The 125,571-nt window shown below is 38.0% G+C and overlaps 2 protein-coding genes and 2 pseudogenes across 6 annotated transcripts; 2 read left to right on the plus strand and 2 right to left on the minus strand.

Moving 5' to 3' along the window:
- Positions 1-14,200: 14,200 nt before the first annotated feature.
- Positions 14,201-15,581, plus strand: LOC112640785 (condensin complex subunit 1-like; annotated as a pseudogene).
- Positions 15,582-16,122: 541 nt separating this feature from the next.
- Positions 16,123-19,359, plus strand: LOC125755343 (condensin complex subunit 1-like; the record flags this gene model as incomplete). Its single annotated transcript, XM_049111820.1, has 1 exon — positions 16,123-19,359. A coding segment is annotated over one exon (708 nt), but the record flags the coding sequence as incomplete, so codon positions are not given.
- A 5,366-nt stretch (positions 19,360-24,725) lies between these two features.
- AGL (amylo-alpha-1, 6-glucosidase, 4-alpha-glucanotransferase) lies at positions 24,726-97,621 on the minus strand. 5 transcript variants are annotated; one of them, XM_025417530.3, is made up of 34 exons: positions 97,493-97,621; positions 96,650-96,799; positions 84,880-85,090; positions 84,122-84,288; positions 83,019-83,222; positions 74,801-74,982; positions 74,536-74,647; positions 70,190-70,316; positions 69,726-69,828; positions 69,539-69,636; positions 68,993-69,132; positions 66,973-67,160; positions 65,296-65,419; positions 64,563-64,726; positions 63,694-63,795; positions 63,421-63,576; positions 63,174-63,324; positions 62,002-62,126; positions 61,800-61,912; positions 61,555-61,689; positions 59,751-59,881; positions 56,361-56,497; positions 55,944-56,077; positions 54,846-55,021; positions 50,438-50,540; positions 46,922-47,147; positions 45,729-45,840; positions 40,529-40,664; positions 38,480-38,592; positions 36,993-37,204; positions 35,465-35,562; positions 33,704-33,791; positions 33,458-33,591; positions 24,726-27,226 (listed from the first exon to the last, which is right to left on the minus strand). In XM_025417530.3, exons 2-34 carry the CDS (start codon positions 96,729-96,731, stop codon positions 27,109-27,111), a joined length of 4,602 nt encoding a protein of 1,533 aa, XP_025273315.1. In that variant the 5' UTR covers positions 96,732-96,799; positions 97,493-97,621; the 3' UTR covers positions 24,726-27,108. The 5 variants fall into 5 exon arrangements, with proteins under 5 accessions (XP_025273315.1, XP_025273313.1, XP_025273314.1 ...); XM_025417528.3 differs by lacking the exon at positions 97,493-97,621 and adding an exon at positions 97,348-97,456; XM_025417529.3 differs by lacking the exon at positions 97,493-97,621 and adding an exon at positions 97,159-97,441.
- On the minus strand, positions 36,207-36,283 carry LOC112641116 (small nucleolar RNA U3; annotated as a pseudogene).
- Positions 97,622-125,571: the final 27,950 nt, after the last annotated feature.

Here is a 125,571-nt window from a genome sequence, read left to right on the forward strand (position 1 = left end):
TTTTCCTGCTGTATGTTGATTTAATCATGTTCTTGATTATTTAAGAGAACAAAATCTTCCCACTGTTGAAAGCACTAAGGTTTTTTTTACAATTGTAATTATCTCCTATGCATACTTTAAAAATCTTTTATTGCCATTTTGGTTAGATAGGTAGCCAAGCATTTCGCAGTAATGTGTGATGCTCTTTAAACAAGTGTTAAAATCTCCTGACAACTTTTGATATTTTTGCCTTCCCAACAACAAATCCTAAATGATATGCTTTGCACCTAAAACATATTTCCCAAAGGGCCTCTGAAAAAAATCCCAAAGAATTTGTTCATCTTATAAAAAGAGAGTTTCTAGAAATAGGCTTACTTGATATGTTACTATTGATGAGTTTCATGGGAAGAGTTCTCAAATCCGAAGAAATGCTTAACTTTCCCTAGGCTACATTTATATGGGTAAAATGTTAATATAAATATTTCAGAAATAGTGTGTTTTGAGGGGCTCCTAGCCAGCTTAGTTAGTAGAGTATGTGACTCTTGATCTAGGGATTATAAGTTTGAGCCCCATGTTGGGTGTAGAGATCAATTAAAAATAAAATCTTAGAAAAAAATTGTATGCTATTTGAGAAGTTCCTAGAGATTTATCAATATTTCCATTGTCTGGGATCCCTGGGTGGCGCAGCGGTTTGGCGCCTGCCTTTGGCCCAGGGCGCGATCCTGGAGACCCGGGATCGAATCCCACATCGGGCTCCCGGTGCATGGAGCCTGCTTCTCCCTCTGCCTATGTCTCTGCCTCTCTCTCTTTCTCTCTCTGTGACTATCATAAATAAATAAAAATTTTTAAAAAAAAAAAAAAAAAAAAAAAAAAAATATTTCCATTGTCTATGGTATGTTCCTGTTTATCAGAGTCCATGTGCTACTTTGCTTGATATTCAGCAACTAAAGTACAATGAATACAGTAATAATTTCAGTCATTTTTTGAAATGTTAAATTGGTCATGACTTTATTCCTTTAATTTGGATCCAGCATCTTCTAGTCCAAAAGTTTTAATCTGCAGATTCATATCACTTACCTATGGAGTTTTATGAATAGACAAATGTTTAGGACTCTCTCTCTCCCTCTCTCTCTCTCTCTTTTAGGACTTAGTCCATTCTTACTGAATTTCTTTACTTGATAAATTGATATATTCTTGGTACAGCCTAACTGTATATTTGGTATATCCATGGTATGTTATGTCTCAGGATATTATATGTTAAATCTGAAGAATTTTTTTCTCTATAAAGATTATTTTTATTCATTTTAGTAAAGTAAATGTAGTATTCACTCTTTTTTTAAGTTATTTATTTATTTTTTTTAGTAATCTCTATATCCAAAGTGACCTTGAGATCAAGAGTTGTGTGCTCGTCTAACTGAGCCAGCCAGGTGCCCCACACTCTTCTTGAAAATAAAATTAACCATCATGTTTATAGAAATTTTGTTTAAACCTTTTTTGGATTACTTAATTTGTTTTGCATGTCATAGAAACAGCTTTCTTTTTTATTTTTATTTATTTTTTTAAAGATTTTATTAATTTATTCATGAGAGACACACAGAGAAAAAGGTACAGAGATAGGCAGAGAGAGAAGCAGACTCCGTGGAGGGAACCTGATGTGGAACTCGATCCCAGGACTCCAGGATCACGCCCTAAGCCCAAGGCAGACACTCAACTGCTTAGCCACCCAGGCATCCCTAGAAATAGCTTTCTTTGACAGGTTCATTACTCTTGTAATGAACCATCAGATCTTTTCCTTCTGAAAACTATCAGTAATAAGTTAACTGTAGCCATTTTTAATCTTTTGTCATCTAGGATGTGGGAAACAAAGGCAGAAGAAAAATTATTAAATGTCCTTACTACCAAAGCCCATTGACAAGTCCTTGAAACAGGCAGAGTGACATTCCTCTAGGGACTCAACTGCCTGGATGTTGATACTTTGGTAAAAGCAAAAGACAATCTTAGCCCAACCCCCAGGATCCTGTAAGTCTACTATAACATAAAAATTCCTTTGGGGGTCAGCCTGGGTGGTTCAGCGGTTTAGCTGAACCTTTGGCCCAGGGCGTGATCCTGGGGTCCTGAGATCAAGTCCTTCATCGGGCTTCCTGTGAGGAACCTGCTTCTCCCTCTGCCTGTGTCTCTGCCTCTTTCTCTGTGTCTCTCATGAATAAATAAATAAAAAGATTAAAAAAAATTAATGTCATAATTTCGGGGTATAAGGAACCCCTTTCTCTTTCTTCTTAAGCTCTCTATAACTCAGAATAATTTAGGAAACCCTTCTTTTGTAAACAGAAACATTCATCTTTTTCATTCTACTTGACCCTTCCAGAATTTGAAGACTCTTATTGAGTATTCTTATTTTCATGACAATATAGTATTTGCGCAATTTCAATAAGAGTTTTTCATTTTTGTTAACAGGACTTCATGGAAAACAGTGGTTATGCCATCGAGGCCTTGTTTGGAATGTCCTATCTGGGAATAATGAACATTTAATTAGAGTATGACCACTTCAAAGGAACTGTGGTTAATTTTATGACACTTATGCTTGCCAAGCATGCTTAGGAAGACTAGACTGGTACCTGGTTTACAGGGTGAGTAATGAAGGCCACTTCCATGAGGTCTAGGAACCTTAGGAGAATTAAGGGAATCTGAGTTTACTTGAACTTACAGTTACCACAGAGGAAATCTGACGGCAAGATCTCAGCTTGGTTCGAGAGGCTTTTATTTATTTTTTTATTTTTATTTTTTTAATTTTTATTTATTTATGATAGTCACAGAGAGAGAGAGAGAGAGAGAGAGAGGCAGAGACATACGCAGAGGGAGAAGCAGGCTCCATGCACCGGGAGCCTGATGTGGGATTCGATCCCGGGTCTCCAGGATCGCACCCTGGGCCAAAGGCAGGCGCCAAACCGCTGCGCCACCCAGGGATCCCTCGAGAGGCTTTTAAAATACAATCTGACATCTCATTAACCTTTCAGCAAAACAAACTGAAAAGGTACTATATCAAAACTTATTATATTAACTGCCTATATAAATGATAAGACCAATTTTATTTTAGGATCAAGAATAATCTTTGTGGTTATCATTTTTTAAAAAGATTTTATTTATAGATTAGGGAAAGAGAAGTAGAATAAGCAGTGGGGAGGGGCAAAGGGAGAGGGAGAGAGAGAGAAAGAGACTCCCTGCTGACCAAGGAGCCAGCTGCTGGGCTGCAGCCTAGGATCCTGGGATCACTACCAGAGCCAAACACAGAGGCTTAACCAACTGAGTTACCCAGCCGCCCCTCTTTGTGATTATCTTTGATTAAAAGGAGAATGATACCCCCCACACACACTGCTAAAAAAGGAGAATGATTGTAGAGAGAAATGTGTGTTGGTGGAAAACTCTAGCCCAGGCTTCCAACCCTAGCCCCAAGTTGGCAATAGTTGGAGTTTATAGACTCTAGCCCTATTCATTGTCTTTATGCTTTTGTCACACTTTGTAAACTGCACATAATTGATACGCAGACTGTCTTCTTTGATAGAGATTTTTTTTTTAAGATTTTATTTATTTATTCATGAAAGAGAGACGCGGGGGTGGGGGTGGGGGGAGGGACAGAGACATAAGCAGAGGGAGAAGCAGACTCCATGCAGGGAGCCTGATGTGGGACTTGATCCTGGGACTCCAGAATCAGGCCCTGGGCTGAAGGCAGACACTTAACCACTAAGCTACCTGGTGTTCTCCCCTCCCCTTTTTTTTTCTAATTTTATTTATCTATTAGAGAGAGAGAGAGAACAAGTAGGAAGTAGGTGGAGCAGCAAGCAGAGGGAGAGGTAGAAGCAGACTCCCCACTGAACAGGGAGCTGGGATGCAAGGCTTGATCCCACTGCTGGTGGAAAAACCGGTTTGGGTACCTGCCCTCAAATTGGACTGGATGGATCCTATTACCTTGCACAGAGATCATTAACACTTACCAAAGGTTCAGCTGTGCCAGATTCCTTTGGTATCTGGCTATGACTCTCTAAACTAAGTCTTCAAAACTTTCTCCCTCCTGCCTGACTCAGTGTCTTCAAGAACTGAAAGCTGACCTCCCACACCCCCTTCGTGGGCTGCAAAGGCCGTTCCCTCCAGGAGCTGAAGAAGCCCTTGACCTAAAGCCCAAGTGACTTCATTTAAACCTTGAAGGGCTCAAGGACTTATCACCATAAAGACCATGCAGAGCTGGATTTTTCCCTGGACAAGTCAATGTTTAGGCCAATGAGGAAGCTTGGCAGGATACTGAGTGATGCCTGCCCTTACATGAGAGGTAACCAAAGCTGTGGACAACATTATCAAGATTATCAACACCTTAGCTTCACAGAACTTAGTAAGTGGTATTCCACCAACTTCTTGGAAGCCACTAGACTGATTTAACCTTGGGTTTAACTCCTGAGGCTATTTACTTTAGTACGGACTTTTACATTAATGTTAATTTTTTCATCCCAGACATTCCTCTTTAAGAGATATCTGATAAAAATAAATAAAAATAAAAATAAATAGGGATCCCTGGGTGGCGCAGCGGTTTGGCGCCTGCCTTTGGCCCAGGGCGCGATCCTGGAGACCCGGGATCGAATCCCACGTCGGGCTCCCGGTGCATGGAGCCTGCTTCTCCCTCTGCCTATGTCTCTGCCTCTCTCTCTCTCTCTCTCTCTCTGTGACTATCATAAATAAATAAAAATTTAAAAAAATAAAAATAATAAATAATAAAAATAAAAATAAAAATAAATAAAAGATATCTGATGTCCAGGACTTTAAAACAATTGACCTTTTCCATGACCTCTCCATAAATGGTTCAATTGATTTTATAGAAACAGTACCAAAAAGAGATCTTAGGAGATTGTTTCTTGGACCCTACTTGTCTCCACTTAGGAATTTATTCACACTTCTGAGCTGTTTGGCAAAAACTGATATTCGTTCATCTTGAACAAAAGACTGACAATGTTGAGCTTCACCTGAGCCTTGTGCCCTTGGGCAACAGCAAGAGATAAGACCTCCACTCCTCCCCCAACACTAATCTTTTATGTTCCAGGAAAGGGCTTAGAGCAAAGAAATACCCTTCTCCATATAACTTAGATAAGACTCACTATCCACTCTTTCTTTCTTTCTTTCTTTCTTTCTTTTTAAGATTTCATTTATTTATTTGACAAAGGGAGAGAGTGAGAGAGAGAGAGCATGAGCTGGGGAGTGGCAGACAGAGCAGGAGGAGGGAGAAGCAGGCTCCCCACTGAGCAGGGAGCCTGACGCAGGGCTCTATCCCAGGATCCCAGGACCATGACCTGAGTCAAAGGCAGATGCTTAATTGGCTGAGCCACCCAGGGGCCCACTGTCCAATCTTTCTCAATACTCTCAATACCCCTATAAGACTAGTGGATAACTCTTCTATTTATTTGTGACAAGGCCAAAAACATACCTTTCTCTTTTCATGAACTTGCTGAGGAAGCCAAAAAGACCCTCCTAGGTCTTGTTCTTGGTCTCATGATTGATTAGCTAAGATTTGAATTGTTTTTCCCAGAAACTGACATGCTGGTGAATTTTACATGTCAACCTGAATGGGCTAAAATGCTCATATAGCTCAGACAAACTGTTATCTGTTTGTCTGTGAGAGTGTTTCCAGAAAAGATTGGTGTTTGAATTGGTGAACTGAGTAAAACAGTGGGTGGGCTGGGTAGGTGGGAGTCACCCAAGCCTTTGAGGGCACAATAGAACAAAAAGAAGAAAGAAGAGTGAATCAGCTCTCTGCTTGAGGTGAGAGATCCTTCTGTCCTCAGATATCACAGCTCCTGCTTCTCAGGCTTTTGGACTCAGGTCAGCTTTTACATCATCATCCCTTTCGTCCTAAAGTCTTTAGACCCAGACTGAATTATATCACCAGCTTTCTTGGTTCCAGATTGCAGATGGCAGACTGTGGGTCTTCTTGGCTTCCATAATTGTGTGAGCCCATTCCTGTAATGAACCTCCTCTTGTCCTTTTATTTCTCTCTCCCACTCTCTCTCTCTCTCTATGCTATTGGTTCTGTTTTTCTGGAGAGCCCTGACATTAGCTACTCACAGGGAAGGGAAATATCTGTTCAGCTACCTGACTGAGATTTTCCCTGCTTCCAAAACAAGTTTAACTGTAAATCACTCCATCTACAACCTGTTTACTCCTCTTTATGAAACTCGAAGGCAAAACCACCTTCTGAAATACTCTGATCTTTGGATCTATTGCAATAGTTTGAATAGCATTAATGTCCTTCCCTCTCCAGTTCTTGTCTCTGACAATAGCAAAAGGGATTTTGTAGATGTATTTAGGGTCCCTAATCAGTTGACTTTAAGACAAGGAGATTATGGGTGCACCTGGATGGCTCAGGTCCAACTCTTGATCTCAGAGTTGTGAGCTCAGAGTCGTGAGCTCAAGTTCTGTGCTGGGCATGGAGCCTACGTAAAAAAAAAAAAAAAAAAAAAAAAAAAAAAGGAGATTATCCTTGGTGAGCCTAACCTAATCAGGAGAGACCTTGAAAAGCAGAACATTTTCTCTGGCTAGTCACAGAAGGGAAGATCAGAGAGACATGCTCCATCTGGTCTGCAAGAAAGCAAGTATCTGTGTTGTAAACTGCCTATGGGTTCCATATGGCATGGAATGACAGGAGATCTCTAGGTGTTGAGAGTAGCCCCAGCTGATACCCAACCAGACAGTGGGAACTTCTGCTAGGAACTGAGTTGTGCCAACAAAGTGACAGTCTTGGAAAAGTCCCTCAAGCCCCGTATGAGAACCGTGATCTCCCTGACATCCTGATACCACCCTGGAGGCTGACCAGAGATCCCAACCACATCATGTCAGACTTCTGACCTGCAGAACTGTGAGGGAATAACTGTGTGTTGTTTTAAGTTGCTACATTTGTGGTAACTTATTACACATCAATAGGAAACGGATACACCTTATAAACCATTCTGCATCTTCACTGATCTGCACCTCTTTTTTCTTTCTCTGTGGTTAGTACCTCTATGCTAAGATCCCTCCCCTCTCTGCACCCTCAGTGACAGACATCTCACTCTCTTGATTGCTCATTTTATTACTTTTCCTCTATGGTTCATTCCCCTCAACGTATAGATAGGCTTAAATCTCTCCTATAAAGAAAAAAGCCCTCATTTGCCTTTATCCTATACCCATCTCTTCTTCCCTGAGCTATCAACTGATTTGAAAGAACGTAATCTACACTTAGTGTTTCTACTTCCTTATTTCTTATTTATCCCCCATCTATATAGTGGGGCTTGTAACCAAACATACTTATCAAAATTGATTTCAGCAAAATCACCACCAGTGACCTCAGTTTTGTTAAATTCAGTAGTTGCTTATCACATTTGATCTTTTTTTTTTTCTTTTGTGGGAGGCGAGGTTGGGTCTCAAGCAGGGCCCAAGAAGCTGTCTGCTGAGTCAGCTCCAGACCCAGAACGTGGCCTTGCCAGGGGTCACTCAGCAAGATGGGCAGCTGGAAGCCCATGCCATGGGATTTGTACTGCCCAGCCTGGGCCAACCCAGCCCGAATTAGGCCAGTTCTGGGCTTGCGTGTTCACTGGTCTTTCTCCTCTATACCTCTCACTCTTCCATCTAGATCCCCTCCTCCCTGAGGCCCCAGGCAGCACAGTGTGGGCACCTGGGGAGGAACATAGATGGGATGGATGGAAGGGATTATTAGTCTAAACCTGTGCTATCCAATATGACAGTCACTACTCACTCCAGCTATTTTTTTAAATTGATTTTTAAAAAGAGAGAGGCAGAGACCAGACGGAGGAAGAAGTAGGCTCCTTTCAGGGAGCCTGATGTGGGACTAGATCCCCGGATCGGGGATCACATCCTGAACTGAAGGCAGACGCTCAACCACTGAGCCACCCAGGTGTCCCGACTCTCCAGCTATTTGAATTAACATTAAATTGAATTAGAAATCCATTTTCCTTAGTTTCTCTAGCCACAATGAAGGTCTCCATGGCCACGCGTAGCTAGTGGCTCTCATATTGGACAACACGGTCTAGGGTGTTTCTGTCCCTGCTGAGTTCTACAGCACAGCGCTGGGCTAGATTTCCTGAAAAACATTCAACAGGCAGGGGCTGGGGGCTGTGAGGGGCACCTTTTGGGCCTTGTCCCACTGCTTACAGCAATAAGTCATCTTTCTTTCTTTTTTTTTTTTTTTAGTAGTCTGTCTCCATGCCCCGCATGCAGCCCAGTGTGGGGCTTGAACTCACAACCCTGAGATCAAGACGTCAGCTGAAATCAAGAGTTGGATGCTCAACCTACTGAGCTGCCCAGGTGCCCCCAGACACAAGTCATCTTAAAGGAGGCTTCCCACCAGTGAGCCTCCCATGCCAGGCTAGCTCTACATTCCACGGAGTGAGGCTCCGGGCTTCCACCCCCTCAGCAAGGTCAGGCTGGATTTCCATCTGTTCTAGCTCTTTGCCATCCTGCTTCTGCCTGGGTTGGGACAAACCGCAGACACTTCTTTTCCTTCTCTGTGCTCCGTATCGATACCCTCCTGGTTTCCATGACACCACTCTCTTGCCTTTTCCCTTGTTTCTCTGATGACTCCTTTGCTCCTTCTCAGTGACTTATGGGGGTTCTCTTCCTCTACCCACTCCATGTGTTCACAGCGATAGCTCAGATTTTTAGGAGTTTTGCACTCCCTTGCGACTGCAAGCTCTACAGACGCCTACACACCTCACAGACATTTGTGCTTGCACCCTCCTGCTGCACACACATACAACCACTCTTGATTTTACTGGCATTCCTTGCTCGTGAACAAGTTCACTTCACTGGTTACTGCAGCGGTTGTTAAGTGATCTCCTTCCCACTCATGCTCTCAGTTGTACGTTAACCTCCCAGGGTTTCTGTCCCTGCTCTACAAGGAAGCTCTGTGCCCAACGTGGGACTCAAACTCATGACCCCAAGATCAAGAGTCTCATGCTCTATGTTGAGCCAGCCAGATGCACCCTCCACCTCCTGTTTAAACTGGGCAGTTATCATGAGCAAAATGAGCAAACTGAGGTCTGTGACAGGAATGCAATGCCTCTTCCTTGTTTTATCTGCGGTTAGAGGGAGTCTCTAGTTAGTGCTGCTTGTTAGTGGGAAGCCTGATGCTTCACTACATTTAGGAAAAATCATTTCTTGGGACGCCTGGGCGGCTCAGCCGTTGAATCTGCCGTCGGCTAAGGGTGTGATCCCAGGTCTGGGAATGAAGTCCCACATCGGGCCCCTGTGAGGAGCCTGCTTCTCCCTCTGCCTGTGTCTCTGCCTCTCTGTGTGTCTCTCATGAATAGATAAATAAGATCTTGAAGAAAAAAAAAAAAAAGAAAATCAGTTCTTGCAGCCTTGTCTTTCTCTAGGACTCAGACTTACATACCCATGAAGAAAAATGGAAACAGTTGATTGATAAGCACTGAAATATCCTCAAAATGCTGCTCCCTTCTAATGGCAGAGGTTTTTCTCAATTCTTACTGAGTCGAGTTCAGCAAACTAGTTCCTCAGTCTTTAGGAAGAGTGTTCCTAGGGAGCTCTGAAGACCATGAAGGCAGGTTGGGGCTCTCCTACCATCACATTTGATGAGCCCTGATACCTTTGAACCTCTTCTCAGTGGAGACTAGGCAGAGCTTCTCAAATGATCCCAGTGAAGGACCAATCCTTTTGGTATGGGAGAGCTTGGTTCTTGTCTCATGGGGTCGAACAATGAATCTCGCAGACACAGGAGAGTGAGTAAAGCAATAGAAGTTTATTAAGCAAAGATACAGAGAAAGCGCTCAGGAGTCAGAGGGGCCCCAGCAGGGTTGCCATGGGGGGCTTGTAGTGGCAGTCCTTTATTGGGAGCTGACTGGGAAACTTGTGGCCTTGAGCTTCTTGTGCTGTCTTGGTTTGAGTTAGGACTGGTGATCACATCTTTAATGGCTTACTTCTTCTTTGGGGTCTGGTTGTTCTTTGGTGGTCACAGATGATGGTCATAAAAAGACCTAGGGCAGGTCACACCTGTGGTCACACCCACCCACACCTAGGGCAGGGTGGTTTGGCTTGTCCTTTATCTCTGGTTTCCTTACAGCTCAGCATTTTTGGGATTTTTGTGAACCTGCTTCCATGGGCCCCTAGCTAGCCCTGCCTAGCCCTGTTTGTCTCTAACTCACTTCCCCCCAAATAATTTTGGACCAATACTTTTGGTAAAATAAAAAGGAACTGCCAGAAAAATGTGATAAAAATCAATCTGATTGGGGTGCCTCGGTGGCTCAGTCAGTTAAGTGGCAGACTCTTGTTTTCAGCTCAGGTCCTGATCTCAGGGTCCTAAGATGGAGCCCCACGTCGGGCTCTAAGCTCAGTGCAGAGTCTGCTTGTCCCTTTCTCTCCTCTGTACATTCTCTTGCTCTCTCTCTCTCTCTTTCAAATAAATAAATATATAAATAAATAAATAGAATCTTTTAAAAAATCAATCTGATCAGGCAATGCCAGGCTGCTATAAAATTTTCTAAGTGTTTTTACTCAATTTCATTTTTCTATTCGTAGACCTGTAATGCACAATTCTTGTTTCCCTACACTGGTTTGCAGAGCACTCTGTGCAGCCTTGGTCTGTGGAGAGAAGGGAGGCCAAGGTGCAAGTGTCGTCTGCTATCTTGAGTCCTAGTTACTATTTTTCAGGGTTTATTTTTTTTCTCTTGGCTTCAGGTAAACTAAGAAGAAGATTACCATCTTTCCTTCATTTGAACTTTAGGCTATGGGGGTGTAGCCCAAACTTTTCGATACTACTTTTCGATCATAACCGTTCCTCTAAGTCTCCTCCTCTCTCTTTATTTGATTGCTCTTTGGTAATGTTAACATCTCCACTGGAGAGTGTGAGACACAGTTGCACGAGCACGTCATGAGCACGCTGTGGAGGGGCACACACGAGTCGTGTCTTTCCACAATGGCAGCTGTATTCGATCATAAAGCAAAGTTAAATCACAAGTATAAGGCAGGTTCAGGATTCCAAACTCAATGACAATTCATCATGTGATTGAACTGGACTTCTCACACAGCACGCAGAGCAGGACAGAAGACAATCCACACAACAAACCAGGTAAGGGAAGGGGTGCAGGAAGTTAAGTGACCAAATGTGAACTCAGTCTGTGGGCGCGCACTGGGATGAGCCCTGGGTCTGGTCCAGGTCAGCTCCTGGCACTTCCCGCTTCTGTTTAAGCAGTGAAGGATCTCAGTTCTGGTCAGAGATCAGTGGGGCAGAGCCTTGGCGGCAGTTGCCTGTTTTAAGTGGTCAGACACAAGGGGTCAAGTCTGAGGCATCTAACAGTTTGCTGCCAAAATCCTCCCCCTTTTAAAGGGATTTAATCACTATTGGGTCCCTGCAGACTTCCTGTGGTTCCGCTGCTATCAGTTCTAGGGCACAGCTGACCCTGGTCCTGCCATATCTCGGAGCTGGAGGACCTTAACTGCTTGCCTTGCTGCTTGACACGGGTTCCTGCTTGGCATGAGAGGCCCCATTTTGCTCTCTACAGAATTAAAAGGAATCTTCAGCATTTGTAGCAGCGCTTGCTAGAAGTTAGGGTTAAGCATGAGATTGAACGTGACTTGCGAATTTCATTTTACTTCAGAAAAATATTACTGTATACTTGATCTGAAGGATCAGCCTTCAGAGTCAGACTCAGTTGAGAGAGGACAGAAATAGTCTCTAAGCAGGTAATAGATGCGGGGCCACTGGACCTGACGTCACCCTCTTTATCAACTCTCCAACCGTTCTCTTTCCTTTCCCAATTTTCTCTTTCTTGTGTGGGGCAGCTTTACCTCTAGAGCTTCTCTTTTCACGTGTTCTGGATTTCGAATCATGATGACCTGAGATTTCCAATTTAGAAGAAACGAGGAGGAGGAAATTGTATAAGCTGAGCCATATTCACAATTGTTTTGTTTATACATGTGAATCTCTGGGTCATGAATGTGAAAGCAATGCTAGGCCTGAAGTTTCTTCACTGTTAGTATCTAAAAACACTAACTTTGGAAAGTAGGACACTCCAGAGGAATTTGTGATCATTTTGAGGAAAAACAAACCCACAAAACACCTTCAAACACATCCAGGATCTTACTCTTTTCTTCCAATACCAAACAGAAATGGATGGTATCTTAATTCTCTCTTTACAACTTACCTGAAGGGGAGAGGTCTAAAAATTCCAGTTTTGGGAATGCTTCCAGAAAAGAAAGGACCAAGGTTATGATCTCTCTTCTTAATAATAAACTGTCATTTTTAAGTATGGTCATGTCTCATATTAAAAAATTCCCTAGACATTTGTGCCCTGAAAATCTCTGAGTTGAGTGAGAGAAGCTTAATCCAAAATTGGCTGAGAACAAAATAGGACACGATTGAGTTACTTTGTTAACTAAACAGAAAGATTAAACTTATAAGAGACATCAACATGCCGAGACATTTTATAATCTAGAGAAAACAGAGTTTGCCTTTCAGCCTCTCCAACTTCAAATACTTTGCAATGAAGAAATGTGTCCCATGTCTTCACTCAATTTCCTACCCACCTCTGACTATAGGAAATAATTTGAAGGCAGTGGGAATCTCACCTTCCTGACTCAAATTACCTACCTAGAAATACCTTACCTCTTAATACTGAAGTAGACATTGTCATCCAAAGAGGGTTTACGCAAAGGTGTTTCTCATTTCTCCCATACTATTATGGAAGTGAAATTAAAATCTCTTTAGTGATTGAAAAAAAACACACACACACCTCAATTTTCTCATAAATTAAAACTTCAACCTATCCACTGTTAAAATAATATATAATTTTGGAATTAGGGCCTTGGTTTCATTTTTCCCCATCTTTTTTGATATGATTGACATATAGCATTGTGTAAGCTTAAGGTAGATAATGTAATATTTTGCTATACGTATATGTTGAGAAATGATTACCACAATAAGGGATTTCTTTTCTGTAAAGATGTACTGATGAACTTACTGATAAAGAGACAACACAAGTGGAGAGATTACCAAGGCATCACTAATGTAAAGGTGAAGAATTTCTTTCTTTTTTTTTTTATTTTTATTTTATTTACTTATTCATGAGAGAGAGAGAGAAAGAGAGAGAGAGAGAGAGGCAGAGACACAGGCAGAGGGAGAAGCAGGCCCCATGCAGGGATCCTGACGTGGGACTCGATCCTAGGTCCCCAGGGTCACGCCCTGGGCCGAAGGCGGCGCTAAACCGCTGAGCCACCCAGGGATCCCCAGGAATTTCTAATTTCAGAGCTGACTATCCATAATTGCCATTGCCTCTTACTGAGTGATCTGTTAAAAAGTCATTGCATTTCCTTTAGAATCAGTTAACTCCTTTCCAAGGGTAATGTCATCAATCGCCATAGGCAAGTGCGACTGGGAGTATTTGCAAAGTCTTATGCAGAGTGGACACGGGAGAGCAGAGGCGCTCAGGCCCACTGTTGATCCAAAGGGAAAGCGAAGTCTCATTTATGAAGGAGTCCGTGTCCTATACTTGATACTAAAGCTCCTACAGGGCAGGCGGGGTGGCTCAGCGGTTAGCGCCGCCTGCAGCCCAGGCCGTGACCCTGGAGACCTAGGATCCAGTCCCGCGTCGGGCTCCCTGCGTGGAGCCTGCTTCTCCCTCTGTTTTCCATAAATAAATAACATCTTTGGAAAAAAAAAACTTACTCTAATGTTAGATTTATGAAAAACTTCATTTTTAAAAGGTTTTTACTTCCTCGTGAGAGACACGGAAGCAAACAGGCTCCACGCGGGGCGCCGACGCGGGCCCCGATCCCGCGACCCCAGGATCCCGCCCCGGCCCCCGCGCCCCCGTGTCGGGCGCCGAGTCCGAGTCCGGGGAGGGGGCGCTCGGCCGGAGCCCCGCGGGCACACACTGCCCCCTGGTGGCGCGCCGGGGCCGCCGCAGCCCGCAGCCCGGCTCTTCCGGGACCCTGCAGAACGGCTCTCGGCTCTCGGAAGCCCTTTTTTTTTTTTTTTTAATTTAATTTATTTATTCATGAGTGACACAGAGAGAGGGAGAGACAAAGGCAGAGGGAGAAGCAGGCTCCATGCAGGGAGCCTAATGTGGGACTCGATCCCAGGACTCCAGGGTCACGACTGGGCCAAAGGCAGATGCTCAACCTCTGAGCAACCCAGGTGTCCCTTTTTTTTTTTTTTTTAAGACTTTATGTATTGGAAGCCTTTCTTTTTAAAGTTAAACATAAGTTTAAGAATCTGGCAAAAGCACACAGGAGAGTACCCAGGGGCCTGCGGGGAACATGGGCCCAGAACAGCCCGGCTGTAAAGACAAGCCCTGTGTGTCGGGGCCTGTGACGTCCAGGGACGATGATGAACCAGTGAAGCCGGAGACGCTGCTGCAGTATCTGCAGGACCTACCGCTTCTCTGAAGATCACAGAGGCCATTGGCATCATCAGCAAGATGACGTATGAGAAGACAACAACAGTGGTACAGGAGGTGACTGAATTCTTTGTGACGCTGTTCCAGTTTGGGGCCCCTCAGGCCCTGTTTGGGGTGCGCCGCATGCTGCCCCTCATCTGGTGTAAGGAGCCTGGGGTCCGGGAAGCTGTGCTCAGTGCTTACCGCCCACTTTACCTCAACCCCAAAGGGGACTCCACCAGAGCCAAGGCCCAGGCTTGGATTCAGGATCTCTCTTTGCTGCTAGTGGATGCCTCAGTTGGGACCATCCAGTGTCTCGAGGAAATTCTCTGTGAGTTCGTGCAGAAGGGTGAGCTGAAGCCAGCAGTGACCCAAGTGCTGTGGGGGCGGGAACCCAGGAGGTCCCCGCTCTCCTCTGGGGCGCTGTTCCTCTGTCATGCTTCTCGGGACGATGGCTCGAGGAAAACCAGAAATTGTGGGAAGCAACTTAGACACGCTGGTGGACATAGGGCCGGATGAGAAGTTTCCGCAAGACTACCGCTGGCCCAGCAGGTGTGCCATGCCATCGCCAACCTCTCTGACAGGAGAAAGCCTTCTCTGGGCAGTCACCCCCCCTTCCGGCTGCCTCGGGAACACGGGCTATTTGAGCGACTGCGGGAGGTGATCGCAAGAGGCCTTGTCCACCCAGACCCACTCTGGATCCCAAAGAGGTGGCCGTGGCCCTCATATCCCAACTGGCAGAGGGCCCCGACAGGCTCCGTGCCAGGTACTGCAGGGCCGTGCAAACAGGCCCCGGGGAATTTGGGAGAAGAGCAGCACCAGGAGGGCCCGAAGGACACCCCTGGGCTCCCCACTTTCCTGCTGATGAACCCGCTGTCCCAGGCCGGAGACGTGGCTCCGCAGCAGGTGGCACGTTTGGAACAGGCGGCGAGCGGGGAGCTCTGTGGGCGCCGGGCTCTTCAGGAGGAGCAGGAGCAGAAGCCTAAGGACTCAGACGAGGAGGAGGCCCGCCCGGCCCGGAGGCCACCGAGACCGCCGCGGAGGAGGAGCCGCAGAGGCTGAGCTCCCCGCCGCACCTGCGAGGGGCTGCCGGACGGCGAGCGGCCCTGCTGCCTTCGCTCCGCTTTTGCTCACGGTCTGCAACGACCCTGGCCCTGCAGCGGCCCTGAGCTCCCTGCAACGACCCTGGCCCTGCAGTGGCCCTGAGCTCCCTGCAGCGGCCCTGAGTTCCCTGCAGCGACCCTGGCCCTGCAGTGGCCCTGAGCTCTCTGCAGCGGCCCTGAGCTCCCGGCAACGACCCTGACCCTGCAGCGGCCCTGAGCTCCCTGCAACGATCCTGGCCCTGCAGTGGCCCTGAGCTCCCTGCAGCGGCCCTGAGTTCCCTGCAGCGACCCTGGCCCTGCAGTGGCCCTGAGCTCTCTGCAGCGGCCCTGAGTTTCCTGCAGCGACCCTGGCCCTGCAGCGACCCTGAGCTCCCTGCAACGACCCTGGCCCTGCAGCGGCCCTGAGCTCCCTGCAACGACCCTGGCCCTGCAGCGGCCCTGAGCTCCCTGCAGCGGCCCTGAGCTCCCTGCAGCGGCCCTGAGCTCCCGGCAACGACCCTGACCCTGCAGCGGCCCTGAGCTCCCTGCAACGATCCTGGCCCTGCAGCGGCCCTGAGCTCCCTGCAGCGGCCTCGCTTGCGGGGGGGCAAGTCCTGCACGGCCGGGCCAGGGCCCCGCCCCCAGCGCGGAGAGCCGCGGGCCTGGAGGGGGCGCACCCGGCCCTGAAGGACGCGGCGAAGGCGAGGGGCAGGCGAGCGAGGTGGCCGCGGCGCATCGCCCCTGCCGCCGGTCACTTCCCGGAGCTCCCCCAGGGCAGCGCCATCTGTGACCTCCTCCCGGATAGGGCGGGCGCCCGTCAGCCCCCGGGGGTGGGGCAGAGCCCTTCCGCGACCCCGCCGAGCCGCCGCCGGCCTCCCGCCTCCGCCCAGCCGGCCCGGCCGTACCCGCGGCGCCGCTCGGCTGCGACTGCTTCGGGGTGGACGGTCGGAGGAGCCCACCTCGGTGCTCTGCTGTCGGTCGCGGGCAGGGCTGTCATCGATGGATTTGAGCAGAAGCGTCGGGTCCGCCGCAGCAGGGGCTGGACGCAGTGGAAGGCCTGGAGGCGGGCCGCGGGGTGCCAGGGAGCCCCACCCACCGAACCTCCCGTTTCCAAGCGGCACCAGCGTCTGGCCTCTGCGGCCTCCCCAGACGGTGACTCTGTCACCCCCAAATCCTGCCGTACCGCCCATCGGCCTCCAGATACCCGACAGCGAGTTTCCAAAAATAAACCCAGAATTGTCTTCTCAAGTGCTGAGTCCAGCGAGGAAGGGCTTTCGGCAGAGAGGACAGAAGATGAGACACCCAAGACCACACCCATCCGCCGAGCACCTCTCCGAAGGCCCTAAGAGGTCACCCTCCCTGTCCCCGTCCCTGCTTGCGGGTGTCTTGCGGGGTGACCTTGAAGTCCGTTGCTCCTGTGAAGCACTTGTCTGTCTTCCTTTCTTTTTTTAAATTTTTTATTTATTTATGATAGTCAAAGAGAGAGAGAGAGAGAGAGGCAGAGACACAGGCAGAGGGAGAAGCAGGCTCCATGCACCGGGAGCCCGATGTGGGATTCGATCCCGGGTCTCCGGGATCGCGCCCTGGGCCAAAGGCAGGCGCCAAACCGCTGCGCCACCCAGGGATCCCCCTTTCTTTTTTTAAAGCCTAACTGAGCAGGATTGAGCTGCTTTCACTGGATGGTGTCTGCCACTTTTGTTTCCTACTGAATAAATGTTTTTATATGTTAAAAAAAAAAATCTGGCAAAAAAAGGGGGGAAAAAGCAAGCTTAATTGCTTCCCAAGTTTTTTTTTTTTTTAAAGATTTTATTTATTTATTCATGATAGTCACAAAGAGGCAGAGACACAGGCAGAGGGAGAAGCAGGCTCCATGCTGGGAGCCCGACGTGGGATTCGATCCCGGGTCTCCAGGATCGCACCCTGGGCCAAAGGCAGGCGCCAAACCACTGCGCCACCCAGGGATCCCATGCTTCCTAAGTTTTTAATGATGGTCTTTTGTGACCTTCCTGAAATGATTAGATGCCTTTTTTTTTTTTTTTTTTAAAGATTTTATATATTTATTCTTGAGAGACGGAAGAGAGAGAGATTGAGAGAGAGAGAGAGAGAGAGAGAGAGGCAGAGACACAGGCAGAGGGAGCCTGGTGCGGGACTCCATCCCCGGTCTCCAGGATCACACCCTGGGCTGCAGGCGGCAGGAAACTGCTGAGCCACCCGGGCTACCCTGATTAGATGCTTTTTAACTGAAGAATTCTGTTTAGAATATAAAAGAATTACCATGTTCCATAGAAGTCCAATACTTTGAATAATTGATACCGTTTTGATGTGAATTCTAACTATCTTGAATCCCCTGACCTCTCACCATAGAGGAGATACTGTATCTTTGTCCAAATGATGGAGAACCCTTTGTAGTTACAAGATGGCAAACGGCAGCACCCACATCAGGGAACTTGCCCAGTACCACCTAGTTCTTTTCTTACACCATGGAATTATAGGAAGAAGATAATGCTGAGTTAGCCATCAGGATGCCTGCATCTAAAAATCTGTTACGTTGGATAAGGCACTTAGATCCCATTTTTTTTTTTAAGATTTTATTTATTTATTCATGAGAGACACACAGAGAAAGAGAGAGAGGCAGAGACACAGGCAGAGAGAGAAGCAGGCTCCATGCAGGGAGCCTGATGTGGGACTTGATCCCAGGACTTCAGGATCATGCCATGAGCCGAAGGCAGGCACTAAACCACTGAGCCATCCAGGAATCCCCAGATCCCAATTTTTTTTAGAAGTGTGTAAAAGGGGTTTGTGTGTGTGTGTGTGTGTGTGTGAGAGAGAGAGAGAGAGAGAGAAAAGAAAAAGATTTGGGATATGCTAGAAGCCTATAAAAATCAAGCTAATTATAAAATTAGGATAAACAGTTTTACTGATCAAACTGAGTAATATTCTAAAAGGATAAATTTAGTGTAAATAAAAACAAAGACTACTTCACACAGTAGATGGTCTCTAAAACCTTAAACGGTAAAGCACAAAATGTTAAGTTCAATTACTGTTGAAATAATACAAGGGCTCTGTTAACAGGTTGTTGTTGTTGGTTTTTTTTAATGGGGGAGGGACAGAGAGGGAGAGAGAACCTTAAGCAGGCTCTGCGCCCAGCTGGAGCCCCACACAGGGCTCCATCTCACACCCTGAGATCATGACCTGAGCTGAAATCAAGAGTTGTATACTTAACCCGCCAAGCCACCCAGGTGCTTCTATATAACAGGTTTTTATGGCAGAGGTGGGGAGACTTTTTGTGGATCTCTAATCTACAGACAGAAAAGTGTGTAACTCATATGTGTGCAGCTCAAGTACAATTGACCTTGTACAACACTGAGGTAAGGGGATGCCAACCCTTTGCAGTCAAAAAGCCACATAGGACTTTTGATTCTTCCAAATTTTATTTTAATTCATGAGCGAGAGAGACAGAGAGGCAGAGACACAGGCAGAGGGAGAAGCAGGCTCCACACAGGGAGCCCGATGTGGGACTGGATCCCAGGACTCCAGGATCACGCTCGGGGCTGAAGGCAGGCACCAAACCGCTGAGCCACCCAGGGATCCCTGACTCTTCCAAATTTTAAATACTAATAGCCTATTGTTGACAGGCAGCCTCACCAATAACAAATAGTTGATTAACACATATTTTGTATGTTATACATATTATCTACTGTATTCTTACAATAAAGTAAGCTAAAGAAAAGTGTTAAGAAAATCATAAGAGCAAATACAGTACTGTAAAAAATCCACATGTAAGTGGACCTATGTCTTTAAAATTTAATGAATTAGGGACACCTGGGTGGCTCAGTGGTTGAGCATCTGCCTTCAGCTCTGGGAGTGATCCGGGATCCAGGATCAAGTCCCACATGGGGCTCCCTGTGAGGATCCTGCTTCTCCTTCTGCCTGTGTCTCTGCTTCTCTCTCTCTGTGTATCTCTCATGAATAAATAAATACAATCTTAAAAAAAATTATTGCAAATTTTCTGGCTTGGTTAAAGTAAGAACAAATTTTATAATTCATAATTTTATACTTACATTTTAAAGACTCATTTAAATTTTTTAATTCCTTTAAATTATTTTAAAAGATTTTATTTATTTATTCATTAGAGACACACACAGAGAGAGGCAGAGACAGAGGCAGAAGGAGAAGCAGGCTCCTCGATCCCAGGATCCCAGGATCATGACCTGAGCCGAAGGCAGACGCTCAACTACTGAGCCAACCAGGTGTCCTTGCAATGAATTTACTGTAGGAAAAGACATTGGGGTTTGAAGCTGATGGCCAAGAAAGAATTCTTGAGATGTCTTTGGCGCAAAACGGTGGTTTTATTAAAGCACAGAGACAGGATCTGTGGGCAGAAAGAGCTGCACCGGTGTCATGAGGGGTGGTCATCATATATCTTCAAGTTGAGAAGGAGTCAGGGAGATAGTACATCTCTAAGGAATTTTGGAAACAGAGTTTCCAGGACCTTGAGGGGGCTACCTATTGTTAGGAACAGGTCATTTATTACCATCTAATAAAACCTTAGGCATGAGACCCTTCAGATATGTATCGGTGGGCCATATGCTTGGGGGATGATTATCAACATCTATCTTGGAGGGTAGAGATAAAGGAGGTTTCCAAAGGAATTTTTATATGTTAGACTTACAGGATCCTGGGAGTCAGGCTGAGATTTGCCTTTTGCTCTTAGCAGGTATTAAACTGAGGCAGCTGAGTTCCTGGAGGAATGTCGCTCTGCCTGTTTCAAGGACTTGTCAATGGGCTGTAAGTAGTAAGGAAACTTAATAATTTTTCTTTTGCCTTTGTTTCCCACATCAGAATTTAGACAATATAAACGTTGAGCTCTTGTTTTCCCAAGATTTAGCTCTGGAACGTCAAAAAATTTTAATTTGGAGGAAAAACCACTGATTAACATAAGTGAGTTCATTATTGTACATCTCTGCTCACATCTGGGAAACGAGCTCACATTAAAAATACTATACCTGGGAAGTGATAAAAATATTCTGTGTCCATTAGTTGTTAGTCCTGGTTCCTGATGACCATGAAACCAGTGCATCAGCCTTGGATTGCACACCTCTGCACCCTAATCTCACTTAGACCGCTGTTATTTGGGTTCTATCACAACATCAGACTTAATCCTGATATACTATGGGTCACGTTCATGAATGTTTACTGCCCTACAGTGTAGGTATTACCATCCTCTTGTTTTTACAAACAAGAGGATGTTTTTGAAGAAACAAAAACTCAGGCAACTGATCAACTTTGGAAAGAACAAGTGGGCCAGATTACAGGGGATTCCAAATGTCCTCTGAGCAATGATGGGATAGAATCAGTGTTCAAGAGAGGTTTTCCTCATAGTTCTATGAGGGATGAAGTAAGTTGTGACCAACTCAGGAATAATTATATTAGTCTAAGGAAAAGACAAGAGTGTGAACAGAAAGAGGTAATAGAAGAGAACCTAGTCAGGTAAAGTGAGACTTTGTGATCCATCAAATGTGATGTGCTATCAACAGGAATCTTTTTGTATAAGAAAAAGTGGCTAAGAAGACTTAGTGCTTAGTTTTGCACTTTCAAAATCTATCAGCTACAATCAATATTAGCAGTAAACATTTGCAGAGTGAAGTGCCGTATCTGTTAGTGACCTTCTATAGATATTAACTTGCTCCTTTTAGGATTCTCCATGCCTGGGGGTGAATCCTGACTTCTTACCAAAATCCACAGGTAGCAACTTTGACAGCACAGCTGGTCATCTCTTAATTTTTTTTTTTTTAAGATTTAATATATTCATGAAAGGGAGAGAGAGAGAGGCGAGGCATGCAAAAGCAGGGGGAGAGACAGAGGGAGAGGGAGAAGCATACTCCCTGCTGAGCAGGGACACCCCCCCCCCCCACCCATGTGGGGCTCCATACCAGGACCCTGAGATCATGACCTGAGCCAAAGGCAGATGTTTAACCAACTGAGCCACCCAGGCTCCCCTCTCTCAACCATTCTTATCCTCATTATCTGACTCTTTACTGCCTCACTTTGATAGGACATTTATATTTGTAAATGTATCCAAATTGTGTCACCTAACCCATGCTTGGCACTTGGGGTCTGAATATTTAGCAAGAAAAAGATCAGTCATCTTATTCAGGCAGATGGCTGCAGACACGGCATTCTGACCAGGTGATAGGGGGTTATGTCTAGATCTAAGCAGAACAAGATCTAATGTTTTCTGTAATCAGATGACACTGATAACAGTCATGCTTGACCTATGGGTGGATGATGGCAAGAAATGTGAGGACAAGAACAGAAAACTGCAATTTTGAGGATCTTTGAGAGAGAGATGATTTGTTGTAGCAAGACCAGAGGTTGAGTCTTGGTTCTGTAATTTGTGTTGTGTGATGTAGAGCAAGACACTTTATCAATGTTCTCATTTATAAAATGAGTATAATACATTCAGTATAAAATTGACTATTATATGGTAGGGGTTCATAAATGTTTATTAAGTCTGAATTTTTTTATTCCAACTAATTGGCTATTAAGTTGAACCAAAATGGATAACATACATAATAGCAACCAAAAACATAAAAATTACGAAGAATTTCAGCAAGCTAAAATTTTTTTGAATGCAGACAGCCTATATTTTTAGATGAGATGAAATATTGTTAATGTCAGTTCTTATCACATTGACACATACTGTGAATATAAGTTTAGTAAAAATAGTAAGGGAATACTTTTTGGATATGTAAAAGTACTTAGGAAGAACAAAGAGAGGGGTATATAAAACAGGATTTCAAAAAGGAGAGTAGGAAATTAGTAAGAAATAGCTCTAAAAATATTAAAATAAGATATTATAATAGTTAAATGAATAAATAGGCATAAATAACTAATATATCCCAGAAATTAAATAATTATAAAAAGGAATCACTATATATGTCATATTCAATTCATGAGTTTGGAATATAACAGTTTGGAAAAAACCTAAGTCATGTCTCACCTCATTTCTAGATCCTGGTATAAAACACAAAAATATAAAATCAGGGGATCCGGGATCCCTGGGTGGCGCAGCGGTTTAGCGCCTGCCTTTGGCCCAGGGCGCGATCCTGGAGACCCGGGATCGAATCCCACGTCGGGCTCCGGTGCATGGAGCCTGCTTCTCTCTCTGCCTCTCTCTCTCTCTCTCTCCCTCCCTCTCTGTCGATCATAAATAAATAAAATATTAAAAAAAAAATAAAATAAAATAAAATCAGGGGATCCCTGGGCGGCGCAGTGGTTTAGCGCCTTCCTTTAGCCCAGGGCGCGATCCTGGAGACCCGGGATCGAATCCCACGTTGGGCTCCCGCTGCATGGAGCCTGCTTCTCCCTCTGCCTATGTCTCTGCCTCTCTCTCTCTCTGTGTGACTATCATAAAAAAAAAAAAAAAAAAAAAAAGTCTCAACTCTGACTTTAAAAAAAAAATCAGGGGATCCCTGGGTGGCGCAGCGGTTTAGCGCCTGCCTTTGGCCCAGGGCGCGATCCTGGAGACCCGGGATCGATTCCCACGTCGGGCTCCCGGTGCATGGAGACTGCTTCTCCCTCTGCCTGTGTCTCTGCCCCCCTCTCTCTCTCTCTCTCTCTCTCTCTCTGTGACTATCATAAATAAATAAAAATTAAAAAAAATCAGAAGGAAAAACTTATTAAATTATTGAATGAGGCTGATTAAATTTTGAATAAATAGAAGAGTTCATGAAGATAAATCTGAAGATTTGACTGAAGAGTAATTAGCTTTTGTAAGTTAAACAAAAAACCTCTAACCAAAAAAAAAAAAAAAAAAAACCAAAAACCTCCAAACAAGATAACAAAGCAAATATTAAGAAAAAAATTGTAGCCAAAATGATATAGTATCAGTATTAATAATTCAAGGCTTGTACAAATGGAAAAAACAAGCAAACTAAACAACCTGCTTGAGTTTATTATTTTGGCACATTGAGGATATATAAAAATAAGTTTTGTCAAGTTTGACAAATTCACTCATAAAAACTGATAGAAATTTGGATTTCCAAGTTACTACACCTTTTACCTGAAGATAAAGATACGTATCTGCAGTAAAAATGAACCAACAGTAATTAAAGGCAAGACTAGATGGATCAACTTGGGTCATTTGATGTTATTTTTATAATTAAAAGTGAGACAAAAAGAAAAAGTTAAATGGGGTGCCTGCGTAGCTCAGTCGGTTAAGCATCCAGCTTAGGTCATGATCTCAGGGTTCTGGGATTGAGTCCCACTTTGGGCTCCACGCTCAGTGGAAAGTCGTCTTGAATTCTCTCTTTCCCTCTCCCTCTGCGCCCCCTCCCCCCACTCATCTCTCTCTCTCAAATAAATAAATGAACCTTCTTTTAAAAAAACATAGGGGGGATCCCTGGGTGGCGCAGCGGTTTGGCGCCTGCCTTTGGCCCGGGGCGCGATCCTGGAGACCCAGGATCGAATCCCACATCGGGCTCCCGGTGCATGGAGCCTGCTTCTCCCTCTGCCTATGTCTCTGCCTCTCTCTCTCTCTGTGTGACTATCATAAATAAATAAATAAAAATTAAAACAAACAAACAAAACAAAACAAAACAAAAAAACATGGGGCAGCCCGGGTGGCTGAGCGGTTTAGCGCCACCTTCAGCCCAGGGCGTGATCCTGGAGACTCGGGATCGAGTCCCACGTCGGGTTCCCTGCATGGAGCCTACTTCTCCCTCTGCCTGTGTCTCTGCCTCTCTCTCTCTGTGAATAAAAAATATTCACAGAAGAAGGAAAAAGGAAAGGAAAGGAAAAAGAAAGGAAAAAGGGAAGGGAAGGAAAGGAAAGGGAAGGGAAGGGAAAAAGAAAATATAAAAAAAAAACATGAAACAATCTTTCTGGCCACTTTTAGGAGGCACACATCTATATCACATCTGTTCTGGCCTATAGTATTTGCCTTTAGCAAGTTAATAAAAGATAAAAAAAAAATTCATGGTATAGTAAAAGGTTTCAAGAAATACCAGGTGAGTATATAGTTGCTAACAGATTTAATTATACATCAAGTTTATTTTGCTCCTAATTTCAATATGGCTAATTAAATAAATTACCAAACAGCCTAAAATTCTTCCTCTTCGTTTCTGCCCCCTCACATCCTGCAAAAAAAAAAAAGTACCCAAAATAAGCAAGCCCTGAATAAATGGTAATGGTCAACAAATTAGTTAATTGGTAAATAATGGAATGAAATAAAATATGGTCCTTTAGAAAAGATTTTTATTTTCTTGGCACACAGACAGAAAAATGACATTTTCTTACTAGATATAGCAGTTGAAGACATATTGGAAATGGATTACAATCTAGGTTATAATGTCCACAGATATGATGGCAGATCTCATGTTTCCTCAACTATCTCTGAAACTTATTAAATTATCACAGCATATTGGTTATACTGGCAAACTTTTCATGTTAAAGAGTCAGATTGATTTGGATTAGCAAAGAACCAAGGCACAGAACCATCATCAACATGTAATACAATGGTACCTCATCCAACATCACTCAGGAATGAAGCATTGTATTTAAATGTTCTTTAGTCATATGACGTTTATCCCTCTAAAGTCTAAAACTGTTATTTTAACTACCTTTGATGAAATAAGTCTAACATGCCTTCTTAAACTTTAAAATAGACCATGCAGATAATCACAATGTTCTTTCCCTAATATTCCTTATTGGAATATCAATCCACTTAATTTTCTAGTACAACATGATACCCTTAAAAATTACTGAGATGGGTAATTGCCCTACAATCCGATATGGCTATGTTTTAGAAATTCTCATTATCTATCTATCCATCCATCCATTCATTCATCCCATTTAACTATCAGCTATCACTTGCTTTCATTAAATACACTGGTTTTCAGTTATTTTTACCACCTTTAATAAAAGAAAGTATGGTAGACCAACATAACTGCAAAAACCTTTGATGACTAATGGTTCTCTTTCAAAGAAGGTTATTCCTTGTAACTGCATAGGTTAGAGAAGTGTATACATTGAACAATGAAGAAGGAAGGGACACTTGGAAACCAGTGAGTTTATAGATAGTGATCATATTACTATCATAACTGCCCTTAAATTTGTAGGATTTAATCTGCTTTATATTGGGAAACCAAAAAAGTACGCTAGTTAAAACTATTTCTAAAGTCAGCGTTGAAGAAGGGTGTGTAGGACACATTAAGTGGCATGAGCTTTTGAGTGTAGGAATATCTTAAATAAATAAAACATCACATATTTTTGCTACCTAGAAGTTTTAATTTACTTCTTTTTCTTATTTTTATTTCTTAAAATGGTTGGGTATGTGACTTTTAATTGAGAAAAGTGTTACTGTACCATTATTTCATTAACTATAAATACACCACTGAATAATATTAAATAGCAATGAAAGGGTTTTTACAACTATTTTCTTTCAACCAGAAGTATAATGATTTTATATAGGTATCTTCTTGAGACAAAAACAGTAAAACAATAAAAAATTCCATCTGAAGTATTATTCAAAAATATTAACTCATATAAAGGTTAAAAACCTTTTTCTTTTTATGACTTTGCAGAATTAAGGTCATGAGAAAAATTTTAAATTATTCTATCGAATTCAAGATAACTACTAAATTCATGTATTTTTATTATATTAAGATTGTTCTCAATGCTAAGCTTGTCAATGTAGGTTTTAGGTAATAGGAAACTAGCATCTACTATGATCCATCAATATGCTTTTACAAACTAATAAAATAAGTTTTAGAAAATTAATATAGCATGTTTTTCTTTGACCAACAATATACATTTTGAGAATGTAAATCATCTCATAGTAGGAAATAGGACCTCAAGATTAATTTTATAATCTTATAAAACAGTTTTTAGGAAATAAAATTCTTAAATGCTTGTGTTTTTTCATATATCCTATGTAGGCATCATTAACATAAGGAAATTATGGCAAATATTAAAATATTAATTAAAATATTAATATTAAATACCCACCACACATTAATATATTAGTGAAGTAAAAGCACACAATGAACATCTGTGCTCCATTTCTGAATATAACATTGTAGATAGACACTTCCGTGATTCAATACTTAGTATTTATCAAATGCTGTGTGGGAAGTGCTAGTAATAATATACTAAAAGGTGAGAACATTTGTTAACTACAGTATATTCAGTAGGTATTTTTACTAAAGAAAATATAATACCAAGATTTAAGGATACTTTTCCATTTCATTCATTATTACATTCTCATATTTCATTTTCACTTATGTACAGTAGATTACATGATTTTTATTTTTTAATCTCTGGATTTCAAATTCTTAATTTCTAGGCATTTCAAGAATACTTCCTGAATTCAAAAGAAAAACATCCTATTGGTAATGATAGTTTTTCTTTCTGATTCAAATCAAAAGCTACCTCTGTCCATTAAAGAAAAAAAAAACAACAACAAAAATGCTTTTAAAGTATCACCTAATTGGGCATCAATATCATATGAATGAGATTTTTAAAATGACTCAAGTCTGTGCATATAAAGCATTTACATTATATTTTGACCTTGCATTCCATAATATAAGTGATTGTATACTTAATACATATTCATGAATCAACTATAAGTCATAGAGTGTTTCAAGAACAGTAGCGATTGACCAGGCTTGTGTTTCACAGCTGAAAGGACAGTATTGGCCATTCTCATTGGTCAGTTCAGGAAGTCCTTTCCAAGGGGATCTTAAAAAAAAAAAGAAAAGACATTTTATGAGATACAATATAACACGTCTCTTGTTTGGATTAACAAAATACACTTGGCATTTTTTCCTTCTAGTATAGAAAAACAATCATATATAGCTATTTGCTACAAAATAAAACAAGATATCCTAAAGATCTATGTATGTAAAGAATTTAGACTGAAATTATTCTTGGATATTCAATCTTTGGAATTTAAGACTTTGAAACACAGAAGATTCCTTTTATGTATTAAAAACAGAAGAGGGCAGCCTGGGTGGATCAGAGGTTTAGTGACACCTCTGGCCCAGGGCATGATCCTGAAGACTCAGGATCGAGTCCCATGTCGGGCTGCCTGCATGAAGCCTGCTTCTCCCTCTGCCTGTGTCTCTGCCTCTTTCTCTCTCTCTATTTCTCATGAATAACTAAATAAAATCTTTAAAAAAACCCAAACAAAAAGAAGGGATGCCTGGGTGGCTCAGAGGTTGAACGTCTGCCTTCAGCTGGGGGCATGATCCTGGAGTCCCGGAATGGAGAGTCCCACATATGGCTCTCTGCATTGAGCCTGCTTCTCCCTCTGCCTGCTGCTTCTCCCTCTGCCTGTGTCTCTGACTTTCTCTCTGTGTCATAAATAAATAAATAAAAATAAATAAATAAATAAATAAATAAATAAATCTTAAAAAGAAAAGATTCTCTCAAACCTCCCCCCCCAAAACCTAGAAGAAACTACCATGCCAAGCAATATATAGACAATTATCTTCTCCGGTCTAATTTTATTACTTTCACATGAAGTTTAAGTTTTTTTTTTTTTTATGATAGTCACACAGAATGAGAGAGAGAGAGAGAGAGGCAGAGACACAGGCAGAGGGAGAAGCAGGCTCCATGCACCGGGAGCCCAACGTGGGATTCGATCCCGGGTCTCCAGGATCGCGCCCTGGGCCAAAGGTAGGCGCCAAACCGCTGCGCCACCCAGGGATCCCAAGTTTCACATGAAGTTTATGAAGCTCAAATTGTAATTATGTAGACGTATTACATTTGATTTTGATAAAATTGTAAAACTAACATAGAATAATGAAAATTAGGAAAGCAATGCCAATTAAAAACAATCTGAATTTCTTTTTTTTAATATTTATTTATTTATTTATTTATTTATTTATTCATTCAGAGAGAGAGAGAGAGAGAGAGAGAGAGAGGCAGAGGGAGAAGCAGGCTATGTAGGGAGCCTGACATGGGACTCGATCCTGGGTCTCCAGGATCACACCCTGGGCCAAAGGCAGGCGCCAAACCGCTGAGCCACCCAGGGATCCCACAATCTGAATTTCTATAGTAATCTGTCATTCTACCGAATATTACACAGTATTTATTGTACATTTATTATATTCTAATACTTAATGATTTATTTACATTATCTCATTTATGCTTATAGTAACCCTGTAATATAAGTACCATAATCGTTCCTATTCATAGATCAGTAAGAGGTTTACGAGGTTAACAACTTGTCCCAGGTCTCACTATCAGAACACAGTGTTGTTATCAAATCTATTCTTACTTTCAGTATAATCTCTTAAGTATGAAACATAAAGTTCAGAAATCCTGGAATATCTCCTTTTTAAAGTTGGGTTATGGGAATGTGTTTCACCATTATGCTTTGTAACTCATGGCTCTAGGGAGAGTATATGTTACATTTTACTCTTCTGCAGGTATTACATATTTTATAATTAAATGAAAAAGATAATTCCCTTAGGTAAATACGAGATTTTAGATAATAACTAATAATAATACCAGCTAGTTACCACATTTAAAAAGCTGTCACAGGGAAATAGAAAATAGAAAACTTGCTTCCAAGTGTTCATGGTACTTCACAGAGTAAAACGCCAAATTACTGAAGTTGGGTACCAGGGTATCATAATCAGTTGAATTGTGTCTCTCTCAAAATTCATATGTTGAAGTCCTAACCCTCAGTACCTTAGAATGTTAACTTACTTGGATATAAGGTTGTTATAGATATAATTAGTTATGATGAGGTCACACTGGAATAGGATGGGACCATAATCCAATATGACTGGTGTCTTTATAAAATGGGGAAATTTGGTCACAGAAATGCACACAGGGAGAAAGCCATGTGAAGACTGGACTTACGCTGTCACAAGTCAAGGGATTATCAGAAGCTAGGAGAAGGGCTGGGAGAGATCCTTCCCTAGTATCGTCAGAGGGAGCATGGCCCTGCCAACACTTTGATTTCAAATTTCTGTCCTCTAGAACTGTGAGACAATAAGACCATATTTAAACTGTTCAGTTTATAGTGCTTTGTATGGCAGTTCTAGCAAACTAATATAGTACTGAAATTAAGGGACAAAAACTTACAGAACCATTGATATGCTGCTCATAATTGTATGTGGAACTAGAACATGGGAACATATCCATACTGGTAGAAAGAAATCTTTCCCTTACTTTCCGAAAAATTCACTCCTCAAGTCATTAGGTGGGACAAAGAAGGTTGGTGACCACAGTTGGGGAGGAGAGGAAAGAAGGGTAGAAGGAATAGCACAAGGTGGGATGCCACAGCCTGAGGGCTATGAAGAAAGTTCACACCAAGAGTGGGGGTGTCCCAGAACCCAAGTGGTACAAGGAGGGAATCCACACATAAGTGTGACCTAGTGTGGGGTTGTCATGCCCAGGAAGGGTGAAGAGGTCATCTATGTCTTGGGGCACCCTGGCATGGGGTGTCAGAGCCTGAATAGGGTGAGTTCAGTCTATCCGGTAATGATAGCAGAGTGTGGGGAGTAGCTTACTGTTGGAAAAGGGAATTACAAATAGGAAAAGCTAAAAAACAAAATTAAACATTGAGTGGAACTGGTGTGGATGTAGGTTTTCAATATATAGAGATAAAAAAGTACCCAGAGATATAGATCTCTCTCTGTGTGTGTATGTATTATACATATTTCTTAGCTTTATCTGCTGGAAGGCACAGTAACAATAATTCCCCAAGAGCAATAAATATACCAAGTATTTAGATCTGTTTTTTTTAATGTATGTATATATGCATGTATGTATTTATTTCTTTTTAAATAATTTATTATTATTATTTTTTTAAAGATTTTGTTTATTTATTCATGAGACATAGAGAGAGAGAGAGGCAGAGACACAGGCAGAGGGAGAAGCAGGCTCCACGCAGGGAGCCCGACGCAGGACTCGATCCCAGGACCACGCCCTGAGCTGAAGGCAGGCGCTCAACTGCTGAGCCACCCAGGCACCCCTAGAATTTACTTTTTTAGAGTAATCTCTACACCCAATGTGGGGCTTGGACTCACAGCCCTGAGATCAAGAGTCACATGCTCTATTGCCTGAGCCAGCCAAGTGTCCCTGGATCTGGGCTTTTAAATAAGATTCTTCACAAACACAAAAAGTAAACAAACCAGGGACAGAACTGCCCACCTAGGCTAGGGCAAGAAAAGTAAGATATGAGCTTAAAACATCTTATTAGGCCAGAAAGCAAAGGTCTTCCACTTCTGACAAACATGGAATAATGTAGACAGAAGCTCCCTTGCGCCTGAAACAATGGACAAGGAGAATGAAGCAGTAATCTTCAAGATGCTGGATATTAGGCAACAAAGAACAGTGATCCCTAAGAAATGAGAAGAAAATGCAAGGAACCCTGTAACTACCATACTTTCTGGCTCGAGGGAGTTTCCAGGATCTGACACGGGAAAGGGAAAAGGTAGAGCCTGGCAGACTCCTGGAGTTGAAGAAATGGAACAGATAGTCCAGGAAGACCAAGGCTACTAGAATTTTCAGGACAGAGTACAAAAAAAGGAGAGAACTCTGGAGATATGCAGAAGGTCCCACTCAACTATTCGCCTATCGATCAGTCAATACACAAGAGTAAACTAATGAAGGATGGGGAAAGAATTACCTGAAGAATTAAACTTGTACCTGACATTTACAATGGGTCAGGAACAGTGCTCATTTCTACCAGCCAGGTTTGAAAACTTCGTAATTTTAGGGATATGGGATAAAGAACTCAGGCCATGACTCATTAGTGGAGAATAATTAGCTCTACACTAAATCCTGCTCTGGGTCAGACCCAACAAAGCTTAAAATCAAAATCTGAAGGGATCAAACTGTTTGCAAATAACTGCATTGCAAAACAAAGTCCAAGAATATTTATAGAAATACAAAAAAAGCTGATACCAAAACACAGGTAAAGAACAGGATAAAACAATCCATAAGAAGGGAATCATCATAAATGAAATCAACCCAGATATCAATTAGCAGACAAAGACATTAAAATAGTTACTGTAACCATATTCCATATGTTCAAAATATTCAACAGAGACACGGAAGATATAAAAAAGACCACAATCAAACTTCAAGAGATGAAAACAATGTGTAAAACGAAAAATTTACTTAATGGAATTAGTGGAACATTAGAGAGTAAGGGTGAGTAAGGATGATAGCAGATTTACTGTCAAAACAATGCCACACTTCAATGCACTGAAAGAAAAAACTTGTTAACATTGAATTCTCTGTACAACAAAAATAACTTTCAAATATGAAGGCAAAATAAAGACTTTGCTGACATATAAGACCTTTTTTTTTTTTTTTTTGACATATAAGACCTTAAAGAATTTATCAAGAGTAGGCTTGCACTATAAGACATTATAGAGGAATTCCTTAGGCAAAAGAAAATGATACCAGATGGAAATAGATATTCACACACAGAGGAACACTGGAAATGGCAACTATGTGAGTAGTTGCCTAAGACTTTTTTCTGTATTATTTAAATATCTAAGAAAAATAACTGATGGCAAAACAAAAATAGTAACAATGTTGTGCGGGGCTATAATGTTTGCGAAGCAAAATAGATGACAATAATAGCACAAAAGGGAGAAATGGAACTATACTATTTTAAGATTATTATACTATACTTGAAGGTATACTGGAGGGTAAACTATGATAAATTATAAACGTAAAGCAACAATTTAAAAAAGTAGCTAATTAGCCAAGAAAGGAGATAAAACGGAGTAAATATATGCCAAATAATAAATATCCAGGGACCCATGGGTAGCTCAGCGGTTGAGCATCTGCCTTCGGCTCAGGGCGTGATCCTGGAGTCCCAGGATGGAGTCCCACATCAGGCTCCCAGCGGGGAGCCTGCTTCTCCCTCTGCCTATGTTTCTGCCTTCTCTCTGTGTCTCCCATGAATAAGTAAATAAAAAAATCTTAAAAAAAAAAATCCAGTCCAAAAGAAGCAGAAAAAGAGGAAAAAGCTAACAAAACCCAGAATAAACAGAAAACAGATTTCTACTTAATAATATAATCACATTAAGTATAAATGGCCTGAACTTTCCAAATAAAAGTCAGAAATTATCAAGCTGCATAAAAAAGCAAGTCCTCATTACATGCTTCTATGTACAAGAAACCTACCTTAAACATAAAGACACAAGTAGGTTAAAAGTAAAGGATGAAGAAATATATAGTGTGGTAAAAACTAATCGAAAGAAACCTGACATGCTTATATTACTATCAAAGTGAATTCTTTTTTTTTTTTTTTAAAGATTTTATTTATTTATTCATGACAGACACAGAGAGAGAGAGGCAGAGAGACACAGGCAGAGGAAGAACCAGGCTCCATGCAGGGAGCCTGACGTGGGACTCGATCCCGGGTCTCCAGGATCACACCCAGGGCTAAAGGTGGCGCTAAACCGGTAGGCCACCTGGGCTGCCCTATCAAAGTGAATTCTGAAGCAAAGATACATTGCCAGTGATAAAGAAGGTCATTTCATAATGATAAGAGGGTCAATTCATGAAACTAAAACTTCTGCATCTCATAATAGCTTTCAAAGTAAATGAAGCAAAATCTGTTTCCCCTCTGGCAACCACATAAGTCTTTAAATCAGTTAACTCAAAAGGCCCAGCCTAAGTACTTTTAGTTTTTATATTTCTTCTGTTTTAAGCATACCCAAAATATCCACTATATTTAAAAAATCAAAGACTATTCCACATGTGTAAATTATATAATATCATGTCCTTAAATTAAGATAAATAACCTAAAATAGTTAAAGGAAGATGAAAATTATATCATTGAACTTGTCATGTTAAATAAGAGTAAAGTTTTCAAATTTCATTGGGATACCTAGAGTATACAGGAATGAATTTTAAGGAACTGTTATTTACCTAATATTTAATAAACTGACTAAACACTAGATGAAAATTACATGCCCCCTGACGCCTTACCTCTCAAGATGAACATAATGTCGGGAAAGAATGTTTTTAACCAAAAACACAGTCTTGGCATTGGCCTCTGGACCCATCAATTTAGAAAAATATAATTTTGCACGAAGAAAATACCCAACGGGCCACAGCCACTCCTAAAAAAGAGGATTTAAAAGGAAAGGAAAAAAAAAGAGCTGTGAATATTTATTAAGTTATTTGGAAAATAATTTCAACTGAAAACTCTGAAAAGAGAAACGAAATTCTTACAGGTCCTTGGTGATAATTGAAACCTTTAGCAAGATTGTAGTTGTCATTGTCTAAGGCATTGTCATAAATTCCACAATAAACCATATCGCTGCAAAATGATTGAAATTTAGGTTAGAAAAAGATCAAATATTACATAAGAAGCATTAGAAAGATTTTTCAATAGCAAAAGTAAGAGAAATGATCAAATAATTTTGCCTTCCAAGTCTATAGAATAAGCAAGCTCATTATCTATTTAACCATAAATTAGTATATACTGGATTCAGAATTTTTTTTTACAACCTGTCTTAAAAATTAATTAATTAATAAGTAAACTCTAGGCTCAATGTGGGGCTTGAACTCATGACCCTCAGATCGAGTCACATGTTCTACTGATTGAGCCAGCCAGCCACCTCCAGAATACTTTAACAACATGTTAGGAAATAATTAACAAATAGTTACTGGTTGATACTGAGAAATATAAAGTATTCAGGTATCTTGCCTTCAAGGAGTTAGTCTGACACTAAATATTGGTTAAAGCCAATTATCTTACTAAGCTTCTAATATATTAATGACTAAAATATACATAAAATAATTTGAATTAGTAAACATTAAAGATATAGTTTTATTATTATATGTTAGAAAGGTTGCTTCTGAAACTTCTCCATGAAGTTACTTTAAAATTAATTAAAATTGGTATTTATCAGATTATAAGTACCAACCAAATAGACATAGAATATTTATACACACTTATAAACTAAACAATGTATTACAAACTTATTGTGACAGATAATTGAAGACAGTTGTTGGTCAGTTTAATGAAATTATTACTTTTCTTTTTTTCTTTTAATGAGAGACAGAACTTGCCACATGAGTAAGCCTTAACTGTGGGTTTTAGTTTTGACTAGTGGTTCCTAATGCTTCTGAAAATTCTGGAGAACACCTCCGAATGCGGATAAGTATACACACAAAAAGTTTGCATCTCAAGACTGAAATGAGTATACAGTAAATTAGGAAAATTCTACAAAGGTGGGGGCACTATATAGAAAAGAGGGTCTATAGATTGATATAGAAAGCAACTTAATGTTGAGCATCAAGCTTTAAAAGAAAACAGCAGAAGACAAACAGGAAAGTCATTAGAAACTCAAGAAAAAACAAAAGTTGGGAAAGAAATTAAAATGACAAAATTATAAAATAAAAACAAAATCAGTTATTGGTTTAAATAAAAATAATGGGGTAATTATATAGAAAGGATGGAAATGATTAATGGTTAGGTGAGAAAAGAGTTACATCTTCAAAGAAATAACCAAATAATGTCTAATAACAGCCGCATACACATAGTATTTAGAAATAGGGAGAGAATGAACAGGAGTTAACAACTTGGAAAATATGGACTGTCTCTGAGAAGACAATTATGTCTACACTTCCAATGCCCATAATCATGTATTATTTTTACAATCAGAAAAAAATAAGCATTAGGAAATATTTATAACATTAGTTTTATAAGCTTAAAATTCTTCTTGATTACTAAATAAAGGACAAGCATTATGAACACTGATATTTAATGAACATATAGCTGGTATTTTTAAAAACTCTGACATAATTTTAGAGAGTTTACTGACAAGCAAAAAATTATGACTGATGCAATCAATATCAACATTTTTAATATTTGTACTCCAATTTACTCTAGTCAAAAGTTTTCATGTCAAGATTAAATATAATTAAATAGAATTATATATCAAATACCATATGAGCAACATTCTTAATACTTATATTCTAACTTACTCTGGATCCAAAGTTTTCATGCCTAGGGGACCAAGCAGCTTTTTTTCTGCAATCTCCAGAGCTTTCCATGCTTTCTCTGCAGTAAAGAGCTCAGGGGCCTAACGAATGTCAAAAACAAATATTCAAACTTTTAAAGATCACAAAAGAATTAGTTTCTACCCACAGTGGAACATAAACTATTCATAAACTTGGAAATGAAAACTGTTTAAAGATAGTGTGGGTCAGAATTTGTTTTCGAGTGCAGATGCCTAACCAGACCTAATGCTATGGGGCTGACCTGGAAGCACTGTTCTTGGCTTTAGGAGTTAGGAAAGCTGATAGAGGTGATTGTTTCCTTGTGTCATTTTAACAAAGTGTTCAAGCTCCAAAAAGAAGTTGCCACAGCTACAATGAAGCAGAGCACACTTAAACCCATCTAATTCATTTTTCAGAAGATTTACAGTAGCTTCCTTTAAAAAAAAAAGATTTATTCACGAGAGACACACAGAGAGGCAGAGACATAGGCAGAGGGAGAAGTTACCCACGGGACCCTGGGATCATGACCTGAGCTGAAGGCAGATGCTTAACCACTGAGCCACCCAAGCATCCCTACAATAGCTTCCTAATTTAAATGTATCTGGTAGTCATTTTTTTGCTATCGGGATCATAGTAAAATACAGAATCTTGTACTCTAACAGCATGAGTAAATTTACTTCTGATACGGAGAAGGAGAGAAAGCACTGGTGGCTAAGAATCTGCATTAATTTTAATGGTTAAATGAAATCCAATGCATACTGAAGAGTAACAAACTATAGAAATGATCCTTGAAAGTATAGTCTTTGCATACTGAACAGAAGCTAACTTTACATGCCCTTGGATTTTTTTATTCTACTATAATTTATAGTACCATGTTTACTTCTCTTTTTAACAAGGTAGAAACAGCTAAGCAGGCATGGAAGAGTACATGCCATCTCTATTTTACTGTCCTTCTAGTTTATTTTTAGACTAAGTAGAGATAAAAGGAGTCTAGAATTCTTGGCTGGATAGATGCATTTTAGCAATACAACGAAGGAAGTAGAATATAAGTTAGAAGCTACTCACATTAGTTCAACAGTCTAGATCTTTCCAACCAGTGGGTTGAGGTACTGGTCATAGCACAGGTGTGCTAAAATAGCCATGCCATCAGCTTTCAAGGCAGTGGGGCAGGGCCTGGGGCTAAGTGAAGCAGTTTCAATCTGACACAACCAATCTACTTCAGTTAGCTCAGTGTGCTGTACAAATATCTTTCTTTTCTATGTGTGCTATGATATGAAAAGTGTTGGGAAGCACTTCATTAGTCGTCATCTATTATTTTCTGTTTTTTGATACTGGATATTGTAGGTTAAGGGTGGTATGCATAAAGCTTTATTAATTTAAAAAGACTATATTGAACTAGCTAGTAAGCAATATGCTTTTTGGCAACTAAATGAATTTGAAAACAAATGGGAATAAAGAACTAAATACACTCCATCACAACATTTTTGAAATTTGTAAATAACAATTCACTTACCACAACCATTGCTATGGTAAAATTAGGCCTGAGCTGATAGTCACACCAAGGGCTGGAAGCTCCATAACTATCTTTGTATATGCCACGTTTGTGAACCAGGTTAGGATGCTTTTCATTAAAATCTGAAGGGTCTTCTGACACATGAAATAGCTTTTCAAAGTTGTCTTGTATTTTTTTGTTCCACTCATCATATGAGATTGTCACAACCTTTCCTGAAACATGATAAAAGACTTGGCAGTTTTAAGCATTCAAAGAAATCCACATATTTACTTATAGCCAAAGAGTAATATTTAGGCAATAAATTATCCACTTCTTGAAAATGTCAGGGTTTTTTAAAGGACTGAAATAAAAAATCATCTTTCATTATATTATCAGAAAGGATTAGACTCTAGCAAATGATCCTTGACTGGTCTTTGTATCACTCTTACATGTTTGATAAAGTTATGTTTATGCACTTGAAATGAGGCTAGTCTGAATTGAGAAGTGCCAGAAGTATAAAATATATACTGAATTTTTTTTTATATACTGAATTTCAAAGAAAATATTCCTCTCACAAAAGAATGTAAAATATCTCATGAATAATTTAATGCTGATTATATGTTGAAATAACATCTGGCATATACTGAGTTAATAAAATATAATTAGGGATCCCTGGGTGGCGCAGCGGTTTGGCGCCTGCCTTTGGCCCAGGGCGCGATCCTGGAGACCCAGGATCGAATCCCACATCAGGCTCCCGGTGCATGGAGCCTGCTTCTCCCTCTGCCTATGTCTCTGCCTCTCTCTCTCTCTCTGTGACTATCATAAAATAAATAAAAAATTAAAAAAAAATATAATTAATTTCACCTTTTTCTTTTCTTTCTTTTTTTTTTTTTTTTTAAGATTTTATTTATTTATCCATGAGAGACACAGAAAGAGAGAGGCAGAGACACAGGCGGAGGGAGAAGCAGGCTCCATGCAGGGAGCCCAATGTGGGATTCGATCCCAGGTCTCCAGGATCACACCCTGGGCTAAAGGCAGCGCTAAACCGCTGAGCCACCCTGGCTGCCCTTTTTTACTTTTTTTCAATGTAAGTATTAGAAAATTTAAAATTATATATGTGGCTTAAAAAATTATATATGTGGCTCAAATTATATTTCTATTGGATAGCACAGTTCTAAAAAAAGAGATGTAAAGATTTCATAAGTGTTCACAAAAATGCAACTTGCTCACAGTCACATTAAGGGCAAAGAAAAGCACAATAAGGCAATAACTATGATGCTTTTCATATCTCAGTTCAAAGCTGTTGCAAAAATATGGTTAGTAACCAGTTTTGTTACAACTTTATATGAGTAAACTAACGTTTTTTCTTTCTTCTTAATCTTGAGGGTTTTCTAATATTAGTTCACTGAGTCAAATAACAATTAGGTAGATTAGGAGTATAGACAGCATATTCAAAGTTTTTTTTTTTTTTTTTTTTTTTTTTTTTTTAAATAAAATGAACAGCTTACCATGTCTTTTTACTCTGACTTCATGATAAGGGAAAATTCTTTTTTTGGATAATTCCAGCAACCAGCGGACAGTAGATTTACTCAGGCCCACAATTTCCACAGCAGACCCATCTCTAAAATTAAAAGAAACTTTATTCTGTAAGTTGGAGTCACTTAAGCACTACTCACAGGGCATTCAATAAACAATTCTGATGAATTATAAAAACAACCATCTATGAAAAACCGCTCACTTTATTGAAATGTATATAAGAAATGCACATATAAGAAGGCTCTCCTATTACTGTTTTACCATTGCTTACCTTCTCAACACTTAAAAAAAATTCTATGGAGTGGAATGGTGATTACAGAGTTAAAGGAGATGGCAGCTGGAAAAGGCAGTGGTAAAGAATTGGAGAATATTGAAACAGAGTACCAGAGAAAAGATGGTAAACATGGGATATGGGACTGAAGAAAGCTAGGGAAGGTATACATAACAATTTCAAAGCCCATTTTTAAGGAAAATGGAAGGGAAGTACAAGAAGACCTAATAATGTACCAAAATAAACATGTTTTAAAAAGAATTTGCAAAGCATGTAAAAACAGCTATGATTAAATGATTTTTTTCTTGATAATTCTGACTGAAGATAAAATTAGTTTTTGTTTTCAGTTGGTTAAGTATCTGACTCTTGATTTTTTTAAAAAAAATTATTTATTTTTTAAAATTTGGATTCAATTTACCAACATATAGTATAACACCCAGTGCACATCCCATTAAGTGCCCTCCTTAATGCCTGTCACCCAGTTACTCCATCCCCCACTCATGGTCCCTTCTACAACCCTTTGTTTTTTTCCCATAGTTAGGAGTCTTATGGTTTGTTTCCCTCTCTAATTTTTCCCCATTCACTTCCCCACCTTTCCCTTATAATCCCTTTGACTATTTTGAAGATAAAATTTAGAATAAGAAAAAAGTTTCTTAGACTTGATACTGCCTTTTTAAAAATTTTTTTAAATTTAATTTTTATTTTTTTTAAAGTAGGCTCCACACTCAGCATGGAGCCCCACGTGGGGCTTGAACTTATGACCCTGAGATCAAGACCTGAGCTGGTATGTAGTCAGATTCTTAACCAACTGAGAGACCCAGGCACCCCTAGACTTGTTACGAAGTATTAAGCATTTGAAACCATAAAAAGAAATGATGGGACAAAAGATAAAATAATTAGGGGGAAAAAGTTCAGAAATTAAAAGTATTTCATAAAGAACAGAATAATTGGGTATTTTCTGTATTTACAATCAATGGACATAATGAAATGTTTACAATAAAAGCATTTCAGGTTAAGAAAAGATCTTAACAACAGGGATAATGAATCATAAAACCTTCCCTTGAGGTGCTTGCTGAGAATCATCTCATGAGAACTTCTAGAAAAGAACAGACAGCTTTACTCAATGACTTGTAACAAGAGAGTTGCGTATATGTATATTGTGGGAAAGGAAGGAGTGAGTGGAATAGGAAGTAGGAGGGAGGGAGGAAGGGAGATTTTGACTGATTTTTTAAAAAAAAGATTATTTGAGAAAGAGTGCATGTGTGCACACATGGCAAGGAGGAAGGGCAGAGACAGAATCTCAAGCCAACTTGACGCTGAGCATGGGGCTCAATTCCAGGCTCAATTTACCACCCAGGAGATCATAAACTGAGCCTAAAACAAGAGTTGGACGCATAACTGACTGAACCATTCAGATGCCCCAGATTTGACTGATTTGATACGAAGGTTTCATGGTTAATGGAATAAAAGACTCCACAAGTATGTGATTTTAAAAAGGGTATTACGGGATCCCTGGGTGGCGCAGCGGTTTGGCGCCTGCCTTTGGCCCAGGGCGCGATCCTGGAGACCCTGGATCGAATCCCACGTCAGGCTCCCGGTGCATGGAGCCTGCTTCTCCCTCTGCCTGTGTCTCTGCCTCTCTCTCTCTCTCTCTCTGTGACTATCATAAATAAATAAAAATTAAAAAATAAAAAAAATAAAAAAAATAAAAAGGGTATTACTATATAAGCACCATACAAATAAAGCCTACCTTGGAGTGGCTGGGATTCCTCTGTTTCTAGCTCTATCACTTTCTCCCATTTTATCCATCCATGTGCCACAGTTTAAGCGATTTCCTCCATAAACAAATCCTGTTTCTTCGTCAACCCCTGCAGTTATATTAAAGCCTAAAAAAGCAAAATGAAACATTTATAAAATCTGAGAGTGATATAATAAACTAGGACAATCACTCTGGAGAGCAATGTAGTAATACTGTAAAAGTTGAAGATGTGCATATTCTAACACATAGTAGTTTCTTTTCTAGATGCATATTTTAGAGAAAACCTTACCTATGTGCATATGAAGATATGTATGAGGATATTCAATGCACCACTCTATTAGCAAGAAAATATATAAATTATGTATATACAATTATAAAAATTATAATTTGTAGAGATTATAGAATTTTTCATACAAGTCAATGTAAATTTTTTTTTTTTTTTTTAAATTTATTTATGATAGTCACAGAGAGAGAGAGGCAGAGACACAGGCAGAGGGAGAAGCAGGCTCCATGCACCGGGAGCCCGACGTGGGATTCGATCCCGGGTCTCCAGGACCGCGCCCTGGGCCAAAGGCAGGCGCCAAACCGCTGCGCCACCCAGGGATCCCCATACAAGTCAATGTAAACATTTCCTGTTAGACATAAAGATTGCTTCATTTTTTTATGTGATTACAAGCAATGCTATAATCAGTATTATATGATACGACTTTTTTGTGTGTTTTAGATTATTTTATGGACTAGATTCCAGGAGCATAATAAATTCATGAACAAAAATATATGAATATTTTAAATCTCATAAAACATATCTGGATATCTATCTCTACATTGCTTTCCAAGAATAATGAGTCAATTTACAATGCCATCAATAGTATGTGAATACCTCTCAAAACTAAAATGTTATTTGCTACTGTTTGTTATTTTTTTTGTTACTGTTTGTTATTGATTGAATTGTGTAAACATCCAAATTCATATGCTAAAGTCCTAACCCCAGTACATCAGAATATGACCTTATTTGGAGATTGGAATTTAAAAATTAATCACATTAAAATAAGGTCATTAGCCTGCACTCTAATCCAGTTCCACTGGTATCCTGATAAGATGAGGAAATTTGGGCACAGACAATGCACTGAAGGAAGCTGATGTGAAGATATAGGGAGAACATCTGCGTAAACATGAACATGGCTATCTACAAGCCTATGAGGGAGGCTTGAACAGATCTTTGTCTCACAGCCCTAAGGTCGAGTCAACCCTGTCAACGCTTTAATTTTGGATTTCTACTCTCCAGAACTGAGAAACAATATATTTTTTGTCATTTAAGCTACCCAGTGTATGGTACTTTGATATGACACTCACAGCAAACTAATACACTGGGTTTTTTTTTTTTTTTCTAATAATAAATAGACTTACAGCACTATGTGCCATGCACTATTCTAAGTGCTTTAACATACATATTTCATTGAATCCTCATATCAACCTTAGGAGGTAGGTGCTATTATTATATTCCTTTTACCAATGTAGAAAAGGGAGGCAAAGAGAGGTTAAAACCTATCCAAGGGAACACAGCTAGAAAATGAGCAGAGATGGGAATTTTAACACAGCAAGTCTGCTTCTAGCATTGGTGCTTTCATTTATGCTATACTGTCTCATGATAATTTAGTAGGGAAAAATGGAGACCCACTTTAATATGAATTTGTTTGAGTACTGGTAAGGCTGAATGCTTCTCTCATGTTTATTAATGGACTATGTATGCATGTCCTTATGCAAACTACTTTTACCTCCTGTTCCTATTTCCTGTACTGTGAGTTAGGGATGGAAGGACTAGCCTCTGGAAATCAATCAATCAATCTTGGAGGATGTTGTAAGAGATATGGAAAGAAAACATGATCAAAGTACACATAAAAGTTTATTGCTGCCTAAAGAAAGGCAATAACCAAAGAAAAGAGAAAGTAGAGTCACAACAGTTTAAGTTTTTTTAAGATAACAGTTTAAGATTAAGTAAAATCTTAAGAAAAAAAAAGAGAACCATAAGGACAAAAGATGAATGGATTAAAATGGAATGAATTGTTTCTTTTTATTTGTAAAAGGCAAGCCTACAAAGTTAATAAAAGTAAATGAGACATTATCTTTGTACCTGTGGGCCAGGTAGGATTTCTGAAATAAACTACAGTGAAGGACATCATAGATAAAGTTAAGTTGGGTGCCAGACTGGGAAAAGGTTTGTGCAATATCTAAAACTGACAATGGATGAATATACAAGGGACTCCTAGAAATCAACAAGGAAAATATACAGGATTGATGAAATATAAATAAAGGCAAAGCACATGAACAATTTATAGAAAAGGAAACTTTCTTAAAAAATAATAAACAGGAATAATACTCAAATCCATCAGTAATAGAATTGCAAATAAAAACAATTACTTGTTGCTTTATACCCATGAGATTAGTGGAACATGCACATGGACACATAAGAAAGCCATTTTAATTATCAGTGGGAATATAGACAGGTGAAATTAGGTAGTATTTAATCAAAGAGCACAAAAGTATAGTATATGCAGCTCTGATATAGCAATGCTAAGCGAAATAAGCCAGACACAAAAGAACAAATACCCTATGATTCCATGTATATGAGGTATGTAGAACAGTCAGATTTATAGAGGCAGAAAATAGAATAGTGGTTAATAGGGTTTAGGGGAGGAAAGAATAAGAAGTGATGGTTTATTGGGTACAGAGTTTCAGTGTGGGATGATGAAAAATTCTAGAGATGGAATTCTAGAGAAAAATTCTAGAGATGCAGTGGCCACTGCATACTTAAAATGGTTAAAGTTACGTACTTTATGGTAAAATGGTAAATATGTGCATTTTGCCACACATATAAAATCTCCAATAGTAAAAAAACAAAAAAGCCCAACAATCCAATTAGAAAATGGCAAAAGACACACATTTCGTCAAAAAGAGCTACAGATGACAAGTAAGCACAAGAACAGATGTTCAATACCATTAGCTGTTAGGGAAATTCAGATTAAAACCACAATGGGTGGTGGTATACCCAACCACCAGAACAGCTTAAAAAAAAGTGATTAACATCAAATGCTGCTGTGGACATGGAAAAACTGGATCTCTCCAGTTTGCTGGTGGGATTGTAAAATGGTAAACCACTTTAGAAAATAGTTTGCAGTTTCTTACAAAAACAAATTCAGGGCAGCCCTGTGGCTCAGCGGTTTAGCGCCGCCTTCAGCCCAGGGTGTGATCCTGGAGACCCGGAATCGAGTCCCATGTCGGGCTCCCTGCATGGAGCCTGCTTCTCCCTCTGCCTGTGTCTCTGCCTTTCTGTGTGTGTCTCTCATGAATAAATAAATAAAATCTTAAAAAAAAAAATCATACTTACCATATGGCCCAATCAAATACTTGGGCATTTGTCCCAGAGAAATAAAAATTTATTTTCCTACAAACACCTATATATAAATGTTCATATTAGCCTTACTTACATCAACCAAAAAATGGAAAAAAACAAAATGTCCTTCCACAGGTGAATGTTACATCCATGAAAGAGAATACCACTGAGCAATAAAATGGAATAAACTATTGATACATATAATAGATTGGATGGATTTCAGGGGAATTATGCTTAGTGAAAGAACCAATCTCAAACGGTTACATACTATATGATTCCATCTATATACATTCTTAAAATGATAAAACCACAAAGATGCGTAACAGATTAGTAGTTGTCAGAGACCAGGGATTGTTGTTGTGACTCTAAAGGGGTTAGCGTAAGAAAGACCTTTGTGGTGACGAAACAGTTGAGTGTCTTGATTGCTGTAGTGGTTACATGAAACCATACACGGGGCAAAATTACATAGAACCACACACACATGCTCACACACAAATGAGTTAATGTAAAAATAGTTAAAACTGGGCAGCCCAGGTGGCTCAGCGGTTTAGCGCTGCCTTCAGTCCAGGGCCTGATCCGGGAGACCCGGGATCGGGTCCCACATCAGGCTCCCTGCATGGAGCCTGCTTCTTCCTCTGCCTGTGTCTCTGCCTCTCTCTGTCTCTCATGAATAAATAAATAAAATCTTTAAAAAAAATTAAAAAAAGACTCTAAAAAATAGTTAAAACTGAATATGGTCTATAGTCTAGTTAACTAGTATTAAACTAAACTAATGTCAGTTTCCTAATTTTGATATTGTACTACAGTAAGATATAGATACAGTAAGGTAAGATATCCTCATTGGGGAAGCTGGATGAAGACTTCAGGATACTCTTATATATCATTTTTGCAACTTTTTTTTTTTTTTTAAGTAGGCTCCATACTGGACATGGAGCCCAGGGTGGGCTTGAACTCATGATCCTGAGATCAAGATCTGAGCTGAGATCAAGAATCGGGCACTTAACTGACTGAGCCCTCCAAGTGCCCCATGTTTGCAAATTTCTATCAGTCTCTAATTCTTTCAACATTAAGAAGTAAGAAAAATCTACATGCACAAAAAAGCAGTATATGTTTCAAAGGACAATAAATACACAGAATTGTATATGTATATTGTATACCCTGCATATGTCTTTGCATTACTTCCTATATGGAAAGTCTCTATAGAGTAATAAAATAAATTATCATTAGCCTTGCACTGGCTGGTGATGATAGTATGCCATTAAAAATAGGAATATGATGAACTTCTAAGAGATTAAAAAAGTATATCTATTTAACCGTGTAGACAAAACTTTTTACAAAAAGAATTTTAGAAGACCCTAAGTTACACAGATTGTAAATGAAACCTTAACTCTGCCACTTAGTAGTTGTGTGACTCTAAGCAAGCTACTCTGCTTCAGTCATCTTATCAACACAAATGGGAACAGTATAACTCATCCCCAGTGTTCTTGGGAGTATTACATGGGAATAACATGAAAAAGCTGTTAGCATAATGCCTAGCACACACAGTGAGCACTCATTCGTTATTATGATCATAAATACAATCACCAAAACTACCTTTCAAATTAACTGACAAAATATATAAAATTTTATCTTTCCTCTAGAAACTAAAACTAAACTAGTGAGATCAGGAACTATGTTAATCTCTCTCATTGGGATATTCTGAAGTTTTAGACACAAATATAATATTTGTCAAATACATGAATAATATAAAAAGTTTAATTCTACCTCATTAGTCGATCTTTACTATGTAAAGTTATGTACCTTCGTCCTTCATGTTTCGGTCTATTTGTGGACCAGCATTCCTCTCTCGGAATTGTATGCCCTGTATGTGTCTTTGCATGACTTCCTGTATTACTTCAAACAGTGGTTGATCCTGTTGGAGACATAATGGATATTAGTTCTGTTAGAAATTACATTTTTCTTACCTTCTCCCAAATCCCACAGCTGAAGTTTTGTGAAAACATAGATTTTTCCTTAGGAGAAGAAATGGGGATCAGGGGTGGGACTGGAGAAAAAAGGAGTTCCTATACCCCAAATCATACAGTCAGCCTCTGGCATATGAATATTTAACGTATTGTAGTTTTGACTATTCATGTCTGTGACATGAAATAGTTTATAATTTTGCTGACACATGAAAATAATTCTTGTGAATTTCTATAGTTTCCATTAGAGTGAATTGTGCAGTTAATAACTGTATCTATCTTATACAGAAATCTAAACTTTAAATTGGCATTGCTCTTATTATATAATAAACTGATACTTTATATAAAAACTTTTTTTGACAAATGTTATAATATAAAGGTAGATGAGAAGTGGAAAAAGTACAGTATCATTGAACATTACTGACTGGGAAGAAAACCACTTGGAATGTTTATTTATTCTGTACTGTTCATAAGATAAACTCTGGACTTCCTGGATTAGTCATCAGGTGCTCCACAACCTGGTTTACCCTTTCCCACCTACTCTTACTACTCTGCAGGTACCCTATACAAAAAGCCAAAATAGACTAAGCAGTATGTCCTAAACTGTGCTTCAATCTACCCTGCTCTTTACTTTTCCTTTCATCTCTGAGGTCTTCCCAGAACTTCTCTCACCTCTGCTGAAATCCCACTCATCTTTTAAGGTTCAGTTTAGGTGAAATTTTTAGCTACTTATGAAGTCCTCCCTGAGAACCATCTACTAGATGATCTCTCTCCCTTTTATGCACAGCATTTCCCATACACCACCTTTTGCAATGACCATGTTATGTACACATTATCTCTTCTATCATGTTGAAAATTCTTTAAGCAAGAAGCAAGTCTTATCTCTGCAATTGCTCATAGAACCAGTAGGTGCTAAACATAAACCAATATTTGAAGAATCTTTCAGATTTGGATTCTTCATTACAAACATTTTTATATCAGAAGCTAAAAGTTATTTTTAAGGAAAAAAAACTGTTTGAAGAGGATTTTTACCAGTGTGCCGGCAGACAAAGGAACAGAATCATCTGTAGGATACATTCTGGAAACTGGGCACTTGAGAATGTCTAGGCCATTTGGAACCATTTTACAGTAATCCTGAATACACTGTAGCCACCACCACACAGCATCCCGGCAATTGTATCTGGCATAAGTTCCTTCACCCAGGAGATTAGGAATGAGACCGTGTCTCAGGGTACCAGCAAATGCTAAAATAATATTCCTAAAACAACAGAATTAAGTGGATCATTTAACACGAAAACAATCACTTAAAAAGTTTAAGTCCCTTTTTGTGACTATTATTTCAGATGCATTTTCTCTCTTGTCCCTATTTCTTTGAATTTTCATGTAGAAAATGGTCATAATATGAGAGATTAAGCCTTGAATTAAAAGCTTGAAGCCTTAATCCTAGCCTTGGCTTTTTCCTTGACAATCTGTGTAGCTTACCCTCTCTGGGATAGTTTCTTCATCTATCAATTTAGGTATTGGACTAGGTGGTTTTTACGGTCCCTTATAGCTCTAGATTCTACTTTTGAAATCTGCGGTATTTCAAAATCTAGGTAAATACGACATGGACAAGAACTTTATTATTTTAAATACCAAAGCAAATACATAAGGAAACAAATGGGTAAAAGCTGACCTTGAAAATCATGATTTATTTAAAAAACCTGACAGAGAATACTTTATCTTTTAACGTATTACTGTACTATCATATACTAAATGACAACTTTGTAAGATGGGATAGCATTTCTAAAAAGAGCATGAAACTAAGAAATAACAATGGGGTTTAAAACCTAGCATTGCAATCTGTATACCCTAGGAAAAGTCATTTAAAATGTCCTAGACTAAACCATTTAGAAATTAATTAATTTTAAGTCTCAGTTTAATGCTGTTCTCTTAAATAATAGTGCAATAAAGGTTTTTCTTGTATACTACAGTAGAATGTTAGTATGGACAGTGACATTTTCAATTAATAAAATCAGAATGGAGCAGTTGTAACCATCCAGAACAATGTCATACACTTGAAACTTGAATAAAAAGACCTCTGTCCATGAATACCTCTGCAGAAGGATGAAGGAGAACTCTCTGTGCCCACCAAAGTGGCTTTCCTATATGCCTCAATCTACTTTTTTAGCTAGCTGTGGCCAGGTTACTGGATTCCAAAGCAAGAATGTGAATGGAACTAGTGTATGTTAAGTGTGTGGAACAGCTGTATTTTTCCCAGGCTCTTCCCTCTCTGCCAGTTGACTAGAGAGTAGTACTCAGATGGTCGATCCTCAAGATGAAGGAGCTTTGATCCCTGAATCACTACATGGAAAGCTGCCTCCTGAATACCTATTTTGGACCAGAAATGAGAAATAAATTTGTGAAAAACCACTGAAATATATGAATTTATAATTTAGAACAGCTAGCACTACCTTAACAAATACATTATTCTCTCAGAATCATATAGATCAGAGTGGGCAACTTTTTTTGCAAAGGACCAGATAGTAAATATTTTAGGCTCTGTTGGCCATATATGGTCCCAGTCTTGTATTACTCTTTTTCAAATGACTCTTTAAAATAGTAAAAACCATTCTTTGCACCCAGGTCATACAAAACAGGTGATTGGCCAAATTTCTCTGACCCCTGATCTAAATACCCATCTATCTAGATAGATAACATAAAACTAAGCAGCAGAAATTGTTGATAGTGTATATAGAAATGATAATTGGGAACCCAGACAACAAAATAATAATGATTTAAAAAACTAACATTTATGCAATGCTTAGCATGTGACAGATCCTAATTGTATTAGTTCATTTAATCCTCTCTAGGGGTGCCTGGTTGGCTCAGTGGCTTGAGCATGTGACTCTTGATCTTGGAGTTATAAGTTTGAGCCCCATGCTGGGTGAAGAGATTACTCTCAAAAAAATCTTTTTTCAAAAAGATTTTATTTATTTGAGAAAGAGAGAGTGAGAGAGCAAGTGAGCACGATTGGGGGGTGGGCAGAGGGACAAGCAGACTCCCCACTGAGCATGAAGCCAGATGCGGGGCTCCAGCCTAGGATCCTGAGATCATGACTTGAGCCGAAGTCAGACGCTTAACCAAGTGAGCCACCTGGGCGCCCTCCAAATATAAAACATTAGAAAAAAAATCCTTAGAAAAATCCTGTAAGGTAAGTACTATCAGTATTTTACAGAGTACAAAGAAGATAAATAATGTATCAGTTGGTAGTTTAGAACCAGGGTTCGAACCTGGCAGTTTGGCTCCAACCCAAGTTCTTAACCATTACACTGTGCTGAACCCTAATGTTCCATTTCCTACTTCTTAACCATAGTCAGTTAGGAGTATTTAAGGAGGAAGCAAACAGCCTCTCAAATTTCTACAGCCCTATAATGATCTCTTAAATGAATAAGAAAAGGTCTTATTGTATTAGGTTAGCAGGGAAGAATGCAATGTGTTTCAGATGCCCACTTAGAAATCTTCAATTTAAAAAATAAATTTTCAATTTTAAAAGGACCAAAATCAGAACTTTTTTCATTTGAAGCGGCAAACTTCAGTTTTTTTTGAATGACCTCAACACAAGGTATCATATAAATGCTTTTTCCGATGAAAGTTTTAATTTGTAGAGCCTTGGGCTGCAGAAGATCACCTGGAGCCCTTGTGAAAACACAGATTTCCATCTGTTACTCTACCTTCTCCATCCCTATATTCAGAAGTTCAGCATAAGGACCATTAATTTGCATTTCTAACAAGTTCTCAGGAGATGGTGACACCACTGATTTGTAGTACTGATTTGTGTAGCACTGCTGTACAGCTTCACTTTTCTACCTTTGATAATTTCATTCATATTATTCTGATATTAAGAAAACACTATTTTAAGTCTAAAAGACAAACCTGGAGGTTACTAGGCTTGACAACACATAGAGGAAAACCTGATGCTATAATTCTTTCTATAGGACTCAGTCTTCATTATAGAAGGAAAAAAATGATAGAATTCAAATTTTACCTAAAAGTTAATGAGTTTTTTTTTTTTTAAAGATTTTATTTATTTATTCATGAGAGATGCAGAGAGAGAGAGAGAGGGGCAGAGACACAGGCAGAGGGAGAAGCAGGCTCCATGCAAGGAGCCTGATGTGGGACTCGATCCTGGGACTCCAGGGATCCTGAGCCACCCAGGGATCCACCACTAATCTGAGTTCTTATACTTAATTCAGGCATAGAAATTTACTCTTTAGTGAGTAATGTTAGTTAACATGGTTACACATTTTTTAGTTTTACTGAAATTAACTGGCAAATGCTGAAGATAACCTGACCTGTAACATGAAGGACTAAAATTTAGTGACTTCAAGAATTTTCACTCTTTTGAAATCCTATCATCTTATGAAATGAACATGTAAAAAAAAAAAAATACATAAGGAAAAACATACCTCCCAAATGTTACAAACAGATGGTAAGAAGGAAAGTTTGAAGAGCATGTGAAAACATTTAGATATAAACTGGCATTGCAACTTTTTAGAGATCTCCTACCTGGCCTCTAAATAGCGTCCAGTAATCAGCAGTAGACCTCTCAGTGCAATAAAAGTATCCCTTCCCCAACAGCGGAAAATACCAGAAGAAAAATGAGGTAAGCCTAACAGAAAACACAACAAAGTAATATGTTAATCTGAATAATACACATAAGGCTATGAACTCATTACCATAGGCCAGTTGTTCTAAGCTTGGGGAACAAGAATGAGGGAGTCTGCAAACCCTCTAAAATTCTGCAAAATGTGTGCCCAAACCTATGCCAATATTTGTGTGATGAGGTTCCATATTCTTCTTCTTTTTAAATTTAAAAATTTTTTTTTACTACATTCTTAAGGGAATCTATGACTTCAAAGAGATTAACTATCAGGGCTACAGGGACCCCTTGATGGCTGAGCAGGTGAGTGCCTGCCTTTGGCCCAGGGCATGATCCTGAAGTCCTAGGAGGAGTCTCACAATGGGCTCTCTGCATGGAGCCTGCTTCTCCCTCTGCCTATGTCTCTCTCTCTCTTGGTTTCTCATGAATAAATTCTTTAAAAAAAAACCAAAAAAACAATCAGGGCTAGAAAGGGATGCTTACCTAAATTGATTATAATGTGAGTCTTTATACACAGATAAACTTTCTTTTAATAAATTAAAGGTTGAAATCAGAGATCTAATATTTAACATATAAACACATTTTAAAAAAATTTTTTTAAATTTATTTATGATAGTCATCAGAGAGAGAGAGAGAGAGAGAGGCAGAGACACAGGCAGAGAGAGAAGCAGGCTCCATGCACCGGGAGCCCGACGTGGGATTCGATCCCGGGTCTCCAGGATCGCGCCCTGGGCCAAAGGCAGGCGCCAAACCGCTGCGCCACCCAGGGATTCCCATAAACACATTATATATATATATATATATATATAAATATATATATACATACTTTAGTAACACAAGTGGGAAAGTTTATAAACGTATAAAGTACATTCTCCAGATATGAAAGTAGACAAGGTCGAGAGAAAGCTGTGCCATATAATATTAATGATATATCTAAAAAGATTCTACCTGCAATTAGAGGCAACAAATTAATCTAGCTATGAGGGGCAACCCCGGTGGCGCAGCGGTTTGGTGCCGCCTGCAGCCCAGGGTGTGATCCTCGAGACCCGGGATCGAGTCCCACATCAGGCTCCTTGCATGGAGCCTGCTTCTCCCTCTGCCTGTGTCTCTGCCTCTCTCTCTCTCTATGGGTGTGTCTCTCATGAATAAATAAAATCTTTAAAAAAAATCTAGATATGAAATGATTATCTTAATGATAGATAACTGAACATGTTTATTAACCTATTAATCTAGAGTCAAATTTTCTTTTATCTTCTTTTATTTTTTTTAAAGATTTTGTTTATTTATTCATGAGAGACACAGAGAGAGAGAGGCAGAGACACAGCAGAGGGAGAAGCAGGCTCCATGCAGGGAGCCCGATGTGGGACTCGATCCTGGGTCTCCAGGATCACACCCTGAGCCTACGGTGGCACTAAACCGCTGAGCCACCCAGGCTGCCCTAGAGTCAAATTTTAATACCAAATTTCCCATTAATTCAAGACAACTTAAGAATGTCACAGTTTGTTGGCCAGTTTTTCCAAATAAAAATAAGGACTTCAGGTGCCAAATAACTTGAACATTCTAGGTAACTGTAACCTTTAGGCATGAGATAAAAATAGGGTGACTGATGGATAAAATCTAAAATTTTACTTCTAGACTGAGTTTGATTTCTTTTCTTTTCTTTTTTTTTTTTAAGATTTATTTATTTATTCATGAAAGACAGACTGAGAGAGAGAGGCAGAAACATAGGCAGAGGGAGAAGCAGATGAGCCTGATGTGGGACTCGATCCCGGATCCCTGGATCACAACCTGAGCTGAAGGCAGGAGCCCAATCGCTGAGCCACCCAGGCATCCCCTGAATTTGGTTTCTTATAAAACATGTCAAGAATACACTGTTATTCTCATTGGTACTAAAAACAATAATCAATAGGAAAGTAAAGGAAACTAAGCATTCTACTCAAAAAAAGAGCTATGCTAAAGCAAAAATACAAGACATATTTCAGGAAGGGAAAACTAAGGACTTCTATAAAATGTATACAGTATTCATTCATAACATAATCATTCATTCATAACATATCTGACATTATCGTTTGCTTGTTTTCCAGTTTGTTGAATGAATAACTGTCTCTCCCTAGTTCTCCCTAGTGGAAAATAAGATTCACAGTTACAGAAACCTTATTTGGCTTATTTACCAAACTGTAACTGTCACTGAAAATTGTAACTGGTATGTAATATATATAATGTATATAAAATTTTCCTAAATGAATGAAAAATAAAAAACTAATTATAAGAGGTAAATTGAGAGGCAAAATAATTTGGCTAGATAAAAGAAAATTTTGGCCATTTTTAAGTATACTTCAAAATTTAAGTTTCTGCTTATTGGGTCTTTACCTTATGGAGGGTAGACATTATTTTCTAAAAAGGCTCAGAACTAAACTTCTTTTCTACATCATCTCCAAAATAATGGTATAAAATTTCCTAAATACTCTGGGTATTATTTACACATGGTTGATTATTGACATATGGTTCATATGAGGTTGATGATTGTAACTTTGATGATGATGAGAACAGCAGTTAACATATATAGTATTCTATGCCACACAGACTTCCTGGTACTTTAACCCATTTAACACCTAGTATGAAATATGAATATAGATAGATTTAAGGGTGGTATTGAGCTCATATGTCCTAAAGTACAGGTAATTGGTCTTTGTTAAGATGTCAAAACTATAAAATCTCTAGCACTAATATGTAGCAATGTTTATGTTAACTTTTGACCTCTAAGAGTATAGGATTTATAGATCACTATCTTGTGATTTCTACCTTGTCATTTATTATACAAGTTTAAAATTATAATTTTTTTGTACCACTGTCACCAAAGGCTTTGGTATGCATTTTAAAATGAACCCCCAAAAACCTGTCTGCAAATCTGAGTACAGTCCTATATTTTGTTAATATGGAGTATATAGAACACTCCCCTGCAACACCGGAAGCAAATATCAAAACTTCTATTTATATTTATCAACACATCTTTTTAGTTTCTTTTTTATTTTTTTAATTTTTTTAAATTTTTATTTATTTATGATAGTCACAGAGAGAGAGAGAGAGGCAGAGACACAGGCAGAGGGAGAAGCAGTCTCCATGCACCAGGAGCCCGATGTGGGATTCGATCCCGGGTCACCAGGATCACGCCCTGGGCCAAAGGCAGGCACCAAACCGCTGCGCCACCCAGGGATCCCATCTTTTTAGTTTCTATTTTTGTTTTATACTATACCTGATTATAAATGTACTTGGTATTATCAGTGTATTTATTTTGGGAGTGCTTAACAACAGCAGTGAATAATCAAGAATGTTGAGATCACTATTTTGTGTAATAGGCTTCTAAGCAGTAGGTTTTAGAACCACTTTCTGCATATCAATTTTTTTTTCCTCAATGACCCAGTTCAGTTTCATGAGTATCTGCATGGATTCAGAGGGGAAATATAAGACCAGGAGGAGATGACATAGTTGAGTGAAAATCTAAAACATGATTATGTAATTAAAACATATGATCATCCTAAATGAAAAGTTAATTTCTTTTTCAGTTGTCAGTTCTTACTAAGTCTTTTTTCTTGGTCTGGGTAGATGCAAATTTAAGGGTAAAAAGAGGAAATCACTTATGTACTATTACTGTCATCCTGCAATTTGGTACTTTTCAGTTTATCTTGGAAAGTTCTAAATTCAGTGGCCTTAAATAAATATTAAGCACTTTCTATAAATAGCTTGAAATACATTAAAAAAGAAAATAAAAGTCTGTTCTTTAGCCTATTTTGCTTACTTAGATTTGTTGATTCAGGTTTTAATGCTACTTGCAGGAAAGGATGCCAAAAGAATACAGTTGAAAGCATTTGATTGCAATGAGACATACAATAAAAAATTATTTAACATTTGTTTTGTTTTGTAACTTGTAGAGGATCTTTCCATTATCTCTTGGTAATTTACAAGATTGAGTTAATTTCTTAAATTTGGAAAAAAGTGTAAGATTAAAGGTAGTAAAACAAATCTGATAAAAAATACGAAATGTCAAGAGTTCAAAAAAACAGAAACATGAAGAGGAAAAGGATTAATCAGCAACAATGAAAAACACATAAATAATGCCTGTTGCACAGTATTAATTAAATAGTAAGTACAAAAATTAGTTCTACAAGTGAATATCTATGAAATTTTACTAAGCAGTCTCATAAAAGTTTGGATAACATCATGAGTCTTTTTTTTTTTAAATAATGATTTCCCTGTAACTTTACCTTTTTGAATAATATAGACTAACACATTTTTCACCTGTATGTGATTTCTTACCTGCAGCTAGAGACACACAACATTGCTCCTTTTCTTTTGTGATCTCATTTAGCCTATATGGTACATCCATAAGTGAAGGTGAAAGAAGTGGCAGAGAAGGGCACTTTCCTACTCCACACATTTGCACTGATCCCAGTGAAAGGTGTTTCACAAAGGTAGAACCATTCTGAACAAAGCTGTAAAAAAGTGACTGAGTTTAAAATATTATTTGTAGAAATACAAAAATTTTATTTCTTTTTAAAAATGTTATTGTGTTAAGAACAACTTAACCTGAAATCTACTCTCTTAACAGATTTTTTAAGTGGACAACGCAATAGTATTTACAGGCACAATATTACACAGCAGATCTCTAGAACTTACTCATCTCGCATACACAATGTTTCACAATTTTTCAGCAGTGTCATTTTAATTTGTTTCTTTCAAATAGTCTATTAGATGTGTAACAACAGTAAATATTGGCTGAAGATTTTCAATTTGGTTAGATTTCAGAACTGCTTTCATTTTACCCAATATTATAGCTGGCTTCAAGTCCAAAGCCTGTTGTGCAACAAATGGAAGGGCTTAAGTTTTGTTCTTTCTGAAATCATGCCCAAATCAATTTGGTGGTTCTTCAGTGGCACATTCTGATCTGTAATTTCATTTTAGGGAAATGTACCAATAAAGGCAAATTCATTTCGCTGGGTGTTACTCTGTATGTTGGCAAATTGAACATCAATAAAAAATAAATTTATTATTAAAAAATATCAGAGTAACTTTTCTCTTAATTAACAAAAAATTAGAAAAAGAACTGTGTATGCATGTTCTAAAAATTTTATCTATTAACAAGTCAATGAATAAATAGAAACCAGTAAAATGAGACAATTAAATTTTCCCATGAACATGGTTTTTTAGCTTTACTGAAGAGATTTTAATACCCCTGTTTGTTTCTGTATGCTCCAGATTAAAGGATGCAAATACATTTACTATCCACTTAACAAATTTTTCAACTGTATGAATCTATGACAATTCTTTATGTTTTGGTCTTTCAAGAGTATATAAACTGACTGTATATGTTTTCTACACAAACATGCCTATTTACTCAAGGTTTGTTGTATATACCTTGACATCTGCTTCCATGCTATATCCAGAAGAGTGGTGTATGCACCAATTAATATAGCATCAAAATAACATGGGATAAGATAACGTGGGATTTGCTTCAGGTAGAAGAACATAGCCTGGAACCATTTACCAACCTGTTATAAAAATAATTTTAGAAGTTAATTTGGTGTCTTTACAGGCTAGGTGTATTTTTATTTATTTATTTATTTAGGCTAGGTGTATTTTAAGCGGTAAATCCAAACATGTAGCTCTACTACCTAGTAATCTATCAACCGGATTTCCATTTTTTAGAACTGGAAGATGATGAAGAAGGGAGGAAAATATTTCAGGCTAGAAAACTATGTCAATTTTATTTATACCATAGTAATATAGTTTTTATTGTTTCCTTGTTTTTTGAACTAGAATAGTTTTACTTACTTCTGCAATAGTTCCTGATCGAGAGATAAGCCGGTTACTGACATAGTCAATCATCCAATCTCCAGATCTCAAATTATCACAAAAGGGATGCCCCAAGTCATTCTTTGGCCTTATTTCTGCCAAGACGGACATTAACCCTGAAAATTCATAGAAATATCATGCAGTTATTGGCAGAGGCAATTTGTTCCCAATGACTGGGCTATTGCTGTCTCTAATGATTTGGAGTGAACACATATAGAGGTAGATAAAGGGCTGCAAAGACCACAGTGGGACTTCCCCTGGCTGGAGATAAGCGTGGTAACATTGACCCGAGATACAAAGACATACTGAAGGGGACTACTGTCACAGGGGCTATGCAGAGCTTTCCAAGATTCCTAACTTCTGGGACTCGACATGTTCTTCTGAATTTTAATATTATAATATCGAAAGGCAAGTAGCTGGCAGTTTCTCTGCCTTAAGGCATTAGGGGAAAAAGATAAGTCTGTATCTTCTTATGTTGAAAACTGGTGGAATCATTAATATTCAGGCAATCACAGGACTAGTTTCAGAGAGAGCAAGAGCATCTTTGGTGATAATAATAATAAAGCCTGCTTTGGACAGAATCTTTGGAGATGCCTGGGTGGCTCAGTGGTTGAGCATCTGCCTTTCGCTCAGAGCGTGATCCCGGAGTCCCGGGATCTAGTCCCACATGAGGCTCCTTGCAGGGAGCCTGCTTCTCCCTCTGCCTGTGTCTCTGCTTCTTTCTCTGTGTCTCTCATGAATAACTAAATAGAATCTTAAAAAAAAAAAAAAAAAAAAGGAAAGATTCTTCGAAATATAATAAAAGGAAGTTAGAACTAAACAAGCTATCAAGGTGAGGTATACGGGCATATCCTTAAGTAATGCTCAAAGAGAAACTTAGAATTCTGTGTATACAGATTGTTATTTCAATGACAGAATAATAGTACTTCTTTCATTATCCAATAATGTAATAATTTCCACCTTAAAAAATATTATATAAACAGCCTCACCAAATTAATTGACTAAATTTATTTATATATTTAGGATTTAATTTTACTGTGTATATAGCAGGTCTTGAGAAATTAAAAAATAAATATATAAATTTAAGATGTAGTTTTTTTCCCCTCAAGGGGCTTACAGCCTCCTTCAGGAAACAAAGCTTAAAACATTAAAAAACAAAACAAAAAAAGCAAAACAAAACTAGAAAGCAAGACAGTATAAAATAATGTTCCACTTTTGCTCTAACATTTTTGGGGAAGGCAAATATTGCTCAGTAAATATAAGTTTCACTTGTTGAATAATGGTGACACGATGGAGCAGCATTTTAGAAAAAGAGATCTGATCAAAGGGGTGGAATGTTTTGTGGAAGAGGTTACAAAAAGTTGGAAAATTGGTTACTTGGTTTTGGAGACAGGATTTAGTCTTTAAATAGGGTGTTAACTATGAAAATAAAAAGATATGGTATACCACAGAGAACACAGAAAAAAGTCCAGTCACAATTACTGACTGAATACTGCAGATAAAAGGTACAGATCCAAAAAACAGATTCCTGGATTCCAACATGACTGAATACATACTACTATAAGCAAGGAAGAAGAGAAGGGGAATTTTGTTTAGGGGACAGAAAGTCAACGAAGTTGGTAAATCTGACTTAATTGGATGTTGCTATTAACAGCCTGCAAGAAATACCCAGTGGAGATCTTCAACTGTCAGAGAAAAAAGGGATTGATATAAAGTAAAAAGTAAATCAGGAGAGTTAGTAAAGAACTAGACTTAGCTTTAAGAAAGACAAAGACCAGAAAAGAAGTTCACAAAAGTGTGGTCTTTCCAGTCAAGTACCAGACAGAGTTCAACGTTCAGAGTGAAAATGGAGTAAATAGCAGTCTATGACAGGTAACATATACATTTCTGTATTTCTCACAGCACAAAACACTTTGTGTTGAAAGTGAGACTGTTTTAGAAAAAAACTGTCGTAAGTACAGAAGCCTAAAGGAAATTTATTGAGAGCATCTTATGTGCTTGGTTTTGTAGAAAGTACAAAAGCTAAAAACCAAGAATGTATAAAGGGCAAAAATTCTTCTTTTTTAAGGTACAATCTACCTGCTATGAACTAAATACTAGCTATGAACTAAGCATTGTCTACGTGCTTTATGTGAATTAAGTCATTTAAACCTTGTGGTAGGTACTATTATTATTTCCATTTTATAGAGGAGAAAACTGAGCCATGTAGAGTTTACTCCAACTCAAGGAGTCTGGTTCTACAGCCCATTCTTTTTTTTTTTTTTTTTTAAGATTTTATTTATTTATTCATGAGAGACACAGAGAGAAAGAGGCAGAGGGAGAAGCAGGCTCCATGCAGGAAGCCTGATGCAAGACTCTGAGATCATTCCCTAAGCCAAAGCCAGACGCTCAACCCCTGAACCAGGGTGTCCCTCTATAACCCATCCTTTTTTTTTTTTTTTAAGATTTTATTTATTTATTCATGAGAGACACAGAGAGAGGCAGAGACACAGGCAGAGGGAGAAGCAGACTCTATGCAAGGAGCCCGATGTGGGACTCAATTCCTTGACTCCAGGATCACGCCCTGGGCCGAAGACAGGCACCAAACCGCTGAGCCACCGGGATCCCCACTACAACCCATTCCTAAACACAATAATAAATATTCACAAAGCACACTGTACTAATTTAAAGTAAGACAATATATTCCAAGAGCCAAATAAGAGGTACAGTAAATTAATGCAATGGGTATCCAGGGGACAAAAATATTACTGTGAAAAGTAATAGTCAAGGAATTCTTTGTGGAAAACGTAAGCATCAAACTCATACTTAAAGATGGGTTAGATGGACAAAGAAAATAAGGAGTTGCAAAGGAGGCATGAAATGTGGAATACTATATAAACTGGGAACACATGTGTGATAAATCAAATTTCCTAGATAAAAATCCAAGAAAACATCTCCAACTATATGGGTTAAACAGTTAATTAAATAATTAGGTCCTATATCCTGTCTTATAACTACTCTAACTACATAGTATTTTGCTGTAAGTTTCTCTTTGTAGGATAAAGCAACTATGCAAGGCAACAAAGCTTCCAGATAGATGAGAAAGGAAGATGAATGTATTTGGGGCCCAAATAAATGTTCTCATTTAGTCTTCAAAAAAGCCTATGACTTAGCAATATTATTCACATTCTATAGCAGCAGAAATTGGGGCACAGGGAAGTGAAGTTACTTGCTGGAGGTCAATGACTGAGTAGGTGGCAGAGCCACAATTTGAATTCAAGCAGTTGAATTCTGAGCCCATACATTAATTTTATAAAGAAGACATCATATGATCCTTAAAAAACAAAAACAAAAAAACCTCAAAGCTTAACTATCCTTGTATTTGTTTACCTTGGAGACCTGCATATTTAAGAGATGACCAGTTTGGTATGTCATAACAGCCTCCACCATCTTCTTGTTCTTCTGCTTCACATCGGTAAAGTACCTGATTCAGCTCAGCCAAAGTTAATTTTGAGGCAATACTAAGAAGTGGAAAATAAAGAGAAATGGTTAAATACAGTAAAAGTTCACCTGCTGTCAATAAAAATAAAGAAGAAAAATCTGAACCATAACCATAAAATATTTTAGCAATATATGTTTTTGGAACTCAGCATTATGATATACATTATAAACAACATACATTATAAATAATAATTAATGGATAAAACATGCTAAGGATTCAGTTAGAAGTGATGTTTAGTTCAAGCCAAGAAAATGATCAATTGCCAAATTTTATTACTTAGAAGTATGCTGTAAATATCTTTTGGTTGCTACAACCTTTTTCTCACAAATTTGCTTTTTAAATCTTTCTAGATGGGCTTGGGTTTTTTCCTCCTTTATATTCTCCTAAGTGGGACATCAGTGACTTTTTATGCCAATTATCTTAAAATCAAAATACTTGTCAAGGACCAGCAAAGAGATAATCAAAAGTCACAGTTAACCACCTCAGAAGTCATTTGGTATTTCTCTCCTTTCCCTTCTCTCGCCTCTTAAGGTTGCACTGCCCATTAGCTGGGTTATTCAAGAAACCAGATCTTCTTAGATAAGGATGCTTCTTGATAATAGTCAGAAGCAAGTGTCTATCATGGCTTTGGTTTCTCTTTGCCCAGGTAGCAGTGAGACTGTCTAACTGACCACACTTGAATACAACCCAAACTCTATTTTTTTGTAATTTTAGCTATTCAGGTCATTTCATTCTATAAAACTGAGAGAATTATAGTTGGCTGTGCTTTGTTCCTTGTTTCTGACAGACTCTGTCCTCACAGCCAGGACTGACTCTTCCTTCATTTGCAGTTTGTGAATCAAGTTTAATCAAATTAATCAGCAGCCTCAGTATCAACTCCATCCTAGGCAAATATTTTTTGACATGTAGCCAGTGAACTTGCATACAAATTACCTGGAGCTTATTAAAATGCAGATTTCTTGGCTTTGCTCAAGGATAATCTGAGTAGGTCTGAAGATCAATAACCATCATTTTTTTAATGCATTTTATTTTATGTGTTTTATAAGCATTCTACAGAAACATAAAATTGCTTCATCAGAGAGTTTTTAAAAATGCAACTACTTTCCTAATAGTTTGAATAAAGAGTTAATATCCTAAATGATGAAAGCTCTTATAAAAAGTTGAGCACAATAGAAAAATGGCTTAGTACATAAAATGATATTTCACTGAATAAATACACAGCCAATGAACAAAAAAAATTTAGCTTGGGGTACCTGACTGGCTCAGAGGGAAGAGTATGTGACTCTTGACCTCAGAGTCATGAGTTCAGACCCCACAATGGGTGTGGAGCCTACTTCAAAAAAAAAAAAAAATTTAAAAAACGGTGTGGTAGTGAATATGGTATATGCAACTTAACCTCAGTTCAAAAAACTGTGTGCATGTGTGTACAGATATATATGTGTATGTTTGCTTGAATCTATAGCTACATATAGAGACTGCATGACTGTGAGAGTGCGCACATGCAAGCACATACACCAATGATAAAGTAATAGGACAAAATGTTAACAAAAGATGATGCTGACATTACTCTTGGTCCTCAGACCACTGTCTGAGTAGGAAGGATATTGAGGACCCTTAAAACTGCTTAAACCAGGCTTGTGAAAACTTATCAATTATTAAATGGCAAATCTCCATAAACAAAGGCATACTTACAAAGCAAAAGGAATTTTTAATATAGGATCTGAGTTTTCAACAGCAAGGCTTCCAGATTTAAAGTGAGGACTAAACTGTGTCAGATGATTTCGAAGAATTCCAACAGCGACTTGTGCATGTGGATCAAGACTAACTCTGAAAATAGTAATTAAAAAGTGGTTATTTTTTAGGAATGATTTATTCAAAATTAACAGAATATGTATTCTATTTTACAAATAAAGTCAACGGTTTGAACTCCAACATACCTGAATATAATGACACTTCCTGGAGACAAGTTTTCAAATTCTATTTCTTGAATATATTCATTGGGTCCTTTTGTGGCAACTCCAGCTTGCTTAACAATTTTACTTTCACTAAGCTTGAAAAAAATTGTATAAAACAATTCAATCAATAATTCTAATGTCCTCAAGATGTTAAACACAGTAGTAAGATAAGAGTTCCAAATACCTGAATATGTTCTCTAATTTCTACTGTGATATTTGGCATTCCATTGATCGAATTCTTATCCTTCTGATAAGGTTTTGTATTTCTCTCAATAGTTCTAGCTTCAAGAACTACTTCTTCAATTTTGCCTATGAATATATAAAAATGTCAAAGAAATTTCATATTAAACCATCTTAAATTAGGAATTGCTACTTAAACTTAAATATTAAACTATTTTTCATTTGGTTTATATATGTGTATATGTATGTACATGCGCATACACAGATATACACTTAGATCCTCTACAAATATACATGTATATACATATATAAAAACACATGAATATACATATATATTTCCTAGGTATAAAAGAAATACATGTTTGTTATACAAATTAGGAAACAGAGAATGAATTAAGATGAAAATAAAAGGCACGTGGGTGGCTCAGTCGGGTGTGTCTGCCTTTAGCTCAGGTCATGATCCCAGAGTCCTGGGACAGAGTTCCAGAGTTCCCTACTCAGTGGGGAGTCTGCTTCTCCCTCTTCCCCTTCCCCCTGCTAGTGCTTTCTCTCTCTCCCTTATGTTCTCTATCTCAAATAAATAAATAAAATCTTTTTTTGAAAAAAATGAAAATGAAGCTATTTCACAACTCAAAAAAATGTTAATATTTGAGAATATTTCTGTCCAGGTATTTTTCCATGTAATAAAAATGTAAGTTGCCCCAAATTAATTTTCTTCCTTTTATTCCTTTCTTTTAAAAAAAAATACTTTATTTATTAATGAGAGACACAGAGAGAGAGGCAGAGACATAAGGCAGAGGGAGAGGGAGAAGCAGGCTCCCTGCAGGGAGCCTGATGTGGGACTCGATCTTGGGACTCCAGGATCACGCCCTGGGCTGAAGGCAGGCACTCAACTGCTGAGCCACCCAGGTGTCCCCTTTTCTTCCTTTCTTTAAAGTAAACTCTACATCCAACATGGAGCTTGAACTCATGACCCCAAGATCAAGAGTTGCACACTCTACCAACTGAGCCAGCCTGGTGCCCCAAGTTATGTAAAATTTCGAATTCTTTTTCTCAACTACAACCACACTTGCACTGTGTTATTATATACGATGTATAAGAACAATTTAATATAACATAGTATGATTTAATAAAACAATATAATATTATCACAATAACATTTTTAGGTTGCATTACCAGGGATGCACATTTGAGGCACTTCCTTGCTGTAAAATGAAGTCTTAGGATTCCTGAAAGCAGTTCTAGACACAGACACAACAGACTGATGGATACTGGGTGAATGTCTTGTTACTGCCACAATGTCTTCATCAACTTGATCCACATACACCTGAGAAACAGAAAAAGAAAACATACTAGCACTCAAACTGGGATGACTTACTCTGAAATTGAATGTTAAGAAACTTACAAAAATTTAGTTTCTTGCCTGAATGAAACCCTGGGCCCCAAGCTCCTGATGAAGTTTATTGATAGCACATCTGGCTGCAATAATTCCACTTTGGAAATTAACTTCACCTGTATTTGATGGAGATGCTCCAGGATTCCACTTAGTATAAAACCGTTCTTCAGAAACCACTGAAATCTGAACAAAGTTAAAACTCAGCCATGTATACATTTTAATTATAATGAGAACTTTTGGTAAAAATGCTCAAAGTTGTTGGCCATGTGGACTTAAAAAAAAAACAACACATAAACATACCTGATGAGGCACTAATTCATCATAGCCTTTAGTACTTCCACTAGCACAACATGCCATAGAAACAATCGTGGTACTTGGGAGAGCATCATATTCTGACCTATGCTGAAAAACAATAAAAAAAAAAACCCCAAGGTTTATTTTCTTTCAAATGCAAAGTGCCATCCTATAGCACAATGAAGTAAAAGAACAGTTATATAGTTATATACTAAGAGACATTAATTTGCTTTAAAACTAACAAAACATTCAAAAACTATGTACCCAATCACTTATAAATATAAGACATGATTTTGTTTTTTGTTTTTTTTAAAGGTTTTATTTATTTATTCATGAGAGACAGAGAGAGAGGTGCAGAGACACAGGCAGAGGGAGAAGCAGGCCCCATGTAGAGAGCCCGATGTGGGATTCGATCCCAGGTCTCCAGGATCAGGCCTTGGGCTGAAGGTGGCGCTAAACCGCTGAGCCACCGGGGCTGCCCTAAGACATGATTTTGAAGTATATGCATAATATTGCCATAAATATCAGAGAACTGAACATCAAAACATTTATTTATATTTTCCTTTTTCAAGTTATTTAAATTCCAGTTAGTTAACAGAATGTAATATTAGTTTCATGTGTTTCTACACTTGAGTGATTCCACACCTACTATATATACCCAGCGCTCACAAGTGCCCTCCTTAATACCCATCACCCATTTAACCCATCCCCTGACCACCTCCCCTCCAGCAACCCTGTTTGTTCTCTACAGCTGAGTCTGCTTTATGATTTGCCTCTCTCTTTCATGGGGGGCCATGTTCATCTGTTCCTCTTCTTAAATTCCACATATGAGTTTAGCAAAATAAGTATATAAAAGAAACAGATTTGATGCTTACCACAATAGGACACTCATTATCGTGGGTAATATCCATAAACAGAGCATGTGCAATAGCTGGCATTAGTGGCCTCAAACAGGGCTGAACAAAGGATCCAACAGGTTCTCCTCCATATCTGTAAACTAATCTGCCCTCTTCATGGCTATTATATGCACTCATTGCCTCTGCAAAGCATTATAGAATATTTTAATGGTCTTCATTATTATTGTTCAAGAAGAGGGTAGTCTCTTATCATGAGTAACTTTCCAAAAAAAGACTGCATAAATATTATCAAAAATAAATCTGCTTTAAACATTTAAACACGTCTATTAGTTTAACTGACAAAAAAGTCTTCTCTATAATTAGAGAAATGGCTCCTGGAGGTAAAAGGAAACATGCTTTTTAGTAGGATGTTGGTTATATAAAATCTACAGGAAAAAAATCTAAGATCATCTCATTTATCAAAGTAGGAGATTAAAACAGATTTGTGTATTTTCAAAAACAAGTGATTTTGTTCATGAGTCATCAATTCATCCTACTGGCCTTTCAATTTAAAATGAGATATTTTACCCCAAAGTGGAAATTTTTCTTGATAAAAAGAGACTGAGTTATAGGAAATTTTGTGCGAAGTATTTAAAGAACACTAACTATTTTGAAAATTATTAAACATTGTATATAATGCTACTAAATGCTTTTTAATTGGCTTAAACAAAAACTAAAGTTTTAGATGAGAAATACACTTCAACAAGCCTACCTCTTATTAGGGAACTAATGCCAAGTCTAGTAACAAAGATGTTGTCCAGGTCTTCGCTTCCTGTGAACAGTTCAGCTACTACATACAAATTGGGTTGCAATTTCCTAGCAGCATCCAACATGTACTGCAAAAAGCACAGTCACAAATGTAACACAAAGAGAAAAGAAAGTTCGGGGGAAGGAAAGGAGACAAGACTGGGCACAGATTTGAACATGTCATGGAACAAGACAAAATTGAAATCCCAGAAGAATTTCCAAAGAAATTTAATTGTGCGTATGTAAGAAATACACAGAAACAGAAATTATAAAGAAAATAAAATAGTTAAAAAGGATTAGAATTTGCAAAGATATAGAGACACAAAGGGGGAAAAAAGGAAGAAGAAAAATATCAGTGTCACATTAAAAAATGTAAACCATAAGACTGATTCTGCTAAGCTTTCACCCTGTTTTACGTGTTTTTTCAATATCTCTAAACTATTAACTTGCAGGCAGTTGACGAAGCCATTATTGCTAAATTCCCTACTGGTGAGTTATCTAGCTATTGCAAAGATTAAGTCTGACTATACTTTATAAAGCCAACTTTTCCTAAAAAATGGTAATAAACTCTTATTAACCAGAAATCAAATTGGTTCCAATTTTTTGACATGTTTGCATAAAATTTAATAAAAAATAATTTGAATTCTATCAGCTATCAAGTAGGGTGCTAGAAGATTTTGTAACTCAAAATTATGTAAATTGAGTTTTAATTTTTTGTTTTGCCAAAATGTTACAATAATCTTATAATTATATATATATTTTGCTGTTGCTAAAAGCATAATAAGGAAAAACCTTTGCTAGTTTTTGGAGCTAAAAAATGTTCTATTAACTTAACTAATGTTCACTGAATTCTTCCAAAGCAAATCAATTTTTCACCATATGATTTGAAACATACTCATTATAATGCTGCCTTAAAAAAAGAGAAATAAGTGTTTTCCAGATAAGCATACATTCCCAAAGAGCACTAAGTTATCACTAGGAAGCTACCAAAGATCTTATTAGCAGGATGAAAATTGTGTTTACAAAGCTGTGTTAGGTAGAAGATAATGCTATAAATATTGGCATTGTTTCAATTTCTGTAAAAAGCCCAAAGAGGGATAAACAACCTTTGTTTACACTTACATTTTATAAATAAGAAATAAAATGGGGCTAATCAATGGGGCTAAAATGAGGTTTAATATACTGTAATGTTAGTGCTTACATAATAACATGTAACAAGTGACTTCACAGTGTTTATTAATATATTAAAAGAAACCTAAGAATAACAATAAGATAGATATTTGCATATTATTAAAACATTAATATCAATCCTTTAAAATTAACAATAAAATATTAGTAATATTTTAACAATATACATGGCGATTTGGTTATGTATGTGTTATCAGAGACATATGATCTACTTCCCTAAACTGAAATAAAAATATTAACTTGTTAAACATTTTATAGCCCAGTATTCCCTAACACCTGCATCAAAAGATTTTATTATTAGTGTGAAATTATGCTGAAGTGCTAAGTACTACCACCAAATCAATGCTGGTATCCAACGAGCAAAAGGAAACGTGTACTTGTATATTTTATTTAAGGAAGCAAAGAATGAATACTACGTTTCTTTGCCTAATGTAGATGAATTGTATTTCTGTACCTCAGCTACATGAAGAGGCGTTGAGTGGCAGTTATCAAGACGTACTCCCTGGAAATAGGTTGCAGTTATTTCAGTGTATTTTTTCATGTGTGCCCAGAGATAAGGACAGTCCTCTGGTTTATTCCCATAGCGTAATTTAACACTGTCTCCCCAGCAAATAAGCTCTCTCCTTAGGTAAACTTCTGAACCTGTAAAAAAAAAAAAAAAAAAAAAAGGAGCTTGCTTTCAATGGTTCAAGAAATAACATGAAAACATTTACTTCAAGGAAATGTTTTAAAATCACATGGACTATTTTTTATGGTGAAAAAAATAATTAGATTCATAGCCGACTGGACTCAGTTTAGATGATCCCGATTTTGTTGGCAACATCCAAAGTATCATATCAGGAGTCAAACATATGCTTTCTCCTCTCCATCAGGCCTGATCAAGGTGTTGACCTTGACCACATCAATATTGTAAAGCTTCTTCACAACCTGTTTGAGCTGGTGCTTATTGGCCTTGACATTCACAATGAACATGAGTGTGTTGTTGTCTTCTACTTTCTTCATGGCTGATTTGGTAGTCAGGGGAAACCTTATGATGGCATAGTGATCAAGCTCGTTTCTCCTGGGGGTGCTCTTTTGAGGGTATTTGGGCTGCTTTGGAGACATATGGTCTTGGGTCCTCAGAATGTGGGTGACATGTGGATCTTGTGTGTGTGTGTGTGTGTATGTGACTGTGAACGCCTTTCAGCGCTGCTTTTTTAGCTTTCAAAGCCTTTGCTTTGAAAAAAAAAAAAAAAAAAGCCTTTGCTTTGGCTTCGGCTTTGGGAGGGGCAGGGACTTCCTTCTTCGCACCATCTTTGTGAAAGGGATCCACATCCACTATTTCTACCATAAATCATGTATTGTTTAAAATTTTGTCTAAAATGGCATGGGTTTCTAAATTTATAAAGTTTAAACAATACTAATTCATATATTTTTTGCTAAAATTGTACCTATAGTCTCTTCTAAAAATGTGTACTTAATGTAAAAAAAAAAATCAAGTTGCTTCTTGTAAAGGAAAACAGTAACAGTGATATAAGCCCTTTGAAGACAGAGTTTTACCAAAAACATTTAAAGCTGAATTTCCACCTTGTTACTCATTTTTGGCAACAGGTTACATTAAATCCACAGCATACAGTAGAATGCCTTTTCTCATTTAGAATAACTAGAAAGGAGAAGGCAGAGCTACACTTAAACCCAAAGTGACATTCCTTTTTAAAAAAGGGAGATTTTTGTAGTAAATTTATTAATTTTTTTTAAAAAGGTTTTATTTATTTATTCATGAGAGACACACACAGAGAGAGAGGCAGAGACACAGGCAGAGGGAGAAGCAGGCTCCCTGTGGGGAGCCCGATGCAGAACTCAATCGTGGGACCCCAGTATCACGCCCTGGGGTGAAGCCAGGTGCTAAACTGCTGAGCCACCCAGGGATCCCCCTTGAATTAAATTTAAAGTCATTCAAACAGACTTCTAAAATGTTGAAAAACATATTGATGGGTCCCCAGCAAAATTCTTCCTGGCAAAGAAATAGCTGTAGAAAAATAAAATGCTAGGAGTGAGAGGGGAACCGAAAATTAGTTTCCAGTGTAACTGCTATTCAGTACCTTAATAACCCCCTGGCTATGAATGAAAATATCTCTTATGGCAATATAGTTGTAATAGTAGTGGTTTCAAATATATTTTTAAAAAAACAATAGATTAAAATTTTAACCATATAAAATCTTATGCAAAACCATAATATAAAATAGATAAAAGCCATTCTGGTTGAGTATAGAAGGATAAGGAGAGGAAAGGGTGGGGGAGAAAAAGATGAATGCCATTCTTTTTGTCAATCCCTTTTCTTCTCTCTCAAACTGTATGTACCTCTGGCACTTCTGTGTTGAAATAGTTTAAGAACTATTAGCCTAGTGGGAAAAAAGTCAATGAAACAGTATATTTTGAGCTTGCTGTAAACTTTTCTTTCCCTATCCACAGAGAAGCTAACAAAAATGATGTACCTGGTTCAGCAAAGTTTCGAAGGGGATCATCTCCCATTACCCATCCATTATGGGCCATCAGAAAACAAGCTTTATTTGGGTTATGAATCATAGACTCTTCTGTGGAGACGGTCATTTCTTCAAATGGGAACGTAAAATATCTATGGAGATACAATTAAATATTAAATCTAGACAGACTCTTTGGAGAGAATTTAAATTAGTCTCTTAAAATTAAACTTCCTCCCTAACAAATAGAGTAAGATTAGTTTTACATTATTTATAGGAAATAAACTTAGTTAAAGGTCAAAAATTTTCAGGAGACTTTTTGAGGTAAATCTACTAAGATTTGAGAAATGGAAAGTTAGCATTATCTGGTTAACATTTTAAGTAATAACTTAAAAAAAATCTCATAAAATTACTAAGAAAATCATTGAAGTATTGATATTACTTTGCAAAAGCTTTTGGCTACCCTTTAGTTGCCTAATCTGTGCTGCACATTACCTACAAGATAAGGAGCTGAATTTTCCATTTTTAACTTCCAATGAAAAGAAAACAAAAATGGAATACCTGGTAACTAATGGATGTTTTCTAGTGACAGGTCCTAATTTAGGACCGTGGCCAGCCATTCGTTCATAAAACACATTTCCCAAAAGGCAATTAACTGCCTAGAACACATTAAATTATGTTACGTCAGTAAAAACAATAAACAGTATAAAGACTCAAAGAAAAACAGCAGTTCAAAAGTAGGTGAAACCTGTTCCTGATGATAATTCACGAGTTGATGCTTCTCTGAATTTAATTCCTCAATTCTCTTACGGAACCAATTACAGCATTCATCGATTGCAGCTGGGCCCTTGCTAAAGCAGAGAGAGCAATACCACTGAAAGTCTAATGGATTTAAAAGTACATTTAAAAATTTTCTAACATGGGTCATAGGAATTGTATTTATTTATCTATTTATTTATTTATTTGAAACTTTAAACATACTTATCAGGATCTTAATAATGGCTGAAGAAGTTTTCCAATTGTGAACAATTTTATATACACATATAGGAACATGGACCACCACACAGAAAAAAGAGGAAAACATCATGCATTTGAACCAGTGGAATTATGGTGAATTACTTTACTGAATTTTCTATTCAGGACTTTAATACTAGCCATAAAGGTCCGTAAGTAATATTATCCTTTACTTCATAGGAAAAATACAAAACATACTCATGTGGTATGAAAGTTGCTAGTGCAATGTTCATATCTACAGTGCAGCCAAGTCTTCTGTATTCAGGATCCTGAATAATCTTAAGGTGTTCCTTTGGATCAGGCTTGGTTGTTATTTTCCTATTTTCTGAAAGAAAGAAAAGATGGTATCTTAAATGCAAAATCCACAAGAAGATTTTATTTATTTTTTATTTATTTATTTTTTAAAGATTTTATTTATTTATTCATGAGAGACAGAGAGAGAGGAAGAGACACAGGCAGAGGGAGAAACAGGCTCCATGCAGGGAGCCCGATGCGGGACTCGATCCCGGGACTCCAGGGTCATGCCCTGGGCCGAAGGCAGGCACCAAACCGCTGAGCCACTAGGGATCCCCTACACAAGAAGATTTTAACTGTTACTGATATCCAAATTTTTAGCTTATAATTTTTTCACAGAAAACAAAACAAATGTTTATTTCATAAGCATCCTTCCCTACCACCCCCCCATCTTCCTGCACACCATCTAACACACACACATGTACACACATAAAGAAGGAGGGGAAAGAGAGAGAAGGGAGGGAGGGAGAAGAACATTACAGGATAAAAACACAGGGATTCCTATCAGTTGAACCCTTGCCCCACTTTTCTGCCTTAGTCAACATTCTCTTATTTTATACATAAGGATATTGGTGGTAGAAGTTTTCTTTCTAGGTGTTACCAAATATACTAATATCAGGAGTTTTATTTCTTCAAAGACTGCTTTCTATTCAAAAGTCTGATTAACAGCTTGACTTTTTTTGCATTCTCTGAAAGAAGTACACAGGCTTGATTTTATACTTTTTTCCTTTTTACCAATAAGCATATTCCTTAACAATAATAAAAAATGAAAAAGTAAATAAATGTTTTATGGAAAGGATTTTCATCCCTTTCCTGGAACTTGTTCCTTTTTTTTTTTTTTTAAAGATTTTATTTATTTATCTATGAGAGACTGGTCAGAGAGAGGCAGAGACAGGCAGAGGGAAAAGCAGGACCCCTGCAGGGAGCCTGATTCAGGATTTGATCCCAGGACTCTGGGATCACAACCTGAGCCAAAGGCACATGCTCAACCACTTAGCCACCCAGGTGCCCCTGGAACTTGTTCCTAAAAAAATTAGGTGTTGTTCAGGATTGCCTCTACTGGGCTTGATTTTACTTATTTTTTATTTATTATTCTTTTAATATTTCTTTTATTTTTTTATTTTTTAAAAGATTTTATTTATTCATGAGAGACACAGAGAGAGAGAGGCAGAGACACAGGCAGAGGGGTAAGCAGGCTCCATGCAGGGAGCCCAATTTGGGACTCGATCATGGGACCCCAGGATCACGCCCTGGGCTGAAGGCAGGTTCTAAACCGCTGAGCCACCCATGGATCCCCTAATATTTGTCTTTTAAATTTAAAATCAATTAATTAACATATTGAATATTATTAGTTTCAGAGGTAGAATTTAGTGATTCATCCATCAGTTGCATATAACAGCAGTGCTCATTACATCAAGTGCCTCCTTAAATGGGCTTGATTTTATATTAACTAATTAGTATCTGGCTTATTCTAAAGAGACCTTGAAGTGACTTATAAAAGCACAAACAAAATAAAATGTAAATAGATTCTTAAAATTTAGTTTCTGAGGTTCATTTGGAAGAGTAAATATATTAAACCTGCCAATGGGGCACCTGAATTGTTCATCGGATTAAGCACCTACCTTTAGCTTAGGTCATGTCATGATCCCAGTGTCCTGGGACTGAGCCCTGCATCAGGCTTCCTGCTCCACAGGAAGTCTGCTTCTCCCTCTCCCTAGGCCCCTCCCTCCACTTGTGCTCTCTCGCTCTCTCTCAAACAAATGAATAAAATCTTAAAAAGAAAAGAAAAGAAAACTGCCAGAGAGTGTTTGAAAAAAAGGCTAACACGATCAGTATAAATGATAAAATAGTCTTCAGTACTGATAGAATGAATAAAAGATCACTGGAATAGTACAGAAAAGAAATCAACATATATTTAGTATATGACTACACTATGAAGTATTTATGGTGTACAACAAATCAGTATAAAAGGATGGATTATCAACTCAATACCATTTTTTGAATAAAAATACACACAAAAAATTCCAGGTGTGTTGAATATTTATTTACTTTTAAATATTTACTTATTTTAAAATATTTATTTATTTATTTCAAAGAGAGAGAGTGTGTGTGCGTGCAGTGAGGAGGGGCAGGGGGAGAGGGTGAGAGGGAATCCCAAGCAGACTCCCTGCTGAGCCTGGAGCCCAATATGAGGCTTGATCCCATGACAGTGAGATCATCACCTGAGCTGAAATCGAGTCAGAAGCTTAACTGACAGCTACCCAGGTGTCCATTGGGCATTTAAATGTAAAAAATAAATACGATTAGAAGAAAACAGCATTTTTTTTTTTTTTTTAAAGAAAACAGAATGTGCGGAATGCCTGGGTGGCTCAGTGGTTAAGCGTCTGCCTTTGGCTCATGGTGTGATCCTGGAGTTCCCGGATCGAGTCCCACATCGGGCTCCCTGCATGGAGCCTGCTTCTCCCTCTGCCTATGTCCTATGTCTCTGCCTCTCTCTGTATCTCTCATGAATAAATAAATAAAATCTTAAAAAAAAAAAAAAAAAAAAGAATGTTGATGGAAGGTTTTTTTTCCAAGCATGATGTGAAATTAGAAGCCATAAAAGATGGACAAATTTGACTGCACTGAAAAAAAAATACCATAATCAAGAGTTAAAAGATCAACAGCATACCAGGAGGACATATTTAAGTCAGTATAATAAGGAAACACAAATATTAATAAGTCAATGTGAAAAAGTCAAACAGGCCACTAGAAAAATAGGGAAAGGACATTAACAGACAATTAATGGAAGATCTATAAATAGTGAAATAACATGTGAAAAGGTGCTTCACTAATGAATAAAGAACTACAAATTAAAATAAGGAGGGAGGGATCCCTGAGTAGCTCAGTGGTTTAGCTCCTGCCTTCGCCCAGGGCGTGATCCTAGAGTCCAAGGATCAAGTCCCACGTTGGGCTCCCTGCATGGAGCCTGCTTCTTCTCCCTCTGCCTGTGTCTCTGCCTCTCTCTCTCTCAATCTGTATCTCTCATGAATAAATAAATAAAATCTTAAGGAGGGAAAAAACCCAGTTTTTAAAAAAATAAGGAATGTTTTTCCATGATTGACAAACATTATAAATATTAATTGTACCTAACGATATAGTTAATGATAATGTAAATTGGTATAACTTGTGTTGAAAAACTACACAATATCTATTGTAAATTTATCATTAAATTTTTATGCTCTTGACTCAGAAATTCTATGTCTAACAATTTATCCTGCAGATGTACTCATGTAAGTAAAGATAACACATACAAAGATATATTTTCTATAATACTGCTTATAAACATATAGGTTCTACTAAAGTAAGGGTCTGCTATGTTCACTACTGATTCCCCATGCCTGGAAGAGTACCCAGTAGGTGGTTCAAAAGATAAGTATTGAATGAATGAATGAATGAATGATGAAGGGACGGCTGGGTAGCTCAGAGGTTTAGCATCTGCCTTTGGCTCAGGGTGTGATCCTGGGGTCCTGGGATTGAGTTTTGCATCAGGCTCGCTGCATGTATCCTGCTTCTCCCTCTGCCTGTGTTTCTGCCTCTCTCTCTCTGCAGGATCAGGCCCTGGGCTGAAGGTGGCGCTAAACCATTGAGCCACCTGGGCTGCCCAAAAATAAAATCTTAAAAAAAAAAAGTTTAAGGGCACCTGGGTGGCTCAGTCAGTTGAGTGTCCAACTCTACAGATTTTGGCTCAGTCATGATCTCTCGGCCGTGGAATTGAGCCATGCATCTGGCTCTGCATTCAATAGGAAGTCTGCTTGAGATTCTTTCTCTCCCTCTTCCTTTCCCTCTTCCTCTTTCCCCCTATGCTTTCTCTCTCTCTAAAAATAAGTAAATAAATCTTAAAAAAAATAAACACAGTGTACTGCTACCCAGAGGTTAAAAGCTGCCTTTGGCAGCTGCAGTAACCTGCTCTACGACCTCCCGTTCACGCACTTAACATATATTGAACTCTACTATATTCCGGGCATTGTGCTAAGGAACCAATACTAAGAAACAGTCCCCAAGGGAAATAATTATGTTATATATTATTATGTCACGCCCTTTAGATATCTCTGCTCTCAGCTTCTAGAACCATAGTTATAGTAACACAAATATATAATAATAATAACAGATTTAATAATGTCTTAACCAGAGGAAAGAAGACTCATCTCCTTAAAAGAAACAGTAAATTTCCTAAAATTGCTAGGAACATTCTAATGTATATCCTTTACCTTGTGTAAGAAGTCTTCTAAATTGCTCAACTGCTTTGTAAACGTCTACTTGGAAAAATTCCCAGAGTTGAATCTTTGGAAAAATATCCTCCCAAATTATTTTTCGAATGCACTGAAAAATTTCAATAGGTAAAAAATATATTTAAAATCATTTCACTAAATATTGTCAAATTTAAAATACTCTAGTTTTCAACTATATATTTAATTTATACTTCAGAAATTTTGTTATTCTGTTTTAGTGTGATACTCCTCTATACATACTGACATTCATTTGATGATCATTTTCAATCAAAGCAGGTACTCCTTTTTCTTTGTATTTCCCTTCTGCAACGTCACATGATAAATGCCACAGTGCTCTGTCTAAGACCCAGGCAGGTTTTAAGTGTGGAGAATTTACAAGGTTATATGCACTTTCTGGATGTTCCTGGATCCATTTACTATTAGCAGCTTAAAGAAAAAGGAAACATAAAGGAATCTCTTGTAATTAAAATGAAGTTAGTATCCATGTTAAGTTTAAAGATGAAATAAAATATCAACAACCACCACTTATTTTCTTATATAATAGACATCAATATTTAAATATTATATAAACTATGTATTACCTATTGATGTTATACTTTATATTAAATATTTGCTAAAATATTTATCATGATTTATGATACTGTAAAGTGAAAAAATGTTTTCCGGTTGTGGTATCTTGTCATCCACTTCACTATATATTTTTCTTTTCTGTCATAGGAATTTTTAATGCTGTAAGATACAACACTGACTTATTAACACCCCTGTAATAACATGTTTACTATTGTGGGAATTAAGAATGGTCTTGTCCGTGGCCCACTTTGACAGTCCTTGAGTCAATTATATTTTGGAATATTCCTTCTAAGTCTGAAAAACACCTATCCCTCCAAGCCAGACAGGGCTTCCACCCAATCTTCAGAACTCAAAATGTCATTTACACCTTTTTTCCTACATAATCATTTCTTCCTGTGTTTTTTGTGGGGGAGAGGGGAGTGAGGTAAGGTTCTTTCCTCTCTATCTTTAAATATGATTGTATCTCCCCCTAAGGCTAAGAATACAAACAAATACACATCCTATACAAACAGAGTTATTTCTCTGACTTCTGTAATTTATCAGTATCAAAACCAAACATCTAGAAAATCCAACCTGTATCTGCTGCCTCCACTTTCTCCCTACAGTCTTGTTCCTTTTCCCACTGTATTCTGCTGCTGCAGCCAGCACTCCACTGAGGTTACTCTAAGCCTCCTAATCCTGAAATTTAGTGCTACTTTCTCAACTTTATCCATTTAACCTCTATAACATTTGCCATTACTGATTCATCCTTCATTGATTTATAAAATACCTCTTCCTTGATATAGAAAAGGTATCATCTTGGTGGTTTTTAGTTTTTCCTTCTCTCTTTTGATCCTTCTCCTCATTTCTGCTAAACCTTTGAGGGAGGTGTGCTACATCTTATTCCTTCTCTTTCTTTATTTTACCTGCCCTTCCTCATCTCACCCACTCTTCTTGGGACCTACATCTCAAACCAATCTCAAACCAATCCCAGCTCCAGCCAAGGCCCAGGCACATTTACCCAAGCACTTGATGAGTAGTACTGCCTGAGGACAGCATGTTAACTCAAAATCCATTTGTATATATGTCTATATATATCTACACTTAGGATGTGATCTATCCCAGGCACTGTTCTGGGAAATGGATATTCTGCAGCAAAAGTGAGCAAAGCTCCTGTCCTTGTGGAGCTTTTGCATTCTAGAGAGGGGGATTTGTTTATTTGTTTTATTGTGCTTAGACAATTCTGATAGAAGAAAGTTCAGTTCTCTCACAGGTAACTTCTTTGTATAGCTAATCTTGAATGGTTAGTAAGATACACATTGTTTTAGTAATACTGATAAAAGTGAGGCTGAGAAATTGCTAAAAGATACATACTCAAAGAACAAGGGTGTACCTTACAATCCTACTATCCATTTGTATCAGTAAATGCAGAATCAGAATCAGAGTTCTGCAAGGTATTCCACATATTTACAACATTAAAGAATATCTGCTTTAATTTTTAAATAAATAAAAGCTATATATATTTTTGTTTCATCTTTAAAATAGAGTAATTCCCCTGAATTCCTATTGAGGAGCATCAGTGGTTAATGTACATGAAATAAAAATAACTACTGAACACCTACCATATGCCAATACATACACTAATTTATTAATCCTCATATACTACTGTATGATGTAGGACACACTTATGTTCCTTAAACAGATGAGGAACTGAGGCACAGAGAAGTAAGTTACTCAGCCAAAGTCATACAACCAGAAATGAATTTGGGCAAGTTTCTTCAGATCTTGCAATCTTAACCAGATGAATGTGTTCATGTCTCACTCACTCAGCTGAGTATCATTACAATCCTTACAGAATTTAAAAATCATTATTATTTCTAGTTTCAGTCGTTTATTTAATAAATAATGGAGTACATAATTTATTATTTACTTATATCCATAATAAACACTTGGATGAAGAAGACAGGATACATAAGAAGCAAAGACGTTGTAATAACAGTTAAGTCAATAATTCTCCAATCCAAATCAAGCTGGTTTTCCTTAGTTTTATCATCAGAGTTAATAGAATTCAAGATGTAAGAGAAAAATGTAATGATAATTATATCCAGTTTGGATTTTCATTTATTAAGAATACTATGGCCACCCTAATTTTTTAAATGGTAAAATCCTGAAACTTTGTTACTTATTTTTTTGAAACAAAATCAAGTGTAAAATGAAAAAATTCTAAGCATTAGCTAACAACGTATTTTTTCTAATTCTACATGGAAGAGAAGCCAAATCAACCACATCTTAATAAGTATCAAAATAAGTGAAACATGGAGTTCTAAAGCGGTACAGTAAGGAACTTAGCAGACATTTGCCCCAGCAAAACCATAATTTAAATAGCAAAAATTATATAAAATATAATCATTTAAAGTCTCTGAACATTGTCCTAAGGGCATTCAGCTTATGGAGAAACATTTATTCGAGAAAATCTACTAACTTTTGGCAAGAATAGCAAGAGTCTGTGGCATTTGAACTATGATCTGCTCCCTTAACCCTCCCATCCAGCTATGTGCTAATGGAACCTCTATGCCAGGTGTTCTACTCCGGGTAAGCATGGCCAACATGGAGGTGTCCTCTTACCATCATTTCCAGTCTGGGGTTACAGTTTCATGGTGGGAGAGGCAGGCTGCCTGTGTTTCCCACTCCCTTTAGCTCCATTTTGTAGAAGCTCTTTTCTCTTTTCCAAATAGGCAGGCAAAGAAAATCTCAGTTCCTTTCCTCCACCTAGCACCCCTCTTGTAGGGTGGACATCCTACCTAGCAAGAATACTGGGACTCTAACTGCCCCTAAGAGCTGGAGCTTACTTGCAGGGTGAAGGTTCCATGTGGGGAGGGCAACCAAGAAGACCACGGATTGCTACCTCCTGTCTTGCATGCCCCCAGAATGAGACTGTGCTTGGGAAAAAGTGGTCTCATCCCCAGCTCTGAAGCATGGCACAGGTGTTCTGCTCAAGGATAAAGACAGGCCAGGAGGATGAAGAGTTCTGCCTGAAAGGACTGAATTTGTTTGGAACAGTGGGTGAAGAACTCCATGTGTACGGTTGTTGTTTAAAATAATGAAAACTGTGGTGGGGAGCAGTTAAGAGAATGCTGGTGGCTTCATGATATAAGAAAAACACTGGAGCGAACAACCAGAAATTTAATAGAACTAGGGGGAAGAGAAAGCAGACAGCCCTTCTGGGATCACAGGCAACTGTGGGGGCTGGAAAGGCTGGGTGCATGCACTAGGCTGCACCCACTCAGAAGCAATTCTAACAAGACATGGGAAAGACTTGAAAACATTCCCCAAATCCCATATAGACCCATCAACACAGGACAACTTCCTGGCAAAGGGATTTAAAATATAACCTCTAACCAACCACGGAGTAAACACTAACCTACTCTGACCCAGGGTAACTCCTAGGAAGCCAGGCTTAAAAATAAAATCCCATTCACATCTGGCAGTCTAGAAGACCATATGTATGTCCAGAGCTGTGTGGTCTCCAGAGCAACCTGAGAAGGAACCTCCCAGCTCCTGGTCCTTGTATAAATCTTTATCCATCCTTTTACTGTCAACCTATTTGTATTTTTGAATCTGAACTGTGTTGCCTGTAGATAGTATAGCTGGATCTTGTTTTTTTTCAATGACCTCTGACAGCCTCTGCCTTTCAAGATATAGGTACACCTCAGAGACACTGTGTATTTAGATCCAGACTGCTGGAATAAAATAAATATTGCAATAAAGCGAGTCAAATTTTTTTGACTTCCTAGCATATATAAAAGTTATATTGATATTGCATTGTAGTCTGCTAAGTGTACAATAGCATTATATCTTTAAAAAAAAAGTACATACCTTAAATAAAAAGGCTATCATGCTAAAAAATGCTATTATCTGAGCTATTGGCAAGTCATAATCACGAATCACTGATGACCAAAACAAATTTAATGAAAAAGTTTGAAATATTGCAAAAATTACCAAAATGTGACACAGAGACATGGGGTAAGCAAATGCTGTTAGAAAAATGCCATCAGGGGATCCCTGCATCGCTCAGCAGTCTAGTGCCTGCCTTCAGCCCAGGGCACGGTCCTGGAGTCCTAGGATCGAGTCCCACATCAGGCTCCCTGCATGGAGCCTGCTTCTCTCTCTCTCTGCCTATGTCTCTGCCAATCTCTCTCTGTGTCTCTCGTGAATAAATAAATAAAATCTTTTAAAAAAATGCCATCAATAGTCTTGTTTGATGCAGGGTTGCCACAAATCTTCTATTTGTTAAAAAAAAAAGTTAGCAGTAACTGAGAAGTGTAATAAAATGAAGCACAATAAAACAATGTTTGCATTACTTTCAAAATTCCCTAGACCTTTGGCTTACAAAATTTTTACTATGCTGAGTGTGGCTATCTTTGTTCTGTTTACTTAAAAGTTCACTGAGCTTTAGGACGTGTAGATTAATTTTCTTTTTTTAATCTAATTTTAAAGACTGGGAAGTTTTTAGCCATTAGTTCTTCAAGTGTGTTTTCTGTTCTTTTCTTCCCTCTCCTTCAGGGATTTCCATGTGCATGTTGGTGCGCTTCAAGATCTCCCACCTTTCACTGGAACTCTGTTCATTTTTATCTTCTTTCTTTTGTTCTTCAAAACATATAATCTCTGTTCACTGATTCTTCTGGAATCAGTGATTCTTCTTATAACTCAAATATACTGCTGAATATCTCTAGTGAATTCTAAATTTTGCTTACTTACTTTACAGCTACAGAATTCCTAGCTGGTTACTTTTAAAATTTTCCATTTAATGATACTCTCTATTTGACGAAATATCATCATCATATCCTCCCCTTTACTGCTCTAAGCTGGTTTCCTTTAATTCCTTAAATATATTTAGAATAGTAGCTTTAAAGTCTATGTTGGCTAAGCATGACATCTAGGACTTTTTAAATTTCTATTTAAAGATTTTATTTATTTATTCAGAGAGAGAGAGAGAGAGAGAGAGAGAGAGAGGCAGAGGCACAAGCAGAGGGAGAAGCAGGCTCCATGCAGAGAGCCTGACGTGGGACTCGATCCCGGGACTCCAGGATCATGCCCTGGGCTGCAGGCGGCGCTAAACCGCTGCGCCACCGGGGCTGCCCCATCTAGGACTTTTTAAAGGCAACTTCCGTTGCCTGCTTTTTTTCTTGTGTATAGGTCACACTTGCTGTTTCTTTGTATGTCTCAATTTTTTGGTTGCAAATTGGGCAATTTAGATAACGTACTGTAGCAACTCTGGATATTGAGCCCATTCCTCCCAAGTCTTGTTGGCTACTTGTTTTTAACTTGGCTAGACTATTTTAGTGAAGTCTATATCCCCTACAGTGTGCAGCCACTGCTGCTGCCACTCAGAGGGTGCATCTGTGGCCCCTGGGCAGTAGTCTGGGGTGACAGTGGTTTTTAGCAAGCCTCTCTTGTCTCTTTCCCTGAACTCTGTTAAGCTGCTGCCTCTGCTGGAATCACACCTAGCCGTTAGTCTTTTGTGCTATTATTTTTGATAATAGGCTGGATCATTAATTGCTTCACAGTTTGATCCAATTAAATTTGGACCCCTTGGCAGGGGTAGTCACTGAGGCCAGTCTCTGAGACTCGTCTGATCCCAGGAGGGTTATTCTTAGCTGTGTCTTTCCCCGGGTTTTTTTGGTTAAACTACTGGCTGGTCTATGATTTAGTATACTGGCTTCATGGTGATATCAGCCTCCTCTTGTTTACGACCAAAGTCTCCACTGTTTCCAACAGTGTCCCCTGCTATGTGCCAAATAAAGTCAATTTCATTCTTACTCTGTTTTTACTGCACATCTCCTCCCCTGGGCAGAACACCTGTGTCACTGCTCCACAGCTGGTGGCAGGGACTATAGCTCCGAGTTTTTGGCTTTCTTCTCCAGATGTAGAACCTCCACCCAACAAGCAAGCTGGTGCAAGGCAACTGGGACAGAGTATCCTTTCCCTGCCATGCATGGGGTAAAGTTTTCCCTCTATGATTGGGGTTGAAAGAAGGGAGCCCCAGACCTCTCAGCTGCTCTTGCCCAGAATAGAGTTTCTGCAACAGAATGCTGGAGTTGGGAGGGATGTGAGAAATGTTGGAAGCCTGCCCATTTCAACTGTAGCCCTAGACTGGGAGCTGAGGAGAAAAGCGGCCTTGTGTTCCCAGCTGCACCTGCCAGGAATAGAACTATCATCATTCTGAGCTGGGGCAGGGAGAGGCAGATCCTGGTTCAAATGTCACAGACTATACTGCTCTTACTGAGAGTTAATAGATTTTCTTGATATGCTTTTCCCTATGCCAACTTCCCTTAGAATAATTTCCAAAGACTTTAAACTGTATTTTAAAAAATAATTTTTAACAGTTGTTTTGCTGAGTAGAGGGTCTGTGAAGCCCTCACACTGCCATCTGGAAGTTGACTTCCCCTGTATAGTAACTTTTTAATGAAAACTTATTTCACAAAAAGGACATTATGATTGGTAATACTTTCCAATTTAAGGCTGGAAACTTTTTTATATTACATAGATTCTCTCAAATGCCTCAGAAATATAGTCTCTGATAGAGACTGCTACTATATCTCAGTTTTTTTCTTCCTTTGTTCCTTTAGTAACAGAACTCCTAAGGTTCAGCTGTACATTTGGCTGGCAAACAGGCTACATTGCAGGATCCTTTACAGGTGTAACAAGAGACAAAATTCTATTTGATGAAATGTGAGTAGAAGTTATATATATATATAACCAGACCATGCCCTTAAAAGGCATGTCTTCCCTTTCTCATTTCCATTGGTAGCAGCTGATACTGGGAACTGGACAGGCCAAATTTGATTAAGAGTTAGAAGCACAGTGTTGGAGATAGAGCAGCATGAGAGAAAGAACCTCATTCCCTATTATCACTGAGCTACTACAACAGTCTTGGGATGCCTATCTCATCTTTTATAAGAAATAAATACAAAATGTTGGCAAATTGAACACCAATAAAAAATAAATTTATTATTAAAAAAAGAAATACAAAAAAAAAAAAAGAAATGAATACAGTTTCAGTCTTACATCACTATATTTTTGTCTCTTTGCTATAGTTTCCCATACCATATCCTAACTCACATAATGTCATTATGTAGTTTGGTAAGTTTGATGGAAATATTATTATAGATGTTAAAGTAATTATCAATAATGTCAAATTATCAAGTAAAGAATACTGGGTTCTTAGATATTAGGAAGTTTTCACTGTGGCATACAGAGAAGAGAATATTTGCAAGGCACACTGGTTTAAACTGAAAGCTGATCATGGCCAGAAGCTTCTCCAGACCCAGCTGTTCTGACAGGTGAGAGGAGCAGTCATCTCCCTGAGGATCACCAGTTGGAAAGATCTAATACATTTTATAGAATTGTATATTGGTAAAGAATCTTGAGATCCAACTGGGTTAATTTTAATAAACCCTTTTAACATGTAAAGGGTATAATTTTTAGATTTAATTTGTAAGATTTACCAATAATTTTGTTTAAATGATAGTAATTCACTCTTTTTCAAATATATATATACACACACACACACACAAACACTAGAGTACTAGAGCTGCTGCTATGTGGGATTCACATGTTGGTCTGCAAAGTATTAATACTGCAAGTTGAAATATGTGATCATATGTTCCATCTATAATTACTCTCCTGTTTTTATGATCATCACATGCAAAATACTTACATGTTGATTATACCTTCAACTAACACTGTTTTCTTTGAAAGAAAAAAGTGGAGTTGTATAAAGTGATTTTTAAATTGAAGAACATCTATGTGTCATTTGTATTTTCAAAATTTATGCTATATAAAACAGCGAGAAATAATCAGAATATAATATTTTCATCAAAACTAATGGAAGTTGTTAATGAAGCTCATACCAGTATGGTTGTAGACAACATCAGTAATACAAAGAACATTCCATTCCTTTTTCATTTTTTCCACTAGTTGCCCAACATCACTCCAGGTATATTTTTTATTAGGTCTTGAAAAGTCAGGATTTAATTCTAACTGGTTGGCAAGAGAATAGCATGATCTAGATAGCCCAAGAGTCTGTAATGGGGTAAAATGAATCATGTTGTAACCTGTAACACAAGAAAATAAACAAAGAAAAAAAAATAAAAACAAAGAAAATAAGCAAAGACTGTAAGAAAAAAACAAACTAAAACTAAGCAAAATACAAGTTTAAACTTCCCTAAATGATTCTAAATAGCAAAGCAACCATGCAACTAGAAAAGGGGTCAAAGACTAGGGTTCAAATCCTAGCTATATCCCAAGTGACTTCAACCAAGTCTACTTAAATCTTTTAGCGTATCAGTGTCTTCATATATAAGACAGAGATAATGAGATACTACATTTGAGAAAATCATTGTACACAGTGCCTAGTTATCATAGGGGTTCAATTTATATTTATTGGATATATACATATATGCATATATGTATATACTTTATACAAGAATATCAGCATGTTTTGCTCCTATTTTTAATGTTCCACTAGTTTCAATTATGTCAGTAAACTTCTTGGCTTTCTTTATATTATATTCAACTTAAAAGTAGAAAATTAATATTACCCTTTGCATAAGAGTAAAATACAACTTAAATTGCATTTTACTCTTGATATGTATGGCAGCACACACCTTCCATATGGAAGACAGTTACTTAATGTTGAATTAAAGTTATATACAATAATAATACATTTTCTAAAACATTTTAATAGTTTACTACTAATTTTTATGTCAAAGTAAAGTCTTAGGACAATGAAGATCTCATTTTATTATGAGATTTCCTTAATTTACTGAGTTGAACCATATAATTTGCTATTTTTGTAGGTTAAAAATGGTTGTCTTAACAACTTTGTATGATTCTATTTATATTACTATATACTAAGAAACAAAATTAAAAGGAGAATCAAAGCTTTGAAATCTATATCACAGAGGATAATCATTTTTATTTTTAAAAAGAAAAGAAAGATATCTGACATTACCTGATTCTTTTGCAACTCTAAGTCTGCTTTCCCATTCATCAAAGGGTCCCAAACACTTAGCTAAAAATGTCTGGAGAGTAACACAGTCCAAGGGTAATACGTGATTATCAGCACCAACATATAAAATAGGATCCACAACTATGTAACCCCCACCACTTTTCTCATTTCTAAGGAGAAAACAAAACAAAAACTTCTCAATGATAGGAAAAAAAAATTCTCATGTAATAGTCTGACTCTCTAATGGGAGGTTGAATTGTCCCATTTAAAAATATATTTCTAATAAAAATAAAATAAAATAAAATAAAATAAAATAAAAATAAAAATATATTTCTAAGCACATAAAATCATTTACAAAGTTGCAATGAAACTCAATAGAAACCCCACATTTTATCCTTTTCTAATCTCTATATAATGACATAATACATACCATATCTAATAACGTTGCTGTCAGGAAAAATAAGTGTACTAAAATCTGTCAGTAATAACAAGGGCACTCAAGCAAATAGTATCTTATAATGAAGTTATATGAAAAGACTAGAGTTTTCAAGTGATTACTTAAAAAAAAAATACTTTGAATCTGCAATGAGTCTTACAATTACTTCCTAGGAACCAAAGAACCATATTCTATTTGTATCTCAAAAAATCCTGTGAAAATCACACTGCCATGATTTATATAGTAACTTTTTACAAGCTAGGTAATTTAACTAGATGGAATAAATTAACTCCCCCCCCCCCCATATAAAGAACACCTGACTTACCCTTGAAGGAAGTAATACTGAAATGATCCAGCTTGCTGAAGATTAAGTTTACAGTATTTATCAGAATCATCTTCTCTTTCTGTTGGGTTTTCCCATTCCAGGGAACGGAATTTTTCTCGATTAAATGTTTCTCCGGGAAATGGGTAATTTGTGTACACAGTAACTGCTTTTCCCTGTAAAGTGGGGCCTAATCGGAACTGTAGCTCGAACCCTAAACAAAAAGCATATTTCAATAAACTCACTGTAGGAACTTAAATTACCACATTAAGAAATAAAGTATTACATAAACTATGGTTTCTCAACTATGTTTAAAATAACTCCTAATACATAATGCTGGTTTTGGAACTACTTTGCATTCTAATTTAGCTGAATTTTATATTTCAACAAACACTACACCACAGAACTGCCTGCTTTGTATTGTCCCTCTCTTCTCCTCCTGGAACCTGTTTCCTATTTGCATGGCTACTCTGGGATATGCAAGTTTTCTTTTTTCTTTAGTAACATATCTTTCAACTTTATTGAAAGTGCTTTTAGAAAACTAGGATAGCATTAACGTAAAAAAACAAAATGAAATTTTACTGAACTTGAAATCTTTTAAAGTTCAATTTCAGTATAATTAACATACAGTGTTATATTATTTCCAGGTATACAATATAGTGTTCAGTAATTCTACACATTACTCAGTGCTCATCATGATAAATGTACTCTTTTTTTTCTTAAGATTTTATTTATTCGAGAGACAGAGAGAGAGAGGCAGAGACATAGGCAGAGGGAGAAGCAGGCTCCTCACAGGGAGTCCGAAGCGGGACTCGATCCCTGGACCCGGGATCATGACTTGAGCCAAAGGGAGACGCTCAACCACTGAGCCACCAGGTGTCTCGATAAATGTACTCTTAATCCCCTTTATCTATTTCATCCATCTCCCTACCCATCTCCACTCTGGTAATCATCAGTTTGCTCTCTATATTTAAACTCTGGGGTTTTTTGTTTCCTTTTTTCTTTGTTTTGTTTCTTAAATTTCATATATGAGCAAATCACATGATATTTGCCTTTCTCCGGCTAATTTCATTTAGGATTATATTCTCTAGATCCATCCATGTTGTTGGAAATGAACAATTTTGAGCAGAGAAGTCATAAGACCTAACTTGTGTATTAAATCATTTTGTGTACTATGTCACTCTGAATATGTCTGCTTCTGGTCATAATGGAGTTCTGTCTGCTTCTGGTCTAATTAGTATTAGATTTGCTCTCTGATGAGAAACTATTAGAAATATAGGAGATAACCATTTTCAGAAATAAGTAGTGAAGCACTGTGATGCCTAATAGAAGGGTGATTCCTATGAACCCTCTAGCTTTCAGACTGGGGGAACTTTTTGGGCTGTGACACAGGGAGCAGAAACAGTAGTCTGAGTTAAGGAGACAGAGATTAGAGTTTGGGGAGGGTGAAGAAACTGCAATTTTCAGGGCAGAGTATGGCACAGAAGAAAGCTCTGTAAATAAAGAGCTCTAGAAAATTACCTAGGGTCATCTTCAATCTGCCTGAATACCAGGCTGACATGGGTAGTATTCGACTCCAGGAGATTGGACAAAGGATAACTAGTAGGAGCTATCAATTGACCAATTCCCAAAGCTCACGCAGGCCTGGGAGACATTAGAATCTTCAAGCAGTCAGAGTGCAGAGATGTTGTTGAACATCCGTTGTATTCAAAAGAGTCGTGTCGTATGTAGTAGGGCTAATACAGCCTTAGAGTAAAAACTACAATAACCTATCCTGTCAAAGCCTAAGATAGCCTCAATTGGATTAAGCTGACCCATAGATAATGTAAATGGCTGCTAAAGTAAAGATACTACTCCTTTAAAGAAAGATAAACAAAATCAGAGATACAACAACACAACATTCACAATGTCCAGCATCCAATAAAAAACTGCTAAATAGAAAGAGGAGGTGAGCACATCAGTGACACAGTTACCTGAGGTAGGGCATTCCACACAGAAAAAACGAAGACGTAAAGGACCCGAGACTCCTGCTTCTGGCAAAGATGGAATGAATAACACGGATTGGATTTACAATCTTCCTTGAGACTTAGAAGAAAGAAACCAGGAAAAACCAGACAAAATATATGAAATGATAGTTTTCAAGCCTAGACATCAGGCAATAAAGGTCCGTGACCTCTAAGAGACAGAAAATAAACAATGTGAATCCTACAACTGTCCCTTCTTACTACTGTGAAAGAATTTCCAGGTTGAGGCACAAGGAAGAGAACTAGGCAGAGCTCAACTAACTTTCTGAGCAAAGAAGATGGAGTGAAGAATCTGTTCAGAACAAAGCAGCTAGTTTGCAGATGAGACCAGTTGGCAGCTAGTTTGCAGATGAGACTAGTTGGTAAGGAGGAGAAAGCTGCACAGAGGCAGAACTCCAGAGATTTGCAGAAGTTCCGCCTTGAGTATTCAGCTGAGTACTGCTCAGTGCATGTCTGAAACCAAGAATAGTGTTTGTTCTCACCAGCCAGATTGGAAAAATTCATAATTCATGAGGAACTGGGGAGAAAGTTCAGAGGATCTTGTTTCTGTAGTTGAGAATAATGAGCCCTGGACTGGGCATCATAAAAGTAAAACTCCAAAAGTGTTAAAATATTTCCAAGTAACTTAACTTCATTCCCAAACAAAGACAAAAAAACATTTTTAAGACCAGCATCCAACAAAGTAAAATCCATAATGTCTGGCATCCAAACAAAGATTATAAGACATACAAAGAAACAAGAAAACACAACCCTAAAAATGGAAAATAATCACTTATTGAAAACTGACCTTAGATATGACACAGATGTTGAACTAGCAGGTAAGAAAGGACCTCATTTATCATAACCATATTCCATATGTTCAAAAAGTTATTTCAAGGTACATAAAATATTTAAAGCAAAACAGAACAAATGATCCAAACCAAACTTTTAAAAATAAAAACTACAAGGTCTGAAATGAAACACCTGCAACATGGAATTGATGGATGGTGAGATATGGCATTAAAAAGGGTTAGTGAATTTTAAGACACAGGAATAGAAATATGCAAAATGAAACAAAGAGATAAAGAATTTAAAAAATTGAAAAAGTATTAGTGATCTGTGGAACAATTCAAGCGGCCTAATATATAGGTAATTAGAGTCCTCAAAGAAGAGGAAAGAGAGGGGGGATATCAAGTATTTAAAGAAACAATGGGTAGAAAGATTCCCAAATTTGGCAAAAGCAACAAATTTGTAGATCCAAGTTCAATAAATCACCAATCAAGAAACATGAAGGAAATCAGACCAAGAAACATCAAAATCAAATTTCACAAAACCAGTGACAGAATATCTTACACGTAGCCAAAAGGAGGAAAAATGTTACAGTAATTTCAAGGAACAATAAGAGAATGACAGCAGATTTCTCATGGGAAACAATAAAAGCAAGAAGACAGTGGAGCAATATCTTTAGAGGTACAGTTGATCCTTGCACAATATGATTTGAACTGTGCAGGTTCCTTTACAGGTTTTTTTTTTTTTTTTAAGATTTTTATTTATTTGACACAGAGAGAGAGAGGGAAAGCAGAGGAAGTGGCAGGCAGAGGGAGAGGGAAAGCAGGCTCCCCACTGATTAAAAGCCTGATGCAGGACTTGATCTCAGGGTCCAGGATCATGACCTCAGCTGAAGGCAGATGCTTAACCAACTGACACATGGTTTTATAAAAGTACAGTACTGTAAATGTATTTTTTCTTCCTTATGATTTTCTTAATAACATACTCTTTTCTCTAGCTTATTTACTGTAAGATTACAGCACATAATACATAAAACATACAAAATATGTGTTATCTGTAAGGCTTTTGGTCAACAGTAGGCTATTAGTAGTTAAGATGTGGGGAGTCTAATGTTATAATTGGGTTTTTGGCTGCATGGGGAAGGGGGTCAGTACCCTTGGCCTTTGCATTATTTAAGAATCTACTGTACTTAATGTCAGCCTAGAATTCTATACCTGGTGAAAATATCTTTCAAAAATAAAGGTGATGAGAGCCAAATTTTTCAATGTCAGAGAAGATGTTACAAATAAGCAAGGTGGAAGCGACAATGAACTCTATTGTGGTGGATATGAATCAGAGATATCAGTATGAACTGTCCTATAAATGCATATATAAATAACATCAGTTTGATTCAAAGCAAATCCTGAAAAGCAAAACATGTAGGTATGTTTCAATCATGTTTAAAGCTGCTCTTTGGTAGAAGTAAGTCCCTCCCAATGATGTTCAATAGATGGTAAATTCTATACCACATTATTAAACACCAGGTAAGCTAATCTTTGTCAACAAAAGATTTCAATAGAAGACATTAAGAGAATGCTGGACTCTTTCAATTTTCTGTTATCCAATCAAACACCTCTACCTTTGCCTAGAGAAATACAAATACTCTGTTGCATAATACAGTATGGATATTGTGAGGAATGGAAGTTCTAAGCTGTCCTTGAAAAAATTATAATTTAGTGATAAATACTACTAACTATATTCTTGGATTGTACTAAATTATGAACATAATTTTTTTCATAGCAAATGGTTTTAGCAAGTAAGAAACAAATTATCCAAATGGCATTATTAAGTGATTGCAAAAATCCAGGGACTCACTTCTACTTCTCATACTTCTTATAAGTAGAGTGAAATTTATAATTTCTTTTCCAGGTAACTATATATACAGATTTTTCTACAAATAATTTGGCAGAAATATACTAGTGTTAATAAGGGTTATGTTTAACCCAATAGTTTCATATATACATATATTTTCTGAGGAATTAATCAATGATGTAAACATAGAGTATATTCATAGCAGCTTAAAAAACTAAATATCTAATATTGGGAATGATTAAATAAATTAGGGTAAAAATTATTTTATTATGCAAGCTAGAATATTATAAGCCATTATAAGCCATGTTATAAGATATTTAATAACATGGCTACTTTTATTCCTTTTTGTTCATTTTCTGCATCTATATAGATCTTTTGAAATCCTTTCCGGGAAAAAGCATGGCTGAATTGTGGCAGTAAGCTAGGAGGTGGAATTTACACACCATTACACTATACACAGGTTTCAACTTGCTTGAGTAGTAAAAACTCAATTTTGTTTTCAAACAACACACCAAAAAAAGGCTTTTTATATACTTCTATGATTTTATACTTAAGGAAACATATTTTAAAATTAGAGGTACAATTATGAAGAGATAGTTTGAGAAATAATTACCCAAAGAATTAAAACATGAAATTTTAATACTCAGTGACTGTGAGAATCATAAATACCTGTATCTTTACAACAATGATTAAATTTATTACAGAAGAAGTACTTTCATTTTCAACAGGTACAATCATTAGGGATTAGCTGCCTGAGCATATTTAAACAACCTGTCCCCTGTTCAGTTTATACAAATATTGTTTTTATCATTACACAAGGATTCAGAGAACTTGTAGTACAAAGGTTAAAACTCATTCAAAATCTCAAAACAGTATTTGGATGAGTGATATCCCTTCAGAAAAAGCTGACAAGCATTCTCTAAATACGGTATTTATTTATAGAATATACATGTAGGATGACTTAATAGATTATATAAAGTATAAAACATAAAAATGGGATAAAATATAAATAAACAATATTTTAAATGACTAATTTTTAGACTAAAAGACTAAAATCTTTAAAAAACATAAGTTTCATCAATTTTAAGTCTTAGTTTAACATTTTATGATAAAGTAATTTAAAGATTCAAACATCTGCTAATTGATATTTGGCTTAGTGGCCCTGGACTTGAAAAACACACCAAGATACCCAAATTCAAATGGAAGGAGTTCTTGGTGGCTATGTTTACTAACCTATAACATTAACTTTTTTTTTTCTTTTTAAGATTTTATTTATTTATTCACGAGAGACACACAGAGAGAGAGCAGAGACACAGGCAGAGGGAGAAGCAGGCTCCATGCAGGGAGCCCGATGTGGGACTCGATCCTGGGGCTCTAGGATCACGCCCTGAGCCAAAGCCAGACGCTCAACCACTGAGCCACCCAGGTATCCCTATAACATTAATTTTTCAATGCCATTCACCAACTATGTAAAGATTTTTGTTGAAATGTGCTAGTAAATACATATTTTTCCTGACATCATCGTTTTCATAAGTTAATAAGATGTTCCATATTTATATATTAAACAGATGATTTGAAAACCAACTAAAATCCTTTATTTGGAAGATTTTAAAGATTAAAAAATTTGGGGGGGTACCTAGGTGGCTCAGTTGGTTGGGCATCTGCCTTCTGCTTAGGTCATGATCTCAGTGTCCTGGAATAGAGCTCTGATTCTGGCTCCCTGTTCAGCAGGGAGTATGCTACTCCCTCTCCCTCTGTGTTCTCCCCTCTTTCTCTCTCAAATAAATAAAATCTTAAAAAAAAATTGTTTTGTTATCGACTTTTTAAAGAGGGCAGATATTCATTATATGGCTAAAATCATATGATGGAAGTGTTATTAAAATACATATTCAAAATGTTCTTGCTATAGCAAGGGTCAGCAAACTATATCAGCCTACTACCTGTTTCTGAAAATAAAGTTTCTGTAAATAAAATTTTATTGGAACACAGCCACATCCATCCATTTATGTGTTGTTTATGGTTGCTTTCATGATACAATAGCAGAGTTGAGTAGTTGTAACAGAAGGTATATGGCCTGTGAAGCTATCTTTTTTTAAAGATCTATTTATTTATTTAAAAAAATTTTTTTAAATTTATTTATGATAGTCACAGAGAGAGAGAGAGAGGCAGAGACATAGGCAGAGGGAGAAGCAGGCTCCATGCACCGGGAGCCCAACGTGGGATTCAATCCTGGGTCTCCAGGATTGCGCCCTGGGCCAAAGGCATGCACTAAACCGCTGCGCCACCCAGGGATCCCAGATTTATTTATTTATTCATGAGAGACACACATAGAGAGAGAGGTAGAGACACAGGCAGAGGGAGAACTTGGCTTCCTGCAGGGAGCCCAATGTGGGACTAGATCCCAGATCCTGTGAGCCCAAGGCAGACGCTCAACCGACAAGCCACCCAGGTGTTCCCCCCTAGGAAGCTATCTTAATCCTAACACTTTATAGGAAAAAATGTGATCAACTCTGCTCTATAGTATCAATTTCCATCAAAAAGCAGTTAATTTTCTCACTCATGTTTACTTCACAGTTAAATTGTGTTTATTTTTCCAGAAAATATTTTCTAAGTATTGTACTATTGAAAGCTACATGTCATTCCTAAAAAGGACAAATCTCAAACAGCAAATATCAAACACTTTCTAACTCATCTTTAAGTTTGACAACCTTTTGAGGTAAAAGAGGCATTTAGGGCAGCCCCGGTGGCACAGCGGTTTTGGCGCCACCTGCAGCCCGGGGTGTGATCCTGGAGACCCAGGATCAAGTCCCGTATCGGGCTTCCTGCGTGGAGCCTGCTTCTCTCTCTGCCTGTGTCTCTGCCTCTCTCTCGCTCTCTCTGAATGAATAAATAAATAAATCTTTAAAAAAAAAATAAATAAGAGAGGCATTTATTGTTATTCTACATTTTGTTACAAAGTACTGTACATAATCTACTATTTAAGATAATATAATTTGTATATGTACTTAACCTGGATTAGGTAAAAGTGTAACCCATGGCAACATACTACAAGCAAACCAGCTATGGCGTGACTGTCAACTCCTTCCAGACCTACAACCTCCACTGTTTTCTCAGAATATGTCTTTTTTGTTTATAACTCATCTGACACACAAACTGAATGCATCAATGTCATTTTATGCATTACCAAAATTTAATTGCTTTTTAAAAAATCTTTTTAAAAAGTTTTTTATTATTTTTTAGTGATCTCTATACCCAATGTGGGGCTTGAACTCATGACCCTGAGATCAAGTCGCATGCTCTTCTGACTGAGCCAGCCAGGTGCCCCTAAATTTAATTGCCTTTTTAAAAAGATTTTATTAATTTAGTTGACAGAGAAGGGGAGAGCAGGGGGAATGGGTAAAGGGGAAGCAAGCTCCCTGCTGAGCAGGGTGCCTGACACTGAGCTTGATCCCAGGACCCTGGGATCATGACATGAGCCAAAGGCAGATGCTTAACTGATTAAGCTCCCTAGGCACCCAACTTTTTAAAAACAAAAACAGTTGAAAGAAAAAAAAGAGAAAAGAAAAGAAAAATCCTGTACTTTTTTTCTGTATTCCAATAGATAGGTCAGTGCACATGCCCATGGGTACATAGCTACTCGACCTCTAGTACAAATCCCTGAAACTAAAATTTTTATATACAGTAAATGAAACATTAGAATACCTAGACTATGTCAGATTCCATAATTACTCACTCAGTTTGCTATAATTAGCTTAGGTCATAGCAGTACGTGGTGTGGCTATCTTATTCCCCATAGAACACTAGGAATACTTTACTCAGATTAGCCATATCCCTCCTGTAGGCAACTAATAAAGTGAGTGATTAAACTATTACTATAAACTCAATTTTTTCCATCTTGCTCCCTCCCTAAATTTATATAAGCTTAAGCTCCTAATCAAGAAATCTTTATAAGCATTTTCTAAAAAAAAAAAAAAAAAAAAAAAAATATGAGCTGAAATTTGACCAACTGATATAAAAATGGAAGAACTCCAGGTTTGGGGAAAACTGATTTTGTTCATTATTCTGCTACTGAATGAAATATGAAATATAGGGGAAAGCTACAATTTGGCTGGAAAAAATAATTATTTGGTCTCATACTTGTTGAGTGAGAAGAATCTATTGAGATATTAGCCTTGAAAATGAGGAAGAATCCTTTCTTAGGAAAAAGTGAAAAAAGAAAATAAAAGAAAAGGAAAAGAAAAGGAAAGAAAAGAAAAATGAGAGGGACTTGGTGACCAATTAAATATGAAAGAACCAAAAACTACCAGAGTTTTTCTTCACACTCAATTGGTCACCAAGTCCTATGAATTTTAAAATGTCTCATACTCTATTTCCTTTTTTCTCTGATGTAGTCAAACCTTTATCTTTAACCAGACAGGTTTTCATTTTTTTTTTTTTTTAAGATTTTATTTATTTATTCATGAAAGACACAGAGAGAGAGAGAGAGGCAGAGACACAGGCAGAGGGAGAAGCAGGCTCCCTGCAGGGAGCCCAACATGGGACTGGATCCTGTGTCTCCAGGATCACACCCTGGGCTGAAGGCAGTTAAACCACTGAGCCATCCAGGCTGCCCCCAGACATGTTTTTAAAATAGCATTCTCGATTTCTTGTCTCTAATATCCCTTCATCCTTCCATTATAATTATCTTCTATAACAATATGATCACCTCATTACCACACACAAAAAAATCGACGTTCCCATTTATATCACTTGGTTGAATTTACCGGTTTCGACTAGAGTTACAGACTGAACCACATCATTCTTATTTATAACCCCTTCTTAGTTCCCTCTTCAAACAGCTTGCTGAATTTACACGTTTTGCTAGTTTTAACTGGTGTCTTAGTAATCAATCAGCAAGGATTTATTGACTATTATACATTGTCCTAGGTTTTTTTTTTTTTTTAATTTACATTGTCCTAGGTTTATAATACTTTCCCTATGCTCACAGTTCTTAAACTCCAGTTGGACTCTATAAGACCAATAAGCTTTTAAACACTGCTACATTGTTCAGGACTTAATTGTTCTGTGCCCATTATGTGATTGGAAATCAAAGAGAGGAGATAAAAAAAATTAAGGAAGGACTTCATGGAAGATACGGAATTTTAGCTGAAAGTTGAGAGGTAGGCAACACAAAGAACTGATAGGAAGGGGATTTAATAGATACAGAAGAGAGGAATCAGATGGAGGTGAAGATGTCAGGAGAGCTATGAGAAAAGCCAGTGGGGAGGAAATTAACGGAGGAAATGTAAAGATGTAGGACATTAGTGATGGGGGTAGGGGGGTAGCAATGAGATACAACTTTGGCTAGGGAAGGTGGCTTCCATTATAGAATGTCTTGGAAGCCAGCCAGAGGCATTTAAATTTGACTTTATATATAGACACTAATTAATGAATAGGGAAGAGATGGCATAAGATTATTCCAGTATCCATATTCAGGCATACAAAAGAGACAGAGAGATAGGCAAACAGAGACATTTAGAAAGAAATTATAGGGCTTAAAGACAGATTGCAGTTAAAGAGAAGAAGTTGACAAAGAAAAGTACAAAGTTTCAAAGGCCTTGAAACTATGAAAATGGAGATACCACTAAATAAACAGGATAGGAAATCAAGAAGGTCAGAGAATGGGGAGATGGTTTTGTACATGTTAGATTTAAGTATATCCATCCAGTGGAGCTATCCTATTCTATTCTATTGTGTAATACCTGGGTGAAGCCAAGAATCCAGAATGAAAATACACAGGTATAGTGATCTATCAAAGCCTTATACCCACTTAGGACTTTAAAACTCTATATTATTAATTTTGAGCTTCAAAATCCAGGAAGGTACAAAAGGAGAAATACCTTCATTTCACAAATAATGTTAATAACTCATGTGATTTTCCCAAAGTCAAATAAGTTGCTAGCAGCAGAGCCAAGAAGATTCTAGTTTTTTACTCTTGCCATTATATTCCCGGCTTTCAAGAAGCAAGCAAAATTCAAGGCTCTTCTTTCAAAAAGAGCCATCAGCATGCAAGCAGCAAATGAAGCTATGAGAATGTATAATTTTTTTGATGGAAGAAAAAGAGAAAGAGAAAGGATTTCTGGCAGATAGGAAGAATTAATTAAAATCTGGAAGGAAGAGATCTCAGCAACAGATACCACCAAGTTGACAGGAGTACTCAAGAGGGTAGGAAAAAATTTAAAAGCAGGAAAGTGCAGAGTCAGGAAAGCCAAAAATGGAGTTAGTACTCTGTGATCTTAAATGCCAAAGTTGGAAGAAGGTGATTTGGCACGGAGGTAACACATTTGATGGCTGAATTTTTTTTTTTTTTTCCAAAACTTTACCTCTTGAGATATTGGGCGAAAAATCTTTCAATGTTTACATCAATGTCTGTTACACTACTAAAGGGGTCTGCATTTAAGTTTTCATATATTACACTTCTACTTCACAAGTTTTATTAACATAAATGAGTGTAGAATGTTTTTCAAAATTGAAAAATTATAAAGCCTTAAAAAAAAAACCTCAAATATATTTCAACATAACCTGATCAGTTTCTTCACTTTTTATTTGACAAAAAAATGTTCAGCTTTTCTCTTCTCCATATTTGAGAGGCTTTGGAGAAACATAAATAATAGTTTGCTTTTTGCTGTGATCCATTTTACTAAATCAAAGTTCCAGTAAAGGAAAAGAATGAGGGCTGTAAAAAAGCAAAACTAAAAAAAAAAACAAAACAAAACTATACATATATGCCCCAAGTTAAATTCCGTATGAAGTAATTTACCAAGTTTTCATAATGATTGTTAATCGAAATAATATGATCAATGTCTTGATCCTATTTGCAACTTTTGTCTTAAGTGGAAGTTACCACGGAAAGAAAAGTGAACTATTTTATCCTTGTTCTAACACCACGTACATAACATTTTCAATTTTACAACTGAAACCAACTTTCATTAGTGATATTTTTAGAACACAGCACCATCTTTGCACTGATCAAGCTTAGAAAGATCCTTGGAAATTCCACCTATCTTAAAGTCTAAAAAAAATTTAATATGACCACACATTGAAAAACGGAAAAGACACGCAAACTAATCAAACAACTTGCTACTACTGACCTTGTTCAAGTCTGAAGAGGGTCTTTTCCAGCTTTTCCATTTCGTTCAGAAGTAAGATTCTAATCTGCTTACTGTGTCCCATTTTGGCTTCTAGAGGACTTGAAATCGTTCAGAAGAATGAAAAGGACTCCGAAGTCGAATGAATTACCCCTATGAAACAAAAAGAGGAATTAAGGTAAAGAACTATTACCTTAAACTCTGAGGCTGACAGCCGCACTTACATGTTCTAAACGTGTTTTCACCCCTAGCAGAGCAGAGAGAAAGAATGAATCTTATTAAACAGGACCTGAGGAGGCAAATTAATAGTTTCCTCCCTTCGAGCACAACCGGACCGAAGGAACCCTCCTGTATGATAGACTCTTGCAATGAAAACAAAAGAAAACAAAAACCTAAATTATTCTCAGAGAAGAGCAATACGTTGTGGAAAGCCTGGATTGGGGTTGGGGGGGTGGAAATTCCCGGTCCCAAGCCAGAAGGCTTTGGAGACTACAAATGGCACTTCTGCTTACAAGAGATTAGTGTGCTCCGAGATAACAGGTGGGCGAGCTCCCCATTCCCAAATTCGGGTTGGAAGCCACCAATGGGGAGATGAGAACAGAGGGAAGCAGTTGTTCCTCCGGAATAGCATAGGATGTACAGACAGAGCTATAGATAGAAAGCAGGCCTCTCCGGGAGCCGGCGGCGGCCCTAGCACTTACGCGCGCGGCCCGCCCGTGCGCCTCCCGGGCCCTGCAGACCTGCGGCGGGGCGGCCGCAGCCGGGGGAGGATCCAGACCCGCGGCCCGCGCCCGCCCCCGCGCCCGCGCCCGCGCCCGCGCCCGCGCAGGGGGCAGCCCCGCTCACCCAGGGCCCGGCGCCTGGAGGGCACGGGGCGGGGCGACGGCAGCCGGGCCAGGCCGGGGCGGCGGCGCGGACCGCGAGCGCCCCCGGGACCGCACTCCGAGAGCCTCGACCCCGCCGACCTCCGGGGCGCGCACCCCGCGGGGGGCTGCCAGGGCCCCCCGCCCACTTCCGGGAGCGCCGCGGCCGCTAGTCTCGCGAGACTGTGGTCGGCCGGGCCGAGGTCAGGCGGCGGCGGCGGCCCGGGCGGCCCGCGAGCGGCTGCTCCTCCCGCGGCTGGGGAGGTGCGAGGTCCGGCTTGTGCATCGCGAGCTCCGGGCTGAAGGTTAAAATGCTGCGGTAGACGGGCTGCCACGAGGAGCCCCACGGGGCCGCTTTGTGGAACGGCTGAGTGGTGGGAGGCCAGCCGCCCAGCTGCTACTGCTTTTTCCACCACGATGTTGTTTTGTAGCTTTGTTTTGATTTTTTTTTAAAGATTTTTATTTATTTATTCATGAGAAACAAAGAGAGAGGGGCAGACTCCGTGCAAAGAGCCCGATGCGGGACTCGATCCGGGGTCTCTAGGATCTCACCCTGGGCCGAATGCAAACCGCTCAGCCACGCAGGGCTCCCCTGACTGTTTGTTTTTTTTTTTTAATTTAAACATGGCTTATGTTTGCTTGACCCCAGTTCTCCGAATCTTGCTTTCCCCGTGGCTAGAATAAGGGGCCTGGCCACAGGCTTTGGCATTCTGTCCGTCCTGCGCGGGCCATCTCCGGGTCTGACACGGGGCGCCCCTTGAACGCAGACACGGACGGGCTAGGAAGGGGAAGTGCGGGCAGCTCACGCACGACGGAGGCCGCAGGCACCACTTGCACGGTGTCTGGTTGCATCTGACGTACACTGCAGAGACCTGAAGTTTGTATGGGATTAAGAATCTATTCTGGCTTTTGGTGCATGTATTTTAGGGCAGAAATTTAGGATGTGGTACAGATGCCTATGGGGATTGAATGCCAGGGGAAAAGAAAACTCCTAGAGCATTCTGAAGACACCAAAGGATCATGAGAAAACAGTAGGTCTGCAGGGTGGAGAAAAACCTTGCTTTCCTTATGGTAGACGTAGTATAGGTCCAAAACCAATGAGTTACAAACTAAAGATACGGAGATGTTTGTTTTAGTAAATTTCTGAGAATGGCTAGTTGCAATGGCCCAAAGCTGGGTTTGGGAACCCATAGTTCACTTAACTTGTTCAACTAGTATTTATTGAGCACCTAGAATTTGCCAGGCATGGAAGTGAAACAAATTCATTGCCCTCGTGGAACTCCTACCTTTTTTTTTTTTTTTTAAAGATTTTATCTATTTATTCATGAGAGAGAAAAAAGAGAGAGAGGCAGAAGCAGGCGCCATGCAGGGAGCCCGACGCGGGACTCCATCCCGGGTCCCCAGGATCACGCCCCGGGCTGAAGTCGGCGCTAAACCGCTGAGCCACCCGGGCTGCCCAAACTCCTATGTTTTATTTGCAGGAGACAGATGAACAAATTAAATAAGTACATCGTATAAGAGAATAAAAGTTTGTAAGAAAAGGAGAAGTGGAAAGTGTGGAAGAGTCAGGAGAGGAAGGTTTGCAATTGTAAATACAACAGTCAATAAAAGACTTGCCAATAAATTGACATTTGTTCCCAATCCGAGTAAGAGAAAGGAGGATATCCAGGGTAGAGGGTTAGACACAGAGGTATAGAAGTCCAAAGGCCATGAGGTAGCAGCATATTTGGTGAATTCAAGGAGGCCACCATAGCTAAGTGAAGAGAGTGGTAAGAAATTAGGACAGATAGTGGGGTGGGGCTGGCAGCCAGATCTTATAAGGCTTTGTAGGCTATTGCAAGGATTTAGGCTTTTAGCGTGGGCAGAAGAGATGTTGGAGGATTTTGAACAGAAGAATAACATCATCTGTTAGACCTTTTAAAAGGATTACTCTGCAACTCTGTAGAGAATAGCTAAACTGCAGGGTGTGGTAAGGAAGGAAGCAATACCAGTTAAGAAGTTATTTCACTTAACCAAAAGATAGTGGTTGGAGGGTGGGGGTGGGGAGGGGAAAGGTACAGCAGTAAAAGTGGTGAGAAGTTGAGTTATGGATCTATTTTTGAAAATAGAGCTTATCCTGATGGACAGAAAGGAGTCTTGGATGATTCTAAGGTTTTTAGCTTGAGCAACCAGAGGATTACTGTCCAATAAAAATACAACAAAAAGAAAAAAGAAAAACATAATCTAAAAAATATAATTTTTTACATAGGTAAAAAAAAATCAAGTAGCCATATCAAAAAAGTAAAAAGAAACAGGTGAAATGAATTTTCATAGTATATGTGATTTAATTCAATAGATCTTAAACATTATTGAAACATGCAATCAATATAAATGTTATTGATGAGATATTTTAGGTTCTTTTTTCCTACTGAGTCTTCAAAATTTGGTGTGTATTTTACATTTCTAGCATGTCTCAATTATGTTACATACATTTCAAGTACTCCATAGCTTTGTGTGCATACGGACAGTACAGAAAAGGCTGCCATTTAATGAGAAAGGGAGAAAAGAGAAGGAGCAAGATTGGAGGATAAAATTCAGGAGTTTGGTTGCAGACTGTCAGTAACCAAGTGAAGATGACTATTCATTTGTTTGATATCACTGTCAAACATCCAAATGGAGATATTAAATGATCACTCATAGCCCTGGTCTCTAAAGTAGCGTTTTTCAAATTGTAAGTCATAACCCTTTGAGGATTGTCAAAGTAATTTATTAGTTGCAATCAATGGTTTTTATTTTATTTTTTTAAGGTTTTATTTATTTATTAGAGACACAGAGAGACAGAGAGAGAGAGAGGCAGAGGGAGAAGCAGGCTCAACACAGGGATCCTGATGTGGGACTCGATCCCGGGTCTCCAGGATCACGCCCTGGGCCGAAGGCAGCACTACACCACTGAGCCACCCGGGCTGCCCAACCAGTGGTTTTTAAAATAAAATAGGCAAAGATCTGAATGCACTGCACCTGGTAAGAATATTATTTCAAAAACTTCTGTTCCTGTTATTTTTTGTTGTATGGGGTCATGTATTCCTACTTGGGGGATCATGGTCAAAAACATGTTTGAGAGCCATGGCTCTAGAGAGTATGCTGTATAAAAGCGTAATAATTCAGGATTATAAAATGTGCCCAGATTTTAATTCCAGGTCTGCCAGTAACTAGCTGTGAAACTTTGGAAGATACTCAACTTTTGTGTGCTTTGGTTTCTACAACTGTAAAATATGGGTAAAAATAGAACCTACCATTAATTAAATGAGGACTCAGAACTGTGCCTGAGATACTGAGTACTGTGGGGAAGTACAAATTAGAGTGGGACTCTGACTGATGTGAAATACAGTTCATGTTTATGTTTGTCTTTAGGCTCTCCTACCCAAATCCCCTACCCTTTCAGTCTGTTTTAAGACCCTCTCATCACAGTGCCCTCTTGCTGAACACTCTTTTCCAAGGCTCCAAAATTAGCCTTTCATGCTGTCCCTCTGCCAGCAAAACTGTCACTTTAGTGCCCAATATTTCACCTAGAAATAAGGAGTAGAACAGACTGACAAAATGAATTCCTTTAGTGGTGAATTATTCGTACACAAATGCTTGAATTTTAAGAAATTTGTCAACCTAAAAGATCTTCATTTTGGAGATTTCATGTTGTGAAAGAAAGTGAAGAATGTTAACTCATGAAAACATTATGATTTGATGTGATGTATCTCCAAGGTTACATTTACAAGCCACATAGTGTCCTTTTTAAAAAAGAAAAAGTCACACTAGTGTGCTATTTGTGAAGTTCTTGGAATGCTAATGAATCTGCAGTTTGGGGCTACAGCAGTACCATGTGCTGCCTTCATTTTGGCGAACATTTGTCATGTGCCTGTCCTGTGCATAACAGTGATCTATATATACACAATAATCTCATGCTGGAGTTGTTAGGAGAAGAATCTCCTTGAGGAACATCTGATGGATAATCTCAGCTATTTGGCAGTGACTCTAGTGCTTTTTAAAACATTGATATTAATGTATTTGGGGAGTGGGAGAAGGCTGTGGTCAGAAGAGTCAGAAAACACTACAGTGTTTCTTAAGGTTTGTGTATTATGTGTCTGTTTTTGGAAAGGAAAAGGAGTTATTTGGGGTACTGTATAGTTCGGTTCCAATCCTGTGATACTCTGGATCTAAAGTAGATGAGTCTGTTTTATTTGGTTTTTATATTCATCAGCATTTTTTTGTGTATTTTATTTTGTAGCGATAACATACTGACATTACTAATAATTTAATTTTGTAACATTTGGAATTGTGTTTCCAGAATCTCTTCTAAATTGATCAATTTATTCTGCACCTTTTTGAAATATCCAGATTTAGCCAGTGAAGAGAAGAAAGGAAGATTAGAAAGGAAATAGAGTTGAAGTCAGACAAGTATAGGGACCTAATATATGACGACATAGAGATATGAAAACCAGAGAGAGGTCTTTTCAAAAAAGGGGATAGTACAATATAAAGAAAATGGGCTTTGAAAACAAACCAAGGATTAGTTTTAATCTCTCTGAATTATAGTTGATTCATCTGTGAAATGGAGAGAACACTTCACTTGGAGGGTCTGTTATGAAGACTAGATGAAATAATGAAAGCATTTATCAAAAAACCGGCTTCTAATAAATGATAGCCTAAGAAGGGCTGATGGCTAGTTGTCTTTGCTGGGTGAGGGATGATGGACAAAGCAGATGAGGAGGAGGCTTCCAGAGCATGGGAAACAAAAGATGTAATCAAGAGATTCTTACTCAGTAAAGAGGGAATATAAAAATAAACTTATAGAGTGAAGTCAGAGCCCAAGGTTTTGGTCTAAATTATAGAGAACAGAGGAAGGACATGAAGAATGCAATAAGACTTAGTTACTGTACAATTAATATTTGTTAGAAAAATTACTGAGATGTACACATATACAGGTAAAGATAGTTGTATTTTATTTTTAACTTATTTTTATTTTAAAAAAGATTTTGTTTATTTATTTATTTGAGAGAGAGAGAGTAGGAACTGGGGGAAGGGACAAGCCGACTCCTCATGGAGCAGGGAGCTTGACATGGGGCTAGATCCCAGGACCCCAGGATCATGACCTGTGCCAAAAACAGATACTTAACCGACTGATCACTACCTAGGAGCCCTGATAGTTGTATTTTATTAAAAAACAAAAAAATAAAAGTCAAAACTTGGCTTAGAGTTTGCACAGGAAAAGTTATTTAAAAAGCCCCAAAAAATAAAAAAAAATAATAAAAAAATAAAAATAAAAATAAAAATAAAAATCCCCAAGCATGGGGGCACCTGCGTGGCTCAATGGATTAAGTGTCTGCCTTTGGCTGAAGTAATGATCTCAGGGTCCTGGGATCAAGCCTTATGAGGGGCTCTGGGCTCAGCATGAGTCTATTTCTCCCTTTCCCTCTACCCCATCCCCCCCCCCCCCAACTGTGCTCTCTCTTTCTCTCGAATAAATAAGTTTAAAAAAAAAAAAGAATTCTAAGCATTGATATAACCAATTAATCAAAAGGAGCATATGAAATGCTTGGAAACCATGATAAGAGGAAATTCAAGGGGGTTTTTTTAGTGGTGATGTTTTCCTTTTCATTTATTTATTTATGATAGTCACACAGAGATAGAGAGAGGCAGAGACATAGGCAGAGGGAGAAGCAGGCTCCATGCACCAGGAGCCCGATGTGGGATTCGATCCCAGGTCTCCAGGATCGCGCCCTGGGCCAAAGGCAGGCGCTAAACCACTGTGCCACCCAGGGATCCCTGATGTTTTCCTTTTTTAAAGTTAGGTCTTTTAAAGTGTCCTTTGGCCCCCAATTTAAAGCTAAATAATTTTACCCTTTCAAATAAATTTAACTTCTTGTTGAAATCCTGACTCCAGAGTTTCCCTGTAAAAGGGTTTAGAGCAGGCAGTCTGGTTGGGGAGAAAGGATGAGGGAAGAAGGGCTTGAGCTGATTTTCTATGTTTGTCAGGACTACTTCAGCTGCGTATATGACAGAAAAACAAAACAAAACAAAACAAAGCAACAGTGGCTTAAACAAAAGAGAAATTTGTTTCTTTCTCACATAAAAGTTTAGAGGTGAGCAATTCAAAGCTGGTGTGGCAGTTCTCTATAAAGTCATCAGGAAGCCAGGCTCTTTCCAGCTCACAGCTTCCTTTCTCTTTTTATGTGGACCTTATCATGGTACAATAAGGCTACCAGAGCTCCAGCTTCATATCCAAGTTTAGGCAACATTATGGAGGAAGAGGAAAAGAAGGATGCACCTTCTCCCTTTAAGTATTCCTAGAAATACCAAACAGCATTTCTGCTTCTATCTCATTTGCCAAAACTTGGTCACAAGGTACACACAAATGTAACCTGTTATGGAGGCAGCAATGAGACTAGTCCAAACCCAGGTTTTGTTATTAAGAAAAGAGAGAATGAATAAGTAGTGTCTGCTACAGTTTGCATGGTACTTCATTTTTTATTTGAATTATTATAAAAGGAATATGGTTTGGAGCAAGAGGATGGAAGGCTTAGGAGGAATGTCTCCAAGAAAAAAAAAAAAAATGAGGGGCACCTGGCTAGCTCAGTCAGTAAAGTGTGCCACTCTTGATCTCAGGGTGGGGAGTTTGAGCTCCACATGTGGAAAGAAAAGAAAAAAAATAGGACCGATTGTTTAATTGTCTAGTGTGTTTTTGTCAGAAAGCTTGGGGGTGGTGAAGCGAACAAACTTGCCAAAAAATTTTTAAAAGTTCGGTTAGAGACTGCAGCTATAGATCTGTCAGCCAAATGAGCTTGCTACGAACTAAACTCCAGAACCAGCCAACTTACCCTCCCCATCACCGACAGACTGGGGAAATCATGCTCACTGCATGTTTACTCCCCAAAAAGGACAGAGGTGAGTGAGCCAAGTTATTTTTTCCCAAATTTACCAATGAGGTAAATCACTCCCCCTCTCCAGGAATGGAGTGAGTTAACTAGAGCAAAGGGAAGCCAAAGGTTTGTTTAGGGAAGCTTTTTGAAAAAGTAGAATTAGGGGAAAGCATTATCCAAGTCCCTTAACCTCTTTTGTGCTCTAATTCCTGAGCCATAATTTATCTTTCAAGGATAAGCAAAAATAAAATGTCTGAAATGTTTGAAAAATTAATATATACTCTATAAATAGTTAATAACAGTTAATATTTAATGAGCATCTAGGAAGTACCAGGCACTGTTCTAAGCCCATTACATGTCCTAACTCAATTCCCAAAGCAACATTATAATTACCCCTAATTTAAAGATCTGGAAACTGAGTGGCCCAAGTTTAAGTAACTTGTTTAAGGTCACATAGAGGTCAAGTGGAAGAATGTGATTTCAACTGCATTCTCAATGATTCTGTTCAGTAAACTCTAAATCTGAGGGCACTGATGTTACCCCGTGGCCTGGAAATCAATAAAGGTTTTAGAAATTGAATTTGGATATTGCTGACTTTTTATATATGGCTGCGTCAGCAGTGAGTTTGTTTTCTTTTAGGAATATCCAGGCTAATCTAATACTCAGTCATCTCAGCTCCTTCAGGAAATCTTTCCCTGCCTTGCCCTCCTCGCCGTGGGTCTGGGGTATAGGTGTTCCTCCTGCACGTCCTCTGTTATATATGTCATATCATGTTGCATGATAACTCTTTTTTCTTTTTGCCCTTTCGCACTAGAGTTTTTGAGACTAGGATTGTGTTTTCTGTCTCTGGCAGGCAGAGTTGTAAAATTATTTACATTTCTTAGATATACTAAGAAAACTATACTTTCTTCTTTTAAAAAATTTAAATAAGCCCTCTATTTTAGAATAGTTTCAAAGTTAAGAAAATAGTTGCAGAGAGTACAGAGAGATCCCCATTTCTTCCAGCCCCTGGTTCCCCTATTGTAAACATCTTACAATACTATGATGCACTTGTTACAATTAGTGAACTGATATTGATACATTATTATAGTCAATAGTTTATTCAGATTTCCTCAGTTTTTACCGAATATCCTTTTCTACCTGGGTTCCCATCAGGATACCGCATTATTTTTAGTTGTCATGTCTCCTTAAACTCCCTTTGGCTATGACAGTTTCTTAGACTTTTCTTTTTAAAAAAAAAAAATTTTATTGATATGTAATTAACATATATCATTGTGTAAGTTCAAGATGTACAGTTGATTTGATAAACTTATATATTGCAAATATGATTACCACTGTAGAGTTAGCTAACACTGTCATATCACATAATTATTTCTTTTGGGGGATGAAAACCTTTAAGACCTAGTCTCTTTCAAGTTTATAATACAGTATTATTGTCTGTCACCACTATGCTGTGCATTAGATCTCCAGGACTTATTTATCTAATGGATAGAAGTTTGTAACCTTAAACAACATCTCCCCACTTATTCCACCTCCAGCCCCAATAAATACTATATCTTTTTTATCCATTTATCCATTGATGGACACTTAGATTGTTTCCATATATTTTTTATTTTTAAAAACTGCTTTGATCTTTACTGTTCCTCAACTGCTAGATAGGAAAACAAAAATAATTTTAGTCTAGTCTATTTTAGTCTAGAATTAAAACTAATTCTGATCCAATTATTTAAATAGTCTCTTTAACCCTGTCTCTTTGAAATAACTATTTTATTGTTTCCATTCTCCTTCCTCTCCCTATTTCTAAGTCATGTCTGGCACACGGAGCAGGGACTCACATGAAATCATTACATTGGAGGAGTTGAACTCCATGACCTTGAACTAGGCTTGTGCAGGGGCTGATGTTACCTAAAGTACATCTGTATAGTCCTGTTCCTGGTTGTCCTGTTGACATAAGCTACTGCCCTCTATAGCTGATAACTTCCTGGTCATTCTTTTTTGGCTTGGTCAGAGCTTAGAAGCCTTCCCTGCTGTTTCAGACTTCCTTGATGTTCTGTTTTCACTGCAGATCCCGGCAGTCTGAAGTATTCTTAGCCTGGTCTAAGGCACAAGATATCGATTTCATAAACATTTGCTGGAGCCACCTCATCTCTGCCATGGTGGATCCATGTAATATGTGCTGGGGATGAAAATTAGATCCTCTCTGTAACGATGTCCTTGCTTTACCCTCCTAACCATGCTGGGACTCCCCTTTTTGGGCCTCTGCCCCACTTTGTGTTGTTGTTGATGTTGTTTTGTTTTTTGTTAGTTTTTTTGCCTAACACAGCACTCTTCATCCAGAGTTCAAAACAAACAGCAGAACAAAAGTCCTCTACGCATTTGAAAAATGCTGTACCAAAAAAAAAAAAAAAAAAGAAAAGAAAAAAAGAAAAATGCTGTACTAACGGTGTGCTAAGCACTATTCTAGGCACTGGGTGTATAGTACTGAACAAAGCAACATGAATCCTGCCCATCTGGAGTTTATTTTCTGATAATGCCTGGAACCTGACTCGTTCCCACTAGAACACATCAAACTCTTTCTCTCCTCCCTCTCTCTTTAGATGGTCTCATTTCCATAGTTACTCAAACCCAGAAGGAATGGATTTCTCTTTTTTCTTACCTGGAGCTGCTAGCTCATTAGTCTCTGCCTCTAAAATGTTAAGTGAGGGTAGCCCGTTTGGCACAGTGGTTTGGCGCTGCATGTGGCCCAGGGTGTGATCCTGGAGACCCGGGATCAAGTCCCATGTTGGGCTCCCTGCATGGAGTCTGCTTCTCCCTCTGCCTGTGCCTCTGCCTCTCTCTCTGTGTCTCTCATGAATAAATAAAATCTTTTTTTTTTAAATGTTAAGAGATAAAAAAAAACTTAGAGAATTTTTCTCTATCAAAAATGACTATAGCTTGCTGCAAAATTGTGTTTTGAATGTCAGGTGTTTAATATTAACTTGTCTTTTTCTTTGCATTAATTCTTTAACAATCCAAGTCCCCTACTTGGAGGGGATGGAGGCAGATGGATGTCTTAGACCCAATCAGAGAAAGTCTTGTATGTTGCAAAGGCAAATGAGAAAAGCACATTGATATCTTTAAAAATATTATCCCGGGGCACCTGGGTGGCTCAATTGGTTAAGTGTCCAACTCTTGATTGCAGTTCAGGTCATGATCACAGGGTCGTGGGCACAAGCCCCGCATTGGGCTTTGTGCACAGTGCAGAGTCTGCTTGAGATTCTCTCCCTCTCCCTCTACTTCTGTCCTCCCCGAACTCACATGCACACGTGCTCTCTTTCTCTCTCTCTCTCTCAAATAAATAAATAAATAAATAAAATCTTAAAAAAAATAAAAATACTATCCCTATTACATCAGGATCTCCATTGCCTGGTGTAGTACCTGGCACTGAAAGGCATTCAATAATGCTTATAAGAATGAATTAAAGGTGGAAGGAATGGATAAGTTAATGAATTATAATATTTATACTTTTGTTTCTGGTTTAATGAATAATTTACTTTAGGCTAATGTTTCTGGCTTATTTCACTTACCATCACCTTCTCAGAGTTCACTCATTGTGTCAGAATTTCCTTCCTTTTTAAGGCTGAATAATATTCCATTGTATGTATATACCACATTTTGTTTATGTTTTAGCTACTTAAATAATGCTGCTGTGAACAATGCTGCTATGAACATAGATATATAAATATCTCTTTGAGATCCCACTTTAAGTTCTTTTGGAAATATACTCAGAGGGGCACCTGGGTGGCTCAGTGGTTGAGCATCTGCCTTTGGCTCAGGTCATGCTCCCAGGGTCCTGGGTTCGAATCCCATGTGGTTCCCCTCAGGGAACCTTGCTTCTTCCTCTGCTAATGTCTCTGCCTCTCTGTGTCTCTCACAAATAAATAAATAATCTTTTTTTTTAAAAAAAGGAAATATACTCAGAAGTGGAATTGCTAGATCATATGGTAATTCAAATTTTAATCTTTTGAGAGTCGTCATACTGTTTTTCATAGCAGCTGTACCATTTTATATTCCTATCAACAGTGCACAGGGTTGTTAGCTTCTCCACATCATTGCTTTGTTTGTTTCTTTTTCTTTCTTATAGTAGCCATCTCTGGGTATGAGGTGGTACCTCACTGTAATTTTGATTTGCATTTTCCTAATTATTAGTGATATTGAGCATGTTTTCATGTGCTTATTGACCATTTGTATATCTTCTTTGGAAAATTGTCCATTCAAGTCCTTTGCCGTTTTTTGAATTGACTTGTTTGTTTTTCTGTTGTTGAGTTCTCCCATATATTTTGGATGATAGTCCTTTATCAGATGTAGATATGCAAATATTTTCTCCCATTCTGTGTGCTGCATTTTCACTCTATTGATTCTGTCTTTCTTGCACAAGAGTTTTTAATTTTCATGAAGTGCAATTTGTTTATTTTTTCTTTTATTGTTGATGCTTTTATGTCATATCCAAGAAATAATTTCCAAATCCAACATCATGACTTTTGCCCTATGTTTTCTTCTAAGAGTTTTGTTGTTTTGTAGTTTATAGCCTTAGAAAACTTTAGTTATAGATTACATATACATATTTATAGTTATTTAGTTTTGCATTTCAAGTCTTTGATCCATTTTGAATTTTTTATAATGAGGTAAACATCTACTTCATTCTTTTTTTTTTTTAAGATTTTATTTATTTATTCATGAGAGAGAGAGAGAGAGAGAGAGAGAGGCAGAGACCCAGGCAGAGGGAGAAGCCGGGAGCCCGACATGGGACTCATCCCAGGTCTCCAGGATCAGGCCATGGGCTGAAGGCGGCACTAAACCGCTGAGCTACCTGGGCTGCCCCTACTTCATTCTTTAGCATGTGCATATCTAGTTTCCCCAGCACCATTTGTTGAAAAGACTTTCTTTTCCTTACTAAATTGTCTTGTCACCCAGATTAAAAAACATTTGACCATATATTTGGAAGCTTATTTCTCGTATCTCTGTTCTATTCTATTCTATTCTATTCTATTCTATTCTATTCTATTCTATGGTCTAAGCATCTGTCTTTATTCTATTATCATACTGTTTCAATTACTTTAGCTTTATAGTAAGTTTTGAAGTCAGGAAGTGTTAGTCCTACAATATTCTTCTTCTTCAAGATTATTTTGGCTATTTGGGGTCCCTTGACATTCTATGTGAATTTTAGGATGGATTTTTCTTTCTTTCTTTCTTTTTTTTTTTTTTTTAAGATTTTATTTATTTATTTATTCATAGAGACAGAGAGAGAGAGAGAGGCAGAGACACAGGCAGAGAGAGAAGCAGGCACCATGCAGAGAGCCTGACCTGGGACTCGATCCTAGTGTCTCCAGGATCAGGCCCTGGGCTGCAGGCAGCGCTAAACTGCTGTGCCACTGGGGCTGCCCCTGGATTTTTCAATTTATGCAAAAAAGTCATTGGGATTTTGATAGGGATTGCATTATACTGTATATCACTTTATTAAATTTGTGTGTGTGTGTGCGTGATCTTTAAGATTTTCTGTGCTAAAATAATATAATCTATGAAGAGAGATAATTTTATTTCCTTTTACATTTGGATGCCCCCCAAAAAAATTTTTTTAAAAATTTGGATGCCCTTTATTTCTTTTTCTTCCTGTTTGTCTTTCTGTCTTTCTTTCATAATTGTTCTAGCTAGGGCTTCTAGTACTGTATTGAATAAAAATGTTGAAAATGCACACCTTGCCTGTTTTCATCTTAGAGGAAAGGCTTTTAGGCTTTCACCATTTACTATGATGTTTGCTGTGGATTTTTCCAAACAAAGCTTTTATTTATTAAGGTACTTTCTTTTTTAATAATTTAATTTAAATTCAATTAACATATAGTGTAGTATTAGTTTCAGAGGTAGAGTTCAGTGATTCATGAGTTGTATCTAACACTCACATGCCATCCTTAATGCTCATCACCCAGTTACCCCATCCCCCACCCACCTCACCTCCAGCAACCTTCTGTTTGTTTCCTAGAGTTAAGAGTCTCTTATGGTTTGTCTCCTTCTCTCATTTCATCTTATTTTATTTTCCCTTCCCTTCCCCTGTGATTCTCTGTTTTGTTTCTTAAATTCCACACACGAGTGTTTTTTTATAAAAAGAGGTTAAATTTTGCCAAATGCTTTTTTTTGCACCTATTGAGATGATTTATATATATATATATATATATATAAAACATTCATTTCCTCCTTTCCCAAATAAATAAAAACATGCTTTTCCTTTTCAGAATGTCACAGGAAACGCTAAGGGGTTTGAATTTGCTATATCTCATGATAATATAAGCCCATAGCTAGCATGGTGCTAACATGTTGCATTTGCTGTCTTTTCAAAAGTAGCACTCTTCTTATTCATTTTGGTTAGGTTTTTAAATTTTCTCAGACATAAATAGAAGTTTACTTGATAGCTGGTTTTGTGGGCCTTTTGCCCAACTCAAAAGGGTGGAAAACAAACCAACCTCTTAAAACAAAGCTTTCAAAATGAAAGAATGCATATGATATCCTGACAATAACAGTTATAGATCTCTCCTACTTTTTGATTTGCATTTAAGTGAAGTATAATTTATGAGTGATATTTGCTATATAGATCCTCAGTTTGATGACCCAAACAGCCTAATTTACCAGAACACTTGACTGAAGTATTTCATTGCCAATCAAGTAAACTCAGAGGAAAGGTCAACCGTATAAGACAGAGGCCAATCTATTTTAACTGCCTAATGGTTTAAAAAAAGCCCTCTTCTCAATTTACAGTGGCTGTGGGAGTCATTTTCCTGCTTACACAGTAATTAAAGGGTTGTATATCATGAATGCCATGCAGTGGATAATCAGCAAAACTGTAAGGTTAAATTAAATTAAGCAGCACTTTGAAAAGTTTATTGCTTGGACATAAGTTATATGCCCTCTCGACACAAATGATTGCTTCTTTGGAAAATACAAATAAGCTTGCTTTCTTTCCTTCCTTCCTTCCTTCCTTCCTTCCTTCCTTCCTTCCTTCCTTCTTTCTCTTCCTATTTTATTGGCAAGAATTTAGAGATTCAAAATAGTAAAGTTACATTTTAAAAATATATGAGGCTTAAATTTGACAATAATAGTATTTTTGAAGTATAAATATATGTAATGTACACTAAATTTAGAACAGATTTAGTATTTTAGTTAGAACTGATTTTGTGAATCATGCCATTTACATTTAATATATTCTCTGGGATATATCTTGACTTCCCTTTCTCTCTTTCTAGGGCTTATTAACTCTTTGATATTTTATTTATTTATTTATTTATTTGAGACGGGGGTGGGGGGGGCAGAGACACAGGCAGAGGGAGAAGCAGGCTCCATGCAAGGAGCCCGACGTGGGATTCGATCCTGGGTCTCCAGGGTCACGACCTGGGTCGAAGGCGGTACCAAACCGCTGAGCCACCAGGGCTGCCCAACTCTTTGATATTTTAAAATCAATTTTAAAAACTAATGACATTTTGAAGTGATTTCTAATTCCTTCATGTTATATCTTAATAGTAATATTAAAGTCAAGATGTCAAACAACATTCTGTTCATAATTCTGGACTGTTTAGGAGGCAAGGTGACATAAAAGGTGACTTGTAAGCATATTCAAGTTTGAGAAGCTTTGTGCTTCAAGTTCATGCCTTCCTAACCTCTATTTTTTAGGGATCCTCTACCTTCTACTTTTCTGATATCTACAGGCCATCAACTAGCCAATTCAGCTGGATAAGCTTGGACCAAAATAGAATTTCTCAGCAATACTGAGAAATATTTAATGAAATAATGGATGATTTTCTATGTGAATACTATCCTGTGGATTCAATGTATACTTTGTAGTTTTTAAAGGTTTGTTCACTTATTTGAGAGAGAGAGAGAGAGAGAGAGCGAGAGAGAAAGTGAGTGAGCTTTGGGAGAGTGGGGCAGAGGGAGAGGTAGAGAGAGTCCCAAGCAGACTCTGCACTGAGTGAGGAGCTCTACTCAGGGCTGAATCTCACAACCCCAAGACCATGACCTGAGGTGAAACCAGGAGTCACCTCCTTAGCCAGCTGTGCCACTCAGGCACCCCTTTGATTTGTATTTTAAAAATTTTCTATATTGGAAAATGAATATAGACTATATGAAAAATTTACAGTCAGTTTTATCATAGGTTGCATCATCTTTGGGTTGCTAAAGTTCTTTGGCACTCTAATTATTTAGTATAATATGTGTCATGTACCTGCACAGCATCATCTTGCAATATAATGGTCTAATTGGCTTATAATATCAAAAATTCAGTTGGATGCTTTTTAAATTCTAAAACCTGTAACTGTGTTGTTCTCTTATTTGTCAGAAAAGGGGGACTTTTTTCTTTTGCATTCTTTATGTTGTTTACTTCTTTCCTCATGATGAGTTTTGCTTTTTTTTTTTTTTGTTTGTTTGTTTGTTTTTGAGTTTTGCTTTTGGAGGCAAGCATCACCTCTGGCTTTCAGGAAACATTTTGTCTCTGATCAACTTAAATACTTTTTTCCACAGCATTTCCCTCAACAACATTGAGGTACTGAGTTTCTGCTTAATGTCGAATTTTATCAGAATGGTGAATTTCAATATTGTATATTTTTAAGTAGCTGTAGAGTACTTTTAAAATAAAACTATTGGGATGTGTGGGTGGCTCAGCGGTTGAATATCTGCCTTTGGCTCAGGGCATGATCCCAGGGTCTGGAGATCAAGTCCCATGTTGGGCTCCCTGTGAGGAGTCTGCTTCTCCTTCTGCCTATGTCTCTGCCTCTCTCTCTGTGTGTCTCTCATGAATAAATTTAAAAAATATTAAAAATAAAATAAAACTACTGAAAGCTACACAAAGCTACTTTGTGGCTTTCTCTGCCATATTCAGCTTTTTTGTTTTGTTTGACTTTTCACCACATTATAGAAATCTTTTATGATCCAGTAATTCCCCTATTAGATATTTACCCAGAGAAAATTAAAATACTGACTCAAAAAGATGCATATATCTCTATGTTTTTTGCAACATTATTTACAATAGCCAAGACATGGAAGCAACCTAAGTGTCCGTCAATAGGTGATAATGAAAAAAAAATATATATATATATATGTATATATATGGAACATTATACAACTCTAAAGAAAAAGTTGAGATTGTGCCATTTGAGACAACATGGATGGACTTAAAAGGTATTATCCTAAGTGAAATAAGTCAGACTGAAAAAGACAAATACCATATGATTCTACTCATAAATGGAATCTAAAAGATGAATAAACAAAAAGCAGAATCAAAACTATAAATTACAGAAAAAAACTCATGGTTGCCAGGGGGAAGTTGGGCAAAATCAGTAAAGGGGAGAGAAAGATACAGACCTCCAGTTATGGAATTAGTAGGTCATGGGAATAAAAAGTAGAGCATAAGGAATACAGTCGATGGTATTGTAATAGTGATGAATGGGACAGATGATAGGTATACTTGTGAACAGAACATAATGTATAAACATGTAAATCACTAGGTTGTACACCCGAAACTAATATAACATTGTATGCCAAATATACTAAAAAAAAAAGGAAAAAAATCTTGGACCTGATAAATTTCATCTCTCCCAACAATAGCTATATTTTCTGTATCTTAGCCATAAGTCTCCTAATACTTTTATTCCAGAACTCTGAACCAATCAAGGAACAAATTTTCATTGGACATTTTCTCCTCTCTGATCTCTTAGCTTTGTTTCCCCCCACCCCACCTTTGTTATAAAAGGAAAAAAAAATCCTGCCGAAACATGTTGCCACTTTGAAGTTTAGGTATATATGTACATACTATTTTTGTGTGTGTATTGGAAGTCACATTTAGGAATATTCTCTGTAAGTTACACTTAAACTTTCTTAGTTGGTGATTGCCAACAACATTATGGTTTGTTTCATAAGACTTCTTTTTACTTTGAAACCATTTCCTCTATTTCTTCATTTTCTCTAAAAACCATACAGGATGATAAAGAAATAAAGTGAGAAGAGTATGCTGAATTATACGTACAACAAACTGTGCTAAATGTCATTTTTAAATGATATATAGGATATCATGGCACAAGGCATAGGATCATCTGAAAATGATGAGAGTTCATTCTCGGTTACCTGAACCATTGGGCCATTTGGAACCAGGAATACCCATCAATCAGTGAGAGAAGACATATTTGAACCCAGCATCTTATAAGACTTACGGCATTATTTTACCTTTTACAATTTTGTATGGTCTCTGCTGTCCTTGGGTACTGGGCAGCTAACATTCACAGTTACTTCTTCTAAACAGATAGCATGCAGGGACTCCTGGGTGGCTCAGTGGCTGAGTGTCTGCCTTTGGCTCAGGGTAGGATCCTGGAGTTCTGGAATCGAGTCTGCATCAGGCTCCCTGTGGGGAGCCTGCTTCTCCCTCTGCCTATGTCTCTGCCTCTCTGTGTCTCTGATGAGCAAATAAATAAAATCTAAAAACAAAAATCCCAAAACCCAAAAAACCACAACAAATAGCATTTAAGTTGTCTGCTTACATCTGAGACGGTTGCTATCATACTTGTCCTATAAGAAAGAAGAGCAACAATAGGGAGGGGTCTTTTTCCTGGAATACTGGACTGAGTGTCCTTCAGATGGCCTGGGCCTCTGCATCTTTCTTCATGGGAAAAATGATAGGATCAAACGACCTGTGACTTTTCTTGTTGCTGGCTTCTTGAGTTTTCTCAATAAACCTATTTTTTAAAACCTTATAATATTGTAAAATTTACCCTGAGCTGGTGAATCTCAGGTGGCCACCACAAAAGGACTCATCTTACATCACACAATTATTGGTGATAATCAAAGCTTTGTTCTGCATACTTTGCTTTGGCCAGTTCATATCTCAGTTTGCAGTTTTGTAACATGGATTGAAGTCACTGACCACATTTATATTTTGCCTTAGATAAAATGTCCATTTATGGCAGTTAACTCATGCATTTTCTTCTCAGCTGTCTACCTCCCTTATTCATATATCTCCTTGCCCAGCTAAGATTCCATGATGTATTGTTCAGTAATACTGTTGCTAATTCCCTATACTCCCTTCCCCTTCTGTCTTTTTTTGTGGTGTGTGCTAAGACTGCAACCAACTGCTTCCTCTATATCTGTGCCTGATCAGCCAAGCACTTCTGGGGAGAGTTACACAACAGGGCATGTTGATTTTACAGAAAATTAGTCAAAATAACTTCAAACCGTACAGCGACCCTGAAATGATTCTCAATCTCTCTTCCATTTTCCATAAGGATTATTGCAAGCCTCCTCAAACCTTCCTCTTATCTGCTATGATTCTCAGAAGGTGATCTTGACTTTCATTTTAGAGAGAAAATGGAAGCCATAAATGGGAACTCCATCAACTGTCGCATTTCCAGCACTCACAACTCTTACTGCATCTCAATCCATACTATTCCATTTCCCTCCTGTTACAATATGGATATAATTACTTCTCCTAAGGTTAAATCCTCCTCTACTGCTTTTATTTTACCTCCTCTCCCCTTCTAAGGTATCTGAAGTTATGGATTCTCTTTCTCTAATCAGAATATTCATGCTCTCTCTCAGTTGAAGATTTTAGAAAAGCTCAAGGTTTTTTACCAACTAAGAGAAAGAGAAGAAAGAAAAACCTCAACTTGATTCCTTCATTTCCTTTAAGCTACTGCCCTAGTACTGCTTTACAGACAAATTTTTTGGAAAATTGTCTCTATTGTTTCTATTTCTCTGCTGCTAGCAGTCTCTAAACCATCTCCAAACTAATTTCGACCTATTACTCTCTCTCAGGATTTCTTAATCTTGGCATTATTGGCATTTTAGGCTGAATCATTCTTTTATGTGTGCGGTACTATCCTGTACATTTGGGATGTTTAGTTAGCAGCATCCCTGTCTTCATTCATTAGATGCCAGCAGCAGCCCTCTCCCTCCAGCTGTGACAACCAAAAATGTCTTTAGACATTGCCAAATGACCTCTGTGGGGCAAAATTGCCCCTGGTTAAGAATCATTACTCTATCCTCATGGCTTCTGTTAAGAAGGTTACCAATGTTAAATTTCATGATGTTAAATTTCATTGTTTTTCTGAGTTGAAATCACAATAGCATCTGACATTATTAACCTCTCTCTTCTTGAGACAGCATTTTTCTTTCACCTCCAATGACTTAATAGTCTCTTGATTTTCTTTTTACCTCTCAAATTGTTCTCTCTTTATCTCTGTCTTTCTTTAAATCTCTTTGCAGGTTCATCCTTTGCCAATTGATAATTAAATGTTGGTATCCTCTTCTTACTCATCTCTCTTTCTGGGGATTCTCTTCCCCATCCAAGGCTTTAATTTCCATATTTATACTTCTGCTTCCAGCTACAAGGAACTAACTTCAGTACGGTGAACAGGCCAACCTTCCCAGGAGCAGCAACAAAAAAAGCTGGATACGATAGTTTATCTATAGCTTGTGAGTCTTTTATGTGGTAGCCTTGTCCTATAGAGAAAAAAAAAATCTACTTCTACCTTTTGAAAGGTAATAAAATTACTTCTTTTTTAAATAAAGATTTTATTTATTTAATTTGAGAAAGAATGAGAGAGAGAGAGAGAGAGAAAGAAAGGACAGAGGAAGAGGGAGAAGCAGGCTCCCCTCTGACTAGGGAGCCCAATGCTAGGCTGAAATCCCAAGACTCCAAGATCACGACCTGAGGTGAAGGCAGATGCTTAACCGGCTGAGCCACCCAGGCTCCCTAGAACATTAGTTCTTAATGAGAATAATACAGATAAAGACGGAAATGATATTTCTTAAATTGGCCTAGAAGGGTCTACATAATCTGATTCCGCCTCTGCCTTTCACCCCTGTATCCTCCCTAATCTCTTCCTCCGTCATCATCCCTCTTATATTCCTACTCCAGGCATCTGGCCATGGTTCAGTCCTTTGCTCATGCACCACCACAAGGCTCTTTTGGCTAGAATGAATGCTCCTCTTGCCCCTTCTACCTACTTAACTTATCCTCTGGGTTTTACCTCAAGCAGACTCCCTCAGACAGTCTTCCCTGACCTCTCTGACCAGCAAAATCCTCCATTATAGAGGCTATTTTAAAAAAATATTTTATTTATTTATTCATGAGAGATACAGAGAGGCAGAGACATAGGCAGAGGGAGAAGCAGGCTCCCTGCAGGGAGCCCAATGTGGGACTCAATCTTAGGACCTGGGATCACACCCTGAGCCAAAGGCAGATGCTCAGCCGCTGAGCCACCCCAGCGTCCCATATAGAGGCTTTTAATAGTCCCTGAACATCTGCTTATGGCATAGCACAGTAGCAGTTTTCCATATACTTGTGTGGTTAATGAGGCAGCAGAATACAGTTGGGTGGATAAAAGTGGGGATTTGGAAGCCAAGAGTCTCTTCATCTTTAAAATGGGGATGGTAAGGGATCCCTGGGTGGCGCAGCGGTTTAGTGCCTGCCTTTGGCCCAGGGCGCGATCCTGGAGACCCGGGATCGAATCCCACGTCGGGGTCCCGATGCATGGAGCCTGCTTCTCCCTCTGCCTATGTCTCTGCCTCTCTCTCTCTCTCTCTCTCTGTGACTATCATAAATAAATAAAAATTAAAAAAAAGTTACCTATTAAAAAAAATAATAAAAAAATAAAAAATAAAATGGGGATGGTAATAGAACCTACCTGTAAGGGTTGTTGCAAGTCTTGAATGACTTATGTATGTACAGTGCTTCTAATGGTGCCTAGTGCATAATAAGCATATGTAAATTTCCGCAGTAAATTGTTTTTTTAAAAAAGATTTTATTTATTTATTTGACCCAAAGAGAAAGAGCCAGAGAGAGCACAAGCCAGAGAAGGGACAGAGGGAGAGGGAGAAGCAGGCTGAGCAGGGAGCCCGATGCAGGGGTTGATCTGAGGACCCTGGGGATCATGACCTGAGCTGAAGGCAGATGTCCAACTGACTGAGCCACTCAGGCATACCTGTCTGCAGTAATTAAGAAAAATGTAATTATCATCTGTCTTTCCCACTATTTTTGTACATCATCTTTTTCTCAGTGCCAACACAGTTTATGACATATGGCAGGCATGTGGTAACTGCACGAGTAATGTATAAAGTGTTTGGAAAAAGAAATGCTCTATAAATGCAAAGCAGGTTTATTTAGATGAAAAATAGAGATTCGGCATTGTCTTTTTAATTCACTTTTCATTTGCACAGTCTAAGCTGAGAGGAAAATAGGTGATTTCTTAATTTTAAGAGAATTGGAATAATATTTTATTCTGCTTGAGTTCATTATAACAAAATCAGTGAAGTCAGAATCTTTGAGTTAAAATATTATAAATTTCATGGGGTACCTGGGTGGCTCAATCAGTTAAACATCCAAAGCTTGATTTTGGCTCAGGTCATGATCTCAGGGTCCTGAGAGCAAGCCTTATGTTGGGCTCTGTGCTGAGTGTGGAGTCTCTCTCTCCCTCTGCTGCTACCCCCACTAGTGCATTCTCTCTCTCAAAAAAATTTTTTTTAATTATAAAATTGAGATTTATATCCAAATTCAAATTCATGTATTAAATACATAAGAACTACATATAACTTTCCATAATAGACAATGAAAACAAACATCTTAGTCTTGGAGATTAAGGCTTATATAAAAACAAATCATTTTAGCTTTTAAATGATCACACACACTTACACAAAATGATCACACAAGATTTGTAAACACATTTTCACAGACTCAATTTTTTGATGACAAGATGTTAAATATATGAATCTGACAAGAAAATTTGGCTCTGTGAACATGCAAATGAGATTATGTATCTAGCACAGAGGTCACAGGATTCTTTGAATCATTATGAATTATTAGATATTAATAATCTGAGAAATAATCATGCCACATGAACAATGATAATTCAATGCAAAAAGTCTAAAGCCATGAAGAGATATTAATAAAGTAGTATATTATTATTTGTATTAGTCAACTCAGGCTGCCATAACAAAACACAGATTGAATGGCTTAAAGAACAGAAATATATTTCTCACAGTACTGGAGGGTGGGAAGTCCAAGATGAAGGTGCCAAACTGATTTCATTCCTGGTGAGAGCTCTTCTGTTAGTCTGTAGGCAACCACCTTCTCACTGTGTCATCACATGACAGACAGAGAGAGAGAGAGAGAGAGAGCTCAGGCAGGGCTCTCTCTTTTTTTTTTTTTTTTTAAGATTTTATTTATTTATTCATGAGAGACACACACACACACAGAGAGGCAGAGACATAGGCAGAGGGAGAAGCAGGCTCCATGCAGGAAGCCTGATGTGGGACTCGATCCCAGGACTCCAGGATCACAACATGAGCTGACGCTCAACCACTGAGCCACCCAGGCCTCCCATCAGGGCTCTCTTCTTAATGAGGGTACCAGTCCCATCAGATTAGGGCCCTACCCTTATGACTTCATTTAACTTTTGTCACCTCCTCACAGGCCTTATCCCTAAAAACAGTCATATTGGGGGTTAGGGCTCAGCATATGAGTTTTGAGAGGACACAAACATTTAGTCCATAACACCTTTCAAAAGGAGAGAATATAATTTGGGTGAATATGCAAAAAAACTTTTAGAGGAAGAGGCTTTTAGGATTGACTTCAAAGGGCTTGGACTTGCAGAGTTGGAAGAGAAATTATTCCATGATCTAAATATTATATGTGGAAAGCAGAAGGAATATAGGATCTGTGTGGGGCTAGTGAGAATTTGCTTGATTGGTCTCCTGGTATGTGAGAGGGAAATGAATGGAAAGTAGGTGAATTTCAAATCATTGAGAAATTTGAATGGTGAGCTGTGGAGTTTGTACTTTATTTCATAAGCAATAGAGGGGGATCCCTGGGTGCCTCAGTGGTTTAATGCCTACCTTCGGCCCAGGGCGTGATCCTGGAGACCTGGGATCGAGTCCCACATCAGACTCCCTGCATGGAGCCTGCTTCTCCTTCTGCCTGTATCTCTGCCTCTTTCTCTCTGTGTGTCTCTCATGAATAAATAAATAAAATCTTAAAAAAAAATAAGCAATAGGAGCCCACACTTTTAAAAAGGAATTATATGATCAGAACTATTTTCACAGAATATTAATCTGAGAGAAACTTTAAGGAGCTGAAATTGGTAGCTTAGTACTAGTCTGGTTAGAAGGTTGTATTAATAGGAAGGAGGTAATGAGAGTCGAATCTATAACAGTGGTATCAGGTACTTACCCATGAGTCAAACATTGACCCTTCCTCAATAAGCCAGCTTTCTAACAATTCTAAACTTGTATATACCCAATTAAAATGCTCAATATTTACAAAGCAAAAATGATTAGAACTACAGGGAGAAATTGAAAATCCTCAATCACAGTAGAATATTTAAACTCATATCCCAAAATTAATGATAGGCTAAGCAGACAAAATGTTAAAAAAAAGATATAGAAACGTTGAATAATGCAAATAACTGTATTGATATTGGCTCAAATCAGAGAATACCATAGAACTAGAGAATGCTCTATGCAACAACTAGAGAATATACCTTGATGCTCTTTCTCCTTTCCCTGGATTCTCTTTTGCAGTCACCATTTCTCCCCTTTTCAAAAGAAAGGGCTACCTCTTACCCATTTCAAATCTTCTATGATGCATCCTCTTGGGGCATAGAAACCTCAGAGGTACAATACTGGTGTTGGAGAATTCTTGTTTAATCATAAACCTTTTATAGATCATTGTCTTTTCCTGTCTTACATGAATGTCTGTTTAAGGGTGAGTCATGGCATTAGGAAAGTGGTTAATTGGACCTGTGTTGGGATATTCCAATTCAGTAGTATGGCACAGTTGGAGCGATGACAGTTTTTATTTGACTGCCTCACCTCTTTCATATTCATATTTTGTCAAACATTAAGTTAACTCCTGAGGGAGTCATATCAAAGCAACCCACTCACTCTGGTGGGTCAGAAAGTCAGGCAGCAAGGACTAGGGGTGCTGTAGTCCCCATGCTATGCCTATAACCTTGCCAATCAAAGGGCTGGAGTCTCCAAGGGCTTATCCTAGTGAGAAGCAGCTTCTGAACAAGAAACTGGGAGGAAATGATAGATATGGCTTAACCAATATTTACCAATAATGGTGAAATAGAAGCTTTTCTTAACTATTATTAATAATAAGAAAATGTATCAACTATGTTGACAAAAAGTCTTGGTTATCTTTCTATTTTCCCATAGAAAATGATATGAAAAGTCATTTGAAGAGGTGATTAAAAGTATCAGCCCATGGGATGCCTGGGTGGCTCAGTGGTTGAGTGTCTGCCTTCGGCTCAGGGCGTGATCCTGGAGTCCTGGGATTGAGTCCCACATTGGGCTCCCTGCATGGAGCCTGCTTCTCCCTCTGCCTGTGTCTCTGCCTCTCTCTGTGTCCTTCATGAATAAATGAATAAAATCTTTAAAAGAAAAAATTAAAAGTATCAGCCCAAGACTATGGAAAAAGTGTTACAGAGATATGTTTTTTTTTTCAGAGATATGTTAATAATGATATTTTTTGTTCTTCTAGGTCATATGATGTTTGTGGACTTTATCATTCTTTTAAGATGTTTAATTTGTTGTGATTTCATACCTATCTTACTTTTATACCTATCTTCAAAATTAATAATATTGTATTCTTTTTTTTTTTTAAAGAGGTCTGCACCTCCAGTTATGTTTGAACAAAACCTGAATCCATCCCCAGACCTCATATCTTTTTTCTATCTTTCTCTTCCTGTCTCGGTTTCATGTTTTTTATGTTCTTAAAAGCAGGACCTATACTAATATATATGGGATGTAGAGCAAAATAGTCTAAAAATATCACCTAGGATATAGTGCCCTAAATTTTTAAAAATGGCTTTATTAAATTAATTCCTCCCTCTCCAATGTTAATATGTTGTTCTAAGTATTAGATGCAATATAAGTATTAGCTGCAATATAAATACTTAACATATTTTAAGTTTTGCCAATAAGAACTTCTATTCTTATCTACTTGTGTATAAGGACGAGATTTTTTAAGTACTAGAGGTATAAATAAAAAATAGGACTAGCTAAATCCTGACTTATTCCAGCAATAAAGTAGTATTAACCCATGAATAAATAAACCTTTAAACACATTTAAAAATATTAGATGGTCAACTCAAACATCTGTGAAGGATATATAGCTTTTCACATTACTTTTAAGGGCATGCAAGCAAAAACATGTGGAGACAACTGATCTGGACAAATAACTATGCAAGGCTATATAAATCAATCATGCAACTCCTTTAAGGGAGCCACCATCTATTTTTAACTGTCCTGTTGGCAGATTTCAGCAGACAGCTGTATCAGACGGATGGAGGCTGCCTGACAGTTGGAAGAACACTTGTGTTGGCCCACTTATTTTCACTTGTGAAAACTTTTCAAATCCTAATATTTAAAAAATGCCACTGAGGCTAATAGTTTTATAGTTTGGGGGTGGAAGTAAGTCCCATTAGTGCTATATAATAGGTAGCATGGGGATCTCCAACAGGAGTTCTGGTTCAATTTCCTCAAGGGCCTCCTTCCTTTTATCTGTCGAGGAATCCTACATAATTGTTTATCAATAATTAGGTGTAAGTGACCGTGAAGATGGATTGATTGAGATCGCCTTGATGTTGTGTTTGACAAGTCCATACTGCAGGTTGGTTTTCAGTTGAGAATTTTCTCTGGATAACTGGGATTAAGTCTCCAGCTTTGGGGTGCTCTGAGGGGCTGGAGCACCAGTAATAGCTGACTTTTGAAGATAGGCAATCTCATTTCTCTCGTGTTATTCTAAGGGAAAAGGGTCTATGCAAAATGACCGTAACTCCAAACCCTTGCTCTTTTTATTTCTTCACCAACCACTTTCCTAGATTTGAATCTTATCAAAGGAGAGCAGATTCAGTTTGGATTCTAGAGCCTGTTAGTCCAGGGACTTTCTGTTTCAGTAGCAAGCCTGGTCCTTAATACTAGATTTCAGTAACAAAATTTTTGAAGTATATACAGTGACTTCTCCTGAATGCATATTGCCTCCAGGTGGACTGGATTAGGGCATAGATTGCCTCATAGACTGAAAAAAATCACCATTTTCCTTTCTTGGATCACTGCTGGGGTTCAGTGCTGGGCATCGGTTCTTCCTTTATGCTTTTGTGATAATTTTTTTTTTGCCATAAAACTCATTGAGTTTCTCTATGACTGGCTTGAATCCATACAATCCAGGTTCCCTATCTCAGGGAAAAGGCAGTAAGTACAGGTATCCCTTGTTTATCAAAATTTCACATTATACAATTTTGCTTTTATAGAAGATCTACATTAGTATCTGTTTTTTTGATAACTAGAAGACATTCAAAGAGAATTTTTGCTTTTATGAAAGAAAGTGAAAAATAAAGATAGCCTTTGGTGTTTATTTTTATGAAAGAAAGTGAAAAATAAAGATAGCCTTTGGTGTTTATAAAGATAGCCTTTGGTTATTATATAGGGGCAGCGTGGACCCCCAACAATGACAATGGCCCTGCTGACCTTCCCTGGGAACTAAACTCAGCATCTCAACGTCAAGCTGCCAGAGGTTTGGACTGTGCGAGCATCTGTGCTTTATCTGTTTATTTTGTGCATCCATTAGCAAGGTGTGTCCTAAGGTATCAGAAAAGCCTAACAGAAATTATTTTTGGGTCTGGGAATACTCAAAACATTTTCCATATAAATGAATGGTAATCACTTCTTTGCTTTGTGCCATTCTGGCTTACAAAAGGTTTCATAGGAATGTTCTACTTTTGCAAGGGAAACCTGTAGGAGGTCTCAAGTTACCTTAAGCAAAATTTCCCTCCCTGTGGCTTTGCTAAGAGGATAATGAATTTTCATACACCTGTTGTCCAAAGCCGAGGGTGTATTGGCCTTATCAGGGCATAAGTAAAAGGGAATATTCACTTGACTTTGCAGAGCAAAACCAACCATCCCCTCCAAAAAAATTCCAAAGTAATGTTCTATTTCCTTTTATCCTGGGATCACAGGGTAGCCAAAATAATAATAACGCTAATAGTTAATAAAACTAGGCTGCTGGAAATAAAACTTTCCAACTGGAAACAATTTGAAGTGGGAATGGAAGGCTTGAGTTTCTTCTGTGTATTTGGCCTCTCCCTTTTCTTACCAATTTCCTTTTGAAAGTTTGTAGAGTCAGCTTTTTTTTTTAAAGATTTTATTTATCATGACAGACACAGAGAGAAAGAGAGGCAGAGACACAGGCAGAGGGAGAAGCAGGCTCCATGCAGGAGCCCAACGTGGGACTTGATCCCAGGTCTCCAGCATCATGCCCTGGGCCGAAGACAGGCACTAAACCACTGAGCCACGCAGGGATCCCCTGTAGAGTCATTGTGAAACCTATATTTCTCCCTCCAGATATGCTGCATCATATTCAACAAACTTATCCTGAAACAATTCCAACATGTCACCTGTCACCATTTTGTTCCCAAAGACCTCCCTCCTAGAACCATCTTTCCTCTGCTCCCCTCAGGACTGATCAGTCTTTAGGCTGATCATGAGCAGTCATGGGGATCTTCACCTGCCTAGGCTTCTGGAGGGTTAAATTCAGTGTGACAGGATTTCAGGTGTAACAAGATGTTAAGTGAGATTGTTCCCCCCCTCTTGTCCCAGAATTATAAAATACAGATGTATGGAGCAGAGACACTTAGTTCTCCATATTCCAAAGAGAGCCACCAACTATACCTGTCTTCCAGGGCTTGAAGGAAGACTGGAGAGGTAGAATTTTGTCAGAGACAAGAAAAAAAAATCCAGCTGAGATAATGGTACATTTGACTGAGCTAGTGACAGTAGAGGTGGTGAGAAGGGGTCAAATTCTGGTCATATTTTGAAGAGAGAGTCAATTGGATTGGGTATGAGAAAGAGAGGAGTTACACATGACTTCACATTTTTAGACTATTGAAAAAAAAATTCTGCACAGGGAGAATTATTGGAATGGTGACATGACCTTGAGTGAGAGAAGAAGAACCTGGTGTACAATTGGAGGGATTAGCCATGGAGTGGGAACACCTGCAAGTCATGCTCAGGATAGGCAAGAAGGCAGACAGCCAGGCCAAATGCCAGTAGCTTGTGTGATGTGATGGTAGGAGGTGAGAAATGCTTTTCTGCTTTGATTCCTCCA

This window comes from Canis lupus, chromosome 6, assembly GCF_003254725.2.
Source record: "Canis lupus dingo isolate Sandy chromosome 6, ASM325472v2, whole genome shotgun sequence".
Classification (NCBI taxonomy): Eukaryota; Metazoa; Chordata; class Mammalia; order Carnivora; family Canidae; genus Canis; species Canis lupus.

Bases quoted from the DNA above. Each gene is read 5' to 3' on its own strand.
- AGL (XM_025417530.3), bottom strand. From the start codon at position 96,731: ATGGGACACAGTAAGCAGATTAGAATCTTACTTCTGAACGAAATGGAA. The intron at 83,223-84,121 runs GTAATGTCAGAT...CTTGTGTTACAG, and splicing joins TAGAGTTGCAAAAGAATCAG to GTTACAACATGATTCATTTT. The intron at 45,841-46,921 runs GTAAAAATCCTC...TGTCTCCAACAG, and splicing joins CTTTGTCTGCCGGCACACTG to GATCAACCACTGTTTGAAGT.